Raw genomic sequence first — 144,179 nt, 5'->3', positions numbered from 1 at the left:
TAGACTCGGGGAGTCTAGTGACCCTGGTGAGGGCCACTTTTCTTCTCCACCTGCTCCCAGGAAAGAAGGTCGGAGTGCGGTGCATACATGGTGATGCAAAGGACTACCCTATGGCCAGGGTGGACATTGAAACGGCATGTGGCACTGAGTCCCACATAGTCGGCGTGGTTCAGGACTTGTTGCACCCTATAATTATTGGCCGGGATTTCTGTTTGTTTTGGGATTTGTGGGGAAAAGGTTCTGAGCTCCCTGGCAGGGAACCAGTGAACCCTGGAAGGGTATCGCCACACCCAGAGGCAGACAGCTTTCCTTTTTGTGTTCTGGTTGGGGATGAGGAGGAAGTATCCCCTACATCTGACATTTTGGAGTTAGAAGTTACCGGTGAAAATTTTGGGACTGCCCAACATAGGGACCCCACTCTGAGGGAAGCCTTTAATAATGTCACAGTTATTGACGGGGTGGTACAGGAGCCGGGGGCAGACACAAGATTTCCCCATTTTCTGTTGAGGGGGGAGTTGTTGTACCGGGTCACGAAAATAAGGGAGGAGTTGGTAGAGCAGTTGATAGTGCCGGGTCCGTATAGACGGAAAGTGTTGGACATGGCCCATTCACACATCTTGGGTGGACACCTGGGGGTGGAAAAAACGCAGGAACGGGTTGTGCAGAGGTTCTATTGGCCTGGGTGTCACCGGGAAATAGTGAACTATTGCAGGTCCTGCCCTACATGTCAGCTAACTGCTCCCACTCCTCATTTCCGGAACCCCCTTGTGCCACTGCCCATTATTGAGGTACCGTTCGAGAGAATTGCCATGGACTTGGTCGGTCCCTTAGTTAAATCAGCTCGGGGCCATCAGTATATATTAGTCATCCTGGACTATGCCACACGCTATCCTGAGGCAATTCCCTTGAGAAATTCTTCCTCAAAAAGCATAGCCCGCGAGTTGGTCCATGTCTTTTCCCGGACAGGTCTGCCAAAGGAGATCCTGACTGACCAGGGTACACCTTTCATGAGCAAGGTGATGAGGGAGTTGTGCAAAGCCCTGAAGATCTCCCAGTTGAGGACCTCGGTGTACCATCCCCAGTCAGATGGCCTTGTTGAGAGGTTTAACAAGACACTAAAGAGCATGCTGAGAAAAGCTATAGAGAAAGACGGTAGAGACTGGGATTGTCTCTTACCCTATCTGATGTTTTCCATTCGTGAAGTTCCACAGGCCTCCACAGGGTTCTCACCGTTTGAGCTTCTATATGGCCGACATCCACGAGGACTCCTGGATATAGCCAAGGAAACCTGGGAGGCCGAAGTCACGCCCCACAGAAGCGTCATTGAGCATGTGGCCCTGATGCAGCAGAGGATTGCAAAGGTGATGCCGATCGTGAAAGAACACCTTCTCCAAGCACAAGAAGCTCAAGCCAGGGTCTACAACCGGTCTGCAAGAGTGAGGCAGTTCAATCCGGGAGACCGAGTTCTTGTGTTAGTTCCAACGGTGGAAAGCAAGTTCTTGGCCAAATGGCAAGGGCCATATGAGGTTGTCGAGAAACTTGGTGAGGTAAATTATAAAATTCATCAACCAGGAAGACGGAAACCATTCCAAGTTTACCATGTCAACCTCATCAAGCCATGGCAAGATAGAGAGCCGACAGTAACTCCGTCATTGTTAAGCAACCCAGAAGGTGAGGTTGGAGCGGTTACTATAGCAGAGACGCTATCAAAGACCCAGAAACAGCAGTGCCGGGAGTTACTCCAGAAAAACAGGGACCTGTTTTCAGAATTGCCAGGATACACGAAGGTCATAGAGCACGAGGTCCTAACAGAGCCACGTGCGGGTGAATGTGAAACCTTATCGTATTCCTGAGGCTCGTCGAGAAGTTATCTCCAAGGAAGTGGAGCGTAGGTTGAGGCTTGGAGTCATTGAGGAATCCAAGAGCGGTTGGTCGAGCCCAATTGTCCTGGTCCCAAAACCTGATGGGGAGTGGAGATTTTGCAACGACTATAGGAAGTTGAATGAGGTCTCTAAGTTCGACGCATATCCCATGCCCCGCGTTGATGAGCTCATCGAAAGGCTTGGGCCCGCCAGGTACATAACCACCTTGGATTTGACGAAGGGGTATTGGCAGATCCCCATGGCACAGGAAGCCAAGGAGAAGACGGCGTTTTCTACACCAGATGGGTGCTTCCAGTATGTCCGGATGCCATTTGGCCTACAGGGAGCTCCGGCCACCTTCCAAAGGGCTATGGATAGAGTCCTTGCACCCCACAAGGCATACGCTGCTGCGTACCTAGATGATATCGTCATCTTAAGCCCGGACTGGGAGAGTCATCTGGAGAAAGTCCAAGCGGTGTTTGATGCTATAAGAGAGGCCGGATTTACAATAAACCCGAAGAAGTGTGCATTGGGTAAAGAAGAAGCTAAGTACCTTGGATACATAGTGGGTCATGGAGAAATAAAACCCCAAATCAGTAAAGTGGAGGCAATTCAAACATGGCCAAAACCAGTTTCCAAGAAGCAAGTTAAAGCCTTCCTGGGAATCGTGGGATATTACAGGAGGTTCATCCCAAACTTCGCCACAATGGCGGCGCCTCTGACTGACCTGCTAAAAGGGACAAAATCAGTAATGGTTAAGTGGTCCGAGGAAACAGATTCAGCCTTCCAAGAAATGAAAGAGGCTTTATGTAAGCAACCCGTTCTGATGGCCCCAAACTTCAAGAAAGAGTTTATTCTTCAAACAGATGCCTCAGATGTTGGCGTGGGAGCAGTCCTTTCCCAAGAACTACATGGAGAGGAGCATCCTGTTCTCTATCTGAGTAGGAAGCTGTCCTCGTCTGAAAAGAACTACTCAGTCGTTGAAAAGGAGTGCTTGGCCATAAAATGGGCAGTCGACACATTACGATACTATTTGCTGGGACGTAAATTTAGACTGATATCCGACCATGCCCCACTTAGGTGGATGAGGGAAACGAAGGGTAGAAATGCTAGGGTCACCCGTTGGTTCTTAGCCCTGCAGGACTTCTGTTTCCATGTGGAACATCGGGCCGCAAAGCTGCACGGTAATGCTGATGCCCTGTCAAGAATCCCTTGTCTAGTGGGAGAAAGTGCCAAGCCCCACGGCTTTAGGCAGAGGGGGGAGGTATGTAGCGTGGCTAAAGGGTGTCTAATCGATGGGAGATATGTCCCTTATAGATGGCTTGCTACTGTGATGTAACCATAGCTACCTATATGTGTTTCAGGACCTGTGGTGATGTCACAACCACATGTCTGGTCATGTGATGGGTTCTGGGTGTGGTTAGACATATAAAAGAAAGCCTAATGCTTAACACAGGGAGATATGTGTGGAGGTGAAACCCTCCTGAGTTTGTTACGGCTTCAGGACTGAGCCGGATGAACTGGACCCTTGTTTTTCTTTGCCTGACCCAAAGGCTATTTGCTTTCTGTTGTTTTGTCATATGGTTTATGGAGCAATAAACCCAGTGAACTTTAAAGGAACCTGCCTCCTGAGTGTCAGCCGTCGCAGCTGAGTGAGTGGAACCCCTACAATATATATATATATATATATATATATATATGTATATGTATGTGTCTCACTGACATATATAAATATATATATATATATATATATATATATATATATATATATATACAGTATACTGTATATATGTTTTCACGAATATTTGAGCCCATGGATCCATTCTATGTCCATTTTGGAAGCCGGCGAGAAAATCTCGCTGTACGGATTCCATATGGATTACATATGGAGGATGACATGCGTAAAATACGCTGCCACACCCTGCCTACGGATGACATATGGATCACTGTTTTGGGATCATTTCTGCGCATTACGCATGTAAAATACAGACCGTATTTCCCTATGCTGAGTGTGACGCCTGCCTTCCAGTGTGTCTCAGCCCTCTCATGCGTCGAGCCCCATCCCCGATCTGCCAGACCCCAGTAATTTAATTGCCCCTTCTCCTGCCACCCCTGCGTCGTCCACGGTGAGTCAAGCTTCACAGCTACATACCCCCCTTTTCCAGCACTCTACCCCAAGCAGGCGCAGTTAATTTTTTTTGTTGTTGTTGTTAAAAAAAATAAATAATAATATTTTTTGCCCCCAAGAATGTTTGGTTAATTGTGTATTTCGCCGCCGGCAGCACACACCATGCGCCAAATAAAAAACTGCACCGCACACTTTATTTTTTGCCCACATCATAGCTCCAGTAGTTAGCAAGTACAACACTGCAGTTTTGTGTGTCTTTAGTATAGAGATATGAGGTGGGCCAAAAAATTTATACTTGTATTTTATCCATAATCTCTTCCTTCTGCTTAGGGCTCCTTTCCACTTGCGAGATAAACGTCCATGTCTCGCATGTGAAAACCAAGTTGTGGCGTCAGCACTCCAGAGCGGAGAGTGCGGCTGCATAGCAATACATGCAACTGCACTCTCCGCTCCCAAGTGCCGGCGCCAGAGCTTGGTTTTCACATGCGAGACACGGACGTTTATCTCGCAAGTGTAAAGGAGTCCTTAGTCTGACTAGTGTTGCAGACTGAAGAGAAAATGGCAGCAATACAATGCAGAACTATACTCAACAGGTCATGTGTCCAAAAACTCATTAGTTAGGACACCTGACCTGGTGAGTAGAGAACTGCCTTGTATAACCTCCATTTTCTCTTATGTGTATGTAACCTATTTCACACAAAGTGAAGGGACGATGGCGGTCATGCAAGGCATATCTATGCTCACCTGTACATGTGTCAGAAATAGTGAATTCATGAGGCTGTTATATGTGCATCATGAATTCATTATTTCTGACACCTGACTTGATGAGTATAGATCTGTTTTGTATTAAACAGCCATCGTCGGTTCAGTCTGCGTCCAATAGATACTGCAGAACAAAATCGGGACACAATGATGTCAGCAACCTTACCACTAACAACCTAAGTGGTTTGTAGAGGAAATACATAGGAGACATGGTCAAGATACCAAAAAACACCAAGGTTACCTACTGGTAGCCGGTTTTTCCGGAACCCATGACGGCACACCTGAGAGAGGGGATCCGCCCAGCCAGGACAGGAAACCCTACTGAAAATAAATGGGCGGTACCTCTCGGTCGCTTCAGTTGGTTTTCAGAGCATGAGAGGCCCCCCTGGTTAGTACACATGGCAATCCAACACCACATCATATTAACTAAAAGCACCCAAAACAATAGTGCACACCGAAAGAGTGATAAAGGGGGGGAATATACGGGTGCCGTCATGGGTTCCGGAAAAACCGGCTACCAGTAAGTAACCTTGGTGTTTTCCCTTCCCCCATGACGGCACACCTGAGAGACTTTTGTAGAATGAAACCTTAGGGAGGGACCACCGCTTGTAGTACCCTTCTACCAAAGGTTAGGTCAGCAGAGGAGGAAAGGTCTAGCCGGTAGTGCTTGAAAAAAGTTGAGGGTGAGGACCAGTTAGCAGCCTTGCAAATTTGATCAATTGATACCTCAGCCTTTTCCGCCCAGGAGGTAGCCACGGCTCTGGTAGAGTGAGCCTTGATGCCTTCAGGAACTGGAGTGCCACCCTCAGAGTAGGATAAACTAATGGCCTCCCTAATCCATCTAGCAATAGTACTTTTAGCTACCCCACACCCTCTTTTGCTACCCTGAAAGGCTATGAATAGGGTTTGGTCTTTCCTCCACTGACTAGTCATAGATATGTATTGTAACATAGATCTTCTCACATCTAGCATGTGGAACTTTTGTTCCCCTGGATTTTTGGGATTACTACAGAAAGATGGTAAGGTAATCTCTTGACTCCTATGGAACACCTTGGGGAGATAAGCCGGGTCTGGTCTTAGAACGATCCTGTCATCAAAAACCTGAGTATAAGGAGGGGATATTGACAGGGCTTGCAAATCACTTACCCTACGTGCCGATGTTAAGGCTACTATAAGAACTGTTTTAAGGGTAAGTAACTTAGTTGATAACTCCTGTAAGGGCTCAAAAGGGTGTTTAGTTAGAGCTTCTAACACCAAATTTAGATCCCAAGGAGGGATTTTTGGGATAACGACCGGCCGAGATCTACTGCAAGATTTTATAAATCGTGAAACCCATCTATTTGAGGCAAGATTACAGTTATATAGTGCCCCCAAGGCTGAAACTTGAACTTTAAGGGTGCTGGTTGCTAACCCAAGATGTAATCCTGCTTGCAGAAATTCCAGGATAGGACCCACTGGAGCCACCTCCCCCAATGATTCACCCAGGAAGTCAAGAAATTTTTTCCATGTCCTACCGTAGATTCTAGAAGTTATGGGTTTTCTGCTTTTCAACAGGGTGGATATTAAACCTGGTGAGAATCCTTGGCGACTTAGTAACGCCCTCTCAAATTCCAGGCTGCCAGATGGAAGCCCTTCACCTGAGAGTGGGTTACTGGGCCCTGGGTTAGTAGGTCCGGAATTTCTGGCAAAATCCATGGATCTGTTACCGACATATGCCTTAGAAGGGAGAACCATGGTCTCCTTGGCCAAAATGGAGCTATGAGGATAATTTTCGCCTGATCCTCTCTGATCTTCCGGATCACAGCTGGGATCATCACTATCGGGGGGAATGTGTAGGCCAGAGAAAACTTCCAAGGTATTAGTAGGGCATCTACTGCGAAGGGATGTTCTCTTGGATTCAAGGAGCAGAATTTTCTGACTTTTTTGTTGCGTGAGTTGGCAAACAAGTCTATTTCTGGTGAGCCTCAGGCTTGGACTATTTGTTGAAATATCTGGGGGTTTAAGGACCATTCCCCCTGTCTTAAGCCTCTGCGACTCAGGAAGTCTGCTTGAGTGTTTTCTATGCCCCTGATGTGTAGTGCCGACAGAGATAACAGGTGTTGTTCTGCTAATTGGAAGAGTAGTTTTGATGCATTCATGAGGCCTTTGGACCTCGTCCCCCCCTGATGATTGACATACGCCACTACTGCTCGATTGTCTGTCAGGATTCGAGTATGGCGACCCTGGAGTAAAGGGAGAAAATGTCTTAGGGCTTTCTCCACTGCCCATAGCTCTTTTTCGTTTGACCCATAGTTTTTTTCTCGTATGGACCAGGTACCTTGTACAGAGTGAGACCTCAGATGAGCTCCCCAACCTGTACCGCTTGCATCGGTCGTGATGATGTCTTTGACCGGATTTTTCCACCGGACCCCCATTGTCAGGTGGTGTTCTACCGTCCACCAAACTAGGGAATCCCTTACGCCCAGGGAGAGACATAGATTTCCTTCTAAATGCCCTCTTAATAGTCTTTGAGCTGAGAGAACTTCCCACTGTAGTTGTCTTAGGTGGAATTGTGCCCATTCTACTGCCGGAATACACGATGTTAACGAGCCTAGAAGGGACATCGCCTTTCTGAGAGTCATTGCGGGTTGACGTATTGCTCTACTGGCCAGGTTTATTATCTTGTCCACTTTGTTTTCTAGAAGGAGGCAGAGCTGACGCTCGGAGTCCAGTATTAACCCCAGGAAGGACTGTATTTTTACTGGCAGTAGTCTGGACTTGGGGATGTTTATTATCCAACCCAGCTCCATTAGAGTTGATGTTACCACTGAAACTTGATGAGTGCAGTGGGACTCTGACCTCCCTATTACCAGGAAATCGTCCAGATATGGGACAATTACTACATCCCGGGACCGGAGGTATGACATTACTTCCACCATCACTTTGGTGAAAACTCTGGGGGCTGTAGACAGGCCGAATGGAAGGGCTGTATATTGATAATGCTTTACCTGATTCTGAATATAGAGAGCTACTCTCAAGTATTTCCGATATTCCTGATGTATTGGTATATGGTAGTATGCATCCTTTAAGTCTATTACTGCCATGAAGCAGTGTTGGAAGAGAAGTTTTATGGTCGTGTTTATAGACTCCATCTTGAAAGTGTAGTTCTCTATAGATTGGTTGAGCTTCCTTAGATTTATAATAGTTCTCCAAGAACCATCCGGTTTTTGGATCAAGAAGAGGGGGGAGTAAAACCCGTCTCCCTCTTCCTGAACCGGGACTTCCTGAAGAACCTTTTTGTGGATAAGTCCCAAGATCTCGGTTTCTAGGGCAGATTGTTCCTGCTGGGACTTCCGTCGGGGAGTTATTATAAAGTTTAATCTGGGTGGACAAACGAACTTTATTTTTAGGCCGTCTTTGATGATGTTCATGACCCAGATACTGGGGGAGATATTTACCCAGGCCGGAAAGAAGAGGGAGAGTCTTCCTCCCACTTCTGGCGTAATGTCATTGGGGGGATTTTTTTGCCGATGTGGAGGGCCCTTTAAACATATAGCCCGATCCTCTCTTATCTCTAAAGTCCCAATTTTTTCTCTCCCCTGGGGGGCGACCTCTATTATATCTTCTCCTCCGAAAAAAAGGTTTTTTAGAATCTTTAGGGATGTTGGGAAAAACCTTCTTTTTATCTCCTGCATGTTCCAGGATGTCTTCAAGTTTTTTCCCGAAGAGAAGTTGGCCGTCACATGGAATAGAACACAGCTTGTGTTTAGATGGCAAATCCTCCGGGCAACCTTTGAGCCAAAGGGCTCTTCTTGCCGTGTTGGACAAGCCCGCTGCTCTTGCTGTTAGTCTTGCGGAATCCGCAGAAGAGTCTGCCAAAAAAGCTGCTGCTCCTTGCACTAAAGATATATTTGCAAGGATGTCAGTTCTGGGTACTTTGCTTCTTAGCTGATCCTCTATCTGTTGTAGCCAGACTATTAGAGCACGGGCCGTACATGTTCCAGCAATTGCCGGCATTAGGCCCCCCGCTGAGGCTTCCCAGATGTGTCTCAGAAAACTATCTGCTTTTTTGTCAAGCGGGTCTTTAAGAACACCAGAGTCTTCTAACGGAAGGGATGATCTTTTTAAACATTTGGCTACTGCCCCGTCAATCTTAGGGATCTTCTCCCAGGACTCAGAGTCTTTATCCTCAAAAGGATATATCCTTTTGGATGAAGAGGGCTAAGAACCCATTTTCTCAGGCTTTTTCCACTCTTTCTCAATTAACGCTTTTATTTTTGCATTAACCGGAAACGTGCGTTTCCTTTTCTCTTCTAGGCCACCAAACATGACATCTTCTAGTGACCTAGGTGTCTTCTCCTCTTTAAGCCCCATTGCAGATCTAACTGCTTTAACCAATTTATCTACGTCCTCAGTTGGGAAACATGGACGACCTCCTGAATCACTGTCCGAGGAGGAATCTGAAGACTGGACAGAGGCCGAGGAGGTAGAGGGAGACCGGGATGTTTTATGACTCCCCTGTCTCTGAGAGGCATCTGACTCTGTGGACGCCTTACCGCTTCTCCTTCTTGGTTCACTAAGGGCCAATTTCAAGGAGTCTTTTATTTCAGCCTGTATTATGGCTTTTAGGCTAGTGGCAAAATTAGGGGTCTCTTCTTGTATAGTTTTACTAATGCAGTCAGCACAGAGATCCTTCTGCCACTGAACTGCAAGCGGGTTTTTACAAAGGGCACACTCTCGGTTCTTTGTTTTACCACCAGCTTTCCTGGACCCCTAGTGATCAAAACAGACAAAAATGGACCCTGTTACCATAAGGGTGACATTCACGTAGATCACTCACCACCACCGACAATCAAGGGTACCGATTTTGGAGGCTGGACAGATGCACGTGAAGCGTCCCTCCTGGACGCCGACGAATCTTGCCGGACAGGACGACTGCTGTTCCTACCACTTGAGCGGCTGCTCCTGGTATGCTGGTGGCTCGGCAAGGCATCTGGTGAGAGCTCCATTTGTTGCTGCTGCTGCTGTGAAGGCGGCTGCTGCTGCTGCTCCTGTTGTCCTACTTCCATGGTGAAGTTTTTGGACATGAGCGCGTCTTCTGTGGTCCAACCCCCTTTTATGGGGGGACCACTGCACTCCCTGCCTCCTTCGGTGCCCAATAATGACCCCTCCCACTCTCTGCCGTGCCGCCGGAGTTCCCTCTCACCGGCCGGCGTTCTGTTCATGGGCGCCGCCATCTTGGATCCGGCGCCCGCCCCCGACGTCACGCGGGCACGCCCATTCCCAGCGTGCCTTGCGCGTGACGTCAGACGAGCGACCCGGAAGCGGCCACCGCACCCGGACGCCGGCAGAGAGGGGAGGGCGGCGTGGCAGCCATGGAAGGGAACCCGGCCCTCTGACCATGCTGCCCAACGCCCGCTCGGACACAGATACCCGGAGGACCCGCAGACGGCGCATCCAGGACCCGAACTCCAACACACAGGCGCTGCCAGTTTTTCCACGCCGGGACGGGACCTGGGTAAGTGAAACCGCCATGTTCAGCACAAGGGTCCCTGTCAGGACAGGAAACCCAACTGAAGCGACCGAGAGGTACCGCCCTTTTATTTTCAGTAGGGTTTCCTGTCCTGGCTTGGCGGATCCCCTCTCTCAGGTGTGCCGTCATGGGGGAAGGGAAAATAACGTTTATTAACAACAAATATTATTAACATTTAAAACATAACTGGTACAGACCCAAACCCAACAGGACATTTTACACAATATTGTCCTGCCATGCCACACGTCCAATATCAGAATCAAAGAAGGCAGCAAATTGGTCACGCATGGGGCCAACTTCAGCAGTTGACAGCAGCGGGTGATGCTGGTAATCTGGCAATAGGTTTGCAACTGGTTCATCCAGTTCAATGTTGGGTTGCTCCTTAGCCATTATGTAATTGTGGATAACCACACAGGCTTTGACCACCTCATCGACTGTCTCCATTTTTAGATTAATGGCTGTTGCAAGAATGCGCCATTTTGAGCCTAGAATCCAAAAGGTACACTCTACTGTTCTTCGCGCCCTGGTCAGTCTGCAGTTAAAGATCCTTTTAGTGTGGTTTAAGTCCCGACTGGAATATCGATTCAGTAGGTTTTCACACATCTGAAAGGCCTCATCCCCAACCATAACAAATGGCATCGGTGGACCTTGAGTGTTGGGGAGAAGACGTGGCCATGGAAAATTCAAATTTTTGCCATACACACGGCGGCTCATATGCGAGTTCTTGAAAGTTTGGGAATCGTTGCCACGGCCAAAGGCTCCAATGTCCACAGTGATGAAGCGACAGTCCGCATCTGCTATTGCCATGACCACAACAGAAAAATATTTTTTATAGTTGAAGTACTCCGATCCAGTTCTGGCTGGTTTGATAATGCGGCTATGCTTTCCATCCACCGCACCCAAACAGTTGGGGAAATCACACACACTCCAGAATATCTCTGCAATTCCCATCCACATGTCCTCGGTGGGTAGGAGTATAAACTCATCCCGGAGAACATTCCACAAAGCCCGGCAGGTGTCCGCAACTATTCCGGACAGGGTGGAAATTCCAAGCCAGTATTGGAAGTGGAGGGATGATAAACTCTCCCCGGTTGCCAGAAATCTAATAAAATAAATAAAAAATAATTTACAATCAATTCTATTTATGGTGTTGTTCTTCTAAAGACATACAGGAAAATACAAAGAATACATGTCAGACCAGCCAAAATTAGGACTGGTATTTGTTTAGAATTGTTACGTACCTTAATGTAACCAGCAGACGTTCCTCTGGTGGAATTGCTCTACGGAGCTGGGTGTCCTGTCTCCGGATGGCTCCTTGGACACGACCAAGCAAATCCCGAAAAGAGTCTTGCGACATCCTGGTATATTCCGTGAATTTGTCCGGGTGGGCATTAACCCCTTTACCCCCAAGGGTGGTTTGCACGTTAATGACCAGGCCAATTTTTACAATTCTGACCACTGTCCCTTTATGAGGTTATAACTCCGAAACGCTTCAACGGATCTTAGCGATTCTGAGATTGTTTTCTTGTAACATATTGTACTTCATGATAGTGCTAAAATTTCTTCGATATAACTTGCGTTTATTTGTGAAAAAAACGGAAATTTGGCGAAAATTTTGAAAATTTCACAATTTTCCAACTTTGAATTTTTATTCTGTTAAACCAGAGAGTTATGTGACACAATATAGTTAATAAATAACATTTCCCACATGTCTACTTTACATCAGCACAATTTTTGAAACAAACTTTTTTTTTTCAAGGAAGTTATAAGGGTTAAAATTTGACCAGCAATTTCTCATTTTTACAACCAAATTTACAAAACCATTTTTTTTAGGGACCACCTCACATTTGAAGTCATTTTGAAGGGTCTATATGGCAGAAAATACCCAAAAGCGACACCATTCTAAAAATTGCACCCCTCAAGGTGCTCAAAACCACATTCAAGAAGTTTATTAACCCTTCAGGTGATTCACAGCAGCAGAAGCAACATGGAAGGAAAAAATTAACATTTTACTTTTTAGTCACAAAAATGATCTTTCAGCAATAATCTTTTTAATTTCCCAAGGGTAAAAAGAGAAAATGGACCTCAAAAGTTGTTGTCCAATTTATCCTGAGTACGCTGATACCCCACATGTGAGGGGGAACCACTTTTTGGGCGCATGGCAGGGCTCAGAAGGAAAGGAGCGCCGTTTGACTTTTTCAAGCTAAATTTGGCTGGAATTGAGATCGGACGCCATGTCGCGTTTGGCGACCCCCTGATGTGCCTAAACAGTGGAAACCCCCCACAAGTGACCCTATTTTGGAAACTAGACCCCCTAAGGAACTTATCTAGATGTGTCATGAGCACTTTTATCCCCCAAGTGCTTCACGAAAGTTTATAACGCCCGGGCGTGAAAAAAAAAAATCCTATTTTTTCCACAAACATGATCGTTTAGTCCCCAATTTTTTATTTTCTCAAGGGTAAAAGGAGAAATTGGACCCCAAAAGTTGTTGTCCAATTTGTCCTGAGTACGCTGATACCCCATATGTGGGGGGGACCACTGTTTGGGCGCATGGCAGGGCTCAGAAGGAAAGGAGCGCCGTTTGACTTTTTCAAGCTAAATTTGGCTGGAATTGAGATCGGACGCCATGTCGCATTTGGCGACCCCCTGATGTGCCTAAGCAGTGGAAACCTCCCACAAATGACCCCATTTTGGAAACTAGACCACCTAAGGAACTTATCTAGATGTGTCATGAGCACTTTTATCCCCCAAGTGCTTCACGAAAGTTTATAACGCCCGGGCGTGAAAAAAAAAAATCCTATTTTTTCCACAAACATGATCGTTTAGTCCCCAATTTTTTATTTTCTCAAGGGTAAAAGGAGAAATTGGACCCCAAAAGTTGTTGTCCAATTTGTTCTGAGTACGCTGATACCCCATATGTGGGGGGGACCACTGTTTGGGCGCATGGCAGGGCTCAGAAGGAAAGGAGCGCCGTTTGACTTTTTCAAGCTAAATTTGGCTGGAATTGAGATCGGACGCCATGTCGCGTTTGGCGACCCCCTGATGTGCCTAAACAGTGGAAACCCCCCACAAATGACCCCATTTTGGAAACTAGACCCCCTAAGGAACTTATCTAGATGTGTCATGAGCACTTTTATCCCCCAAGTGCTTCACGAAAGTTTATAACGCCCGGGCGTGAAAAAAAAAATTCCTATTTTTTCCACAAACATGATCGTTTAGTCCCCAATTTTTTATTTTCTCAAGGGTAAAAGGAGAAATTGGACCCCAAAAGTTGTTGTCCAATTTGTCCTGAGTACGCTGATACCCCATATGTGGGGGGGGACCACTGTTTGGGCGCATGGCAGGGCTCAGAAGGAAAGGAGCGCCGTTTGACTTTTTCAAGCTAAATTTGGCTGGAATTGAGATCGGACGCCATGTCGCGTTTGGCGACCCCCTGATGTGCCTAAACAGTGGAAACCCCCCACAAATGACCCCATTTTGGAAACTAGACCCCCTAAGGAACTTATCTAGATGTGTCATGAGCACTTTTATCCCCCAAGTGCTTCACGAAAGTTTATAACGCCCGGGCGTGAAAAAAAAAATTCCAATTTTTTCCACAAACATGATCGTTTAGTCCCCAATTTTTTATTTTCTCAAGGGTAAAAGGAGAAATTGGACCCCAAAAGTTGTTGTCCAATTTGTCCTGAGTACGCTGATACCCCATATGTGGGGGGGGGGACCACTGTTTGGGCGCATGGCAGGGCTCAGAAGAAAAGGAGCGCCGTTTGACTTTTTCAAGCTAACTTTGGCTGGAATTGAGATCGGTTCGCCATGTCGCGTTTGGAGAGCCCATGATGTGCCTAAACAGTGGAAACCCCCCACAAGTGACCCCATTTTGGAAACTAGACCCTCTAAGGAACTTATCTAGTTGTGTGGTGAGAATTTTGAACCCCCACGTGCTTCACTAAAGTATATAATGCCCAGGCGTGAAAATAAAAAATCCTATTTTTTCCTACAAAAATGATATTTTAGTCCCCAATTTTTAATTTTCCCAAGGGTACCAGGAGAAATTGGACCCCAAAAGTTGTTGTCCAATTTGTCCTGAGTACGCTGATACCCCATATGTGGGGAGGAACTACTGTTTGGGCACACGTTGGGGCTCGAAAGGGAAGTAGTGACGTTTTGGAATGCAGACTTTGATGGAATGTTCTGCTGGCATCATGTTCCATTTGCAGAGCCCCTAATGTGATTAAACAGTAGAAACCCCCCACAAGTGACCCCATTTTGGAAACTGTACCCCCTAAGGAACTTATCTAGGTGTTTGGTGAGAAATTTGAACCCCCACGTGCTTCACTAAAGTTTATAATGCCCAGGCGTGAAAATAAAAAATCCTATTTTTTCCCACAAAAATGATATTTTAGTCCCCAATTTTTAATTTTCCCAAAGGTAACAGGAGAAATTGGACATCAAAAGTTGTTGTCCAAATTGTCCTGATTACGCTGGTACGCCATATGTGGGAAAAAACTGTTTAGGCACACGTTGGGGCTCGAAAGGGAAGTTGTGACGTTTTGGAATGCAGAAATTGTCTGCGGTCGTCATGTTCCGTTTGCAGAGCCCCTGATGTGCCTAAACAGTAAAAAAAACCCACAAGTAACATCATTTTGGAACCTAGACCCCCCCCCAAGGAACTTATCTAGATGTGCCCCCTTTTTGGAACTAATGTACGCTTTCTTGTAAAGTAAATTAGTAGTGCATGGAGGTGTGGTACAATCTGAAGCAATCCTTCATACACAGGCCAGGTTTTTCGGGGCAGGTGTCGCATTGATAAATGGTGTCCTTGCGTATTCCCCTTTTGTAACACACTCGGCACCTTTTTTGCGGCTTACCTTTTCTGCCGGTTGGCGGGACCACCCCCGGAAAATGCTGGCCTGGTACGATACGAGCACCTTCAGTTCCGGAAGTACTGGGGCCCTCTCCTTCCGGAGTACCAAATATCAGGGCCTTAACCACTACCTCCTGGAACTGAAGGTACGACGTATCGGTGTGGCGTGCACATCGTAACAGCAGGAAAGCGTTGAGCATTGCCATTTGTACGATGTGGACGGCCAACTTTTTGTACCACACCTTGGCCTTTCTCAAAGCACTGTATGGTTGGAGGAGTTGATCAGAGAGATCAACCCCCCCCATGCTTTTGTTGTAGCCCAGTACACAGTCCGGTTTGCAGACCTGTGTAGAGGTACCCCGTACAGTGCTGAGGGCTCTGCCATCACCATTTATGGTGGTCAAGAGAAGGACATCCCTCTTGTCCTTATACTTGACCACCAGCAGGTGGTCGCTACATTGGGCCTTGCTCTCACCTTTTCTGAGCATCTGCCGAAGTAGCGTCTTTGGGAGGCCTCTCTGATTTTTGCGCACAGTACCGCAGGCTGCGGTACCTCGCGCAGAGAGGGATTTGTAGAGTGGGATGCTGGTATAAAAGTTATCAGTATAGAGGTGATAACCTTTATCCAGCAGTGGGTGCACCAAATCCCACACGATCTTCCCACTCACTCCCAGGACAGGAGGACACTCAGGGGGTTCAATCCTGCTGTCCTTCCCTTCATACACTCTAAACCTGTGGATGTACCCTGAGGCACTCTCACACAGCTTGTAGAGTTTGATTCCGTACCTGGCCCTTTTGTTGGGCAGGTATTGACGGAATCCGAGCCGCCCCTTAAAATGGACCAAGGACTCATCCACGCAGATGTCCCTTTTGGGCACGTACACTTCAGAAAACTTTTTGTTGAAGTGTTCGATGACCGGCCGAACTTTGAACAGACGGTCAAAGTTGGGGTCATCTCGTGCGGGACACTGTGCATTATCGGAATAATGCAGGAATTTATGGATGGCCTCAAAACGTCTCCGAACCATGGCCATTCGGAATACTGGAGTGTTATATAAAACATCTACACTCCAATATTGCCGCATTTCTGGCTTCTTCACGATCCCCATGTGGAGGACCAGGCCCCAAAACTGCATCATTTCAACTGCGTCTACAGGAGACCAGTTGGAAAATGATGTACCGGGGTTTTGCTCCAAAAATTGACGAGCATACAAATTAGTTTGCTCCACCATGAGGTTAATAAAATCCTCAGAGAAAAAGACTTTGAAAAAGTCTGTTTCTGTGAGGCCCGTGGTGTCAAACTTGATTCCTGATTCTGCCACAAAATCAGGAATCAGTGGCTCGTAATTTTCGGGGGGCGAGGTCCATGTGGGTTCCGCAGTGGGGAGCGCTGGTTCAGGAGTGGTGGGGGCTGCCTCATCTTCTGTCCTGGGGCGTCTGCGTGGTGGTTCCGCAGGACCCGAGGAGGAAGAGGAGGAGGAGGAGGAAGAGGATGAAGAATCAGAAAAGTGAAGAAAAGTGGGATCCTCTCCCTCGCTATCAGTGTCGGAGGCAAGGAAAGCACATGCCTCCTCCAATGAATAGCGCTGTTGGGACGAACGGGACGAGCGGGACATTTTTGTGTGAATATGGTGATTGGGTGCACTTTATTGATAACTGTATGTGTATGTGTGGGGGGATAGTGATTTGTGCAAACTTATCTGAAAAGAAAATGCTAAAAGGAGAAGAAAAACCTGTAAAAAAAAAAAAAAAAGGCAGGCACAAACTCTGATAAGAGAACTGCGTCACTTATCAAAGTTTGGCGGCTGCGGGATGTGTGTACGGAGGTTGCGCAAAAAGGCTGAAGGGAAAAAAGCGAGCGCGAGAGTTGATCGGTGAACTGCGTCACCAATCAACGCTCGGCGGCTGTTAAATGGGCGCACGGAAGGAGGTGCAAAGGGGGGTAAAAAGAGGGGGAAGGGAGATGGGGGTGGAAGTGGGGATTGGGCAGGGATCAGTGATCAAAACGTACGGTTGTAGTCAGGTGGCGCAAAAGGGGGGTGAAAAAAAAAAAAGGAAAACGGCAGGCACAAACTCTGATAAGTGAACTGCGTCACTTATCAAACTTTGGCGGCTGCGGAATGTGTGTACGGAGTTGGCGCAACGGGGGTGAGGGAAAAAAAGCGAGCGCGAGCGTTGATCGGTGAACTGCGTCACCAATCAACGTTCGGCGGCTGTTAAATGGGCGCACGGAAGGAGGTGCAAAGGGGGGTAAAAAGAGGGGGAAGGGAGATGGGGGTGGAAGTGGGGATTGGGCAGGGATCAGTGATCAAAACGTACGGTTGTAGTCAGGTGGCGCAAAAGGGGGGTGAAAAAAAAAAAAAGGAAAACGGCAGGCACAAACTCTGATAAGTGAACTGCGTCACTTATCAAACTTTGGCGGCTGCGGAATGTGTGTACGGAGTTGGCGCAACGGGGGTGAGGGAAAAAAAGCGAGCGCGAGCGTTGATCGGTGAACTGCGTCACCAATCAACGTTCGGCGGCTGTTAAATGGGCGCACGGAAGGAGGTGCAAAGGGGGGTAAAAAGAGGGGGAAGGGAGATGGGGGTGGAAGTGGGGATTGGGCAGGGATCAGTGATCAAAATGTACGGTTGTAGTCAGGTGGCGCAAAAGGGGGGTGAAAAAAAAAAAAGGAAAACGGCAGGCACAAACTCTCATAAGTGAACTGCGTCACTTATCAAACTTTGGCGGCTGCGGAATGTGTGTACGGAGTTGGCGCAACGGGGGCGAGGGAAAAAAAGCGAGCGCGAGCGTTGATCGGTGAACTGCGTCACCAATCAACGCTCGGCGGCTACTAAATGTGCGCACGGAGGCGGCACAAATGGGGGTGGAGGGGGTAAAAAGAGGGGGAAGGGTGGATTGGGGTGGATGAACGGGGATTGGGGTGGATGAACGGGGATTGGGGTGGATGAACGGGGATTGGGGTGGATGAACGGGGATTGGGCAGGGATCAGGGATAAAACTTACGTTTAGTTGTCTTCTTTCTTTAGCAGGGATTGTGGTGCTACAGGCTGCTGTGGCACCACAATACCCAGCACGGCAGGGAGATCCAGGCACAAAATCCAGCAGGGAGATCCAGCAGTATGACCGCTCTGTAGGAATCCTCAGCTAGAATGAGGACCCTGCAGAGCGGTCATACACAGGTCAGGCAGGTGACACAGACAGGTCACAGAGCGGTCATGCTGCTGCTGTGACCTGTCATTGGTGGGATCGACCATAACATCGATCCCACCAATCAGAGCTTTCCTGGTGACCTGGCTGTGACCTGCCTAGGATCGGATCTGTTCGCGCCATCCTAGGCAGGTCACAGCCAGGTCACCTGCAGGGCACAGAGCGGTCACAGCGTGATCGCCGCTGCACCCTGTGATTGGCGCGATCGACGATGACATCGATCGCGCCAATCGGCTCCTGCAGGCCCTGCTGGGCCTGCACTGTGTCCTATCCTAGGATCGGTGCTATTAGAGCACCGATCCACGCAGGTTCCGGCAGGGCACAGCGCGGTAATACCGCGCGGTGCCCTGCGATTGGCGCGATCGATGCGATCGGCGATCGCGCCAATCCGGGGTGTTCTTGCCGGTGCCTGGCGTTGCCAGGCACCGGACCTAGGATCGAGTACATCGGTACTAGATCCTAGCCTGTGACCTCATTGTTTCAGCCGCTCCGATTGGCTGAAACAATGAGAATGGCTGTGATTGGCTGTTCAGAATTGAACAGCCAATCACAGCGATCGAGAGGGCGGGTGGGCGGCGACAATGCCCTGGATGCCGAGGCCATCTCCCCCCAGGTGAGATGGCGTCGGAATTTTAATGCGATCACCGCGACTTAAGTCGCGGTATCGCATTAAAGGGCAGGACGTACTATCCCGTCAAGGGTCAGATAGGCCCAGGGCACCTCGACGGGATAGTACGTCCAAGGTCACAGAGGGGTTAAAGGGAACTTGTCACCTGAATTTGGCGGGACAGGTTTGCGGTCATATGGGCGATGTTTTCGGGTGTTTGATTCACCCTTTCCTTACCCGCTGGCTGCATGCTGGCCGCAATATTGGGTTGAAGTTCATGCTGTGTCCTCCGAAGTACACGCCTGCGCAAGGCAATCGCACCGTTCATTATTGCCCCATAGATGCTCCATATAAAGCTGTGCCATATATAATGGTCCATACCGTTGATTATTGCCCCATAGATGCTCCATATAAAGCTGTGCCATATAGAATGCTCTGCACCGTTCATTATGGCCCCATAGATGCTCCATATAAAGCTGTGCAATATATAGTGCTGCAGCTGCTGCTGCAATAAAAAAAATGACATACTCACCTCTCTTGCTGCCCGCAGCTCCTCAGCGTCCCGTCTCGGCGTCTCTCCGCACTGACTGTTCAGGCAGAGTGGGGCGCGCACACTAGTACGTCATCGCGCTCTCTGACCTGAACAGTCAGTGCAGAGGACGGGAAGTGTTGTGAATTCTGTGGCAGAGCTCCCTCCTGTGGTCACGAGTGGTACTGCAGCTTCTGAGTTTCCTTCCTCAGGTGATGTGGTGAAGTCGTTAGGTGCTGCTCTATTTAACTCCACCTAGTGCTTTGCTCCTGGCCTCCAGTCAATGTTCTAGTATTGGTCTTGCTTCCTCCTGGATCGTTCCTGTGGCCGTCTGCTCTGCATAAGCTAAGTTTTGCTTGTGTTATTTTTGTTTTGCTATATTTTCTGTCCAGCTTGCTTAATTGGTTTTTCTTGCTTGCTGGAAGCTCTGGGACGCAGAGGGAGCACCTCCGTACCGTTAGTCGGTGCGGAGGGTCTTTTTGCCCCTCTGCGTGGTTGTTTGTAGGGTTTTGTGTTGACCGCAAAGTTATCTTTCCTATCTTCGGTCTGTTCAGTAAGTTGGGCCTCACTTTGCTAAATCTATTTCATCTCTGCGTTTGTATTTTCATCTCTACTCACAGTCATTATATGTGGGGGGCTGCCTTTTCCTTTGGGGTATTTCTCTGAGGCAAGGTAGGCTAATTTTTCTATCTTAGGCCTAGCTAGTTTCTCAGGCTGTGCCGAGTTGCATAGGGAGCGTTAGGCGCAATCCACGGCTGCCTCTAGTGTGGTTGGATAGGATTAGGGATTGCGGTCAGCAGAGTTCCCACGTCTCAGAGCTTGTCCTATGTCTTTTGGTTATTGTCAGGTCACTTTGTGTGCTCTGAACTTCAAGGTCCATTGTGGTTCTGAATTACCTAATCATAACAGTACTGGAGGCCCAAAGTACTAATGCTTCTCAATAGAGGGAAAAAAGAAGTTCTGAGACCATTTTTTTTTCTTTGCACTGTGCTTTGCCTTTTTTTCCCCCTAGACATTTGGGTGGTTCAGGACACAGGTGTAGTGATGGACATTAAAGGTCTGTCTTCATGTGTGGATCATCTCACTGCAAGAGTACAAAATATTCAAGACTTTGTGGTTCAGAATTCTATGTTAGAACCAAGAATTCCTATTCCTGATTTGTTTTCTGGAGATAGAGCAAAATTTCTGAGTTTCAAAAATAATTGTAAACTGTTTCTGGCTTTGAAACCTCGCTCCTCTGGTGACCCAGTTCAACAAGTTAGGATCATTATTTCTTTATTACGTGGCGACCCTCAAGACTGGGCATTTTCCCTTGCGCCAGGAGATCCTGCATTATGTAATATTGATGCGTTTTTCCTGGCGCTCGGATTGCTGTACGATGAACCTAATTCGGTGGATCAGGCAGAGAAAAATTTGCTGGCTCTGTGTCAGGGTCAGGATGAGATAGAGGTATATTGTCAGAAGTTTAGAAAGTGGTCCGTGCTCACTCAATGGAATGAAGGTGCGCTGGCAGCTATTTTCAGAAAGGGTCTCTCTGAAGCCCTTAAGGATGTCATGGTGGGATTTCCCATACCTGCTGGTCTGAATGAGTCTATGTCTTTGGCCATTCAGATCGGTCGACGCTTGCGTGAGCGTAAATCTGTGCACCATTTGGCGGTATTATCCGAGCATAAACTTGAGCCTATGCAGTGCGATAGGACTTTGACCAGAGTTGAACGGCAAGAACACAGACGTCAGAATGGGCTGTGTTTCTACTGTGGTGATTCCACTCATGCTATCTCCGATTGTCCTAAGCGTACTAAGCGGTTCGCTAGGTCTGCCACCATTGGTACGGTACAGTCAAAATTTCTTTTGTCCGTTACTGTGATCTGCTCTTTGTCATCTTATTCTGTCATGGCATTTGTGGATTCAGGTGCTGCCCTGAATTTGATGGACTTGGAATATGCTAGGCGTTGTGGGTTTATCTTGGAGCCCTTGCAGTGTCCTATTCCATTGAGAGGAATTGATGCTACGCCTTTGGCCAAGAATAAGCCTCAGTACTGGACCCAGCTGACCATGTTCATGGCTCCTGCACATCAGGAGGATATTCGCTTTCTGGTGTTGCATAATCTGCATGATGTGGTCGTGTTGGGGTTGCCATGGCTACAAGTCCATAACCCAGTATTAGATTGGAAATCAATGTTTGTGTCCAGCTGGGGTTGTCAGGGGGTACATGGTGATGTCCCATTTCTGTCTATTTCGTCATCCACCCCTTCTGAGGTCCCAGAGTTCTTGTCTGATTACCGGGATGTATTTCATGAGCCCAAGTCCAATGCCCTACCTCCGCATAGGGATTGTGATTGTGCTATCGATTTGATTCCTGGTAGTAAGTTTCCTAAGGGTCGACTGTTTAATTTGTCTGTACCTGAGCACGCCGCTATGCGGAGTTACGTGAAGGAGTCCTTGGAGAAGGGTCACATTCGCCCGTCATCGTCGCCATTGGGAGCGGGGGCTGTTTTGTCGCAGAGAAGTTCTGATTGCTCGGTGATGAAACCATGCGCCTTCTTTTCCAGGAAGTTTTCGCCTGCTGAGCGAAATTATGATGTTGGCAATCGAGAGTTGCTGGCCATGAAGTGGGCATTTGAGGAGTGGCGTCATTGGCTTGAAGGAGCTAAGCATCGAGTGGTGGTCTTGACTGATCACAAGAACTTGACTTATCTCGAGTCTGCCAAACGGTTGAATCCTAGACAGGCTCGTTGGTCGCTGTTTTTCTCCTGTTTTGACTTTGTGGTTTCGTACCTTCCGGGCTCTAAAAATGTGAAGGCGGATGCCCTGTCTAGGAGTTTTGTGCCCGACTCTCCCGGTTTATCTGAGCCGGTGGGTATTCTCAAAGAGGGAGTAATTGTGTCTGCCATCTCCCCTGATTTGCGGCGGGTGCTGCAAAAATTTCAGGCTAATAAACCTGATCGTTGCCCAGCGGAGAAACTGTTTGTCCCTGATAGGTGGACGAATAAAGTTATCTCTGAGGTTCATTGTTCGGTGTTGGCTGGTCATCCTGGAATCTTTGGTACCAGAGATTTAGTGGCTAGATCCTTTTGGTGGCCGTCTCTGTCGCGGGATGTGCGTTCTTTTGTGCAGTCCTGTGGGATTTGTGCTTGGGCTAAGCCCTGCTGTTCTCGTGCCAGTGGGTTGCTTTTGCCCTTGCCGGTCCCGAAGAGGCCTTGGACACATATCTCTATGGATTTTATTTCGGATCTCCCCGTCTCTCAAAAAATGTCGGTCATTTGGGTGGTTTGTGATCGCTTCTCTAAGATGATCCATTTGGTACCCTTGTCTAAATTACCTTCCTCCTCTGATTTGGTGCCATTGTTCTTCCAGCATGTGGTTCGTTTACATGGCATTCCAGAGAACATCGTTTCTGACAGAGGTTCCCAGTTTGTTTCGAGGTTTTGGCGAGCTTTTTGTGCTAGGATGGGCATTGATTTGTCTTTTTCCTCGGCTTTCCATCCTCAGACTAATGGCCAGACCGAACGAACCAATCAGACCTTGGAAACCTATCTGAGATGCTTTGTTTCTGCTGATCAGGATGATTGGGTGTCCTTCTTGCCTTTGGCTGAGTTCGCCCTTAATAATCGGGCCAGCTCGGCTACCTTGGTTTCGCCGTTTTTCTGCAACTCTGGGTTCCATCCTCGTTTCTCTTCAGGGCAGGTTGAGTCTCCGGACTGTCCTGGTGTGGATACGGTGGTGGACAGGTTACAGCAGATTTGGACTCATGTAGTGGACAATTTGACCTTGTCCCAGGAGAAGGCTCAACGTTTCGCTAATCGCAGACGCTGTGTGGGTCCCCGACTTCGTGTTGGGGATTTGGTTTGGTTGTCATCTCGTCATATTCCTATGAAGGTTTCCTCTCCTAAGTTTAAGCCTCGTTTCATTGGTCCATATAGGATTTCTGAGGTTCTTAATCCTGTGTCTTTTCGTTTGACCCTTCCAGATTCTTTTTCCATCCATAACGTATTCCATAGGTCATTGTTGCGGAGATACGTGGCACCTATGGTTCCATCTGTTGATCCTCCTGCCCCGATTTTGGTGGAGGGGGAGTTGGAGTATATTGTGGAGAAGATTTTGGATTCTCGTGTTTCAAGACGGAAACTCCAGTATCTGGTTAAGTGGAAGGGTTATGCTCAGGAAGATAATTCCTGGGTCTTTGCCTCTGATGTCCATGCTGCCGATCTTGTTCGTGCCTTTCATGTGGCTCATCCTGGTCGGCCTGGGGGCTCTGGTGAGGGTTCGGTGACCCCTCCTCAAGGGGGGGCTACTGTTGTGAATTCTGTGGCAGAGCTCCCTCCTGTGGTCACGAGTGGTACTGCGGCTTCTGAGTTTCCTTCCTCAGGTGATGTGGTGAAGTCGTTAGGTGCTGCTCTATTTAACTCCACCTAGTGCTTTGCTCCTGGCCTCCAGTCAATGTTCTAGTATTGGTCTTGCTTCCTCCTGGATCGTTCCTGTGGCCGTCTGCTCTGCATAAGCTAAGTTTTGCTTGTGTTATTTTTGTTTTGCTATATTTTCTGTCCAGCTTGCTTAATTGGTTTTTCTTGCTTGCTGGAAGCTCTGGGACGCAGAGGGAGCACCTCCGTACCGTTAGTCGGTGCGGAGGGTCTTTTTGCCCCTCTGCGTGGTTGTTTGTAGGGTTTTGTGTTGACCGCAAAGTTATCTTTCCTATCTTCGGTCTGTTCAGTAAGTTGGGCCTCACTTTGCTAAATCTATTTCATCTCTGCGTTTGTATTTTCATCTCTACTCACAGTCATTATATGTGGGGGGCTGCCTTTTCCTTTGGGGTATTTCTCTGAGGCAAGGTAGGCTTATTTTTCTATCTTAGGCCTAGCTAGTTTCTCAGGCTGTGCCGAGTTGCATAGGGAGCGTTAGGCGCAATCCACGGCTGCCTCTAGTGTGGTTGGATAGGATTAGGGATTGCGGTCAGCAGAGTTCCCACGTCTCAGAGCTTGTCCTATGTCTTTTGGTTATTGTCAGGTCACTTTGTGTGCTCTGAACTTCAAGGTCCATTGTGGTTCTGAATTACCTAATCATAACAGGGAAGACGGAGCGGCGCCTGGCGGGTGGAACGTGGACAGGTAAATATGACACACTTACCTGCTCCCGGCGTCCCTGGCTCCTTATCCCGGACAGATGCTCTCCGGATGCCGCAGCCTCTTCCTCTGTCAGCGGTCACTGGCACCGCTCATTAGAGGAATGAATATGCGGCTCCACCCCTATGGGAGCGGAGTCCATATTCATTACTTTAATGAGCGGTCCCACGTGACCGCTGAACAGGGGAAGAGCTGCGGCACCCGAAGACCATGGGACAGGCAGGGGGAGTTCCAGGAGCACCGGAAGCAGGTAAGTATGCGACAGACCTCTCTCCCCCTCACCCGCCGACCCTGCCGCCGACCGTGACTCGAGTATAAGCCGAGAGGGGCACTTTCAGCCCAAAAAGAAAATCTCAGCTTATACTCGAGTATATACGGTATTTTTATTTATTTTTCAATTTTTAAAATGACCAATACCACATACAGGGGACAAATACCACTGCATCATGACCAGACCACATATTGCCACCATATTATCACCAATAATACCACATACAGGGGACAAATACCACTCCACTGCACTTGAATACTAAAATACTGATCAGTAAAAAAAACAAACCCACAATACTAATATCACTATAAGTGCCAGTATTCACAGGAGATCTGTACTTAGTATGCAGTGTCTGTGTACAGGTAATACAGTGATCACCAGTGACATTATACACTGGTGCTCTGTATATAGTGTATAATGTAAAGGTAATTCAGTGATCACTGCTGACATTGTACACAGGACCACTGTATATAGTATTTAGTGTATAGCATCAGTTTACAGGTAACACACTGACTTACCAGTGACAACTCTAGGTGAAGTCCTTCATCTTTGCTTTTAATCTTCATCCAGCACAGACCGCCGTCACTTCATCCAGCCAGGGCTCGTCTCTACAGGAAATAACAGTTATCTAGAGCACCACTTGCAGAACACATTACTTATTTTTTTTCCAAATTCTAAACTACAACAGATGAAGAAAAAAGCGACAGTGTCGGTCTGCACAGTAACAGGACCGCCCCACCCCCATTTAAAACATTATCCTAAAAAACAAAATAAATACATTACTGCAGTAATAATATCCCTTAATTAGCCCCTATGGTAACAATATTCCCCATCCTGGCTCCCGTGTGTCTGATTCCTGGCTCCAGCAATATGTTCTCCTATCCTGCTCCATGTGATGTCCCATCCCGCCCCATGATCCTGTCCCATCTGTGTCCATTCTGCCCCATCTGGTAATATAGACAATGTTCAGCACAGCCGAAGGAAGGAGGTGCACGGTCATAGGTTCCCAAGCCTCAATATATAGATAATAAGTGACTGGCACACTCCGGACGTGTTGTGATGCAAAATTGGGGTTTATTATACATACAGTAACACAAACGTTTCGGTCGTAACTGGACCTTCATCAGTGTGCTAGATAACTAGTATGTTGAAGGAGCCCCAATGGTTGAAACTAAATTGCATCAGAAAAAAGCCTGGAACTATATGGAATTCAGGTGATAGTATCAGTCCATGGACACAGGGGAATATGGCCCAGATGGTGCTATCAGAAGAGAAGCCTGAAGGTCTATAGATCCCAGCAGGTGAGAACAATCTGCAGATGCAGGGTGGTGTATCACAGGTAACGCTATCCCCCAGTAGATATGAAACCACGCGGAGTCGCCGCTGCTGTGGGCTAAGAGGGAGGTATGCGCTGTCAGGCTGATGAGTGGAGGGAGCACGCGGTATCCACCGCAAGCCTGCACTTGCGGTGGATACCGCGTGCTCCCTCCACTCATCAGGCTGACAGCGCATACCTCCCTCTTAGCCCACAGCAGCGGCGACTCCGCGTGGTTTCATATCTACTGGGGGATAGCATTACCTGTGATACACCACCCTGCATCTGCGGATTGTTCTCACCTGCTGGGATCTATATACCTTCAGGCTTCTCTTCTGATAGCACCATCTGGGCCATATTCCCCTGTGTCCATGGACCGATACTATCACCTGAATTCCATATAGTTCCAGGCTTTTTTCAGATGCAATTTAGTTTCCACCATTGGGGCTCCTTCAACATACTAGTTATCTAGCACACTGATGAAGGTCCAGTTACGACTGAAATGTTTGTGTTACTGTATGTATAATAAACCCCAATTTTGCATCACAACACGTCCGGAGTGTGCCAGTCACTTATTATCTACATTCTGCCCCATCTGTCCCATGATCCTGCCCCATCTGTCTCCATCATGCCCCATATTCCTGCCCGATCTGTCTCCATTCTGCCCCGTGTCTCCATTCTGCCCCGTGTCTCCATTCTGCCCACTGTGTCTCCTGTTATGATACGGTGGTCTAGGAGCAACATGGAACGAGCTCTGAAGGACGTGGTAACTGTACTGACCGCAGTCCCTAAGCTCAACACAACACTAGAAGTAGCCGTGGAATGCTCCTAACTCTCCCTAGGCATCTCGTCACAGCCTAAGAGCTAACTACCCCTAAAGAAAGAAGCAGGAAAGCTATCTTGCCTCAGAGAAAATCCCCAAAGGATAGATTAGCCCCCCACAAATAATGACTGTGAGTGGAGAGGGAAAAGACATACACAGAATGAAACCAGGATGAGCACAGGAGGCCAGTCTAGCTAAATAGATAGGACAGGATGGAATACTGTGCGGTCAGTATAAAACACTACAAAAATCCACGCAGAGTTTACAAAAAAAAAACTCCACACCTGACTAAAGGTCTGGAGGGCAAATCTGCCTCCCAGAGTTTCCAGCAAGACAGAATTAATTCACACTGATAAGCTGGACAAACATAGAAAGCACAGAATGGATAAGTCCACAATCTATGGACAGAAAAAAGCAAGCAAAAACTTAGCTTAGCTGAACTGGTCAGGATAACAGGGAACTCGAAAGAGATGTGAATCCAACCAGAAACCATTTACAAGTGGCACTGGCTGAAGACAGAGCCAGACCTAAATAGCCGAGCAGAAGAGAAGATAAGTTTTACCTTTGCCTGACATTGCCATCTCCGTGTGCGGTTCCACCATTACTCCAAAGCAACATGCCCACTGCCTTGGGGTCATCCTTGATTCTGACCTTTCATTCACCCCCTACATCCGATCATTGGCTCGCTCTTCTTACCTGCATCTCAAAAACATTTCTAGAATTCGCCCTTTTCTTACTTTCGACTCTGCAAAAACTCTTACTGTTTCACTTATTCATTCTCGTCTGGACTATTGTAACTCTCTACTAATCGGCCTCCCTCTTGCAAAACTCTCCCCGCTCCAATCTGTCCTGAATGCTGCAGCCAGGATCATATTCCTCACCAACCATTACACCGATGCCTCTACCCTGTGCCAGTCATTACACTGGCTACCCATCCACTCCAGAATCCAGTACAAAACTACTACCCTTATCCACAAAGCACTCCATGGCTCAGCACCACCCTACATCTCCTCCCTGGTATCAGTCTACCACCCTACCCCTGCCCTCCGCTCCGCTAATGACCTCAGGTTAGCATCCTCAATAATCAGAACCTCCCACTCCCGTCTCCAAGACTTTACACGTGCTGCGCCAATTCTTTGGAATTCACTACCTAGGTTAATACGATTAATCCCCAATCCCCACAGTTTTAAGCGTACCCTAAAAACTCATTTGTTCAGACTGGCCTACCGCCTCAATGCATTAACCTAACGATCCCTGTGTGGCCTATTTAAAAAAAAAAAAAAGGTTCCTCGCATCATGTTCTCATACACTTTATGCAGTATTAGCCCTCTGTGTCTGTACTGCTACATACTTAGGCAGATAACTGGTTCATGCAGCTTTACATGAACACCTGAGCCTTACACTATGGCTGGTCCGAATAACTAAAGCAATTGTTATCATCCACCTCTCGTGTCTCCCCTTTTCCTCATAGTTTGTAAGCTTGCGAGCAGGGCCCTCATTCCTCCTGGTATCTGTATTGAACTATATTTCTGTTATGCTGTAATGTCTATTGTCTGTACAATTCCCGTCTATAATTTGTAAAGCGCTGCGGAATATGTTGGCGCTATATAAATAAAAATTATTATTATTATTATTATAAGTGGAGGCAGCTGATGACAGCTAACTCCAAGGAGCAGCCATACCACTAGAAACCACAAGAGGGAGCCCAAGAGCAGAACTCACAAAAGTGCCACTTACAACCACCGGAGGGAGCCCAAGAGCGGAATTCACAACAGTCTCCATTCTGCCCACTGTCTCCATTCTGCCCACTGTGTCTCCATTCTTCCCACTGTGTCTCCATTCTGCCCACTGTCTCCATTCTGTCCACTGTCTGCATTCTGCCCCACTGTCTGCATTCTGCCCCACTGTCTGCATTCTGCCCCACTGTCTCCATTCTGCCCACTGTGTCTCCATTCTTCCCACTGTGTCTCCATTCTGCCCACTGTCTCCATTCTGTCCACTGTCTGCATTCTGCCCCACTGTCTCCATTCTGCCCCGTGTCTCCATTCTGCCCGTATCTCCATTCTGCCCCACAGTCTCCGTTCTGCCCCACAGTCTGCATTCTGCCCCCTTGTCTCCATTCTGCCCCGTGTCTGCAATTCTGCCCCCTTGTCTCCATTCTTCCCCCGTGTCTCCAATCCTGCTCCCGTCTTTGTGTCTCCTTCCTGAAACATTGCCGATTTCTATTAAAATAATAACAAAAAAACTTTCTTCTTACCTGGCTGCGCTCCTGCGGCCAAGAGAAGATCTCTCCCGGCGTTTCAGAGCGCACTCGCTGTCGAATTACAATGACGTCATACGCCGGCGATGCGTGCTGACGTCAGCTGCCAGCCTTCGATTGGCTGGCGGATTTAACCATTGCCTTGTGGGCCCCCTTTTGCCCGGAAGGCAAACTGAACCTGCGTCTCGGACGCAGGTTCACGATAGAAGCCACCTGCCGCTGGGGCCTGGGCCCAGTGAGCAGAAGAGACGGGGCCCGATGCGGGCCCCCTCTGCCCACTGGGCCCCATACGCCAGTCAGGGCAGTAATGCCCTGATGGCGGCCCTGGGGGAACCCATACCGGTTTTATTTATATATAGCAGAGGCGACAGCTGATGAATACTCTCATGAGATCACGAAACATGGAGACGCTACGGGTATTGGGAAATGGCGCAATTTTTTTTAACAGATTTTTTTTTTATTCAGTCGCCATGACAGCACAACGAGAGAGGGGATCCACCCTTCAGGGACAGGAAACTTCAGACATAAAAAGGGCGGCACCTCACTCCCCCGCCAGTTGGTTTCCTGTCCCTGACAGAGGAACCTCTTCAGACAGACCTTGCGAAGAAGGTTGAAGAAAAGAAGCTATCCCACTCCTGACGGGCCGATACAGGTAGCGGGGGTCCCCTGCCTCGGTCTGGTCAGGAGGTTGGTAGCACCACACGGCAGGGGGACTGTTGGTGTAGGTGGCAGCAGGAGGAAGCAACCCAAGGGAAAGGGTTAGCTTCTTAGGTGTCCGCGTGGTCATACCTGGTAAGTAGGCCGTAGCACCATGTCTGTGGGGCCTCTGGGGTCTGTCCACCGCTGCCGCTGTGGTCCGCTTTTGCCGGGGGACGCTGCCGTCCCTGTTCGGCGCGTCTGTCCTCAGCGCCGCAGCTTTGACCGGAAGGGGCGTGTCCGGATGACGCGGCGAGCGGCGCGGGGTGATGACGCGACCACGCATGCGCGGTAGCGCTTTTTTCCTCCGGCTAATGGCGGCGCCCAGGGGCGGTAGGGGGATTGTGGCCACAGGGAGTCCGGCGCTCAGCGTGGGGGCGCGGCTCACAGTGGACGGAGTCTATCGGCGTAATGCCGATTATTGACACCTGGAGGAAGCCCTGCTGACCCCCATCCGGGGGTGGTACCCAGGGGGAGGATTTAAGACCTGCACAGACGCCTCTGCTTGTTCCTGTCCTCTTTCCTAATGGAGTCACCGGAGGGAACTCCGCAGCTGTGCGGTGAACAGCAGCAACCACTGGAGCAGCCACAGACAGGGAAGTCTCTGAGAAGCTCCCAGCGGCGTTCTAGTGGCAGTAGTCGTGCTGGTGGAGCTAAAGCTGCTCAAAGATCTACCAAATCCTCAGGCCGTAAGGATTCTCCGGCTAAAGAGGACCCCCCGATTACGGTACCATTTGCTGCAGGGATGGGTAAGTGAGCTACGTGAAAGTACGCTTTCTGATTGCTGTCCCTCCTTGTATCCCCTCTCTCCTTATCTAGGGGAGAAAATGTGCTTCCAAAGCCAAGCATAGGGAGTGTGCCGTATGTACAGAGCCACTTCCAGATGGGCATAAAAAGAAGCTGTGCAGATCCTGCATACAGCGCTTAATCGAGGAGGAGGCCCCTGACCTGACGTCTACCCTTAGGGACATGGTTAAACAGGAGGTCAGGGATTCCTTAAAGTCCAGTTCTCATAGGACAAGGTCCAGAAAGAGGATAGAAGTTTCATCCCCAGTGTCAGATGTGGATTCAGATGGTGCGAGCTCGGATTCTCATCCATCATCTTCATCTTCAGAGGACGTAGAGTCTAGCCGAGCATGTCTGTCACTAGATAGGGTTAATCACCTAGTGAAGGCTGTCAACAACACCATGGGGATTGAAGAGACCCAGTCAGAATGCTCCATTCAGGACATTATGTTCAAGGGCATAGACCGTAAATCCCGAAGGGTTTTTCCTGTAGTGGAGAAAATCAAGTCACTGATTACGAAGGAATGGAAGAAGCCCGAAAGGAAGGGGTCACTTCCACCAGCATTTAAAAGAAGGTATCCGTTCGAGGAAGAGGCTTCGGCTTCTTGGGACAAGGTCCCGAAGTTAGATGCAGCGGTGGCCAAGGCATGCAAAAAGTCTTCTCTTCCATTTGAAGATTTAGGTAACCTAAAGGACCCGCTTGATAGAAAAGCTGATGTGTTCCTTAAAGGGGCTTGGGAGACTTCTGCGGGATCCCTGAGACCAGCAATTGCGGCCACTTGCACAGCTCGGTCTTTGATGGTGTGGCTAGGTCACCTTCCAGGATAAACTCAAGGATAAAGTTCCTAGAAATGAAATTCTATCCTCTATGCCCATGATCCAAGATGCTGCAGCCTTCCTTTCAGATGCGTCAGCAGATTCAGTTAGGCTGGCCGCAAGATCCTCAGCCTTATCCAACGCAGCCCGCAGAGCACTTTGGATTAAATGTTGGCCAGGTGATTTACAGGCCAGATCAAGACTATGTGGCATCCCCTGTGAAGGGGTTCATTTGTTTGGTCCGGTACTTGATGAGCTGCTTGAGAAGGCAGGCGACTCTAAAGGTACCGTCACACTAGACGATATCGCTAGCGATCCGTGACGTTGCAGCGTCCTCGCTAGCGATATCGTCCAGTGTGACACGCAGCAGCGATCAGGCCCCTGCTGTGCTGTCGCTGGTCGGGGAAGAAAGTCCAGAACTTTATTTCGTCGCTGGACTCCCCGCAGACATCGCTGGATCGGCGTGTGTGACACCGATTCAGCGATGTCTTCACTGGTAACCAGGGTAAACATCGGGTAACTAAGCGCAGGGCCGCGCTTAGTAACCCGATGTTTACCCTGGTTACCATCGTAAAAAAACAAACAGTACATACTTACATTCAGCTGTCTGTCCCTTGCCGTCTATTTCCTGCACTGACTGCTGGCCGCAAAGTGAAAGTGAAAGCACAGCACAGCGGTGAGTCACACAGCGGTGACTCACCGCTGTGGCTGTGCTCTGCTTTCACTTTGCGGCCAGCAGTCAGTGCAGCAAACAGACGGCAAGGGACAGACAGCTGAATGTAAGTATGTAGTGTTTGTTTTTTTATGATGGTAACCAGGGTAAACATCGGGTTACTAAGCGCGGCCCTGCGCTTAGTTACCCGATGTTTACCCTGGTTACCGGGGACCTCGGGATCGTTGGTCGCTGGAGAGCGGTCTGTGTGACAGCTCTCCAGCGACCAAACAGCGACGCTGCAGCGATCCGGATCGTTGTCGGTATCGCTGCAGCGTCGCTAAGTGTGACGGTACCTTAAAAAGCGGTTCCCTCTATTGAGAAAACCTTTTTATAGGCGTGATTACAACAGAGGATGGTCTTATCGCCGGAGATCTGATAGAGAACCAAATAGAGATTCGTCCAGATATTACAGCAGCAGAAGAAGAGGTAGGGGGTATATGTTTAACTCCCCTCGGGACTCTAAGAAAACTCAATGACTGGCGGTCCAGGTGGGCGGTAGGCTTTTAGCCTTCTTCCCAGCCTGGTTGAGGATCACCAATAGTCCATGGATACTCAGTATCATTAAAGAGGGATTAAAGTTCCAGTTTCATCAGATCCCTCAGGACAAATTTAAACTAACTCCTATCCGTTCTTCTCCTGCAGAACAGTTGGCATTGGAGTCAGAGGTTCAAGATCTCCAACAAAAGGGAGTTCTTATTAGAGTACCCACGGAAGAACGAGGTATGGGGTTTTATTCCCCTTTATTCCTGGTAAAGAAGCCAGATGGGTCATATCGTACCATCATCAATCTAAAAGGCCTGAATGAATTCTTGCTGATCCCATCCTTTAAAATGGAATCTGTGAAAACGGCAATAAAGCTTCTTTTTCACAATTGCTTCATGGTTGTCTTAGATCTGAAAGACGCCTATTATCATGTCCCGATACATGTAAATCATCAGCGCTTTCTCAGGGTAGCGGTTTCTCTTGCCGGCACAGTAGAGCACTTTCAATATCGGGCACTCCCCTTTGGTGTTGCAGTCGCACCCCGGGTTTTCACTAAGATTATGGTAGAGGTTATGGCGCACCTTCATGAGCAAAACATACTAATAATTCCCTACCTGGATGATTTATTGATCGTTGGGCGTTCAGAGTTACACTGTAAAGAGCAGTTGGAGAAAGTGATGGCAGCATTGCATAACTTAGGATGGATTATCAATCTCAAGAAATCGCGTCTTCAGCCCTCAACATCACAGCAGTTTTTGGGTCTTATTGTGGATTCGGGTCAGCAGGAATGTCGCCTGCCAGACTCAAAAGTTGATACTATTCATCGCCTGGCCTCCAGAACAATTAATAATCCCGTAGTCTCCTTAAGAAGTGCTATGTCACTTTTGGGTTCACTTACTTCTTGTTTTCCGGCGGTGATGTGGGCACAGTTTCACTCCAGGTCTCTGCAATGGGATGTTCTGCATAATTTTCGGCGGCTGGGCGCTAACCTTGATAAAAAATTTTCCCTATCCGTAGAGGCCACGGGTTCACTAATGTGGTGGACGCACATCCCTAATCTGCGTAGAGGGGTACCTTGGACATATCAGATAACACGAGTGATAACAACTGATGCTAGCCCCGCGGGTTGGGGGGCACACTGGGAAGATGATTGCATTCAGGGTCTGTGGTCCCAATCTGAGCGGGACTCATCTTCCAATCTGAAGGAATTGATGGCGGTAGAACGCGCCTTGGATAAGTTCCTTGTACCTCTGCAGGGTAGACATGTTAGACTACTCTCTGACAACCAGGTGACCGTTGCTTATGTGAACCACCAAGGAGGTACACGGTCTAGGTCATTAATGAACGTTACAAATCGTATTTTTCAGATGGCCGAAAATCACCTACTCTCCCTTACGGCCCTTCATATAAAGGGAAAACTAAATACCATGGCCGATTATTTAAGCCGCAACGAGCTCAAACAAGGGGACTGGTCTCTAAAACCGGCTGTCTTCAATCAGATCGTACGGTTGTGGGGATGTCCAGAAATAGATCTGTTTGCCAGTCGAGGAAACAAGAAACTTCATCAGTTCTGTTCCCTAGATCCAAGGGACAACCCGTACGCAATCGACGCTCTTCTGATCTCCTGGAACTTCAGTCTCGCCTATGCTTTTCCCCCTCTGAATCTAATTCCTATAGTTCTGAGAAAAATTCGGGAAGACAGGGCCCGAGTGATATTAATAGCCCCGTTCTGGCCCAGAAGGTCTTGGTTCCCATGGTTGAGAAGCATGTCCATTTCCCAGCCATGGATCCTCCCAGAAATTCCAGACCTCCTTTCCAAGGGCCAGTCTTGCATCCACGAGTAACCAACTTGCACCTGACAGCGTGGAACTTGAGAGGTCACTTCTGAAAGGGAAGGGATTCTCTCAAAATCTTGTAAATACTCTGCTTAAAAGTAGGAAACCCTCCACGACTAGCATTTATGTTAGGGTATGGAGGAAGTTCCTATCAAGTTCAGGGGCACGAATTGATCAAAAACCTGATATTACTCAAATCTTAGAATTTTTACAGAAGGGCCTAGAGTTAGGCTTAGCTACCAGCACCCTTAGAGTTCAGGTTTCAGCTCTAGGGGCACTATATAATTCTAACTTAGCCAGTAATCACTGGGTAACCAGGTTTTTCAAAGCAGTTACCAGATCCAGGCCGGTTATTAAACAAAGAATAGTTCCATGGGACCTAAATCTTGTGCTCTCGGCTCTAACACAAGCTCCGTTCGAGCCTATTGACTCTGTCCCAATCAAGATCCTGTCGGTCAAAACAGCCCTCTTGGTTGCCCTCACATCGGCTAGAAGGGTTAGTGATCTACAGGCATTGTCCAGACAACGTCCATATATGCAATTTACGGAAGATAGAGTGGTGATGAGGCCTGACCCTCTTTATCTTCCAAAGGTTGCGTCAAAATTTCATAGATCTCAGGAGGTGGTCCTGCCTTCATTTTGTCCTAATCCCTCTAACGATAAGGAACAGAGATTTCATTGTTTAGACGTACGTAGGTGCCTTCTCAAATACATTTCAGTAACAGACACCTGGAAGAAAGATCACTCCTTATTTTTATCCTACCAGGGAGTTAGGAAGGGGCTTAGAGTATCAAAAAATACGCTAGCCAGATGGATTAGGGAGGCGATATCTCTTGCTTATACCACAGGTGGCGTGGAAATTCCAGAAGGTATAAAGGCTCACTCCACTCGTGCGGTAGCCACATCCTGGGCTGAGAGAGCAGAAGTGTCGATTGAAGACATCTGTAAGGCGGCCACATGGTCTTCTCCATCCACCTTTCTTAGACACTATAGGTTAGATCTAGGTGGCTCCTCCGACCTCACGTTTGGGAGAAGGGTGCTGGAGGCTATTATCCCTCCCTAGTCACTTTATTCACTTCTCTGAAAGTCTCTCGTTGTGCTGTCATGGCGACTGAATAAATACGTACGCTACTCACCTGGTAGCAGTGTTTTTTCAGGAGCCATGACAGCACCCTTATATTCCCTACCCTCTTTGCCTATGGGTTCAACACTTCCGTTAGAAAATTCCTAAGTTTATTCACTGGGTGAATTGTACCATATATTAATATTGTTTATGTGCTACTAACCTAGAAGGTCCTTTCATACTCTGTAAACCAACTGGCGGGGGAGTGAGGTGCCGCCCTTTTTATGTCTGAGGTTTCCTGTCCCTGAAGGGCGGATCCCCTCTCTCGTTGTGCTGTCATGGCTCCTGAAAAAACACTGCTACCAGGTGAGTAGCGTACGTATTTCACCACCTAAATAAAAATAAACCTAGACATGTTTGGTGTCTATGAACTTGCAATGACCTACAGAATCATAATGGCAGGTCAGTTTTAGCATTTGGTGAACATGGTAAAAAAAATCCCAAAAATCGTTGTGGCATTGCACTTTTTTGCAATTTCACTGCACTTGGAATTTTTTTTCCTGTTTTTGAGTACACAGTAGGGTAAAACCAATGGTGTTGTTCAAATGTACAACTCATCCTGCAAAAAACAAGCCCTCACATGGCCATATTGACGGAAAAATAAGTTGGAAAGTTGTTTGGTTTTACAGGAACTTTCCAAGTCTACACATTTTAAAGATGGGAAAACCCTTTAGTATCAGTCACAAATCTGGAGACAGTGTGAGGCCTGGCAGGACAACAACTGCTCCATAGACTGCATGTTTATGTGGGTGTGGGACACAGCTGAGCTCTACGGGAAAATGAGCACAAAGTGCACTTTATTATAGGAAATAGTTCTGTATATAACGTATTGTAGCTGCACGGACACATTAGGAGGCAGGGAGAGGGGTGTGAAGATCTCCCGCCCCGGCTTTACATTGAGGCTCTCCCTGCCCTCAGACTGTCGGTGCCTTCCATACTCCCACAGCTCCTATCTATAGAGCTGAGCTCCACGCAGCAACCATGGCAACACTTCATGTGTGCGGAGAAGCGTCTGACTGACGAATTTCCCGCGCAAGGGAAAAGGTCGCTCGTCATTGGCTAGCTGCTAGCGCCTGACGTCGTCAGGAGGCGGACATAAATAAGTGTAATAGGAGGCGTGGCGTAGAGGCTCCTCCCAGTGTGTGATATTGCCGGGTGCAGACTTCCGGTAGCGGTTGCCCCGTGTTCCCGGTGCCGGCCCCTCGGTTGTCTGTCTGTCTGCCGCCCGTGCTGGGCTATTTCTGTTTGTGCACTCGGTATGGCGCTGCAGAGCTCTTGTCTTGTAAATGGCGCAGTGGCCGATAGTCATGGGGTATATTGCACTGCCCCCTGCTGGACAATCTAGTCATTCCGTTTTGCTCTGCTCGTCCCAGTGATTATTCAGCTTATTACCTGTAGTGTCTGTGCCGTGCAGGATAATGTGCAGAGCTGTCCGGGCCTGGTGGCGTTTGGTTCTGGCAAAATGTGCATAAAAAAAAGGATTGTTTACCAGTGATTTTGGCAGTGGCTGGTAACAAAGGGTGTCGTGCAGGCGGCTATGTATATGGTTGGTGTGTATGGCACAGCTGAGGGTCCCCTCCCTGTATTACATGCAGGCCTGTCATTATTGAAGTGCATAACGTATTGGCTACTGTTGGGAATTCCACCCCATTACATGATGTATTGGCTGCAACTGGGACCCCCTCCCCCCAATCAATAACGGTTGTCACATGTTATATGGATCAGCTGGTTGTTGCTGGTTTCTGTGTTCTCCCAAAAAACTGCTGGTTTTATTGGGACCACTAGCAGTCACTACAGCAAAGGGGGCGGCTCCCATCCCAGGGGCATTTCTTTGGGGCTCTCTGGGCTTCCTGTGGCTTGGTGCCCATCCCTGGGCATTGTCTGGGCTTCCTCTGGCTTGGTGCCCATCCTGGGCTTCCTCTGGGGCAGCTCCCATCCCTTGTCTTCCTCTTGGGCTGTCGCGGCTTCCATCCCTGGGGCGGCTTCCTCTGGGGCTGGCTCCCATCCCTGGGGCGGCTTCCTCTGGGGCTGGCTCCCATCCCTGGGGCGGCTTCCTCTGGGGCTGGCTCCCATCCCTGGGGCGGCTTCCTCTGGGGCTGGCTCCCATCCCTGGGGCGGCTTCCTCTGGGGCTGGCTCCCATCCCTGGGGCGGCTTCCTCTGGGGCTGGCTCCCATCCCTGGGGCGGCTTCCTCTGGGGCTGGCTCCCATCCCTGGGGCGGCTTCCTCTGGGGCTGGCTCCCATCCCTGGGGCGGCTTCCTCTGGGGCTGGCTCCCATCCCTGGGGCGGCTTCCTCTGGGGCTGGCTCCCATCCCTGGGGCGGCTTCCTCTGGGGCTGGCTCCCATCCCTGGGGCGGCTTCCTCTGGGGCTGGCTCCCATCCCTGGGGCGGCTTCCTCTGGGGCTGGCTCCCATCCCTGGGGCGGCTTCCTCTGGGGCTGGCTCCCATCCCTGGGGCGGCTTCCTCTGGGGCTGGCTCCCATCCCTGGGGCTGGCTCCCAGCCCTGGGGCGGCTTCCTCTGGGGCTGGCTCCCATCCCTGGGGCGGCTTCCTCTGGGGCTGGCTCCCATCCCTGGGGCGGCTTCCTCTGGGGCTGGCTCCCATCCCTGGGGCGGCTTCCTCTGGGGCTGGCTCCCATCCCTGGGGCGGCTTCCTCTGGGGCGGCTTCCTCTGGGGCTGGCTCCCATCCCTGGGGCGGCTTCCTCTGGGGCTGGCTCCCATCCCTGGGGCGGCTTCCTCTGGGGCTGGCTCCCATCCCTGGGGCGGCTTCCTCTGGGGCTGGCTCCCAGCCCTGGGGCGGCTTCCTCTGGGGCTGGCTCCCAGCCCTGGGCTTCTTCTGGGGCTGTCTGGGTTTCCTCTGGGGCTTCACTTGAGATCAGACCATTCAGCTAAAAGTTCACACATTTTGTACCTGGTGCCGATTTTCTGTGCGGAAAATACAGTACCAGCTATGCACAAAAGGGCATGTTCCCACAATCAGGAAGAGCAGCATTTTGGATGCATCTCGCCTGCGCTGCGCCCAAAACGCTCCGTTCTACATTACAAGCACAGGGAATGGGATTCATAGAAATCCTATACCTGCTGAGCTTCTATTTATCCCTGAGAATACTCACCCGTGGTGCAATCATCTGCCACTGACATGACAAAAATACAATATGCACGTAACCTAAGATCACAAGTGCAGATGTGCTGCGGATTCTGTGCAGCAATATAGCATACACGAGAAATGAGTGGGGTTTTCAAAAGCTCAATGATGCGTTACAGATCTGCAGATTATGTGGTAGTGGACGCAGCATGTAGAGAACATTTAACACTTAGTCCGCAGCCTGTACAGCAGGGCATTGATGCTATGTTGCACAGATATGTAGGCGCCGTGCGCGGTCTTATAGGTTCTGTGTGCATGAGACACCCAGTGATTGACCCCCATGTATGACATTGGATTATTAAAATAACATTTGGTGGGAATAAGCAGCTTTAATAAGTGTCATCTTACTAAAGACATCTGCTATCTTTCTATAGGAGATTCAAATGTCTCCTCACCGAGACCCCAACCATTCACTAAAATGTCGTCCCCTAATTCACCAGTTCTCGTAGCTTAGATCAAAGAGGAATGGAGAGGCACAACCACTGGTATTGCATTCACTGTCTTTGGAGACGAATGATTATTGTGCTCGGTTATCAGTCACATAGACAAATATTGGCAGCGGTTCCCTCTCGCCACAGCCAAGTCAAAATATTGCACTTTAATTTTTCCCTCACATTCCAAGGGCCATAACTTTATTTTTTTTATTTTGCCACCAACAGAACCGTATAATGGTATGTGATAGATTTATTTCCAGGTCACCACCTGACAGCACCATGGGGAGGACGTCCTTCTTATTCGCAGTGGGACAGGAAACACGAGAGTTTAAAAGGACCCTCCCCCTTCCACCCTTCAGTGTTTTTCCTGTCCCACTGTGGATAGGAACGACGAGAGATCGCTGTCCCTACAGAGCGTGCGGATCGGGGGGGCTCAGCCTCTTCCTTCCCACGGGCCGAATCTCTGTATCGCCGACACCCAATTAAGCGGGTCCCTCAGCGACGCCAGTGCAGCGCTGCTCCTGGCGAGGAGGTCGCTTCCCCCTGGGGGGGGCTCTCGACCTCGGATGACTACCCCAAGCATACCTGCGCATGGTCTCTGCAGGGTGATCCCTTCGCAGATAGTCCGGCAAGGAGAGGCAGGTTCGGCAGAATGCTGGAGAGAACGCTGGACTCCATGTGTTCCTCGGCGGTAAATGGGCTTTGAACTTCCGGTTCACCGCTGCCGCATCACTTCCGGGTCAGGGCGGCAGCAAGGGGGCGGTCTTCCTCTTCGCTCCTGTAGGAGGACTGGGACACAAGCAAAAGGATTTAAGGTAAGTGGCTAGATAGCGCTAGGCACCGCAGCTGTAATGGACCCAGGTGCTATACCGGCTGTCAGCGTAGAAGCCCCGGGGAAACAGGATTCCATGACGCATGTGAGTCCCGTTTAGAGGTGCGCTCCTTATAGGCCCATTAAAGGTACTAGTAGTGGTCCCTTTGTCTGTTCCAGGGGCGTCCTTCATCTGGGGATAAGAAGACGGGCAGAACTAAGAGATGTCCAATATGTGCTACAAAACTTGTTGCCTCATGGCAGAAGCCTCTGTGCGAGTCCTGCACCGCTCGTATTGTAGGAGAGGAACAGGCCTCTCTATTAACAAGCATGAGAGCTATGGTTAGAGAAGAAGTGCAGGCTTCTATATCTAACATATCCGCCTCCCAGCCGATCCAGCCTGAGTTCCAGGATCCTCCCAGGTCTAGGAAGAGGCAGAGAGAGTCAGATTCATCGTCTGAGGACAGTCCATCAGAATCTCATATAGAGGAAGAGGAGGAAGTATGTAGAGACCCTCCTCAGAAGGGGAAAAAGTATCTATTCTCTTCCAACGATATTGATGAACTGCTGGGTGCGGTCAGGCAAACTATGCAGGTTGAAGAACCTTCTACCTCTCTCTCCGTACAAGATGAGATGTTCGGGGGGCTGCGTTCGCAGACTTCAAAAGTCTTTCCAGTTAATGCCCACATTCGGTGAGTCCGAGTTCAGTCTCGGCTTTTGCTCAGAGATTGCAGCTACTGACCCCTTCTTAACCTCTTCCCACAGCTCAATGATTTTGGAAGAGTGGGAGGAGGCAGAGAAGAGGATATCGATCCCGAGAGACTTTAGACTCCGTCTTCCCTTTGACCATGAGGAGGTCAAAGACTGGGAAGATATACCAAAAATTGACATCCCACTAGCGAAAGTGTCCAAGAGAACTGCCATTCCGTTCGAGGACTCCTCGAATTTAAAGGAGCCCATGGACAGAAAGGCAGATGGCCTCCTTAAGAAAGCTTGGGAAAGTTCGGCCGCTGTGATCCGCACAAATATTGCGGCGACTTCTGTGGCGAGAGCCATGCATCTGTGGGTTGACGATTTAAAGGATCAATTGTCAGCCAAGACTTCTAGGGAAACTATCATCAATGCTGTCCCTTTACTTAAACTAGCCACAGGTTTCCTTGCAGATGCTACGGCAGAATCTGTCAGGTTCACAGCCAGGGGGCAATCACTATCTAATGCAGCCCGTAGGGCCATTTGGTTAAAAAGCTGGTCGGGGGATGTTCCTTCTAAGAACAAACTATGTTCCATTCCCTTTTCAGGTGGCCGTGTTTTTGGGCCTGTATTAGATGACATTCTGGAGAAAGCTTCTGATGAAAAGAAGGGGTTTCCAGAAGAGAAAAAGAAAAAATTCCAGCCCTTTCGTAGACCCTATTACAGTCAGAGATCAGACTATAGGGGTAAAGGTAAACAGGGGAGATGGAGTTATCAGAAAGGGGGAGAAAATAGGAACCGAAATAGAGATCCAGGTCCCTCAAACCCCAGGTCTGAGTTCCGAAGGAAATGACGCCACCAGGATAGGGGGTCGGTTGTTGAATTACTTGGAGGAGTGGAAAAAAATTACCTCAAATCCTTGGGTCCTTCAGGTTATATCTCAGGGGTACAGGATAGAGTTTGTATCTCGTCCCCCAGAGAGATTTTTAATTTCTAACGCCCGTCTCTCTTCAGTCTCACCAATGTGGTCAGACATTCAGGATCTCCTCCGGATGGAGGCAATAACTCCCGTACCTCCTCACCAAATGGGAACAGGTCACTACTCGGGTCTTTTCTCTATAATAAAACCGTCAGGAGAATCCCGAACCATCATAAATCTCAGGCCGCTAAACAGATGGTTGTCGTACAAGAAATTCAAGATGGAGTCCATTCGCTCCACAATTCCCCTATTAGGGAAGGACGTGGTAATGTGCACTTTGGATCTAAAAAGTGCGTATTACCACGTTCCAATTTCTTCACAACATCAAAAGTACCTAAGATTCGCGATAGAGAAAAAGATTAATAGTCCTCCACTATTAATTCCGTTGCCTTCCATTTGGACTGGCATCGGCTCCGAGAGTTTTCACAAAACTCATCATAGAGATCGTGTCTTACCTAAGGAAGCGAGACATCATTATAGTACCATATCTAGACGATTTCCTGTTAGTGGCAGTCTCAGAGTCCCAACTCAGGATCGACTCTCGATTGGTGATCTCCACACTGCAGAATCTAGGTTGGGTGTTGAACTGGAAGAAATCACACTTAACCCCAAGATCAAGGAGACAGTTTCTGGGTGTAATACTAGACTCGAACATCAGGAAGTCTTTTCTTCCAGACAGAAGACGGTCAGACCTGATAGAGAAGGTTCGACAGTTTGCAAGAACTCGGGTGACGATAAGAGATGCAATGAAGATCCTAGGCCTAATGACAGCCTGTATCCCATGCGTCAGCTGGAGCCAATTCCATTCCCGTCAACTACAAAGAGCGGTTCTAACAACATGGGACAGAAGACAGACAGTTTGTCCTATCCTATCGAGTCAAGAAATCCCTGCGATGGTGGACGGTGTCAGAGAACCTTCAGGTGGGGGTCCCATGGATCCAGACCCCGGCCGTCACGGTAACAACGGACGCGAGTCAACAAGGTTGGGGCCGCCAGGTTCTCGGAAGATACTACCAGGGACAATGGAATTCGGAAGAGAGCAACAATTCCTCAAACCACAGAGAGCTACAGGCGGTTTGGAAGGTTCTGTGTTCAGCCCGGACCCTATTAAGGAACAGACATCTAAAGATCCTATCGGACAACACGACGGCGGTAGCTTTCCTTCGCCATCAAGGGGGCCCGAGACATCCGAAGCTACAACATCTGACGGATCAGATCTTCGAATGGGCAGAAAGATTGGTACTTTCAATTTCAGCAGTCCACTTAGAAGGCTCAAGGAACCAGGCTGCGGATTTCCTGAGCAGAGAAAAGCTATCACCCATAGAGTGGGAACTGAACAGCAGAATTTTCGATACCCTATGTCAGCGCTGGGGAACCCCGACCGTGGATCTTTTCGCAACCAGAAAGAACGCAAAAATAAGAACCTTCTTCTCACTAAATCCTCAGGAGAATCCAGCAGGGGTAGATGCCCTTTCTCAGTCATGGAACTCGGGTCTGCTATACGCCTTTCCCCCTCTGGCATTAGTACCAAGGGTACTCAGAAAAATTTGCGAGGACAGAGCTCAGGTGATCCTGGTGGTCCCTTTCTGGGCCGGAAGGAGCTGGTTCCCCCTTCTAAAGAAGCTGGCAGTGGACAGTCCTTACCATCTTCCAGTCAGGGGGGACTTACTTTCTCAGGGTCCGATCTTCCATCAGAACCCAGAGAAGCTGCGGTTAACAGCTTGGATCCTGAACGGCAGATCCTGAGGGCAAGAGGCCTTTCAGAAGGAGTGATTTCTATTCTACAAGCAAGTAGGAAACCAGTGACCTCAGCAATATACCTTAGAACCTGGAAGAAATTCTGCAGTTTTTGTGGAGACACAACAGTCGATGTTGATCATCCTAACATACCCAGGATTCTTGATTTCTTACAACAGGGATTCAAGAAGGGGCTCAAACCGAGTACATTGAGGGTTCAAATTGCAGCCCTCAGTGTATTTTATGACTCTTCCCTTGCCGCCCACCCTTGGATCGCTCGGTTCTCTAGAGCGGTCTCGAGGCTCAAACCTCTAATCAGGAAGTCTGTCCCTCCCTGGGACCTTAATTTAGTCCTTAATGTATTATGCGAAGAGCCCTTTGATATAGAGAAGGATATAAATATCGCTAATCTTTCCCTAAAAGCAGTATTTTTAGTGGCCATTACATCAGCCAGAAGATTGGGGGAACTTCAGGCCCTATCCATCCAGAACCCTTATCTGCAGATATTTGATGATAGGTTGGTTTTGAGGCTTGACCCAGGGTTTCTTCCCAAGGTAGCCTCAGTGTCAAATATTAACCAAGAGGTCGTTCTTCCGTCTTTTTGCCAGTTTCCTAAAAATCAAAAAGAAGCTTTCTTTCATAACTTTGATGTTAGGGAGACGGTGTTGAAATACTTGGATATGACTAGGGCCTGGAGACAGGATAGTAATCTCTTCATCCTGTACGGGGGTCCTAATAGGGGTAAAAAGGCATCAAAATCCACTATTGCCAGGTGGATTAGATCCACTATTACCATGGCCTATCAGGCGTGGGGAAAAGTTCCTCCTGATAGCCTTAAAGCTCATTCATCCAGGGCTATGGCCGCGTCTTGGGCTGAAAAAGGGGGGGGCCTCAATAGATCAGATTTGTAAAGCGGCATCTTGGTCTAACATTAGCACCTTTTCAAAACACTACAAATTAGATGTAGTCTCTTCTCAGTTAGCTTTTGGCAGGAAGGTGCTTCAAGCGGTAGTCCCACCCTAGAACCAGGAAGTCTCCTTTGGTACTTCTCCATGGTGCTGTCAGGTGGTGACCTGGAAAACGGTAATTAATCTTACCGATAATTGTATTTCCAGGAATCCATCCTGACAGCACGGATAGTTCCCTCCCTAATACAAATACGTGTTATACTTATGTGAAGTAACATTGGTGTTAATCTTGTTATGTTCAAAATAAATTTTCTGTTTGCATCCATCCAGATGTGTTACTTTGGAAAATCACTGAAGGGTGGAAGGGGGAGGGTCCTTTTAAACTCTCGTGTTTCCTGTCCCACTGCGAATAAGGACGTCCTCCCCATGGTGCTGTCAGGATGGATTCCTGGAAATACAATTATCGGTAAGATTAATTACCGTTTTTTCTATGTGGGATGAATTAAAGATTTTAATGACACCATTCATTTTACCACATAATGTTCTTTGGAAAAAGAATCATAAAATTTTCCATTGATGGAGCAGTGTTAAGGCTTTATTTTTATTTTTTTTCGTTTGCCAGCTGTTAGTTTTTACTATTATTTTGCAGCACATGCAATGTTATTATAGCATTTGTTTGGGGGTGAGAAGGGCCATGTGGTAATTAAAATGCCAGAATTGCATTTTTTATGGTGTTTAACCTATAGATTGTTTTTTTTCTATTTTGATTAGACTGTTGCAGACGTGGTGATACCATGATAATCATTATGCTTGCTTTTGTATTGGGAGCAAGTAATAAATTAAAAAAAAAAAAATCTTACCTTGAATAATTGTTTTTGTTTTTTTTTTCCATGGTCTTCAAGGGGAATAGTCTGAGGATTGCAGTTAATTAACAAGTTTATTTAACCTCTTTCCCAACCAAGCCTTTTTTTTCCCTCTGTAATTTAAGTACATGTTGTTTAAAGAACTGCTTTTGTTCCCCCCCCCCACATGTTCGGTCAGTCAAATATTTTTGTTTTCCCCCCAATGTTAGTAGGAAAATAAAGGAAATGCTTATTTCATAGATAATCTTTAATTTTCTTTATATAAACATGTCTCCTACCTCCAGTCCTATACTCAACCTCTGGCATTTTTTGGTGCCAGTCCAGTCCTGCCGTGCCATCTTGTGAGCGCAGCTTCTGATTGGCCAGAGCTCAGAAGTTACAGCACAAGCTTGCAATGTAAGTCTGAGAGCCAGAAGGAGCTTTCAGACTTGCGTTGATTTAATGACCTCCGTGCTGCTCCATGAAACACTGGAGCAGTCAGCAGGTCACAACCTGCAGGAGATGAGCAGAGTGGCAGCGAAAACAGATATAACACCGGAATATAAGGCAGGGGACTTGGATTTTAAGCACCACTCCAGCGGTGAAATAAAAAAAAAACCTGCTTGAGTGGTGCTTTAAGGCTTTTTTCACACATTGCGTTTTTGCAGTTTTTTGTTCTGCATGCAAAGCCTGCTCCCTTGGCAGTAAAGAAGCTGCTTAGTCCTCTTTCACACTTGCGTCTTTTACCACCCGTCATAATCTGTCAATTTTTGAAAAAACAGGATCCTGCAAATTTTTCTGCAAGATCCTGTTTCTTCCCATAGGCCAGGATCCTTGCAGGTTAAAACCAAGCTCTGGCAGCGGCACTCCAGAGTGGAGTGTAGATAGATAGATAGATAGATAGATAGATAGATAGATAGATAGATAGATAGATAGATAGATAGATAGATAGAGATATATATATATATATATATATATATATATTTCTCGAGACTCGGTCGTATCTCGCTGTAGTGACTCTGGCCATAGACTTGTATTAGCGATGGATGGCCATCCGTTTCATACGTCGTGCACTGGATCCGTCGGAAAATAACGGTCCGTTGGACAGAGAAAACGTTCAGAGGAATGTTTTTTCTGCACGTCGGAAAATTGCTTGGCAACGGGTCCTGCGCTGCCCATCGGCGGCTATAATGGAAGCCTATGGGCACAGGATCCGTCGCTGACTGTCAAAAGCAGGAATCCAGCGACGTATCCCGCTTTTCTTTTCTGAGCATGCCCGGAAGGATTTTCTAGTCAGGGGAATATTCCTCTCTCCATCTGTCAAAAAACTGGATGCGTTACAGCCGTTTTCTCTAGTCACCGTTCACGACGGCATATGGAGGTTGTCTCTTTGCCCTAATGGGGAACAGGAAACACAGAGAGGTTTAAAAGGACCTCCCACCTGCCAGTGTCTTTCCTGTTCTCCATGGGACAGGGAGAGGTCTCCATGTGCTGTAGTGGCCGGCGACTGCAGTACCTTGTACAGGCTTTGCCTGTTTAAGCCGGGCAGCTGATGGTCGCGTTCCGCCTCCTCCTTTGCTGCTCCCGTCGTCCTGCTTGCAGGTGCCTCAGGACCCCCTCCCGGCCTTCCCGCGCCCCCACGAGGGAAAAGCAGGCTTTGGATCCCTCGCCGGGTTCCTCCTTGAGCTTCCCGGCGTTCTCCCCCTCCATTAGGTCGGCTCAGCGTTCCGGAAGTGACGTCACTTCTGGTTTTTCATATTATCTGGAAGCCGGTACCTCCGGGTTCGCCGGCCGGCGTGTCGGGCTGATGGCGTCCCCTCACATGGATCCTGGAGGGGGAGGGGGAACTTTTTGATTGCTGGAGGCAGGTGCGGACAGTGTTCTTAAACCCTGCTGAACCATCACTGAGGTAAGGCTATTTCCCCAGTATGGATGGTTCTGTGTGCCCTGCGTCTGCAGAGCCCAGCGCTACCCCTGCTACAGTGAGTGCAGGGATAGGATCCGGGAGGTAGTACCTTTAGGGGGTTTAGTTGTCCTCACTCCTCTCTCCCTTTCTGTTTCAGGGAGAAAAGTCTGCCCCTAGAGCCGCTAATAAAAAGTGCCCAGTCTGTTCTGCTAAATTCCCTCTTAACTGGGATAAAAAGCTCTGCCAGCCATGTACTGACAGGATTGTTAAAGCCGAGCAACCATCTCTGTTGGATGAAATTCGCTCCCTTGTGAAACAGGAGGTGCAATCTTCATTAGCATTATTATTTTACCTCTCCACCTCCGCCACCACATTCTCCAGCTAAAAAGAGAAAAATTCAGGGCGTGGAATCTGATCCTGATTCAGACCTCTCATACTTCATCTGTGGGCTGGGAAGATACAGTATCGCCTAAAGCTGAGGTCAGGAAATACCTCTTTTCCTCAGATTACATTGAGGATCTAGTATCTGCTGTCCGTAATACTATGGGCTTAGAAGAGGAACCTGAACCTCAGTTGATACAGGATCAGATGTTTGGTGGGCTCAGATCGGAGAAGAGAGGGGGTTCCCAGTGCATGCTAACATTGTTAGTATGATTGATCAGGAATGGGAACAGCCTGAGAAACGCCTCAGTACCCCTTCAGAAATGAAGCATAGATTTCCCCTAGAAGGTGAAATTATCAAATTGGACATTCCAAAGGTTGATGTGCAGGTGGCTAGAATCGCCAAAAGAACAGCACTCCCTTTTGAGGATTCTTCGCAATTAAAGGATCCTATGGACATGAAGATTGAAAGTCTCCTAAAAAAAAAATCTTGGGAAGCTTCTACATCTGTCCTTAAGGCTAACGTCGCTTCTACTTGTGTTGCCAGGACCCTCTCCTGCTGGCTAGAAAAATTAGAGTCCCACATATCTCAAGGTACCTCAAGAGGCGAGATATTAGATTCACTTCCTATTCTGCATAAAGCTACTGGGTTTCTGGCTGACGCTTCTCTAGAATCTGTTAGAGTGGCCGCCAGATCTCTGGTGCTTTCCAACTCTGCCAGAAGAGCCCTCTGGCTTAAAGTATGGAGCAGTGATATCACCTCTAAAGCCAAGTTGTGTGCCATACCCTTTAAGGGAGATTGTGTTCGGTCCGGCCTTAGATGACATCCTTGACAAGGCTACCGACAAGAAAAAGGCACTCCCAGAGCAAAAACAACCTAGGAAACTGTTTTTTCGTGCCCCACAGTCTCAGCCCTCTCAAGCGAGAGGTAAAGGCAAAACCGGCAGGTGGAGTTACGCAAAGGGTAGAGGGGAAAATATTTTTGTCCCACAGCAGCAGCAGCAGTTCCAACAGGACAAACAATGACTCCGACCCGGTGGGGGGAAGACTCAAAATATGTGGGTCAGTGGGAAAATATCACCAGTTCCCACTGGGTCCTCAATGTTATCAAGGAGGGCCTATTGATAGTTAATTTCTCCCCCCCCCTTAGGGTCTAAAAATTACTACCCTTCCAACATCAAGAGATCACAGTTTGTTGACATTGGGTCTCAGAGATCTTGTGAAATCAAATGTGATCTCCCTAGTTCCACAATCTGAACAGGGAAAAGGACATTATTCCCGACTGTTTTTGGTACCCAAACCCTCAGGGGACGTCCGAATTATAAACCTAAAAGGTCTAAATCAACATGTAAAATATCGCAAGTTCAAGAAGGAGTCTGTAAAATCTGCAATTCCTCTTATAGCACATCACTCCTTTATGGCAACCATCGACCTAAAGGACGCATATTTTCTCATTCCTATCCACCCGAGACACAGAAAATATCTCAGGTTTGCGATACAGGGGAGTCATCGTGTGGAGCACTCAGTTTGGAGTCCTTCCATTCGGCATTTCCTCAGCACCGAGGGTGTTCTCAAAAATCATGGCAGAGGCGGTGTTATTTATCCGGAAACAAGGTGTCTGTATAGTGCCCTATCTGGACGATCTCCTGATAGTAGCTCCCACCGAGATGACCCTGATGTCCCATGTGTCAACCACTTTGGAGATATTGAGGTCTCTGGGTTGGGTTCCAAATATGAAAAAATCTCAGCTTCAACCCTCAAAAACCAGGAAGTTCTTGGGTGTGGTTCTGGACTCGGCAAAACCGATGTCCTTTCTCCCAGACGATCACAGGTTACCATTAGTAGCAAAAATCAGAAGATTCAAAGAGATGAGATTTCCTACTCTTCGAGAAGGAATGTCTCTCTTAGGCTCCATGACAGCCTGCATACAATCGGTGGCTTGGGCTCAAGCTCACTCAAGAATTCTCCAAACCCACATTCTGGACAAGTGGGATGGTCGACCTGGCACTCTAACAAAAAGGATCCACACACCCGGGCGAGTGAAAGCATCTTTAACATGGTGGATGAATACCAGAAACCTCCTAAAGGGTGTGAGCTGGATTCAGCTTCCACAAACCACGATCAAGACAGATGCCAGCAAGAGGGGCTGGGGAGCCATAATAAACCATGTTCCTTACCAAGATCTTTGGAACCGGTCGATCAGCGAGAAATCGTCAAATTTCAGAGAGCTCAAAGCTGTGGAAGAGGCCCTGTTAGCAGCAAGCCGTCAGATTTCTGGTCAACATGTCCAGATTTATTCAGACAATATGACCACGGTGGCTCACATCAAACATCAGGGCAGTACAAAATTCCTCAGTTTGAAAAAAATCTCCGCTCAAATTTTTTATTGGGCCGAAAAACACTTACTGTCCCTGACGGCAGTTCACCTAAAGGGGGCTGCAAATATTCAGGCAGATTACCTGAGTTGCCAGGACATTCATCCTGGCGAATGGAGCCTGGATCTTCAAACATTCAATATGCTAGTACAAAAGTGGGGTCTTCCAGATGTCGACCTCTTTGCCTCTCACCAGAACGCAAAAGTCGAAACCTTTTTTTCCTTGAACCCAAGAGGCAATCCCAGAGGAGTGGATGCCCTAGTCCAAGATTGGCATTTCCAGCTAGCCTACGCATTTCTACCAATCCCAATTCTTGCAAAGGTTCTACGGAAGATATGGATAAAAGGGACTCCGACTATCCTGATAGCTCCTTTTTGGCCCAAAAGAAGTTGGTTCAACTTGATCATCCAACTACAAGTGGATGGGTCGGTAATTCTACCACTAAAAGACAATCTCCTCTCTCAGGGTCCCATTCTCCACACAGACCCTCAGAAATGGAACTTAGCGGCGTGGTTACTGAAGCCCAGGTCTTGAAAGCAAAAGGGTTATCGGACCCTGTCATAGCTACTCTACAAAAATCGAGAAAGCCAGTAACCAACGCCATCTACAACAAAATCTGGAAAATGTTTTCTTCGTTTTGTCTACCTAACCTTCCAGACCCTCTCAAGCCAAATATACCTAATATATTAGATTTTTTACAAAAAGGCTTGGAGATGGGTCTTAGACCCAGTACTCTCAAAGTCCAGGTCTCTACGCTTAGCTCTTTTTTTTTTTTTTTTTTTTTATCAAGATCTAGCAGGTCATCGCTGGATCAAAAGGTTTTTAACATCAGCAACTAGGATGAATCCTAGAAAACAGATCATAGTTCCCCCATGGGATCTCAATGTGGTGCTCCAAGGTCTTACAGGCCCGCCTTTTGAACCTTTGTCCTCCTGCTCTCCTCAAAATCTTGCCTATAAAACTGTGTTTTTAGTAGCCATAACTTCGGCTAGAAGAGTGGGTGAACTGCAGGCCTTATCTATAAGAGAGCCGTATCTTCTAGTGAGAGATGATTCAATAGTACTTCGTCTGGATCCTTCCTTTCTTCCGAAGGTAGTCTCTGAATTTCATCGTTCCCAAGAGATTGTTCTACCGACCTTTTGCCATAAACCTGCAAACTTGGAAGAAAGAAGATTCAACACTCTGGATGTCCGACGTATTCTGCTGCAATACTTAGATCAGACCCGTGCTCTCAGAATCGATCATAACCTCTTTGTCCATCTCTCAGGGCAAAATAAGGGGAAAAAGTAGCTAAAAGTACCATTGCTACATGGATCAAAAAAAGCCATAACGGAAGCTTACCTTGCTGAAAACAAAATACCTCCAGTAGGGATCAAGACCCATTCAACAAGATCTATGGCAGTTTCTTGGGCAGAAAGAGCAGGTGCATCTCCGGAGCAGATCTGCAGGGCAGCAACGTGGTCTTCACTCCATACCTTCTCTTAAGGTACCTTCACACATAACGATATTGTTAACGATATCGTTGCTATTTGTGACGTAGCAACGATATCGTTAATTAAATCGTTATGTGTGACAGCGACCAACGATCAGGCCCCTGCTGGGAGATCGTTGGTCGCTGAATAAAGTCCAGAACTTTATTTCGTCGCTGGACTCCTGCTGACATCGCTGGATCGGCGTGTGTGACACCGATCCAGCGATGTCTTCACTGGTAACCAGGGTAAACATCGGGTAACTAAGCGCAGGGCCGCGCTTAGTAACCCGATGTTTACCCTGGTTACCATGCTAAAAGTAAAAAAAAACAAACACTAGATACTTACCTACAGCTGTCTGTCCTCCAGCGCTGTGCTCTGCACTCCTCCTGTACTGTCTGTGAGCCGGAAAGCAGAGCGGTGACGTCACCGCTCTGCTTTCCGGCTCACAGCCAGTACAGGAGGAGAGCAGAGAAGCAGAGCGCAGCGCTGGAGGACAGACGGCTGTAGGTAAGTATGTACTGTTTGTTTTTTTTTACTTTTAGCATGGTAACCAGGGTAAACATCGGGTTACTAAGCGCGGCCCTGCGCTTAGTTACCCGATATTTACCCTGGTTACCGGCATCGTTGGTCGCTGGAGAGCGGTCTGTGTGACAGCTCTCCAGCGACCAAACAGCGACGCTGCAGCGATTCGGATCGATGTCGGTATCGCTGCAGCGTCGCTTAATGTGAAGGGGCCTTAAGCATTATAGATTAGATGTATTGTCCAATAAGGACTTAGTCTTTGGCCGTAAAGTTCTCCAGGCCGTTGTCCCTCCCTAGTGCCAAATTAGTTGGTATTCCTCCATATGCCGTCGTGGAAGGTGACTAGAGAAAATAGAATTATTCTTACCGTTAATTCGGTTTCTAGGAACCTTACACGACGGCACTAATTTCCCACCCGATATATATTCCTGGACTAGTTCTGGGATTCAGAAGGTAAACCGGTGCTATGGTCTCAGTTGTAAGTCACTGGGAGGTCCTTTTTAAACCTCTGTGTTTCCTGTTCCCCATTAGGGCAAAGAGACAACCTCCATATGCCGTCATGGAAGGTTCCTAGAAACCGAATTAACGGTAAGAATAATTCTATTTTCCGCTATTTTTAAGACATCCGTCGCAGTGACGCATTCTGACGGCCGACGGAAGTGTGAAAGAAGCCTTACAAAAAGCAAGTTTTGCATTTTTTTTTTTTTTTTGGTTTGCTGCATTTTAGGGTATGTGCACACGTTGTGGATTCTCTGCGGATCCACAGTGTTTTTTGTGGTGCAGAAGCGCAGATCCGCAACTGATTTACAGTACAATGTAAATCAATGAGAAAAAAAAGCTGTGCACACGTTACGGAAAATCCGGTGCGGAAACGCTGCGGATTAAAAGAAGTAGCATGTCACTACTTTTTTGTAGATCTGCAGCGTTTTTGTACCCATTCCACTATAAAAATCCGCAGGGGTAAAAACACAGTAAATCCGCAGCAAAAACGCTGCTGATCCGCACAAAAAACGCGACAAATCCACAGCTGCTTTTTCTGCCAGGAGAGGCTTAATCTGCACATGAAATTTCTAAGCCTAATCCTCAACGTGTGCACATAGTCTTATTGTCTCTTATACATGTTGATATAGTTTAGTGCCCCCTCTCCCCCCCCCCCAAAAAAAAAAAAAAAAAATAAAATAAATGATGCACCTTCCTTAGGTTTTTGCTGCAAAAACTGATGCCTGCTTTTGCTGAAACGCTGAAAGTGACATGCTGATTCTTAAAAAAAAAACAAAAAACACGTTTTCCAACTCAGTCAGGAAAAACCCAATGTGCGAGCATGAGATTTGACATCTCAGCTTTTGTCGGTACTGTAAAGTGTGCATAAAAACTGCAACGTGTGAACAGACTTGTCGTAATTATCATCTCCTATCTCCGTAATGGGGAAAGTCTATCTTCACGGAATTACTGATAGATATATATGTATATATCTGAGATGTCAGAAATCTCGCACATTGGGTTTTATATACCCACACGATTTTTTTTTACCCCAGAATTAAACATTTTGAGAATTCAGTCTCTATGAGGAGAAAGGAGCAGGTTTCTTTAAAATATTACAAAGTTGCTTATTTTCATGTGTACTGATGATTTATGGAATAAAAGTTAAAACATTATTCTTTAAATGCTGTCAGTAAATGATGGCCCAATTACGCCCGTTTAATAAATTCTGCCATCTCCCATTATTGTCATTAGAGGCAGGTGCTGGCCGTAAAGTTAGCACCCTCAGTGTACGGTGCCTGCCCTGCTCCTGAACTCGCGCTACTCCTATCGTACGAGGTACCAGTATGTCTTATGTAAGGAAGTGGTTAATACATGCTTTACAAAAAGAAGTTGCCTATTCACCACTATCTTAGCCATTGTTTGTGAATATCTGGTTTTAAGTTTTGGTAAATCTGAGTAAAAGTTGCCGCTTTGTTTTTTTTTTTTTTTTACAGAAAAGATGTCTCACACGTCACAGAAGCACCGAGACTTTGTCTCTGAGCCCATGGGCGAAAAGCCAATTACTGCTTTGGCTGGTATTGGAGAAGTTCTTGGTGGCAAATTAGAAGATTTAGGCTTCGATAAGGTAATAGGAATGTTTATTGGAGTAATCTGTGCCAAATTTAACCCAAATTGGTCATATTTACTACTTTTCTCAGTTTAAGTGTAGAATTAAAGAGGATCTGTTAGTAGGATCAACTCTGCCGTCTATATGAGCATACAGTACAGAGAAGGCTGAATAAAATCCTGCCTTGATATCTGTGAACTGATTTTTTTTTTTTTTTTTGGTCAGAAGAATCGCTTGAAGCCCATATTTTAAACCTCTTTAACCCATGAACTACTGCCAATGTGCATTAAAACCTCTTAACCCCTTAGTGACAGAGCCAATTTGGTACTTAATGACCAAGCCGATTTTTGCAATTCTGACCACTGTCACTTTATGAGGTTATAACTCTGGAACGCTTCAACGGATCCCGCTGATTCTGAGATTGTTTTTTCGTGACATATTGTACTTCATGTTAGTGGTAACATTTCTTCGATATTACTTGCGATTATTTATTAAAAAAACGGAAATATGGCAAAAATTTTGAAAATTTAGCAATTTTCAAAATTTGAATTTTTATTCCCTTACATCAAAGAGATATGTCACACAAAATGGTCAATAAATAACATTTCCCATATGTCTACTTTACATCAGCACAATTTTGGAATAAAATTTTTTTTTTATTAGGGAGTTATAAGGGTTAAAATTTGACCAGCAATTTTTTATTTTTACAGCAAAATTTACAAAACCATTTTTTTTTAGGGACCACCTCACATTTGAAGTCAGTTTGAGGGGTCTATGTGGCAGAAAATGCCCAAAATTGACACCATTCTAAAAACTGCACCCCTCAAGGTGCGCAAAACCACATTTAAGAAGTTTATTAACCCTTCAGTTGCTGCACAGGAACTGAAGCAATGTGGAAGGAAAAAAATGAACATTTTACTTTTTTTCACAAACATTTTACTTCAGAACCAATTTTTTTTTTATTTTCACAAGTGTAAAAAAAGAAAATGAACCACATAATTTGTTGTGCAATTTGTCCGGAGAATGCCGATACCCCATATGTGGGGAAGGACCACTGTTTGAGTGCACAGTAGAGCTCAGAAGGGAAGGAGCGCCATTTGGCTTTTTCAACCTGGAATTGAGATCGGACACCATGTCGCGTTTGGAGAGCCGCTGATGTGCCTAAACAGTGGAAACCCTCCACAAGTGACACCATTTTGGAAACTAGACCCCCTAAGGAATTTATCTAGGTGTGTGGTCAACACTTTGAACACCCAAGTGCTTCACACAAGTTTATAATGTAGAGCCGAAAAAATTAAAAATCATTTTTTTTTTCACAAAAATGATCTTTTCACCCCCAATTTTTTATTTTCCTAAGGGTAGCGAGAGAAATTGGTTCCCAAAAGTTGTTGTGCAATTTGTCCTGAGTATGTCGATACCCCGTATGTGGGGGTAAACCTCTGTTTGGGCGCACTGCGGAGCTTGGAAGGGAAGGAGCGCCGTTTGAATTTTTAATCTCTTAATTGTGAGAGCGGACACCATTTTGGGTTTGTAGATGTGCCTAACAGCAGAAACCCCCCACAACTGACCCCGTTTTGGAAACTACACCCCTCAAAGATTTTAATCAGGGGTATGTTGAGCAATTTGAACCCACATGTATGACACAGAGTTTGATAACATTAGGTCGTCATATTGAAAAAATTCATTTTTTTCCACGAGAATCTTGTTTAAGACCTGAATGTCTCACTTTTTCAGAAATAACATCAAAAAGTGGACCCCAGAATTCGTTACCCACTTTATTATGAGCGCAGCGATATCCCATATGTAGTCAAAAAGTTCTGTTTGGACAAATGGCAGGGCTTGGACAGAAAGGGGCACAATGTGACAAATTTGGCTTTATTTGAAATTGAAGATCCAGGACCCATTCAAAGCTTCTAGAGACATTGAGCAAAAAAGAAAATCCTTCCAGGAATTATTACTCACAGAGGGAGGCATGCTCCTAAAACACAATGGCTGACTATAAAATTGGTCTTGCTAACAAAACAGTTGTCCCGCATTTGCGTATATTGTAGCAGGAAGAATAAACTACTGGAATGAAGGGCAAAATGTGTAGGAAAATGCAGCCAACTATGTGGCAAAGCGGAGTTTGTTCCAAAGATGAAAGAACACCATCAGGGCTAGAATGGCAGACACTTTCAGAGACTGGTCGTACAACGTCCTTTTAGCTCCATCAATCCCTATATGAGAGACGAATGTGCCAATAGACGTGGTACACCATAGCAAGCTCCCACCTGCCAAGGTCAGAACCGCTATATGCACAAAACAACCAGTTCTCTATAGAAAGTATTGTCTGGTACCAGAGGTTCGGCAAGAACCATAAAGTAAAGCCCATAGTGTATAAGTACGGAACTTCCTAATTTTTTTTAGAAATCCTACAATAAAATGATCATGCCCGTATCATCAACATAAATATAAGTAATATAAATGGAAGCCAAAGTTTTGTGTAGCAAGAGTCATAAAACAGTCAAAGTTAGATAAATGGTAAAAAATGTTTGTGAGTAATCAAGTCCTAGAATTCATTTTCAGATAATCTCACTTTTCATGATCATTTCTGGGGTCCACATTCTAACGCTTATTGACATAGGTACGTGGACGAGAATTTGTTGGAATAGTAGTTTGGTATGGGATTGATCGAGTCGTAGAATTTTCAGATGACCTGACTTTGCAAGAACATTTGTGGGGTCCACACTCTAGAGCGTACAGACGTGGGTACGTGGACGAGAATTTGTTGGGATAGTAGTTTGGTATGGGATTGATCAAGTTCTGGAATTAATTGTGAAATGGGGTAAAATGGGATCTACTAATTAAAATATTATTTATCAATTGTTCCAAATTGTACTACTGGGGCCACTAAGCAGAAAATAAAAATTATTGAAAAAAAAGCAAACTAATAATTGTAGGTGGTGTGGTAGGTCTCAAAACTGGGGGAGATACAAAGGCCTGGTTGGGATGGGCATGTGGGGCAATAGAATCGGGAATCACTCCGCCTTCCATGCTTTCTGCAAACTCGGCACCTTTTTTAAGGATACCTTTGGGTGGGAGTGACAAGGACAGGGTGAGGAAAATGGCGTTCTGACAGTCTCCGGGAATCCTCAGTCGAAGGCTTCCCCCGGTGCCATGGACTCAAATATGAGGCTCTCTACTACTTTTTCCTGAAAGTGCCGGAAAGTTAGCGGTCCTTGAGATTTTTTATATTGGACAAAGCTGTTATGTGGCAGTCTGAATTAGATAGATTCCCACCTTTTTATACCACGCCCTGGTCTTCCTCTTGACCAGGTATGGTTGCAGAACCTGGTCTGACAGGTCTACGCCACCCATATGTCTGTTATAGTCTGTGACGCAGACAGGTTTTTCTTTGTCCCTGGTGGCACCCCTCTCTCTGACCGTCACAGTGGTGTCCGTATGCAGTGTGGAAAGCATATAGACGTCCTTCCTGTCTTTCCACTTCACTGCAAGAAGTTGGTCGCTTGCAAGTGAAAATGACGCTCCCCTCTCCAAACGTCTGGACACCAACTGTGACGGAAACCCCACTCTGTTTTTCCTCACTGTCCCACAGGCCCCTGTATTTGCAGCATGGAGGGATTTGTATAGGGGGATGCTCGTGTAATAGTTGTCGGTATACACGTGGTACCCTTGATTGAGAAAGGGCGTCATTAGCTCCCAGACAATTTTGCCTGGGATACCAATTGTCTGGGGGCAGTTTGGGGGGTTTATTTGGCGGTCCCTACCTTCATAAATTAGGAAGGTGGACGTGTACCCTGATGATCTCTTGCAAGCTTTATATAATTTTACGCCGTATTTGGCTCTCTTGGAGGGAATAAATTGGCGGAATAACAGACGGCCCTTGTAGCTCATCAAGGACTCGTCGACTGCCATATTTTGCTCTGGGGTATAGGAATTTAGAAAGGAAGTTTTTAGGAGGGAAATTAGGGGTCTTAATTTATTTAGCCGATCGTAGTTGGGGTCAGTTCTTGGGAGAGCTTGGGAATTGTCACTGAAGTGGAGGAATCTCATCAGGGCTTCGTAACGGGCTCGGGACATGATGGCTGCAAATACAGGGGTGCAGTGGACAGCTTTTGTTGCCCAGTAAGAGCGGAGAGTGGTTTTTTTTACTATACCCATATTCAGGGTGAGGCCTAAGAATTTTTTTATTTCAGGGACATTTGTGGGGATCCAGGAACGGGAATGAAAGGCAGTGGGTTTTTGGGAAATATATTGCCGGGCATATAGGTTTGTTTGGTGGACGATTAATTGCAGGACTTCGGGGCTAATGAAAATTTCAAAAAAATCAATGGGGGTAAAATTGGCGACATCTACTTTTATTCCAGGGACTGCAGAAAAAGGGGGAATTTGAGGGGAAAATGAGGTGTCATTATACCACAGCGGTGGGGGGACTGCGGTACTTGGTCCTGCCTCTGAAGCTTCAGCAGTGACGACCGACTCCGCTACCACCGGGCTGGGGGATGCCGTGGAGGAAGAGTCGTCATCACTGTCTGAAAGCTGCTCAACTTCAGGGGCAGAATCTGTTTCGCTGCCGGAGCAAAGCAGGCTGTAAGCTTGCTCCGCGCTAAAAGTTCTGCGGGCCATTTTATCTAATTCCTCCCCTAACCCTAACCCTAAAAAAAATTAAAAAAAAAAATTAATTTTTTTTTTTTTTTTTTTTTTTTTTTATAATCCTCTGCTGATGATGCAGGGATTACAGAGAACGGGGGTTGGTAAATGGGATGCTGGCGGAGGCAGATATTATGTTTTTTGTAACTGACAGGGCAGCACTTGAACTGTAGTCTCTCTTTCTCTTCTCTCCTAGAACAACTACAAGGAGAGAAGAGAAAGGTACAGCCCAAGTGCTGCCATGTTTATCAAATATTAGGGGTTTTGATCACTGTAATTGGACATATTACAGTAATCAAAACCCAGCAGCCAATGAGAAAATTCTCATAGGTTGCTGGGTCTCTGCTGGCAGATCATGGCAGGCGCACTGCGCATGCGCCCGCCATTTTCTTCCAGCAGAGAAGAAGGGGGGCCAGGAGCCGTGGGCTGAGGACCGGGGACCATGGGCTGAGGATCAGGGACCGGGGACAGGAGCACTGATGTGCAGGAGGTATGGTGGGGGGCTCGGGGGCTCTATTTCTCTCCCTTCTGATGTGCGATCACATCAGAGGGGAGAGAAATGCAAAGCATTTTTATTTTTTTTTACAAACTATTTGCAGCGATCGCAACCCCGGGGGTTTGTAAAGACCCCCCCAGGATTGCGATCGCTCCAGGGGTCGGTAAAAACCGACCCCAATACACTTCGGGGGAAGCTAGGTTTTGGCGGGCGCATCTGCACTTGCGCCCGCCATTCTGGAGACCGGACAGGAAGGAGGAGGGTCGGGGACCGGGGGGGCACCTTCACCGGTACATTAGGTACCGTGGGTGGCTCGGGGGACCCTATTTCTCTCCCCTCTAATGTCCGATCACATTAGAGGGGAGAGAAACACAACGCAAATCGCGTTTTTTTTTGCGATTGCCGGTAAACGGTTAATTACCGGCGATCGCAAATGCGGGGTGGGTAAAAAAAACCCCCGAATCATGTTCTCTGGGGTCTCGGCTACCCCCGGCAGCCGAGACCCCGGAGAAAATCGGACTCTGGGGGGCGCTATACACTTTTTCCACAGCGCCGATAATTAACGGCGCTGTGGTTTAAGTACCCTTAGCGGCCGCCGTTAAAAGGCGTATCGGCGGTCGCTAAGAGGTTAAATACTGTAAATTGCAACAACTGTATCTAAGGGGTTAAAAGACCACCTAAAGGCAGGCTGGACCCTGCATGTACTGCGGTGTGAGACCACCAATCAGTAAAAATTATACATGTCCCACAGTGGGACTAAGTGGAAAAAGTGAAAAAAAAAAAAATTATATAAAATGTGTTTAAAAAAAAATGGCAAAAAAAGCAGTTTAGCAACTAAAGAGCGTTTTCGTTAAAATAAACAAAAAAAATACAATTGGTATCACCGCAACCAGAGTGACATGATCTATAAAAGTGGCACGTTATTTATTCCGTACGGTGAACACCATAAAAAGACACAGAAAATGTTGCTATTAATATTTCATATTTTTCATATTGACGCACAAAAAAATTGAACAAAAATCAATTAGACATGCGTAAAAAAAGGGGTATAAATGGAACCGCTAAACCATCCCACAAAAAACAAGGCCTAAGGCTGGTTTCACATTTGCGTTTAAAAACGCAGCGTTTTAAACGCAAACGCACTTGGTGAAAAAACGTGTTTAAACGCTGCGTTTTTTAGGCACATGCGTTTTTGCATGTTTTGACGCGTTTTTTCCTGCGTTTGCGTTTTTGAAACGCAGAATGAGAAGTGTGTGACAGCTGCCAATCATCAAAATCAACTAGAACAGAAATACCTAGGGTTAGGATCCCTAGTAACCTTAGGGATCTTAACCCTAACCCTAAAACGCAAACTCTAACCCAAACTCTAACGCTCCTAACCGTTAGGGTTGGGGGGTGGCTTATCAGTGTGTATTCTTGTTTTTCTATAAAAACGCATGCAAACGCATGTGCTTAAAAACGCATGCGTTTACATAGACATCAATACATTTTGTTGCCGCAAAAAAAGCATGCGTTTTTTTGCGGCAAAAAAAAGCTGCTAAAAATTACTACATGTTGCATTTCTGCAACACAACGCATGCAGAGAAAAAACGCATGCGTCGTCAAAACGCATGCGTTTTTAATGTTAAATATAGGGGGAAAAAAGCATGCTTTTTTTGCGTTTTTTTGCGCAAAAACGCAAAAAAAGCAAATGTGAAACCAGCCTAATATGGCTAAGTCAGCAACAAATAGAAAAGTTGCAGCCCTCAGAATATGGCGATGCAAAAACAAATTAATTTTTGTAAAATATTATTTCTAGTCTGTAAAAGTTGCAAAGAGTAAAAGAGAAAAATCTTATATTGCTATAATTGTACTGAGCCGATGAATAAATCAGTCTTCTCACATTTACCACATGGTGAGCGCCACAAAAGGAAAAACAGCAATTTGTTGTGTTTTTTTTTGGTTCATTCTGATTCTAAAAAAAATTTGAAATAAAATGCAATCAAACGTTATTTATCCCAAAATGGTTCCAAAAAAATCATCACTTTGTCACACAAAAAAAGGCCCTCATACAGCTGTATGCAAAAAAATAAGTTACAGCTTTCAGAATATGGCGACAAAATAACTATAAAAAAAAGCATTTCTACTGTGTGAGGACAAAATAAATCTGGTATCACTGTAATTGCATCAACCAGAAAATTAAAGCCGTCCTATCACTTATGCCTCACAGTGAACTGTGCAAAACTAAAAATAACTATTCTTGTACTGCAGTCTTTGTTCATTGTGCCTCCGAAAAATCAAAAACGAGGTTCGGCCCACATATATCCGGTGCTCTGAGTACCTACATCGGGATTTCTGTGTAAATTCCAAAAAAACTGTGATTCACATGAAACCCCTAACAGAACCACTTAACTACACGGCACATGGCGCCACTTTGGTCTCCGTCTGGTCCATTCTGGCAGTGTCCCATCATTTTAGGTGTCTTTTTAACGCAGGAGTGTGTTTGACTACAGTTCTCTAAAAAGATGGATAATACTGGAACAAACACCAAAGTGACTCCATCTGCCTCATTAGAGTGCTATCATCGGGAGTTCCATCTGAATCGCATTTTTGTGGGATTTGCATGGAAACCCCAACGTAAGTGCTCAACATAGAACACAAGAATGTGATCCCAGCTATACTGGAAGAGATCAAAAAATATATTATCACCCAAAATGTTGCCAATAAAAACCCTAATATATTCCACATAAGCCAGCCCTCACTCGGGTCCGTCATCTGTCACAAACTATAGGGGGTTCACACATTACTAGTAGAACAAAGACTCTGGAAAAGTGACATGGCTCCCACCCTCTCAAATAAAATCCAGTGAATTCTGTGCTCCCAAATTCAGACGCCCCACTGTGCTTAAATCACAGTAAGCGGCCACATGTTTGGCATTATTGTAGTAGAGTGAAGGTGCTTAACAATTTACATGGTATGTGTCAGCAGAAGCACAAGCTGGCAACAATGGGAGCTCTACACTATGAGGGCACAATTTATGGGCACTAGACCTGCAGATTGGCAATTCTCCAGGAAAAAAAAAACTTGCCTGGCCTGGATGTTCCAATGGTCAAATGGTCACTGCAGCCATAGATGAATTCATTGAGAGGAGCGATTTCTGCAACTGGGTCAGTTTTTCTGCTGTTCTGGCACCTTGGGTCAGATTTAAATAAAAAAAAATAAAAAAAAAGAAGCTAAAATTGACTGTCACTAAGGGGTTAAAGTGAAAATTTTCTGCACTCAGAGAATGGACCTGGCTTGATCTGGTCTCTAAACTACCCTTCCAGTCACCAGATATGTCCACAATATAATTATCTACTCTCCCCAACACATCCAATAAACTAAATTTCCTTCTTTGATGGGGAAAAGTGAATATCGCACTCTGATTCTGACATAAAGTCCATTCTGTCTAATTTGCATGTCTTCTCCAGATTCATACCCCTGTAAGATAATTACTACACATTACTGTCCAGTTGGTAAAGAACCCCTGGTCTGTTACACCATTTAGGTTTGTCAGAAACTAACCTATGCTGGAGATGCAACTCCCACGGAGGTATGCTTTCACATATTTTCTGGTTCTGCCTTGAATTATTAGTTTTGGGAGATGGGAACAACTTTACAAGACCTAAGACTTATCAAACATGCTTTTCCTGGAACTGAAGACTTATCTTGTCCTTCAAAACACTACATGCCTAAAAAGGAGGAGGAGGATATTTTCATGTCCATTTTGAACTGTCCTCCCACCTCTTCCTGCTCCCTCATTAGACCGCTTACAATCTGGTTTCCGACCGCGTCACTCCACTGAAACTGCCCAAAAAACAAGTCACCAATGACCTATTAACTGCCAAAGCCAAGCGACACTACTTTCCTCTGACTTTGACACAGTGCACCACTCCCTATTACTACAGACCCTCTCATCTCTGACACCCAAATCTACATCTCTGGACCGGATATCACCTCCCTACTAACCAGAATCCCACAATATCTGTTTGCTATTTCATCCTTCTTCTGAGCTAGATTTCTAAAACTTAATATGGACAAAACCGAATTCATCATTTCTCAGTCGCCCATGACAGCACTACCAGAGAGAGGGGATCCGTCCTTCAGGGACAGGAAACCTACAGGATAAAAGGGTGGTACCTCTCCCCTGCATCAGTTTGGTTTCCTGTCCCTGACGGGGAACCTTCTCGGACGGTACCTGTCATAACCGACCGGAACGTGAAGACCAACCTGGCGAAGATCCGGAGCCGGCCAGTCTGGGTTCTGGCAGCGGGGAGGCCCCTGCCACGGCTGGTCCGGTATCCGAGGCCGCCACGGCTTCGACCGATGGGTCCGGAAGCGTGAGCGGGGGGAAGCGCAGCCGCCACTCCGGATAGGAGTTGGGGCGCTCCTACACTCTGCCGCACACAGGACGCCGGACTCCAGTGGAAAAAAAAAAAGGCGCCGCACCGGAAGTAGTGGAGGAACTTCCGATTCGGGGGCAGTGTGGTGAATGACTGCACCAAGATGGCGCTGCCCCGGAACCGGAATCCTTCATTTCCGGGTCGCTGACTGCGCTCGCATGCGCAGTAGCTGCAGGAAAGGAAAAAAAAAAAAAGACGCTTCCTCTAACAACGCAGCCACAGGGGGAGGGGATAAGCGCCATCTAGTAAAAAGGTGCGCATGGAATCCCCTTGCTGCATGCCGTCCCAAGGTAATAAGCCATGGAGGACAGCAATCAGCAGCTCCAGCCGCCGCAGCAGCACCATCATCAGCGACAGAAGTCGGACGCTCAGAAAAAGCGAACTTCTGCGGACAACCGGAGTTCTCGATCCAGTAGCTATTCCACGCAGCATAGTAAGAATTCCAGTGTGGGAAACCTGCTGCCGGCCACGGATCATACGCCTCAGGATCCTGCCCCTCCTCCAGAACCGGTACCTGTGGCTGCGTCAGATTGGTGAGTGATCTTCGTGAAAGCTCACTTTTTGTAATTGGGGTTCCCCTTCTCCATTTATGTTAGGCAAGGAAGAGAACAGGGAAGACGAAACATAGAACCTGCCGCTTATGCGAGAAAGCCCTACCACAGTCTTGGGATAAGAAGCTATGTGACTCCTGTGTTGAGCGAGTCCTCTGTGAGGAGACGCCAAACTTTGCCTCTGAGTTACGTTCTGTAATTAAATCAGAGGTTGAGACGGTGTTTAACTCCATTAAAGGCGGAAGGAGAGCTAGTAGGAAACGATCAGTTCCTGATGGGAATTCTGACTCTTCCAGCTCCGAGAGTAAAAACTCGGATACGCAGGATTCCTCCTTCTCTTCTTCGGATAATGAGTGGAGGTCGTCATTGCTTCCCCCTAGATGAGATTGATGGCCTTGTAAAGGCAGTGAGATCAACAATGGGGGTGTTGGACCCTCGTCCTGACAAAAATGTGCAGGACATTGTTTGGAGGGCTATCCCAAAAAAAGCGTAAGGTGTTTCCCCTTAATGAAAACATTCAAGCATTAATTAAAAACATAGTAACATAGTTAGTAAGGCCGAAAAAAGACATTTGTCCATCCAGTTCAGCCTATATTCCATCATAATAAATCCGCAGATCTACGTCCTTCTACAGAACCTAATAATTGTATGATACAATATTGTTCTGCTCCAGGAAGACATCCAGGCCTCTCTTGAACCCCTCGACTGAGTTTGCCATCACCACCTCCTCAGGCAAGCAATTCCAGATTCTCACCACCCTAACAGTAAAGAATCCTCTTCTATGTTGGTGGAAAAACCTTCTATCCTCCAGACGCAAAGAATGCCCCCTTGTGCCCGTCACCTTCCTTGGTATAAACAGATCAGCGAGATATTTGTATTGTTCCCTTATATACTTATACATGGTTATTATATCGCCCCTCAGTCGTCTTTTTTCTAGACTAAATAATCCTAATTTCGCTAATCTATCTGGGTATTGTAGTTCTCCCATCCCGTTTATTAATTTTGTTGCCCTTCTTTGCACTCTCTAGTTCCATTATATCCTTCCTGAGCACCGGTGCCCAAAACTGGACACAGTAATCCATGTGCGGTCTAACTAGGGATTTGTACAGAGGCAGTATAATGCTCTCATCATGTGTATCCAGACCTCTTTTAATGCACCCCATGATCCTGTTTGCCTTGGCAGCTGCTGCCTGGCACTGGCTGCTCCAGGTAAGTTTATCATTAACTAGGATCCCAAAGTCCTTCTCCCTGTCAGATTTACCCAGTGGTTTCCCGTTCAGTGTGTAATGGTGATATTGATTCCTTCTTCCCATGTGTATAACCTTACATTTATCATTGTTAAACCTCATCTGCCACCTTTCAGCCCAAGTTTCCAACTTATCCAGATCCATCTGAAGCAGAATACTATCTTCTCTTGTATTAACTGCTTTACATAGTTTTGTATCCTCTGCAAATATCGATATTTTACTGTGTAAACCTTCTACCAGATCATTAATGAATATGTTGAAGAGAACAGGTCCCAATACCGACCTCTGCGGTACCCCACTGGTCACAGCGACCCAGTTAGAGACTATACCATTTATAACCACCCTCTGCTTTCTATCACTAAGCCAGTTACTAACCCATTTACACACATTTTCCCCCAGACCAAGCATTCTCATTTTGTGTACCAACCTCTTGTGGGAGTGGGAGAAACCTGAAAGGAAAAATGCATCGGTTCCCTCTATTAAAAGGAAATACCCCTTTTGAAGAAGAGGCTTCTGTCTCGTGGGATAAAGCCCCCAAACTTGATGTTGCGGTAGCTAAGGCCTCGAAAAAGTTTGCATTCCCATTCGAGGATATGGGAACCCTGAAAGATCCTCTTGATTAAAAGAGCAGATACTTTTCTTAAAGGGGCCTGGGAGTCAGCAGGAGGATGCTTAAGGCCAACCATAGCGGCTGCCTGCACGTCACGATCTTTAATGATCTGGGTTGACAACCTAGAGAAACAGCTTAGGGATGGGGTCCCCAGAAATAAAATTTTAGACTCTCTCCCTATGATTAGAGGAGCCGTGGCATTCTTGGCAGATTCATCGGCCGACTTAATTAAATTGACGTCTAAATCTGCAGCTCTCTCAAATGCGGCACGTAGAACCTTATGGCTAAAAAGCTGGCCAGGGGACTTACAAACTAAGCAAAAACTTTGCTCCATCCCATGTGAGGGCAAGTTTCTTTTTGGAGAGACTTTGGACGATATCCTGCAAAAAGCAGGTGATAAAAAGAAAGGGTTTCCCATCCTGGCCCCAACATATAATAAGCGGCCCTTTCGGAATAGAAGTTTTTTTAGAAGGAGACCACCAAGGGAGCAAAACCGATGGGATGACGGGAGAAGGAAAGACAGGGGATTCCTTTTTGGTAACTCTCCTCGGGATAGAACCCCCCCCCTCCCAAGTGACATCTTCCACAGGGTGGGAGGGAGATTATCTCAATTCCTCCCGGCCTGGGAGAAAATTTCGACCAGCCCTTGGATATTAAAATTAATAGGAGAAGGGCTTCGCATAGAATTTCTATCCCTACCCCCACAGAACTATGTTGTAACACCGCTGAGATCGCCTCCTCAACAACAAGAAGCTCTAGAATTAGAAATCTTAAAACTGATAGACAAAGCTGTCATCCAAGAAGTCCCCCCTCTGGAGAGAGGGAAGGGATTTTACTCTCCATTGTTCCTGGTTCCCAAACCGGACGGAACCTTCCAGACTATAATAAACTTACGGAGGTTGAATACTTATGTAAAAAACCAAAGATTTAAAATGGAGTCAATAAAGTCAACAATAAAAAATCTGTTTCCAAACTGTTTTATGATAATACGCGTCGCTGAGATCTAGAACTATCACGTCCCCATCCACAAGACCTCTCAAAAATTCCTCAGACTAGCAGTAGTCATAAAAGGACAGACAAGGGAATACCAATACAGGGCTCTTCCCTTTGGCATATCAATTACACCCCGCGTTTTCACCAAGCTGATAGCGGAGATGATGGCACATCTCAGAGAGGAAGACGTCTTGATTATTCCATATCTAGACGACTTTCTGATTGTGAGAAACTCGGCCGAACTCTGTCGTCAGCAATGCGACAGAGTGATAGACACCTTAAAAAATATTGGGCTGGCTGGTGAACCTCCAAAAGTCAAAGCTGGAACCAACCAGGGTCCAAGAATTCTTGTCTCACCTTGGACTCAAGTTCTCAAGTATGTCACCTTCCAGACAAGAAAAAACAAAAGATAATCCACCTAGTATCGGAAGCGCATGCAAACCCTACCATGACGCTAAGAAAGGCAATGTCATTACTGGGGTCCCTCTCTGCCTGTCTCCCAGCGGTTCAGTGGGCACAGCTCCACACAAGAACTCTCCAGTGAGATATTTTAAGAAACCAAAAACTACTAGGAGGGCGGTTGGAGAGTCGAATGACTCTAAGTTTACCTACTATTCATTCCCTAGTCTGGTTAAATCCCAGCAACTTAAGGTACCGTCACACATAGCGACGCTGCAGCGATACCGACAACGATCCGGATCGCTGCAGCGTCGCTGGAGAGCTGTCACACAGACCGCTCTCCAGCGACCAACGATCCCGAGGTCCCCGGTAACCAGGGTAAACATCGGGTAACTAAGCGCAGGGCTGCGCTTAGTAACCCGATGTTTACCCTGGTTACCATCCTAAAAAGTAAAAAAACAAACGCTACATACTTACCTTCTGCTGTCTGTCCTCGGCGCTCTGCTTCTCTGGTCTGGCTGTGAGCGCCGGGCAGCCAGAAAGCAGAGCGGTGACGTCACCGCTCTGCTTTCCGGCTGACCGACGCTCACAGCCAGAGCAGGAGGAGAGCAGAGCACAGCGCTGGAGGACAGACGGCTGTAGGTAAATATGTAGTGTTTATTTTTTTACTTTTAGGATGGTAACCAGGGTAAACATCGGGTTACTAAGCGCGGCCCTGTTACCCGATGTTTACCCTGGTTACCAGCAAAGACATCGCTGAATCGGTGTCACACACGCCGATTCAGCGATGTCTACGGGGAGTCCAGCGACGAAATAAAGTTCTGGACTTTCTTCCCCGACCAGCGATCTCCCAGCAGGGGCCTGATCGCTGCTGCCTGTCACACTGGACGATATCGCTAGCGAGGACGCTGCAACGTCACGGATCGCTAGCGATATCGTCTAGTGTGACAGTACCTTTATCAAAAGGGATTCCCTGGGTGATAGAGGCGTCTCAGATAGTCACCACAGACGCAAGTCCCACAGGGTGGGGGGCTCATCTGGACAACAAAGTTGCTCAGGGGATATGGACAATTCGGGAGCTCAGGTCTTCCTCAAATCAAAAAGAGCTAAGGGCCGTAAATCATGCACTACTGTACTTCCTAGACCAGCTACAAGGCCATCATGTTCGAGTATTCTCGGACAACAAAGTAGTAGTAGCTTACTTAAACCACCGAGGGGGAACCAGGTCTCAATCATTAATGAAAACCACCTCCGAAATTTTCAGCTTGGTACAAAACAACTTCCTGTCCCTATCGGCCCTAGATATAAAGGGTGTAGAAAACCAGAAAGCGGACTTCCTGAGTTATACCCAACTAAAGCAGGGGGAGTGGTCTCTAAATCAGGGCATCTTCAACAAAATTACAGATCTGTGGGGAATCCCTGTAATAGACCTCTTTGCCAATGTGCACAACAGGAAAGTGGAAACTTTCTGCTCCCTAGATTCCAGGGGGAACCCTCAGGCTGTGGATGCGTTCACAATTCCCTGGACACAGACCCTTGCGTATGCATTTCCCCCTACTATTCTCATTCCAGCAGTCCTGCGGAAAATCAGACAGGACAAATCCAGACTCCTCTTAATAGCCCCCTTCTGGCCCAAGAGAGCCTGGTTCTCATGGCTGAGGATGCTATCGATCACCGATCCCTGGGTTCTTCCGGATCTCCTGTCTCAGGGAGCGGTGTTTCATCCTCAGTCAGAGAATCTCCATCTGACAGCGTGGAATTTGAGAGGTCATTGTTGAGGGAAAGAGGGTTTTCTGACTAACTAGTATCCACACTAATGAAAAGTAGAAAACCTGTGACCACAAAAATATACGGCAAAACCTGGAAAAAATTTTTGTCCTCCTCTGGGGTAAGGTTGCAAGACTGGGTTCCAGTGGCTAAAATATTAGAATTTCTACAAAAGGGGTTAGACCTAGGTCTTTCAGTAAGTACCTTTCAAGGTACAGATAGCAGCTCTAGGAGCATTATACTGTGAAAACATAGCGGCCAACCCTTGGGTTATAAGGTTTGTCAGAGCAGCCGCAAGGTCTAAACCTGTAACTATACATAGATTACCAACCTTTGAATTTAGTATTGTCAGCCCTAACAGAATCCCCGTTTCAGCCTATAGAATCGGTACCCCTTAGGATTCTTTCACTTAAAACGGCCCTCCTAATAGCCCTGACATCGGCCCGTAGGATAAGTGACCTCCAAGCCCTGTCTGCAAACCCTCTCTTTACACAAATCCTGGACGATAAGGTTATACTAAAAACAGACCCTGCCTATCTACCAAAAGTTGCGTCCACATTCCATAGATCTCAGGAAATAATCCTTCCTTCCTTCTGTTCAGACCCTAAAAATAAGAAGGAAGAGAAATTCCATACACTAGATGTAAAAAGGTGTCTAGTCCAATACATTAAAATCACCCAGCAGTATAGGAAGGAAGGGTCTCTTTTTATCTGCTTCCAGGGGCCCAGGAAAGGACTCAAAGCTTCTAAGGGCACTATAGCTCGATGGGTCACAGACGCAATAGCCTTGGCGTACTCGTCCACTGGGAACGTCGTTCCGCAGGGACTGAAGGCTCACTCTACAAGGGCTATGGCGACCTCCTGGGCCGGAAGGTCAGAGGTACCATTAGATCAAATTTGTAAGGCGGCCACCTGGTCATCACCTTCAACCTTCTTCAGACACTACCGCTTAGACCTAGCCTCTTCGTCTGACCTAACCTTCGGAAGAGGGGTTCTGCAGGCTGTGGTCCCTCCCTAAGCAATGATCTCTGTAATTCTCTCTGGTAGTGCTGTCATGGGTGACTGAGAAAAGTGTAGTTATTCACCGATAACTGTTTCTCAGAGCCCATAACAGCACCTGCTTATTCCCCCCCCCCCCCCAATCACGTGTGCGGTGAGCACATTATTTTGTGTGAAGTGGTTTTCCATATAGACACGGTGTTCACTTGTTAAGCATTATGATTAAATTGCATATTTTTTGTGTTGTTGTGACTAACCTGGAGGGCCTACGATGCTCTGTAAACAAAACTGATGCAGGGGAGAGGTACCCCCCTTTAGGTTTCCTGTAGGTTTCCTGTCCCTGAAGTGCGGATCCCCTCTCTCTGGTAGTGCTGTCATGGGCTCTGAGAAACACCGTTATCTGTGAGTAACTACACTTTTTTTCCCCAACAGACCTATCCATTAAAGTAAATGGCTGCCCACTCTCCCCAGTCCCATAAGCTCGCCGCCTTGGGGTAATCTTTGACTGTGATCTCTCCTTCAAACCACATATCCAGGCCCTTTGCACTTCCTGCCGACCTTAACTAAAAAAAAAATATTTCTCGAATCTGTACATTCCTCAACCTGGAATCTGCAAAAACCCTTCTGCATGCCCTCATCTCCCGCCTTGACTACTGCAACCTCTTACTTTGTGGCCTCCCCTCTAACACTCTCGCACCCCTCCAATCTATCCTAAATTCTGCTGCCTGACTAATCCACCTGTCCCCCGCTATTCCCCAGCCTCTCCTCTGAGGGATGGACTGTGCGATTTGACATGACAATTTCCCTAAAGCCCGATTTCTTAAACTTTCTTACACCCTTTACCCTCTCTGCAATTTTCCCCTCCCACTGTATGGTCGTTTTAATGCAGAGCTAGATTATATCCTACTTTTTTTTTTAATATATAGTCCTCTTTTATGTCTGTTGCACTAATTCTCTCCATGACCTTGGACACTCCAGTGTGAACTGGTTAAAATGACTTACTGATTTATTTCTATGACCCTGATTGTTTCGCCCATGGTTATTGTACAACTCTTGTATTTTTGTACGTTTATCATTATGTAATGAATTATTAAAAATAAAAATGCAGATTTTTCTTTTATGTGAATGAGCTTTTCAAGTTCATGGGCCAGACACTGATCTGCATGAGGATCTGCCTCAAAAGATTTCTTTAAATGAAAGGAGTCATTACCAGTGTAATGGCCCCCTCTCTGCTCTCCTGATCTCACTGCAGAGCTGTGTGTATTTATACCTGACACATCTGCAGGTTCCTCTCAGCTTCCAGCTCACAGGCATATGGGGTTGCAGAGCTGAGAGCTGCAGCAAATATGTTTATATAGAGACCGTTCAGTTCTAATGTACTGTTGTGTCTCAAACTAGTAACACCCCTTTTATTATAAATAACTTATGGAGGAAGATTCTGATGCAGAGCTGTATCCGGCCCATAGTTTAACTCTTTTCTATATAAGGCCGGTTTCACACGTCAGTGGCTCCGGTACGTGAGGTGACAGTTTCCTCACGTACCGGAGACACTGACTCACGTAGACACATTAAAATCAATGTGTCTCTGCACATGTCGGCGTGTTTTCCCGGACCATGTCCGTTTGAAAAACAGAGACATGTCAGTGTTTGTGGGAACACACGGACCCATTAAAGTCAATGGGTCCGTGTAAAACACGTACCGCACATGGATGCTGTCCGTGTGCCGTGCAGGAGACAGCGCTACTGTAAGCGCTGTCCCCCCAGCTTGTGGTGCTGAAGCCCCATTCATTTCTCTCCAGCAGTGTTTGCTGGAGAGAAGGAATGAAAAATAATTTTTTTAAAAAAAATTTTGTTGTTAAAATAAAGTTCCCGGTAATCTCCCCCCTCGCTCCCCCTGTGCGCCTGCCCGCTGGCATTAAAATACTTACCCAGCTCCCTCGAAGCTTCCTCTCAGCATCGCAGCTCTTCCTGTATGAGCGGACACGTGGTGCCGCTTATTACAGTTATGAATATGCGGCTCCACTCCTATGGGAGGTGGAGCCGCATATTCATCACTGTAATGTGCAGCACCATGTGACCGCTCATACAGGAAGAGCTGAGAGGATGGAAGCATCGAGGGAGCTGGGTAAGTATTTTAATGCCAGCGGGAGGGAGGAGATTACCGGGAACTTTATTTTAACAACAAAAAAAATGAAAAAAAAAAAGATTTTTCATTCCTTCTCTCCAGCGAACGCTGCTGGGAAGAAGGAATCAATTCTGGATTCAGCACCCAAAGTAGGGGACAGCGCTTAACTCTAGCGCTGTCTCCTGCACGGTGCGTGTGGTACCCAGTCGGCACACGGCTGCCGCACATGTGCCACGTGAGCACACGGACACGGATAACTCCGGTACCGATTTTTCTGGTACCGGAATTATCTGGACATGTGGGACAGGCCTAAGAAAAACACAAATTTCTCTGGGATTATCTATTAGATCATCGATATTAAGGTATCACTTTATTCCTATGACCTGCATATCTAGCTGGCTTTGGAGGGTTGATCCTATTGAAATTTCTTTCAAGCGAATCTGTCAGGAAGTTTTTGCTTGGTAATCTGAGAACATCCTAATATAGGGCAAGAAAGCCTGATTGCAGGGGTGTATCACTTGCTGGGCTTCTTGGGGTAGTTTTTATAGCATACTTTTTTTTTTTTGTGATGTAGAAGTAGCAAAGCTAAGATTTCTGGACTGTGTGTAACACTGCCCACACCCCTGCCTGGCAGCTTCCTGTGTACAGTGACTTGTGACCAAGCTGTTAAACTGATTAGCTCGATGTGCACATGAGACCTGGTCAGGCAATGATAATCTTGCTGATTTAAATTCTGATGGTATTGAAACTCAAGCATACAGTCTAAGGGTATGTTTCCACGTTCAGGAAACGCTGCGTTTTTTACGCTGCGTTGAGCCGCAGCATCAAAAACGTAGTGTCCAGATGTTACAGCATAGTGGAGGGGATTTCATGAAATGTCCTTACATTGCAGAAAAAACGCAAGGACAGCGCAGGTGACCTGCCAGTCATCTCAGGAGCAGATTTGGTCAGGATTTTACCTGCATAAAATCCTGACCAAATCCTGATGCAATCCTGAACGTGGACACATACCCTACCCTACATACCCAGGATACATTCCTGGAATCTGGATCACTTATTCTACATTATGCTGCTCTCGGATTAAATGGCAAGACCCTGCTGACAGATTCCTTTCAAGGATTCCTTTGCACTAAGGCTATGTGCCCACGATAAGAATATAGCAGTGCTTTGCACGCAGCGCATTTTCACTGCATTCAAAACGCTGCGTTCTAATCACACAGGTAAATCTGCATGTGCTCATTGAACCTGGTGGATTTACCACATCTAATGAATAGCTATGCAGTATAAAAACTGGTGTCTATGGTGCAGGTAATTGACATACTGCGGCTCATAAACCCACACCACAGGTGAGTTTACACAGCGTTAAATAGAAGCAGAGGATGGGATTTCTTAAAAACCCATACACTGTCCTAAGCGCAGATGAGCTGCATCCAAAACGAGTGTTCTTAAGGTACCTTCACACTGAACGATATCGCTAGCGATCCGTGACGTTGCAGCGTCCTGGCTAGTGATATCGTTCAGTTTGACAGGCAGCAGCGATCAGGATCCTGCTGTGCCATCGTTGGTCGGCGCAGAAAGTCCAGAACTTTATTTCGTCGCTGGACCTCCCGCAGACATCGCTGAATTGGCGTGTGTGACGCCGATTCAGCGATGTCTTCACTGGTAACTAGGGTAAACATTGGGTTACTAAGCGCAGGGCCACGCTTTGTAACCCGATGTTTACCCTGGTTACCAGTGTAAATGTAAAAAAAAAACCAAACACTAAATACTTACCTTCTGGTGTCTGTCCGCTCCGGCGCTCTGCTTCTCTGCACTGTATAAGCGCAGCGGCCGGAAAGCACAGCGGTGACGTCACCGCTGTGCTCTGCTTTCCGGCCGGCGCTTAGTGCAGAGAAGCACAGCGGAAAGACGCCGGAATGTAAGTATGTAGTGTTTTTTTTCTTTTACGTTTACGCTGGTAACCAGGGTAAGCATCGGGTTACTAAGCGCGGCCCTGCGCTTAGTAACCCGATGTTTACCCTAGTTACCAGGGGACTTCTGCATCGTTGGTCACTGGAGAGCTGTCTGTGTGACAGCTCTCCAGCGACCACACAGCGACGCTGCAGCGATCGGCATCGTTGTCTAGATCGCTGCAGCATCGCTTAATGTGACGGTACCTTTAGGGTATGTGCACACGTCAGGTTTTTTTCCTGACAAAATCCTGAGAATTCTGCCAGAAATCCGCGTTTTTTTTCACGCGGATTTCTCGCGGAATTTGCAGCATGTCCGTTCTTTTTGCGGAATGCGTTTTTTTTGCGAAAAAAAACGCTAACATATGCACAAAAAATGCGGAATGCATTCTAAAAGATAGGATGCATAATGTTAGCGTTTTTTTTACCGGATTTATAGCGTTTTTATTGCGAAATTCCGCAAAATAAACCGCTAAAAATCCGGACGTGTTCACATACCCTAAGACCTCTTTGTTTCCTAATAATCTGGCAGTCTAGTCAGGCTGCCAGTCGCCTGATGAATGAACAAAACTTGACAGGTGAAATAATCTTCTGTGCTGCACAAAAGATCATGGTTCTGATCAGCACACTGACCTATGTTAACAGTATTTGAGCTGTCGAGAATAATGGCAGGTTGGGCGCACTGAATGATCTATTACGGATTGTTCAATACACAGTGACGCACAGGCTGCCTGTTGTCTAAGAAGGCTATTAACCCCTTCATGACCAGGGGATTTTTCGTTTTTCCGTGTTCGTTTTTCGCTCCCCTCCTTCCCAGAGCCATAACTTTTTTATTTTTCCGTCAATTTGGCCATGTGAGGGCTTATTTTTTGCGGGACGAGTTGTACTTTTGAACGACATCATTGGTTTTAGCATGTCGTGTACTAGAAAACGGGAAAAAAATTCCAAGTGCGGTGAAATTGCAAAAAAAGTGCAATCCCACATTGGTTTTTTGTTTGGCTTTTTTGCTAGGTTCACTAAATGCTAAAAATGACCTGCCATTATGATTCTCCAGGTCATTACGAGTTCATAGACACCAAACATGACTAGGTTATTTTTTATCTAAGTGGTGAAAAAAAATTCCAAACTTTGCTAAAAAAAAAAAAAAAAAAAAAAAAATTGCGCCATTTTCCGATACTCGTAGCGTCTCCATTTTTCGTGATCTGGGGTCGGTTGAGGGCTTATTTTTTGCGTGCCGAGATGACGTTTTTAATGATAGCATTTCGGTGCAGATACGTTCTTTTGATCGCCCGTTATTGCATTTTAATGCAATGTCGCGGCGACCAAAAAAACGTAATTCTGGCGTTTCGAGTTTTTTTCCCGCTACGCTATTTAGCGATCAGGTTAATACTTTTTTTTATTTGATAGATCGGGCAATTCTGAGCGCGGCGATACCAAATATGCGTAGATTTGATATTTTTTTTATTGATTTATTTTGATTGGGGCGAAAGGGGGGTGATTTAAACTTTTATATTTTTTTTATTTTTTTCACATTTTTTTAAACTTTTTTTAACTTTTGCCATGCTTCAATAGCCTCCATGGGAGGCTAGAAGCAGGGACAGCACGATCGGCTCTGCTACATAGCAGCGATCTGCTGATCGCTGCTATGTAGCAGAATTGCACGTGTGCTCTGAGCGCCGACCACAGGGTGGCGCTCACAGCGACGGGCAATCAGTAACCATAGAGGTCTCAAGGACCTCTATGGCTACAATGGAGACGCATCGCCGACCCCCGGACATGTGACGGGGGTCGGCGATGACGTCATTTCCGGCCGCCCGGCCGGAAGCGGTAGTTAAATGCCGCTGTCTGCGTTTGACAGCGGCATTTAACTAGTTAATAGGTGCGGGCAGATCGCGATTCTGCCCGCGCCTATTACGGGCACATGTCAGCTGTTCAAAACAGCTGACATGTCCCGGCTTTGGTGCGGGCTCACCGCGGAGCCCTGCATCAAAGCAGGGGAGCCGGCATCGGACGGTATAGTACGTCCGATGCCGGTAAGGGGTTAAAGGGGTCTTCCCAGGAAAAAAACACAAAAAGGACTAAAAATCCTGCAAAAATTCAAGAATTAATACAGCACAAAGGGACTGCAGTTCTTACCTGCCCAGGTGTCAGAACTAGTGCACTCGGGATGCAGCAAACCCAGGGGTTTTAGTTATTAGATCTTGGAATAATAAACAATTGGATGTGTTAAAAAAAAAAAAAAAAAAAAAAGTTCCAGTGCTGAGATCTTATAACTGTTCCCCTGCCGTGTAATGGCTGTGTCTGACCGTGCAGGAGTATGGTCTGATCATACTACAGCTCCTGGGCAGGGGAGGAAGCAAGGGAATATATAGCATGGGATCACAGTTGATTCTTTTTGTGGGGCAAAACCTTTCACTGCCTGTTTCTTTAACCCCTCCTGAGTCTGTTTTCACTTTCATGGCAGGGCCAAATTTTACACTTCTAATCAGTGTCACTTTGAGGTAATTACTCTGGAAGACTTCAGCGGATCCCAATGATTCTGAGACTTTTTTTCGTGACATATTGTACTTTATGATAGTGGTACAATTTATTCGATATGACTTTGCAATTTTCAAACTTTTTAATTTAATTTCTGTGCCCTTAAACCAGAGTTCCCACAAAAAAATGGAACCCAAAATATGTTGTGCAATTTTGGGGAAAACTGTGCGTGGCAGAGCTCAGAAAGGAAGGAGTGACATTTTGGAACGCAGACTTGATGGAATGATCTGCAGGTGTCATGTTGTGTTTGGAGAGCCCCTGATGTGCCTAAACAGTGGAACCCCGCCCCCCTTCATAAGTGGTTCCCTCAAGGAATTTATCTAAAAATGTGGGTAGCACCTTGAACCCAAAGATACTTCACAGAATTTTATGTTTCTGTGAAAATGAAATATTTTCCCCACAAATCATCTTTTTCTTCTTCCTTCTTCTTCTTCCTTTTTCTTTCTTTCTTTTTTTCTTTTTTTCTTTCTTTTTTTTCTTTTTTTCTTTCTTTTCTTTCTTTCTTTCTTTCTTTCTTTCTTTCTTTCTTTCTTTCTTTCTTTCTTTCTTTCTTTCTTTCTTTCTTTCTTTCTTTCTTTCTTTCTTTCTTTCTTTCTTCTTCCGTTTGAGGGTGCCATGTCACATTGGCAGACCCGTGATGAGGAATTCTGCTGTTCTGGCACAAGTGACCTCATTTTACAAACAGGTGTCGCAAATGTTGTATCATTAGGCGGTGAAGAAAAAATAACTACTTTTTTTACCACACAAATATTGTTTTAGCACCTGATTTTACATTTTCACACAGGAAAATGGGTAAAAATGGCACAAATTTCTTCCACAATTTCTGCTGAATGTGGAAATACCCCATATTTGGCTGTACAATACTGCTTGGCCAAACGGTGAGACTCTGGATGGACGGAGCGCTATTTGCCTCCCAGAGGACAGATTTTCCTAGAATGGTTTGCAGACTTCATATAAAGAGCCCTTAAGTGCTAGAAGAGCAGATTCCCTCCTCAAGTGACCCCTTTTTGGAAATTATGTTTACAAATTTGTTTACAGGTGTAGTGGTGATTTTGACTCTGGGTGTTTTCCAGAAACATGCAGCAGTGGATGTTGCTGAGTGAAAATTGCTGACTCCCATTGTAGTGACCAGTACGTTGCAGTCACCAGTACATTATGCCCAGCTGATGCTTCTGGAGACATGCACCTGTAAATTAGATTGGCTCTCATCAATACAGAAATGCCAAACGTGCATTCTGAATGTGGTTTAGGCAAACTGGGGCTTAGAAGGGAGGGGGGCATTTGGATTAGGTAGCACAGAATTTGCTGAATGTCTTTTGAGGGGCAAGGAGCCATTTTGCTTTTCAGAGCCTTTGTACTACCAGTAACTTGAAAGCTCCTATTTCTGTTAGACCGGGATCACACATGCGAGAAATACGACCGAGTCTCGCATGTTAATACCCGGCATTGCCGCCGTCACTCAGGAGCGGAGAGTGCGGCTCCATGTATTGCTATCGGCCACACGCTCCGCCCCTGAGTGACGGCGGCAATGCCGGGTATTAACATGCGAGACTCGGCCGTATTTCTCGCATGTGAGATCCCAGCCTTATAATCACACACAGCTCTGTAGTGAGATCAAGAGAGCAGAGAGCGGCCATCGAACTCCAGGTTTTCATGGGCCCCAGGCGAAAGAGCCTTAGTGGACCCCTTTAACACATATCACAATTCGTGATGCACAGATACGGCAGAGAAATATAGGAATAGTACAATGCCAAAGATTTCACTACTTAAATTACATGAGTGATATCTATTGTACATTCTACAATGGCTCAGAAACCGGTGAATCCTCATAGTAGACACTGCATGTGCTGGGGATATTCAGAAGTCTGCAGTCATAGTGACTGTGGACTCTTAATTTTAGACCGGACAGTATATTGCTCCATGTAGCATAATGGGGCCCACATATTGCACCATCTACTATATAATTGTCTAAGGGTCACTTCCGTCTTTGTCTGTCCTTCTTTCTGTCACGGATATTCATTGGTCGCGGCCTCTGTCTGTCATGGAAATGCAAGTCACTGATTGGTCTCGCCAGCTGCCTGTCAAGGCTGACGCGACCAATCAGCGACGGCCACAGTCCGATTAGTCCCTCCCTACTCCCCTGCAGTCAGCGCCCGGCGCCCGCTCCATACTCCCCGCAGTCACCGCTCACACAGGGTTAATGCCAGCGGTAACTGACTGCGTTATGCCGCGGGTAACTCACTCAGTTACCGCTGCTATTAACCCTGTGTGACCAAGTTTTTACTATTGATGCTGCCTATGCAGCGTCAATAGTAAAAACATCTAATGTTAAAAATAATTTAAAAAAATCATTAGATACTCGCCTTCCGCCGCCTTTCCTGCTTCTTGCTACGCTCCGGTAACCGCTCCATGCAAGCAGCAGGTTCCGGTGGGAGAAGGACCTGCCATGACGTCACGGTCATGTGACCGAACTATAAGGGGCCTTGGAAGGTGAGTATATGTTTATTTTTTAACCTGTGACATATGTGGCTGGGCAATATACTACGTCGCTGTGCGATATACTACGTGGCTATGTGCTGTATACTACTTCACTGGGCAATATACTACGTGGCTGGGCGATATACTACGTGGCTGGGCGATATACTACGTGGCTGGGCAATATACTACGCAGGGGGCGCTGTAGTGACGTCAGTCAGAAGACTGAGGTGACCGGAGCAGCGACTAACAGGGAGAGGTGAGTATATGAAACGGTTTAAGGTGTGGACCCTGGTGCCAGCGCTGGCACTGGGCCCCATACTCGCAGACCCCATAGCTTGCCAGTGTCCCCAACGGTAAGTGGGCCCCCCTACAACCCCCCCCCCATCTGTCCAAGGCCCCGGCACTTGCTTAGGTATGGCAAAGTCATTCCCAACCAAGATGTACTGGGTACATCCAAGGTACCTCAAAGAAAGAATCAGCTGTCCTGTCTGTCAACTCTCTTGCGTCTTCCCCTGCCCAGGAGCTGTGGTATGTGTAGATTATACAGTATACAGAAGGGGCACTTTTTTGAGATTACCTCAGCACAGAATTTTTTTTATGTTCAACACCTGTAGGACATTATTGCAAGAGAGCTTGGCTGAGTAGATTACACAAGAAGGAAAACACACAGCAAGTCAGCAGGATCTAGGAGCAACATGGCAGATGTGACAACCTACATGGTGAGCTGCAGCATGTGCTACATGTTCACAGATCGACCAGAAGAAGAATCCAATTTCACCTGTCAGAAGTGTAGACTAGTGGCCCTTTTAGAAGAAAAGGTGCGGGGTCTGGAAGAAAGAATAGCAACTTTGAAACTCATCAAAGAGAATGAAGACTTTCTAGACAGAACAGAAGCATCTCTACTGGTCACAGAAGGTGCAAAAAGTGTCAGAGAACCTCCAAAAGCAGATGAGTGGAAGCATGTGACCAAAAGAAGCAAGAAGACCATGGAGAAATCACCAACCACACAACTGAAGAACCGATATCAAATCTTTGTAGAGGATGAAGATGGCACACCTAAGAATGAAGCAATACCAGCAAGCAAAAAAGAAAAGGGCACACAGCAACAAGTGACAGCAAAAAGTACAGCCAAGAAGCAACGAAGAGTGGTGGTGGTGGGAGACTCACTACTGAGAGGCACCGAACCAGCCATCTGCAGACCGGACATAACTGCAAGAGAAGTATGCTGCCTTCCAGGTGCGATGATCAAGGATGTGACCGATAGGATACCAAAGCTCTTCAGCTCCAAGGACGTCCACCCATTTCTTCTGATACATGTTGGCACCAATGACACGGCAAGGAAGGACCTACCGACAATCTGCAAGGACTTTGAAGAGTTGGGGAAGAAAGTAAAGGAACTGGATGCACAGGTAGTTTTTTCTTCTATCCTTCCAGTAGACGGGCATGGCACCAGGAGATGGAACAGGATCCTTGATGCAAACAACTGGCTAAGACGATGGTGCAGACAACAAGGATTTGGATTCCTGGACCACGGTGTGAATTACTGGTACGATGGACTCCTCGCCAGAGACGGACTACACCTCAACAAACCTGGGAAACACACATTCGCCAGAAGACTCGCTACACTCATCAGGAGGGCGTTAAACTAGAAGAAGAGGGGACGGGAAGAAAAACATTAGACTCGAACAAAGACGACCCAGGAAAACATACTCAGAAGGGAGGTAAGAACATTTCTAAAACAATCCACAGTGAGGAGATTGGAACAAAACAAAATCCTCTAAACTGCATGCTCGCAAACGCCAGAAGCCTGACAAACAAGATGGAAGAACTAGAAGCAGAAATATCTACAGGTAACTTTGACATAGTGGGAATAACCGAGACATGGTTAGATGAAAGCTATGACTGGGCAGTTAACTTACAGCGTTACAGTCTGTTTAGAAAGGATTGTAAAAATCGGAGAGGAGGAGGGGTTTGTCTCTATGTAAAGTCTTGTCTAAAGTCCACTTTAAGGGAGGATATTAGCGAAGGGAATGAGGATGTCGAGTCCATATGGGTTGAAATTCATGGAGGGAAAAATGGTAACAAAATTCTCATTGGGGTCTGTTACAAACCCCCAAATATAACAGAAAGCATGGAAAGTCTACTTCTAAAGCAGATAGATGAAGCTGCAACCCATAATGAGGTCCTGGTTATGGGGGACTTTAACTTCCCGGATATTAACTGGGAAACAGAAACCTGTGAAACCCATAAAGGCAACAGGTTTCTGCTAATAACCAAGAAAAATTATCTTTCACAATTGGTGCAGAATCCAACCAGAGGAGCAGCACTTTTAGACCTAATACTATCTAATAGACCTGACAGAATAACAAATCTGCAGGTGGTTGGGCATTTAGGAAATAGCGACCACAATATTGTGCAGTTTCACCTGTCTTTCACTAGGGGGACTTGTCAGGGAGTCACAAAAACATTGAACTTTAGGAAGGCAAAGTTTGAACAGCTTAGAGATGCCCTTCATCTGGTAGACTGGGACAATATCCTCAGAAATGAGAATACAGATTATAAATGGGAAATGTTTAAGAACATCCTAAATAGGCAGTGTAAGCGGTTTATACCTTGTGGGAATAAAAGGACTAGAAATAGGAAAAACCCAATGTGGCTAAACAAAGAAGTAAGACAGGCAATTAACAGTAAAAAGAAAGCATTTGCACTACTAAAGCAGGATGGCACCATTGAAGCTCTAAAAAACTATAGGGAGAAAAATACTTTATCTAAAAAACTAATTAAAGCTGCCAAAAAGGAAACAGAGAAGCACATTGCTAAGGAGAGTAAAACTAATCCCAAACTGTTCTTCAACTATATCAATAGTAAAAGAATAAAAACTGAAAATGTAGGCCCCTTAAAAAATAGTGAGGAAAGAATGGTTGTAGATGACGAGGAAAAAGCTAACATATTAAACACCTTCTTCTCCACGGTATTCACGGTGGAAAATGAAATGCTAGGTGAAATCCCAAGAAACAATGAAAACCCTATATTAAGGGTCACCAATCTAACCCAAGAAGAGGTGCGAAACCGGCTAAATAAGATTAAAATAGATAAATCTCCGGGTCCGGATGGCATACACCCACGAGTACTAAGAGAACTAAGTAATGTAATAGATAAACCATTATTTCTTATTTTTAGTGACTCTATAGCGACAGGGTCTGTTCCGCAGGACTGGCGCATAGCAAATGTGGTGCCAATATTCAAAAAGGGCTCTAAAAGTGAACCTGGAAATTATAGGCCAGTAAGTCTAACCTCTATTGTTGGTAAAATATTTGAAGGGTTTCTGAGGGATGTTATTCTGGATTATCTCAATGAGAATAACTGTTTAACTCCATATCAGCATGGGTTTATGAGAAATCGCTCCTGTCAAACCAATCTAATCAGTTTTTATGAAGAGGTAAGCTATAGACTGGACCACGGTGAGTCATTGGACGTGGTATATCTCGATTTTTCCAAAGCGTTTGATACCGTGCCGCACAAGAGGTTGGTACACAAAATGAGAATGCTTGGTCTGGGGGAAAATGTGTGTAAATGGGTTAGTAACTGGCTTAGTGATAGAAAGCAGAGGGTGGTTATAAATGGTATAGTCTCTAACTGGGTCGCTGTGACCAGTGGGGTACCGCAGGGGTCAGTATTGGGACCTGTTCTCTTCAACATATTCATTAATGATCTGGTAGAAGGTTTACACAGTAAAATATCGATATTTGCAGATGATACAAAACTATGTAAAGCAGTTAATACAAGAGAAGATAGTATTCTGCTACAGATGGATCTGGATAAGTTGGAAACTTGGGCTGAAAGGTGGCAGATGAGGTTTAACAATGATAAATGTAAGGTTATACACATGGGAAGAGGGAATCAATATCACCATTACACACTGAACGGGAAACCACTGGGTAAATCTGACAGGGAGAAGGACTTGGGGATCCTAGTTAATGATAAACTTACCTGGAGCAGCCAGTGCCAGGCAGCAGCTGCCAAGGCAAACAGGATCATGGGGTGCATTAAAAGAGGTCTGGATACACATGATGAGAGCATTATACTGCCTCTGTACAAATCCCTAGTTAGACCGCACATGGAGTACTGTGTCCAGTTTTGGGCACCGGTGCTCAGGAAGGATATAATGGAACTAGAGAGAGTACAAAGGAGGGCAACAAAATTAATAAAGGGGATGGGAGAACTACAATACCCAGATAGATTAGCGAAATTAGGATTATTTAGTCTAGAAAAAAGACGACTGAGGGGCGATCTAATAACCATGTATAAGTATATAAGGGGACAATACAAATATCTCGCTGAGGATCTGTTTATACCAAGGAAGGTGACGGGCACAAGGGGGCATTCTTTGCGTCTGGAGGAGAGAAGGTTTTTCCACCAACATAGAAGAGGATTCTTTACTGTTAGGGCAGTGAGAATCTGGAATTGCTTGCCTGAGGAGGTGGTGATGGCGAACTCAGTCGAGGGGTTCAAGAGAGGCCTGGATGTCTTCCTGGAGCAGAACAATATTGTATCATACAATTATTAGGTTCTGTAGAAGGACGTAGATCTGGGTACTTATTATGATGGAATATAGGCTGAACTGGATGGACAAATGTCTTTTTTCGGCCTTACTAACTATGTTACTATGTTACTATGTTACCTCAAATTGTGGAACTTGTTATTTAAGGATCTGTTGATTTTAAAATGAACTTTGCTTGTAGAAAAACCCCTTTAAGTGATTGCTTATTAGTAAACATTTACTGATCTACAGTAGTTTAACCCCTTAGTGACAGAGCCAATTTGGTACTTAATGACCGAGCCAATTTTTACAATTCTGACCACTGTCACTTTGAGGTTAACTCTGGAACGCTTTAATGGATCCCGCTGATTCTGAGATTGTTTTTTCATGACATATTGTACTTCATGTTAGTGGTAACATTTCTTGATATTACTTGCGTTTATTTGTGAAAAAAAACGGAAATATGGCGAACATTTTTAAAATTTAGCAATTTTCAAACTTTGTATTTTTATGCCCTTAAATCAGAGAGATATGTCATGAAAAATAGTTAATAAATAACATTTCCCACATGTCTACTTTACATCAGCACAATTTTGGAAACAAATTTTTTTTTTAGGGAGTTATAAGGGTTAAAAGTTGACCAGCTATTTCTCATTTTTAAAACACCATTTGTTTTTTAGGGACCACATCACATTTGAAGTCATTTTGAGGGGTCTATATGATAGAAAATAACCAAGTGTGACACCATTCTAAAAACTGCACCCCTCAAGGTTCTCAAAACCACACTCAAGAAGTTTATTAACCTTTTACGTACTTCACAGGAACTGAAACAATGTGGAAGGAAAAAATGAACATTTAACTTTTTTTTGCAAACATTTTACTTCAGAACCATTTTTTTTAAATTTTCACAAGTGTAAAAACAGAAATTTCACCATAAATTTTTGGGCGCACCGCAGAGCTTGGAAGAGGAGTGCCGTTTTACTTTTTCAATGTAGAATTGGCTGGAATTGAGATGGGATGCCATGTCGCGTTTGGAGAGCCCCTGATGTGCCCAAAAAGTAGAAACGCCCACAAGTGACACTATTTTGGAAACTAGACCCCTTAAGGAACTTATCTAGATGTGTGGTGAGCACTTTAAACCCCCAGGTGCTTCACAGAAGTTTATAACGTAGAGCCGTGAAAATAAAAAATCACATTTTTTTTCTACAAAAATGATCTTTTTGCCCCCAAATTTTTATTTTTCACAAGGGTAACAGAAGAAATTAGACCACAAAAGTTGTTGTGCAATTTCTCCTGAGTACGTCGATACCCCATATGTGGGGGCAAACCACTGTTTGGGTGCACCGCAGAGCTTGGAAGAGAGGGAGTGCCATTTTACTTTTTCAATGTAGAATTGGATGGAATTGAGATAGGACGCCATGTCGTGTTTGGCTAGCCCCTGATGTGCCTAAACAGTAGAAACCCCCACAAGTGACCCCATTTTGGGAACTAGACCCCTTAAGGAACTTATCTAGATGTGTGGTGAGCACTTTAAGCTCCCAGTGCTTCACAGAAATTTATAAAGTAGAGCCGTGAAAATAAAAAAATCCTTTTTTTTCCCTCAAAAATGATTTTTAGCCTGCAATGTTTTGTTTTCTCAAGGGTAACAGGAGATATTGAACCCTAAAATCTATTGACCAGTTTGTCCTGAGTACGCTGATACCCCATATGTGGGGGGGGGGGGCACTGTTTGGGCACCCATCGGGGCTCAGAAGGGAAGGAGCACCGCTTGGAATGCAGACTTTGATGGGATGGTCTGCGGGCGTCATGTTGCATTTGCAGAGCTCCTGATGTACCTAAACAGTAGAAACCCCCCACAAGTGACCCCCATTTTGGAAACTAGACCCCCCCAAAGAGCTTATCTAGATGTGTAGTGAGCACTATGAACCCCCAACTCCTTCACAGAAGTTTATAAACTAGAAAATAAAAAAATCATATTTTTTTCCACAAAAATGATCTCTTCACCCCCAAATTTTTACTTTCACAAGGGTAACAGGAGAAATTGGACCCCAAAATTTATTGTGCAATTTATGCTGAGTAGGCTGATACCCCATATGTGGGGGTAAACCACTGTTTGGGTGCATGGCAGAGCTCGGAAGAGAAGGAGCGCCGTTTTGGAATGCAGACTTTGATAGAATGGTCTGCGGGCGTTATGTTGCATTTGCAGAGCCCCTGATGTACCTAAACAGTAGAAACCCCCCACAAGTGACCCCATTTTGGAAACTAGACCCCCCATGGAACTTATCTAGATGTGTGGTGAAAAATTTGAATGCCAAAGTGCTTCACAGAAGTTTATAATGTAGTCGTGAAAATAAAAAATATTTTTTTTCCCCACAAAAAAGATTTTTTTTAGCCCCCAAGTTTTTATTTTCACAATGGTAACAGGAGAAATTGGACCCCAAAAGTTGTTGTCCAATTTATCCCGAGTATGCTTATGCCCCATATGTGGGGGTAAACCACTGTTTGGGCGCATGGCAGAGCTCAGAAGGGAGGGAGCACCATTTGACTTTTTGAGCGCAAATTTGGCTGTCGTGTTTGGAGACCCCCTGATGTACCTAAACAGTAGAAACCCCCAATTCTAAATCCAAACCTAACCCCAACACACCCCTAACCCTAATCCCAACCCGATCCATAATCCTAATCACAACCCTAACCTCAAAACAACCCTAATCACAACACTAACCATAACCCTAATCAAAACCCTAAATCCAACACACCCCTAACCTTAACCCTAATCCCAAACCTAACCCTAATCCCAAAGGTAACCCTAATGCCAACCCTAATCCAAACCCTAACCCTTATCCCAACTCTAACCCTAACTTTAGCCATAACTTTAGCTCCAACCCTAAATTTAGCTCCAACCCTAACTTTAGCCCCAACCCTAATCCTAGCCCTAAGGCTACTTTCACACTTGCGTCGTGTGGCATCCGTCGCAATCCGTCATTTTGGACAAAAAACGGATCCTGCAAATGTGCACGCAGGATGCGTTTTTTGCCCATAGACTTGTATTGCCGACGGATCGCGACGGATGGCCACACATCGCGTCCGTCGTGCACTGGATTCGATGTGTTTTGGCGGACCGTCGTCACAAAAAAAGTTAAATGTAACTTTTTTTGTACGTCTCATCCGCCATTTCTGACCACGCATGCGCGGCTGTAACTCCGCCCCCTCCTCCCCAGGACATAGACTGGGCAGGGGATGCGTTGAAAAACTGCATCCGCTGCCCACGTACACAATTTTCACAACGTGTCGGGCCGACGCATTGCGACGGCCCCGTACCGACGCAAGTGTGAAAGAAGCCTAACCCTAGCCCTAACCCTAAATTTGGCCGCAGCCCTAACCCTAAATTTAGCCCCAACCCTAACCCTAATTTTAGCCCCAACTCCTCTAGCTGCCGGCCGGCAGATCATGGCGGGCGCACTGCGCATGCGCCCGCCATTTTCTTACCGTATGAAGAAGCCGGCGGGCAGGAGGGGACGCAGGAGGATCCAGGGACACGGCAAGTATAACAGGGTCCCCGAATCCCCCTATTTCTCTGTCCTCTGATGTGCGATCACATCAGAGGACAGAGAATAACACACCGCTTACCGGCGATCGCAAAGCATGGGGTCGGTAAAAACCGAACCCGATCATGTTCTTTGGGGTCTCGGCTACCCCTGGCAGCCGAGACCCCAAAGATCTTCCGGGTGCCGGCCAGCGGGTGCACTGTGCATGCACCCGCCATTTTTTAACCGGAACAAGATGGCGGCGCCCATCAGGAGCCACGAGGAGCACCGGGAGAGACAGGTGAATGTCAGGGGGCGATCGGGGACCCCATTTCTTTGTCCTCTGATGTGCGATCACATCGGAGAACAGAGAAATTAAATGGGAAATCGCGGCTTTTTTTTGCGACCGCCGGTAAACTGTTAATTACCGGCGATCGCAACCCGGGGATCAGTAAAAAACCCCCGAATCATGTTCTCTGGGGTCTCGGCTGCCCCCGGTAACCGAGACCCCAGAGAAAACCTGACTCTGGGGACGCTATTCACTTTTTCCACAGCGCGGTTAATTAACGGCGCTGTGGTTTAAGTACCCTTAACTGCCGCTGTTAAAAGGCGTATCGGCGGTCATTAAGGGGTTAATTCTTCAAATTGGCTGATGTTTACCACCATAATACAATAGTGCTCAAAATAATAGCAGTCCAATATGACTACCCAGATTAATCACTGGTTTTGGTATAAATTACCACATGTCAAACAATTTACCTGTTGGTGCAGTAGATTCTAAGAAATGATCTGCATGGTTGAGTCTGTGTATTGGAATAACTGAAAAGGGTGTGTTTTCAAAATAATGCAGTGTGGAGTATAATTAGTGAGGTCAATGGTTCTGTGAAGAAACAGGTGAGTCAAGTGGCCCTTATTTAAGGGTGAAGCCAGGGCATGTTGTACATGCATTTCTCCTTGAAAACCTGGGAAAATGGGTTGTTCGAGACATTGTTTAGAAGAACAGTGTATTTTGTTTAATAAGTTGATTGGAGAGGGTAAAACTTATGGAGAAGTGCAGACAAGGGTAGGCTGTTCAGCTAAAATGATCTCCAATGCTTTAAAATGGATGAAATACCAGAGAGACGTGGAAGAAAATGGAAGACTACCATTCAAATGGAAGGATGAATAGTCAGAATGGCAAAGGTGCAGCCAATGATCAGCTCCAGGATGATCAGACAGTCTCAAGTTACCTGTGAGTACTGTGACACTTAGAAGACACCTGTGCGAAGCTAGTCTCATATCAAGTCTCATATCAAGACCGCACCGCAAAGTCCCACTGTAAAAATAAATAAAATAAAATACTGTAGCAGATACAATTTGCCAAAGAGCAAATCTACTGGCCTGAAGAGATGGAGAAACATTTTGTAGGCTGATGAAGGTAAAAAAAAATTGGGGGGGAGGGGCTGAAGGGCTGCAGACAGTTCGTCAGGCGACCCCCAAACTCTGCATTCAAGCCACAGTACTCTGAAGACAGTGAAGCATGGTGCCAGCATCATGCTATGGTCTTGTTTCGCTTACCATGGTGCCGGACCTATTTACCGCATACCAGGGATCATGGACCAGTTTGCATATATTGAAATACTTGAAGAGATCATGTTGCCATACACTGAAGAGGATATGCCCTTTGAAATGTGTTTCAACAAAATTACCCTAAACACTCCGGTATACGAGCAAAATATTGGTTCCAGTCCAACAAAATTGAGGTTATGGAGTGGCCAGCCCAACCCCAGATCCTAATCACATAGACTACTTGTGGGGTGACGTCCAAAATGCCCCAAAATTGTGGGTTGTAGTGTAAGCATCCTGGGCTGGAATAACAGTTGACAGGTGTGAGAATTTGGTTGATTCCATGCAGAGGCGTAGCTAGAGCTTTTGCCGCCCGGGGCTGTTCCCGAGTTTGGCGCCCCCCCCCCATCCCCCCCCACCCCAGCTCAATACACACAAAGGTTACCAAAAATGGTTTTCCTGTTTTGTAGAACTTAAACTGGGCCTAATGGTGTCACCCCCACATGCCACACCTGTGACTTAATACCACCACACCATGACCAGGCCACATAGTGACCGAATAATACTACATACAAGGGACAAATACCACCGCACCATTTCCAGACCACATATTACCACCACATAGTGACTGAATACTACAATACTGATCAGTAATAAAAAAAAAACCACAATACTATCACCATAAGTGCCAGTATTCACAGGAGATCTGTACTTAGTATGCAGTGTCTGTGTAGAGGTAATACAGAGATCACTGGTGACATTATACACAGGACCTCTATATAGTATACAGTGTATAGTGTCAGTGTATAGGTAACACTGACTCACCAGTGACGTCTCTAGGTGAAGTCCTTCATCTTTCATCCAGCACAGACCGCCATCATTCCTTCCAGCCAGGACTCGTTTCTGCAGGAAATAACACAGTTATCTCGAGCTCCGCTTGCAGAACACATTACTTAATTTTTCACAACTTCTACATTACACCACATGAAGAAAAAAAGGTGATATAGTGTCACTCTGCACAGTAACAGGACCGCCCCCCCATTTAAAACAGTATACTCAAAAAATAAAATAAATACATCACTGCAGTAACAATATCCCTTAATTATCCCCTATGGTAATAATATTCCCCACCCTGGCCCCGTTTATCTCATTCCTGGCTCCAGCCATATGTTGTCGTATCCTGCCCTCATGAGTATCCATTCTACCCCATATGATCTCCCCATCCTGCCCCACCAGCCTCCATCGTATCCGTCCTGCCCCATGATCCAATCCTGCCCCGTGTCTCCAATCATGCCCCGTATCTACATTCTGCCCATGCCTCAAGTCCTGCCCCCAGTGTGTCCAGCATATTACCCCCATGTTGTCCAGCAATCTGCCCCAGTGTGTCCAGCATATTACCCCCAGTGTGTCCAGCAATCTGCCCCAGTATGTCCAGCATATTACCCCCAGTGTGTCCAGCAATCTGCCCTCAGTGTGTCCAGCAATCTGCCCCAGTGTCCAGCCTTTCCCCAGTGTGTCCAGCAGTCTGCCCCAGTGTGTCCAGCATATTACCCTCAGTGTCCAGCATTGCCCCAGTGTGTCCAGTATATTACCCCCAGTGTGTCCAGCAATCTGCCCCAGTGTCCAGCATTGCCCCAGTGTGTCCAGCATTGCCCCAGTGTGTCCAGAAGTCTGCCCCAGGGTCTCCAGCATTGCCTCAATGTGTCCAGAAATCTGCCCCAGGGTCTCCAGTATTGCCCCAGTGTGTCCAGCAATCTGCCCCAGGGTCTCCAGTATTGCCCCAGTGTGTCCAGCAATCTGCCCCATGGTCTCCAGTATTGCCCCAGTGTGTCCAGCAATCTGCCCCATGGTCTCCTGTATTGCCCCAGTGTGTCCAGCAATCTGCCCCATGGTCTCCTGTATTGCCCCAGTGTGTCCAGCAATCTGCCCCATGGTCTCCAGTATTGCCCCAGTATGTCCAGAAGTCTGCCCCAGGGTCTCCAGCATTGCCTCAATGTGTCCTGAGATCTGCCCCATGGTCTCCAGTATTCAGTGTGTCCAGCATTCTGCCCCATAGTCTCCTGTACTGCCCCAGTGTGTCCAGCATTCTGCCCCATGGTCTCCAGTATTGCCCCAGTGTGTCCAGCATTCTGCCCCATGGTCTCCAGTATTGCCCCAGTGTGTCCAGCATTCTGCCCCATGGTCTCCAGTATTGCCCCAGTGTGTCCAGCATTCTGCCCCATGGTCTCCAGTATTGCCCCAGTGTGTCCAGCAATCTGCCCCATAGTCTCCTGTATTGCCCCAGTGTGTCCAGCAATCTGCCCCATGGTCTCCTGTATTGCCCCAGTGTGTCCAGCAATCTGCCCCATGGTCTCCTGTATTGCCCCAGTGTGTCCAGCAATCTGCCCCATAGTCTCCTGTATTGCCCCAGTGTGTCCAGCAATCTGCCCCATGGTCTCCTGTATTGCCCCAGTGTGTCCAGCATTCTGCCCCATGGTCTCCAGTACTGCCCCAGTGTGTCCAGCAATCTGCCCCATGGTCTCCAGCATTGCCCCAGCCCCAGACAGTCAGACATAAAGAAAAAAAAAAAAAAAGTAAAATCCTCACCTCTCTCGTTCCCAGCGCAGGTCCGGTGCAGTCAGCGTCTCTCCGGCTCTGCGACGCTCAGGACAGAGAGGCAGAGCGGCGCGCACCGTAGTGACGTCATCGCGCCCTCTGCTCTGAGACGTCGCAGAGTCAGAGGACGCTGCAGCTGCCGGCGCCGCAGGAACCAGGAGAGGTGAGTATTGGGGCGGGGGCTGGACCCGGGGGTGGGGGGAGCTGGCCCTGGTCGTGGCGGCGGACGGCGCCGCCCGAAGATTTAAAGGGGCGTCTTTTTTTTTTTTTTTTTTTTTTTATCTTCTCCTGCAGCGTCGGCCGCCCCCAGCATTGTGCCGCCCGGGGCGGACCGCCCCCCCCCCCGCACCCCCCTTCCTACGCCACTGATTCCATGCAACATAGATGTGAAGCAGTTCTAAAAAAAAACAAAAAAAAAAACTGTGGGTATACAACTAAATATTGTTAGATTCACAGGAATGCTAAAGCCACAACAAAGTACCTATTGTGAGTTTGTAAAGACAAATGCAGACACTGATATTTTTTTTTTTTTTTGGCACAGCCAATGTTCTTTTTTTTTTTTCTGTAAAATACCGGTAGTTAAAAATTATATACGTTTCTCCATGTTTTGAATTAGAAAACAGTGTGCAATGTTCCCAATGCATGGAAATAAGAACTAGCATACAAGTTTTAGATTCTCATGATTGTGAACACACTATTTTGAACACTACTGTACATGGCTTTGTTAGACTTGATGCGTGTTACATGTTCAGACAACCTCTTTAAAAACACATTAGATGGATAATTTTGTTTTATTTTTCAGGCCTATGTGCTCCTGGGACAATTTCTTATTCTAAAGAAAGATGTAGATGATCTGTTTAAAGACTGGCTGAAGGATTCCTGTGGGGCCAATTCTCGGCAAGCAGAGTTGTGTTCTTCCTGTCTGAAGGAATGGTGTTCTTCTTTCCTGTGATGCTTTGTGTGCACTTTTGTCTGGAGTCTGTTCATATTGATGTTTTTACCTGCAATGTAATCACATTTAATTAACTGTTTCTAGTTTTCTAAGAAATAAAATGTAAAATTGCCATAATGACTTAACAAACTTGGAAACTCCATCCTACTTGTACATTCCTATTTAATACTCAGAATTGCTGTATGAGCTATAGATGAAAAGTTGCTACTGAGAAAGTGATTGTGCATATATTTGCTATCATAGGCAGTATAAAGCCTATCCACATATGGTGATGGTGTATTGCTGCTCAGTGGGTTTCAGGTCTCTTGTTAAAAGCTTGCTATTTAACTGTAATATGCTTTTTCCTTTCAGCCATGACCGCACCAGCGAGAGTCCTGTTTTATACGGATTAGAAATAGAACAGGACTTTCCCCATGATCTCTTTAATCCAGTCTATGCTCTAGGCCTCATCCATATTAATTATTTTCTTTTTACATAGGAGTGCAATTTGTGACTTTCACGGATAGCACTTTGTAACCTTGATATTATGAGGTCATTCACATGTCCATATGGGTTTTTTTTTCTCCTCTGACCGAGTGGTTTTAAGAAAATATCACAAACCTCTCCAGTTTTGATCTTGGGGTTGAATTAATATCTGCAATGCAAGTCAATGGAACAGTGAAGAAAAAAAAAAAAAAAAATCTGATTACATCCAAGCGATGTCTGATTTTTCATGCACTGTCAGAATGGAGAAGGTGTAGAAATTTTTATTTTTAACCCCTCAACCCCTGGAGCTTTTTCAGTTCTGCGTTTTCGTTTTTTGCTCCCCCTCCTTCCCAGAGGCATAACTTTTTTTTTTTTTCCTTTTTGCTGTCAATATGGCCATGTGAGGGCTTATTTTTTGCAGGACGTGTTGTACTGTTGAACAACACCATTGGGTTTTACCATGTCGTGTACTAGAAAACGGGGAAAAAAAATTCCAAGTGCCATCCCACACTTGTTTTTTTGTTTGGCTTTTTTTGCTAGGTTCACTAAATGCTAAAACTGACCTTTTATGATTCTCCAGGTCATTACAAGTTCATAGACACCTAACATGTCTAGGTTATTTTTTTTATCTGTGGTGAAAAAAACAAACTTTGCTAAGAAAAAAAAAAATTGCTCATATGTAGCAGAATTAGGCTGCCATCACACTAGCAGTATTTGGTCAGTATTTTACATCAGTATTTTTAAGCCAAAACCAGGAGTTGAACAAATAGAGGAAAAGTATAACAGAAACATATGCACCACTTCTGCATTTATAACCCACTTCTGGTTTTGGCTTTCAAATACTGATGTAAAATACTGATCAAATACTGCTAGTGTGAGGGCAGCCTTACTGCATTGGTATGAGCACCGACCACAGGGTGGCACTCACAGCAATCTGGCATCAACACCCATAGAGGTCTTCAGGAAATCTCTAGTTGTTATGCCAATACACCGATGACCCCGATCACGTCACGGGGTCAGCGGTGCGCTCATTTCCGGCCCCATGACCGGAAGTGCTTGTTAAATGCCGCTGTCTGCGTTTAACAGTGGCGTTTAACTAGTTAATAGCAGCGGGTGGATCGCGATTCCACCAGCCGCTATTGTGGGCACATGTCAGTTGTACAAAACAGCTGACGTGTCCCGGCTTTGATGCAGGCTCACCACCGGAGCCCACATCAAAGCAGGGGATGTGCAATCGGACATATTATTCCATCCGATGGCAGAAAGGGGTTAATGTCTCCATGTACGACAAAATCTGATTACGCTTGTACTACAATTTTGGTCAAACTCTGAACAGAATAATCTAGCTTATTTTTCTTGTATGCAGAATCCCCCTCCCACCCCCCCACCCCGACTTCTTCTGTAAAAAGGTCTTATAGGGGATCTCGATTACCACCATACACTGCAATATAACTTTCATATTATAAGCCAGTGGTAGGCAATTAATTTTCCCAAGGGGCCACATGAGGCTGAAATTAATTCTTCTCAGGCTCCACCTGCGGCTATTAACTAGTTAAATGCTGCTGTCCATCTCTGATAGCAGCATTTATCGCATGCTTTCCGGAAGCGTGCTTGAAATTCCGCCCATCGGTGACCCGTCACGTGATCGTGGGTCACCGAGGGATTGGAATGACAACCAGAGGTCTCCAGCAGACCTCTATGGCTGTCATTGCAAATGAGCATTTCTGCTACATACAGGCGATCTGATCATGAAGAATATTGAAGCATGCAAAAAGTGGAAAAAAAAAGTTTTTAAAAATCTAAGTTCAAATCACACCCCTTTCCCCACATTGAAAATAAAACAATAAAATGTACACACATTTGGTATTTGCGAGTTCAGAATTGCCCGATCTATCAATTATAAAAAAAAAAATTAACCCGATCGCTAAACGGCATAACGAGAAAATTTGAAATGTCAGAATTGTGTTTTTTTCTGGTCACCGCTACATTGCAATAACGGGCGATCAAAAGATCGTATCTACAACAAAATGGTATCAATAAAAACGTCAGCTCGGCGTGCAAAAAAAAAATAAGCCCTTGTCCAGATCACATAAAATAGAGAAGCTACAGGTCTCGGAAAAGGGTGCCAGAACCTAGACATGTTTGGGGTCTATGAACTCATAATGACCTGGAGAATCATATTGGCAGGTCAGTTTTAGCATTTAGTGAAAATAGTAAAAAAAATCTGTGGAATTGCACTTTTTTTTGCAATTTCACTGCACTTGGAATTTTTTTTTTTTTCACATTTTCCTTTATGTTAAATCCAATTGTCATTCAAAACTACAACTCGTCCTGCAAAAAACAAGCCCTCACATGGCCATTTTGAAAAATAAGTTATGGCTTTGGGAAGAAGGGGAGCAAAAAATGAAAACACAAGAACAAAAATACCTCTGGTCATTAAGGGTTTCATTAAATGTCCTCATTCTGAGAAATACAGACAGATACTTATCCATCTTGAAATAACATTAGGTAGACATCTGGTTCCAAATTTGTTCTGCAACAAAACAACCTCAAACATACAGCCAAGATCATTAAGAATTTTCTTCTGCTAAAGAAGAATAATAAACCTTGTAAGTGATGATATTGTCCCCGCAGAGCTTTGATCTCAACATGCTTATTGTCAGTGTGTGATTACATGAAGCAAAAGGATTTTCACAAGCCTACATAATTTTATTTTTACGTCTTCTGCAGCACTTTACTATTCTGAGGGTACATCTAAAAACAGAATGAAATTACAGAGTAATTTAATAGTTAATTCCACAAATACTAAGAGGAGTGAGGGCCCTGCTTGCAAGCTTACAATCTGAGCAGATAGGGGTGACTCAGTAGGTTAAAATGTGCTGGTTGTATATGGTCCAACCATCAATACAATAAATCTGTGTAAGGGACAGGGGCCAGGGCAGCAGTCGACCGACAGTAATCCCTGTGTCACCCGCTGGCCCTGTCCCTTTAAAGTACCTCGATGCTGCTCCTCTTAAGATGCTCCACGCAAAAACCTGCCATATCTTGGTGCACTTTCTCCCACTTAGCTCAGCCTTCTTCTGTCCAACAGCTGTAGTCCCACTATTACTGCACTGCTGTTCCTGTACTGTGTTCTTAAACCTGGCCCCCTGGATACTATTGCTGGGCCCACTTCTCCCTAGAAGAACGATATAGGCCTGGGCTAGCTAGCCCCCTGTGAGCTGTACGGGCACCCAGGCCCCAAATGAACTAAACAGGACGACCTAACTTGTCTTATATCCCACCGTGTCCATCCTACTCTAACTACCGTATATATTCGAGTATAAGCCGAGATTTTCAGCCCATTTTTTTGGGCTGAAAGTCCCCCTCTCGGCTTATACTCGAGTCATACCCGGGGGTCGGCAGGGGAGGGGGAGCAGGGGCTGTGTAATTATACTTACCTGCTCCGGCGTGGTCCCTGCACGTCCCTGCTTCTTCCAGCGCTGCATCTTCTTCCTGTATTGAGCGATCACATGGTACCGCTCATTACAGAAATGAATATGCGGCTCCACCTCCCATAGAGGTGGAGCCGCATATTCATGACTGAAAATGAGCGGTAACTGACCGCTCAATACAGGAAGAAGATGCAGCGCCGGGACTGCAGGGACCGTGCCGGGAGCAGGTAAGTATACCGGGAGGGGAGCGCTGCGCGATATTTACCTGCTCCTCGTTCCGGTGCGGCTCCGTCTCCAGCGTCCCCTAGCTGTGACGCTCAGGTTAGAGGGCGCGGTGACGTAGCATGTAAATATTGAAAGCGCCGGCGTCCTGAGCAAGAGAGGTGAGTATGTGATTTTTTTTTTATTGCAGCAGCATTATATATTGCACAGCTTTTATATGGAGCATCTTTGGGGTAATAACGGTGCAGGGCATTATATATGGCACAGCTTTCTATGGAGCATCTATGGGGCCATAATGAACAGTGCAGAGCATTATATATGGGGCACAGCTTTATGTGGAGCATCGATGGGGCCATACTGAACGGTGCAGAGCATTCTATATGGCACAGCTTTATGTGGAGCATCTATGGGGCCATAATGAACAGTGCAGAGCATTATATATGGGGCACAGCTTTATGTGGAGCATCTATGGGGCCATAATGAACGGTGCAGAGCATTCTATATGGCACAGCTTTATGTGGAGCATCTATGGGGCCATAATGAACAGTGCAGAGCATTATATATGGGGCACAGCTTTATGTGGAGCATCTATGGGGCCATAATGAACGGTGCAGAGCATTCTATATGGCACAGCTTTATGTGGAGCATCTATGGGGCCATAATGAACGGTGCAGAGCGTTCTATATGGGGCACAGCTTTCTATGGAACATCTATGGGGCCATAATGAATGGTGCAGAGCATTCTATATGGCACAGCTTTATGTGGAGCATCTATGGGGCAACAATGAACGGTGCAGAGCATTCTATATGGCACAGCTTTCTAAGGAACATCTATGGGGCCATAATGAATGGTGCAGAGCATTATATATGGCACAGCTTTCTATGGAGCATCTATGGGGCAATAATGAACGGTGCAGAGCATTATATGGGGCACAGCTTTATATGGAGCATCTATGGGGCAATAATGAACGGTATGGAGCATCTATTTTTATTTTTGAAATTCACTGGTAGCTGCTGCATTTCCACCCTAGGCTTATACTCGTGTCAATAAGTTTTCCCAGTTTTTTGTGGCAAAATTAGGGGGGTCGGCTTATACTCGGGTATATACGGTATTCCCTATGCTATATCTATGATGCCTTCATCTAGTGGCCAACTTGGGGTAAAACTCCCATAACACTATAAGGACCCAGGGCACTTACTTTCCCTAACAGTACATGTGCAGTCATATTAAACAAATATATAAATGCAGAGTAATATGCTTTATGTGTAGCAGTACGGTTAGTGCTAATACATTTAAATAATGCAGCAGTATCAGATATCACATGGTACATGAACACAATAAAAGGCAATGTGCAATGTGCAATCTATACTTATACATCTGTATAAGTATAGATACAAAGTGGTATTAAGTGCAAAGAGCGCATGGAAACAAGTGAGAGGAAACCACAGATTTGAGAGGAAAAGTTAGGAAAGGAGAACAGAGAAGTCGTATTAGTGAGGTGAGATGATAGACCAGTCTGAAGAATTGTGTTTTTAGCGCACTCTTAAAACATGTGGTGACATGTGCATTCTAGAGAACTGGGGAATAACGAGTGAAGTTTTGGAGCCGGGTGTGGGAGGTTCAGAATATAGAGCAGTGGTTCCCAAACGCCAGTCCTCATGTTTTCAGGATTTCCATAGTATCGCCAGTGACAGAATTATTACTAAGGCTGCTTTCACACATCAGATTTTTGCCGTCAGGCACAATCCGTCGAATGTTGAAAAAAACGGATCCGTCGCAGATTGTGAAAAACTGATGCGATGGATCCGACTAGCTGATCCAGCTAATTGGATAAAAAAAAATTGGAGCATGCTCAGTTTAAAAAAAAAACAAAACGGAATCCGTTGCCGGATTCCGTCATTTGACGGATCCGGCGCTATGGGGTTCCATTGTAGTGGATGCCGCCAGATCCAGTGCTGTCTGTTTTTTTCGACGGAGACAACGTAACTTTGTACATTTTTTTTCCCACCGCCTGATCAACAATTTTTGCTGGATCCAGCGAACGACGGATGAAACATGTGGCCATCCGGCACAGTCCATCGCTAATACAAGTCAATGGGGAAAAAATAGATCCGGTGGCATCATTCGCCGGATCCGTTTTTTTTTTTTATTTGCCGGATTGAGCCTGATGGCAAAAAACTGATGTGTGAAAGCAGCCTAAGACATCAGCACTTGCCACAGCTTCTGTAACCTGTGCAATACTAAAGAAATCCTGAAAACATGACCTGTTGGGGGCCATCACTAGAGTTTGCGAAGCACTGTTATAAAATAAGTTTATATTGTACTATGTAGCTGATGAGCAACCAGTGCAATAACTGGCACAGGGTGGAAGCATCAATGTAGTGGCTGTACTGTACAGAAGTATGACCCTGGCTGCTGCATTCAGGAATCAGGACAGATTGGAGAAGGGAAAGTTTATTAAGAGGGAGACCAGTCAGTAGAGTTGCAGGAGTCCAGAAGAGAATTAATATGAATGACAAGAAGTGCTGATTCTCGTGACTGTATTTTCTGTACAAGGGCTGTGGGAAAAAAAACCAGCACTCGGACCAATGTTATTCAATGGGGCAGTGCAGATGCATAATTTTTTTTTTTCAAATCGCAGCATGCACTACTTTCTTTCGTAAATCAGATAAGACTCAAGTCAAGTCTATGGGTGCTTAAAACATATCAGATGCCATAAGGAGCCGCAGCAGAGCATCCAATTATTACAAACAACATTGCAATTATGTAACGTAGGAAACTGTAAATGACATTCTGAATGACTAATTTCTGCTAAAAATGTATTGTATATTGACTGCACATGGATGATAATTGAGGAACAAAAGTGAGTGTATGTGCATATGATGAGGAACTGGCAGCACTTTGGACGCAGCACGTCAGCTGGGTCCAAAGCACTGCCATCTATTGAACGCAGGTGGATCCACATGAGTTCACTGAATCCCATCCACTATGCTGTAACAGCTGGACGCTGCACAAGAATGCAGCTTCCAACTTGCAGCACTTACTGATCGTGTGCACATACCCTCAGTTTTATAGATCATGTGAACCTGCCCTTAGGCTATGTTCACACGTGGCGTTTTTGCTGCGTTTTTTTGTGTGCAACAAAACCTGCTCTCTTGACAGTAAAGAAGCTGCAGAAAAAGCAGGTTTTGCTTTTTTTTTTTTTTTCTGCGTTTTTGTAATGCTACATTTCTCTTGTGCATCCTGAAAGTATAGAAGTATAGTGACAAAAAAAATCATATTCTACTTCTTAAGGTTTTGGCACAAAAAAAAAAAAAATCTGCAAAACCTAATACCTGCGTTTTATTCAGCGGTTTTTCCACCACCCATTACTTTCAATTTTTCAGGGTAAAAAAAACCCTGAAAAAATGCTGAAAGAACGTCAAGCTCAATTCTGCAAAAATCATGTAAAGCACAAAGTACTGAGGACAAAAAAAGTGTGCATGAGATTTCTGGAATCTCAGACTTTGCTGGTATTGTAAAACGCAGCTGAAAATTTCCATAAGTGTGAACCTACCCGCAGGCCGGGGGTCACACTTGCGTGTGCAATGCAAGAAACTCGCCTCAATACCCGGCATAGCTGCTGGCGCTCAGGACTGGAGAGTGCGGCTGCATGCATTTCTATGCAGCTGCATGCTCCAGTCCCAAGTGTCGGCGGCAATGCCGGGTATTGAGGTGTGAGACTCGCTTTGCACTCGCAAGTGTGACCCCGGCTTAAGGGCTCATACTCACATGCAAGAAACTCGGATGAGTCTCGCACATCAATACCCCGCACTCAGGAGCGGAGCGTGCCGCTGCATGTATTGCTATGTGGCCGCATGCTCCGATCCGAGTGTCGGGTGCAGTGCCGGGTATTGACGTGCGAAACTCATCCAAGTTTCTCGCATGTGAGTATGAGCCCTAAGAGTGAGAATTTTTGCAGGGCTAAAGATAAAAGGTTGAATTCTTGCAATGCCATGTTTTTGAGGTTAAGGTAACATGAGCGAATGAGTGATCTCATATTGGGAGTATTATAATGAATATAAAATTTGTGTAGATATACATGGACAATATTATGTTTTATTACACATCCCCTTGAGAAAGCATCTATACAAGAAAGCGAAACGTACATTGGGGTTTCTTTGGGTCCTGTCTGGTGCTGCCAACCCTCCAACTTATATACTGGTAAGTGCTATTTATCTGTATCGATTAATCCTACTCTTAGACTATCCTGTTGCAATTACTATTATTGATCTTATTAGATAAACGATTTCTGTTTATTGTTGGCAGGTGCACAGCATGGGTGATCCTTTAGCGTTATCCTTATGCACTTTACTCTGTGTTTTTATTGTCTATATTTACTTTTGTGCACCTATTAATAAAGTATCTTTTTACCAACACTCCTTTTTTTTCTCCTTATTTCATGGACGGCAAAAAAAAATTAGCAAACTTATTTATGATGCCCAAGAGAATACAGAATTAAAAAGTGGGAATCTGGTTGGGAGAGGGAATTGCTGTATAGGTGGCAGTGAATTGCAGAGCCAAGCATTCATGGGAATGGAGGAGTAGGGTGACATAGCTTTCTGCACCTTTTTACTCGGCAACCTGAACATGAGCCTAATTTATACTAGTGGCTAGATATTTGTAATTTCACCATAGCCAATGCACAATCTGATCAGTAAAGTTTGTTCTCCCACAGTGCTATATCTTACTGGCCATTTTCTAATTCATCATTCATTCAACAATGAAAAGGTGTGTGATGGCCCATAAGGCCATCTCCATAAGATTGATGGATAAAAGACCTCCCCCGCAGATTTCACACTCGGTCAATATGGTAAATACGGCAGCTTTTTATGTGAGGGGGGGTGGGGGGTATAAAAAAAAAAATAAACAGTCCTCAAAAATGTGCTAAGCCGGCATGGGAGCCCTGGTTCGGTTCCCCTTTGACTCACATGAGTCCCCAGGCGATGAGTATTCACTCATGATAAAGTATGTGATATTTGGTGCCTGACAGCAGTGTCTTATGCTTTTGGTTAATATCTTAGACCCATGGTATGGTAAGGGCTGGGTTAACTTTGCCAGACAGTATTAATGAGAAATGCTCTTTGTTCTGTGATGTATCCTTGTATTGTTGCATAATTTTCAATAAAGTGAGTTTAAAAAAAAAAAAAAAAATCTGTGATGTCATAATGACACCTAAAGCTGCTGCCTTTTTATTGTTTTATCAGATATTCCGCGGATTCCATGGGCCTCTGAGCGAACATTACTTTATGGTAGGTGGGTGTACGTTTCATCCATGGTGACCGATTTTTCAGTGTCATGCACCACTTATTAAGCTTCCATTCCAGATAATTGAATTATCATCTCTAGGTTGTACCTCTAAATATGAATAGCCATTTTTTTTTTTACCAAGGAGATTTGGCCTTCATTGGTTGATTCATGACATGTCAGTTTGGATAACAAAGCTATGTACTGTATAATTAACCATCAGGATCTCCAACTAGATTTCTGTATTTTTTTTTTTTTTTCAGAACAAATTGCCCAAAAATCAAACACAATATTTTTTTACAGACAAAATGTTGGAAAACCATAATAAAATGTTAAACAGTAACTAAATGTTTGCAAACATTTTTATATACTTTTTGTCCCTTTATATTCCTTTCAGATAGTTGGGGGTCTGGATTCTGAGACCCTCATGGAAAAAAAAAATCCCTGTGACGCGCTCAGCTCATTAGACATGAGTGCACATCTCGTGCCTGAACGTGCACACAGGACAGAGTACAGATTCCATAGAAGTCCATGTCCTATAGTCTCCTGAGCTGCACACTTCTCAGGGTTTCTTCTGTGAGATGGGGGCTGGGGTTTGGATTACAAATTGATACAACCTAAAATACTAATAGGAACACATTAGCAAGATTTACATGATGAAAGTTGTAGTCACCCCTTAGTGACTGGGCCAAATTGATGAAATCTGACCAGTGTCACTTTGTGATAACTCTGGAATGCTTCAACGGATTCCAGTGATTTTGAGTTTATTGGGGAAGAACAGTACCATTTATGATGATGGTAAATTTAAGCCAGTATGTCTTGTTTATTTATTTTAAAAAAATTCAGAAACTTTACAATAATGTTAAAAAAAAATTAGCAATTTTCAAACTTTGATTATCCTTTTAATTCAGATAGTCATGCCACAGCAAACATTAATAAATAACATTTCCCACATGTCTGCTCTACATCAGCACCATTTGTAAAATGTTATATTATTTTGCTAGCCTTATAGGAGATTTAAAATTGGAGCAGCAATTTTTCATTTTTTTTCAAGGAAATTTACAAAAAATTATTTTTTTAGGGACCTCTCCGTGTTTGAAGTGACTTTAGGGGTCCTATATATTGGGGAAACCCCCAAAAGTGATACCATTTTAAAAACAGCACCCCCTGACATATTTTAAACTGCTGTCCGGTAGTTTATTAACCCTTCAGGTGCTTTTCAGGAATTAATGCAAAGTGACATGACAGGAATGAAAAAGTGTATTTTTACCACCTAAATGCCACTAACTCATGAAAAGGCTACTATAGCATGCAGACTCTAAGGCCACTATTTGCCCATGAATTGCCATGGCAAACATCCTGACCATAATAGAACACCATTGTTTTTGAAACTCCCCTATCTGGCTGTTGGGATGTACTGGATGGTGGCTGCTAAAAGCAATTAACTCTTCTGCTCCCAATTATTCGACCATTATTGTGAACTACAACCGGGTGGAAATCTTTTCCAAGCTTAATCCCATGTCCATAGTTGCACCGCTAATATACTGTATATGTAGCATATTGTGCAGCTGTTGTTATAGCCCTATATAGAGACACAATTGACTTGCATGTATGGAGAATGCTTATTATGTGTATTTCTGTGTTCACAGAGACCATGCGAGTGATTTTTGCCAAAATGGAAAGATTTTTCTTTTTGCTATTAGTTTTGACGATTGTAGAAAAAACAGTTGAAAGTAAGTGTGAATATTTTTTATGTTTTTCTAATGTGTCTTTATGCTTAGGCTATACGTGTACCTATATACAAGGGCACTATGCTGCACTGAATTCAGGTTCACAATAAACGTTCATTTGTAGAGTGAGATATTCTATACACGATGTACAATATGTCCTGGAGCGCTCACTCTCACTCATAGTGCTGATGATCCGATAATGGTGGCAGCAGGGTTTCCTCCTGGCACAGTATGGGGCATCATTGTTGCCTAGTAACGGCTCTTGCGGAGGCTGTATCCGTAGCAATGTCTATTGTAGATACAGTGGGGCAAAAAAGTATTTAGTCAGTCAGCAATAGTGCAAGTTCCACCACTTAAAAAGATGAGAGGCGTCTGTAATTTACATCATAGGTAGACCTCAACTATGGGAGACAAACTGAGAAAAAAAAATCCAGAAAATCACATTGTCTGTTTTTTTAACATTTTATTTGCATATTATGGTGGAAAATAAGTATTTGGTCAGAAACAAAATTTCATCTCAATACTTTGTAATATATCCTTTGTTGGCAATGACAGAGGTCAAACGTTTTCTGTAAGTCTTCACAAGGTTGCCACACACTGTTGTTGGTATGTTGGCCCATTCCTCCATGCAGATCTCCTCTAGAGCAGTGATGTTTTTGGCTTTTCGCTTGGCAACACAGACTTTCAACTCCCTCCAAAGGTTTTCTATAGGGTTGAGATCTGGAGACTGGCTAGGCCACTCCAGGACCTTGAAATGCTTCTTACGAAGCCACTCCTTCGTTGCCCTGGCGGTGTGCTTTGGATCATTGTCATGTTGAAAGACCCAGCCACGTTTCATCTTCAATGCCCTTGCTGATGGAAGGAGGTTTGCACTCAAAATCTCACGATACATGGCCCATTCATTCTTTCATGTACCCGGATCAGTCGTCCTGGCCCCTTTGCAGAGAAACAGCCCCAAAGCATGATGTTTCCACCACCATGCTTTACAGTAGGTATGGTGTTTGATGGATGCAACTCAGTATTCTTTTTCCTCCAAACACGACAAGTTGTGTTTCTACCAAACAGTTCCAGTTTGGTTTCATCAGGCCATAGGACATTCTCCCAAAACTCCTCTGGATCATCCAAATGCTCTCTAGCAAACTTCAGACGGGCCCGGACATGTACTGGCTTAAGCAGTGGGACACGTCTGGCACTGCAGGATCTGAGTCCATGGTGGCGTAGTGTGTTACTTATGGTAGGCCTTGTTACATTGGTCCCAGCTCTCTGCAGTTCATTCACTAGGTCCCCCCGCGTGGTTCTGGGATTTTTGCTCACCGTTCTTGTGATCATTCTGACCCCACGGGGTGGGATTTTGCGTGGAGCCCCAGAACGAGGGAGATTATCAGTGGTCTTGTATGTCTTCCATGTTCTAATTATTGCTCCCACTGTTGATTTCTTCACTCCAAGCTGGTTGGCTATTGCAGATTCAGTCTTCCCAGCCTGGTGCAGGGCTACAATTTTGTTTCTGGTGTCCTTTGACAGCTCTTTGGTATTCACCATTGTGGAGTTTGGAGTCAGACTGTTTGAGGGTGTGCACAGGTGTCTTTTTATACTGATAACAAGTTTAAACAGGTGCCATTACTACAGGTAATGAGTGGAGGAAAGAGGAGACTCTTAAAGAAGAAGTTACAGGTCTGTGAGAGCCAGAAATCTTGATTGTTTGTTTCTGACCAAATACTTATTTTCCACCATAATATGCAAATAAAATGTTAAAAAAACAGACAATGTGATTTTCTGGATTTTTTTTTCTCAGTTTGTCTCCCATAGTTGAGGTCTACCTATGATGTAAATTACAGACGCCTCTCATCTTTTTAAGTGGTGGAACTTGCACTATTGCTGACTGACTAAATACTTTTTTGCCCCACTGTACGTCGCTAGAAGGATCATTTACATTACTGATTATGGGGCCGATCACAATGATTTTCACAGTGGCACGATCAATCAAGATCAACAACAAATGATAGTTATGGCATTGATCTTCCTCCAATTCACACTGGCAATTATCGTTACCATAGTTTGGAGACAAGAATTGTGATTATACTTAGCCAATGCAGGCAGGCCTTCAGCCTTTAGTTGCACAGCATCCAGCCTCGGGGAAGTCATGCAACCAACTAATTTAGTTTAATTTACACTGAAAGATGACTTTGTTGTGTCATGAGGGTGCTGCAGCTAATCAGTGGCTGCTGGTTGTTTGCAGCCTTTAACCTCTGATGAAATATTGGTGAGCTACAGCCAATCAGCGACAGCCTCTTATTTGCTGCAAGCGGCATATGACACAACATTAACATGTCACCCACTAGGAAAAGCAACACAGATGTTGCTGGAATGGCACCGCTCCTGGAGGTAAGTTAATATACACACTAAGCCCAACATAAAGTTTCTTCCATGTAACTTGGTGTCTTTTTTTTTTTTTTTTTTTAATGTCCTTATGGAACTTCTTTGCATCTAGCTTCACAGAACTGAATTGGCATTCCTGTTCTTAGACTGTTAAATCTACATTACCTAGCAGCACCCTGCTTCTCCTCAGTCCTGCAGGCCTCTCCTTCTGCTCTCCTGTGCACTTCTTTATAGAGAGAGACAGATAAATCTCAACATGGGCAATTTTTATTTCTATGAATGAGGTGACCACTGATAATTTTGAATGTCATGACTGTGACTCACGACTTAATCAATATTCATTACTATTTACAAACTCCACATTTTATTAATTAATGGGGATCTTCATAGAATGATCATGCTCACCCCTGAATGGATAGTAGGGATGTGGATAGCAAAGCTAAGCTATGCTACAGCATGGATGTCAGAAAAATGAGGATGCCATGAGATGGTTTAGGGTAGGGTTGAGCAATTAATTTTCCCGAGGGACCACATGAGACACCGTGGCTGTTGTAGAGGGCCGAACCAATAGGCTGAAATTAATTCTGTTCCAAATTAATATTTTATAATTATCAATTGGTATTAATTGTATCGCTTAATATTGAGCAGAATTAATTATGCTGACACCCCCATATAGCCAGCAAACAGCCCCCATCTACAGTATGAGTTAACACATACTATACAGCATGAACCCAAACACAGCTCCTGTTTATAGCATGAGTTCGCCTACAGCCCCCTCTATATATACAGTATGAGCCCATAAAGCTTCCCTATGTAAAGTATGAGTCATCCTATATACACTGCTCAAAAAAATAAAGGGAACACTAAAATACCAGATCCTGGATATCTCTGAATGAAATATTCCAGTTGCAAATTTTTATTAATTGCACAGTGGAATGTGTTCAGAACAAGAAAACACAACAATTATCAATGTAAATCAAAATGAATATCCCATGGAGGTTTGGATTTGGAAGGATACCTCCTCCCAGACCTGGACTAAAGCAAGACATGATGTCCCAGATGTGTTCAATCGGATTCAGGTCTGGGGAACGGGCGGGCCAGTCCATAGCTTCAATGCCTTCATCTTGCAGAAACTGCTGACACACTCCAGCCACATGAGGTCTGGCTTTATCCTGCATTAGGAGGAACCCAGGGCCAACCGCAAAAGCATATGGTCTCACAAGGGGTCTGAGGATCTCATCTCAGTACCTAATGGCAGTCAGTCTACCTCTGGCAAGCACATGGATGGCTGTGCTGCCCTCCAAAGAAATGCCACCTCACACCATTACTGACCCACTGCCAAACCCATCTTCTGAAGGATGTTGCAGGCAGCAGATCGCTCTCCACGGCATCTCCAGACTGTCACGTCTCACATGTGCCCAGTGTGAACCTGCTTTCATCTGTGAAGAGCACAGGGCGCCAGTGGCAAATTTGCCAATCCTGGTGTTCTGTGGCAAATGGCAAGCGTCCTGCATGGTGTTGGGCTGTGAGCACAACCCCATCTGTGGACGTCGGGCACTCAGACCATCCTCATGGAGTCAGTTTCTAACTGTTTGTGCAGACACATGAACATTTGTGGCCTGCTGGAGGTCATTTTGCAGGGCTCTGGCAGTGCTCCTCCTGTTCCTCCTTGCACAAAGGCTGAGATAGCGGTCCTGCTGCTGAGTTGTTGCCCTCATACGGCCTCTCCACGTCTCCTGGTGTACTGGCCTGTCTCCTAGTAGCGCCTCCAGTCTCTGGACACTACGCTGACACACAGCATACTTTCTTGCCACAGCTCGCATTGATGTGCCATCCTGGATGAGCTGCACTACCTCAGACACTTGTGTGGGTTGTAGAGTCCGTCTCATGCTACCACGAGTGTGAAAGCACAACCAACATTCAAAACTGACTAAAACATCAGCCAGAAAGCATTGGTACTGAGATGTGGTCTGTAGTCCCCACCTGCAGAACCACTCCTTTGAGTGTGTCTTGATAATTGCCAATAATTTCCATCTGTTGTCTATTCCATTTGCACAACAGCATGTGAAATTGATTGTCAATCAGTGTTGCTTCCTAAGTGGACAGTTTTATTTCACAGAAGTTTGATTTACTTGGAGTTATATTCTGTTGTTTTAAGTGTTCCCTTTATTTTTTTGAGCAGTGTATAATATGAGCCCCCACATAGGCCTCCTACATACAGACACACATCCACACATATAAAAAATCAACAAAACAAATACCTCTCTTCCAGTAGGATATATATAGTGGTAAAATCAGAACACTGGGCAAAGGAGGGTGGCAACATGATGTGGCCCGTGGGCAAGTGTTTTCAGCCCTATGGCTGTCCAGCTGCACGGCCGAATTGGATCAGCCAGAGGGCCAGATGTGACCCTCAAGACGCACTTTGCCCAGATCAGGTCAAGGCCAATTTTTTTTATTAGACAAGGTCATAGGAGTATCTGTTTTTCATGAATTAGGATCGTTAGGTACAAATGCAGCTGGTTTCAGTGGGGTCTTCAGCATAGCGTAGCTGAAATGTGCCACGACCCAGCTGTCAGATGTTTTGTTACACAGAGTCTTTAGGCCCATAACTGCATGTTCCACTGACACCATTAGAACCACGGGAGGATGAATCCAGTTGCAACCACAGCGAGTAAAGGCAGGTAATGAGGTTTATCTTTAAAGGGATGATAGCTGCAAATCAGTGCAGATAAATAAAAATAGATTGTATTGGTACACTTGATTCATTCTGTATTTACAGAAAATTGAGATGACCACAACTACTCATCATAACCTATTAGTGATTTGTGACTGTATTTCTATCTGTTATTAGATTGTGGAGTTCCAAATATTACATCCAGTAATTTAATGACACGAGATGTGTTTGATGGAGAATTCCCTTGGCAAGTCCATGTGAGACCAGATGTTGGACGCTTTTGCTCAGGCACCATCATTGCTGAATTTTGGATTGTGAGCTCTGCGAATTGTTTTACTGAAATGTAAGTGACTTATCTTCTGAGACAGACTACTATGTTATGTTAGCTAACTGCTCTGTTGTAGGATATTTTCAAGACCGCAACTGAAAATGTAATGTTTCATTCCATTTTTAGTAAATACATACTCGAAAGTCCACATGCAGATTACCCAGCACTGCTATCATTCGCAGCATTTAGTAGGCATACAGAGGTGGGGAGTTCCTTCTGCTCGCCAGTCGGCATCGTGAGGGCCCATCCTTGCCATGGTGACCTAATGTCGTCATGACTGCATCCGGGTCACCAGAGCTACCAAACATGCTAGATCATGCTCAGAGCATGATGTAGCAAATTTGTTTTGTCAGTGCAGCGCTGACAGTTTGCATAGTATGGGAATGCTCCTGCATGACTATTATATACAGCCTGCAAGAAGTGAAAGTCCTATAGTGGGACAAAGTAAAAATGAAAAAAAAAAAATATATAATTTATTTTTACAAAAATAATAAAATATATTGTACCCATAAATATTTTTTCTAAAAGAAAAACACACAAAAAGTACACATATTTGATATTGCCGCATCCGAAATGAGCCGATATATAAAACTGTTCCACTATTTAACCCCTTTAGTGAACACCGTAAAAAAAAAAAAAGCTAGGCAAAAATGATGCTTTATCATAATACTGGGAAAAAAAAGTGGAATAAAACACGATAAAAAAGACCAATGTAAGTAAATATGGTCTCTCTGAAAAGTCATCTTGTTCCGCAAAAAAAAAGAAAGCCGCCAGTTCCATCCACGGAAAAATAATTATTTATAAATAGTTTTTATTGTGTAAAAGCACCAAAACATAAAAAAATGATATAAATGTGGTATCGCTGTAACTGTACAGACACTAAGAATAAAAATGCCTTATCAATTTCACCAAACACAGAACAGCATAAAAAAATTCCCAGAAAACAATTCCTGATAACTGTGATCCCAAATATTGTGTAAAATGTTCCCAACAAAAACTTCAACTCAATCCGCGAAAAGCAAGTCCCCACCTAGATCTGTCATCTCTATTAACTAAAATATAGGAGGCTTCCACGTTACTTTTAATACAAAGGCCTGTAAAAGTGAATTGGTTCATTGCCCCCTCAAAACAAATTCAGCAAATTCTTCACTCCCAAATGCAAATGCCGCATCACTTCTGAGCTCCCCAGTGTGTCTAAACCACACTTAGCATCCACGTTTGGCATTTCTGTAGCGATGAGAGCCCGCCTAATTTACAGGTTCATCAGATGGGCACAATGTACTAGTCACTACAACATACTGGTCACTGCAATGTACTAGTGACTGCAATGTACTGGTCACTACAACGTACTCAGGGCTGCCACTAGAAATTTTGGGGCCCCATACTGGCAAAATTTTCAGGGCCCCCTTGAGACTCCGCCCAGGCTCCACCCCAGCCCAGCCTCCAAGCTCCACCCTTCGAACTGTCCACAGTCCCACCGCTCTCTCTTGGAAAATCTCCACTTCTCACCTATCACACATTGACAGTTCCCATCACCAGATCACACATATAGCCGGCAGCTTTTGTTTTGGCCAAAAGATTTTTTTTTAAGCCACCAAAATGACAAGGTAGACACTTTTGGCCAAGCCCTACTCTACTGTAACCTATTAAATATTTGTTAAAATATGCAATACAATTTAGGTATATTTTTATTTATTTTTCAATTTTTAAAATGACCTATAATACCACATACAAGGAACAAATACCACAGCACTATGACCAGATGACATATTACCACCAGTGACCGAATAATATCACATACAAGGAACAAATACCACAACATCATGACCAGACCACATATTACCACCACATAGTGACTGAATACTACAATACTGATCAGTAATAAAAAAAAAAACCCACAATACTATCACCATCAGTGCCATTATACACAGGAGATCTGTACTTAGTATGCAGTGTCTGTGTACAGGTAATACAGTGATCACCGGTGACATTATACACAGGAGATCTGTATATAGTGTATAGGTAATACAGTGATCACTGGTGACATTATACACAGGACCGCTGTATATACTATACAGTGTATAGTGTCAGTGTATAGGTAACACACTGACTCACCAGTGACGTCTCTAGGTGAAGTCCTTCATCTTTCATCCAGCACAGACCGCCATCACTTCATGCAGCCAGGACTCGTCTCTGCAGGAAATAACACCGTTATCTCGAGTTCCGCTTGCAGAACACATTACTTAATTTTCCCAACCTCTACATTACACCACATGAAGAAGGCGACATAGTATCACTCTACACAGTAACAGGACCGCCCCCCCATTTAAAACAGTATACTCAAAAAATAAAATAAATACATCACTGCAGTAATAATATCCCTTAATTAGCCCCTATGGTAATAATATTCGCCATCCTAGCCCCCGTGTGTCTCATTCCTGGCTCCAGCTATATGTTCTTCCATCCTGCCCTCATGAGTATCCATTCTGCCCCATATGATCTCCTCATCCTGCCCCATCTGTCTCCATCGTATCCATCCTGTCCCATGATCCTGGCCCATCTGTCTCCAATCCTGCCCCCAGTCTTTCCAATCATGCCCGTATCTCCATTCTGCCCCTGTGTCCAGAGTTCTGCCCCTGTGTCCAGCATTCTGCCCTGGGCCCCCCGGACCGCCGCTGTCAATAAAAAAAAAAAAAAAAAAAGTTTTTGAAAAGTTTCTAAAATAGCACTCTAAATACCCAAGGAGACAAAGAAGCTTTTTCACAGGCTGATTTTGAATGCTTTATTATTTTTCTCCTGAATCACAATACTTGACAGTGTTGGGAGTACCTGATATGTTTGTTTATTACTTTAACCCCTTTCTGACATCGGACGTACTATCCCGTCCATGTGGGGTGGGCCCCTATGACCATGGACGGGATAGAACGTCCAGCGCGATCGGCGGCGCTCACGGGGGGAGCGCCGCCGATCGCGACCGGGTGTCAGCTGCCTATCGCAGCTGACATCCGGCACTATGTGCCAGGAGCGGTCACGGACCGCCCCTGGCACATTAACCCCTGGCACACCGCGATCAAAGATGATCGCGATGTGCCGGCGGTGCAGGGAAGCACCGCGCAGGGAGGGGGCTCCCTGCATGCTTCCCTGAGCCCCCCGCAGCAACGCGATGTGATCGCGTTGCTGCGAGGGTCTCCTCACCTCCCTCCCTGCTCGAGCCCCGGATCCAAGATGGCCGCGGATCCGGGTCCTGCAGGGAGGGAGGTGGCTTCACAGAGCCTGCTCAGAGCAGGCACTGTGAAGGCTGCAGCGCTGCATGTCAGATCAGTGATCTGACAGAGTGCTGTGCACACTGTCAGATCACTGATCTGTGATGTCCCCCCCTGGGACAAAGTAAAAAAGTAAAAAAAAAAATTTTCAAATGTGTAAAAAAAAAATTAAAAAAATATTCCAAAATAATGAAAAAAATAAAATATATTATTCCCATAAATACATTTCTTTATCTAAATAAAAAAAAAACAATAAAAGTGCACATATTTAGTATCGCCGCGTCCGTAACGACCCGACCTATAAAACTGTCCCACTAGTTAACCCCTTCAGTAAACACCGTAAAAAAAAAAAACGAGGCAAAAAACAACGCTTTATTATCATACCGCCGAACAAAAAGTGGAATAACACGCGATCAAAAAGACAGATATAAATAACCATGGTACCGCTGAAAACATCATCTTGTCCCGCAAAAAACGAGCCGCCATACAGCATCATCAGCCAAAAAATAAAAAAGTTATAGTCCTGAGAATAAAGCGATGCCAAAATAATTATTTTTCTATAAAATAGTTTTTATCGTATAAAAGCGCCAAAACATAAAAAAATGATATAAATGAGGTGTCGCTGTAATCGTACTGACCCGAAGAATAAAACTGCTTTATCAATTTTACCAAACGCGGAACGGTATAAACGCCTCCCCCAAAAGAAATTCATGAATAGCTGGTTTTTGGTCATTCTGCCTCACAAAAATCGGAATAAAAAGCGATCAAAAAATGTCACGTGCCCGAAAATGTTACCAATAAAAACGTCAACTCGTCCTGCAAAAAACAAGACCTCACATGACTCTGTGGACCAAAATATAGAAAAATTATAGCTCTCAAAATGTGGTAACGCAAAAAATATTTTTTGCAATAAAAAGCGTCTTTCAGTGTGTGACGGCTGCCAATCATAAAAATCCGCTAAAAAACCCGCTATAAAAGTAAATCAAACCCCCCTTCATCACCCCCTTAGTTAGGGAAAAATTAAAAAAATGTATTTATTTCCATTTTCCCATTAGGGCTAGGGTTAGGGCTAGGGTTAGGGTTAGGGCTAGAGTTAGGGCTAGGGTTAGGGCTAGGGTTAGGGCTAGGGTTAGGGCTAGGGTTAGGATTAGGGTTAGGGCTACAGTTTGGGTTGCGGCTAAAGTTACAGTTAGGGTTTAGATTACATTTACGGTTGGGAATAGGGTTGGGATTAGGGTTAGGGGTGTGTCTGGGTTAGAGGTGTGGTTAGGGTTACTGTTGGGATTAGGGTTAGGGGTGTGTTTGGATTAGGGTTTCAGTTATAATTGGGGGGTTTCCACTGTTTAGGCACATCAGGGGCTCTCCAAATGCGACATGGCGTCCGATCTCAATTTCAGCCAATTCTGCGTTGAAAAAGTAAAACAGTGCTTCTTCCCTTCCGAGCTCTCCCGTGTGCCCAAACAGGGGTTTACCCCAACATATGGGGTATCAGCGTACTCAGAACAAATAGGACAACAACTTTTGGGGTCCAATTTCTCCTGTTACCCTTGGGAAAATACAAAACTCGGGGCTAAAACATATTTTTTGTGGGAAAAAAAAAGATTTTTTATTTTCACGGCTCTGCGTTATAAACTGTAGTGAAACACTTGGGGGTTCAAAGTTCTCACAACACATCTAGATTAGTTCCCTGGGGGGTCTAGTTTCCAATATGGGGTCACTTGTGGGGGGTTTCTACTGTTTAGGTACATTAGGGGTTCTGCAAACGCAATGTGACGTCTGCAGACCATTCCATCTAAGTCTGCATTCCAAATGGCGCTCCTTCCCTTCCGAGCTCTGCCATGCGCTCAAACGGTGGTTTCCCCCAACATACGGGGTATCAGCGTACTCAGGACAAATTGGACAACAACTTTTGGGGTCGAATTTCTCCTCTTACCCTCGGGAAAATACAAAACTGGGGGCTAAAAAATAATTTTTGGGGGAAAGTTTTTTTTTTTTAATTTTCACGGCTCTGCGTTACAAACTGTAGTGAAACACTTGGGGGTTCAAAGCTATCACAACACATCTAGATGAGTTCCTTAGGGGGTCTAGTTTCCAAAATGGTGTCACTTGTGGGAGGTTTCTACTGTTTAGGTACATTAGGGGCTCTGCAAATGCAATGTGACACCTGCAGACCATTCCATCTAAGTCCTCATTCCAAATGGAGCTCCTTCCCTTCCGAGCCCTCCCATGCGCCCAAACAGTGGTTCCCCCCCACATATGGTGTATCATCGCACTCAGGACAAATTGGGCAACAGATTTTGGGGTCCAATTTCTCCTGTTACCCTCAGGAAAATACAAAACTGGGGGCTAAAAAAATAATTTTTGTGGGAAAAAAATTTTGTTTTATTTTTACGGCTCTGCATTATAAACTTCTGTGAAGCACTTGGTGGGTCAAAGTGCTCACCACACCTCTAGATAAGTTCCTTAGGGGGTCTACTTTCCAAAATGGTGTCACTTGTGGGGGGTTTCAATGTTTAGGCACATTAGTGGCTCTTCAAACGCAACATGGCGTCCCATCTCAATTCCTGTCAATTTTGCATTGAAAAGTCAAACGGCGCTCCTTCCCTTCCGAGCTCTCCCATCCGCCCAAACAGTGGTTTACCCCCACATATGGGCTATCAGCGTACTCAGGACAATTTGTACAACAACTTTTGGGGTCCAATTTCTTCTCTTACCCTTGGGAAAATAAAAAATTGGGGGCGAAAAGATAATTTTTGTGAAAAAATATGATTTTTTATTTTTACGGTTCTACATTATAAACTTCTGTGAAGCACTTGGTGGGTCAAAGTGCTCACCACACCTCTAGATAAGTTCCTTAGGGGGTCTACTTTCCAAAATGGTGTCACTTGTGGGGGGTTTCAATGTTTAGCCACATCAGGGGCTCTCCAAACGAAACATGGCGTCCCATCTCAATTCCAGTCAATTTTGCATTGAAAAGTCAAATGGCACTCCTTCGCTTCCGAGCTCTGCCATGCGCCCAAACAGTGGTTTACCCCCACATGTGGGGTATTGGCATACTCAGGACAAATTGTACAACAATATTTGGGGTCCATTTTCTCCTGTTACCCTTGGTAAAATAAAACAAATTGGAGCTGAATTAAATATTTTGTGAAAAAAAGTTAAATGTTCATTTTTATTTAAACATTCAAAAAATTCCTGTGAAGCACCAGAAGGGTTAATAAACTTCTTGAATATGGTTTTGAGCACCTTGAGGGGTGTAGTTTTTAGAATGGTGTCACACTTGGGTATTTTCTATCATATAGACCCCTCAAAATGACTTCAAATGAGATGTGGTCCCTAAAATAAAATGGTGTTGTAGAAATGAGAAATTGCTGGTCAACTTTTAACCCTTATAACTCCCTAACAAAAAAAAAATTTTGGTTCCAAAATTGTGCTGATGTAAAGTAGACATGTGGGAAGTGTGACTTATTAAGTATTTTGTGTGACATATCTCTGTGATTTAATTGCATAAAAATTCAAAGTTGGAAAATTGCGAAATTTTCATAATTTTCGCCAAATTTCCGTTTTTTCCACAAATAAACGCAGGTACTATCAAAGAATTTTTACCATTGTCATGAAGTACAATATGTCACGAGAAAACAATGTCAGAATCACCAGGATCCATTGAAGCGTTCCAGAGTTATAACCTCATAAAGGGACAGTGGTCAGAATTGTAAAAATTGGCCCGGTCATTAACGTGCAAACCACCCTTGGGGGTAAAGGGGTTAATTTGCAAACTTTTGTTACATGCAACTTCTTTTAATAAACTTGATTTACACACACAAAAAAAAAGTTCTCACCTGACCGCGCTCCTGCGGCGGGCGAAGCTCTCTCCACGCAGCTGAAGCGCGCACGGCGACTGACAATGACGTCAGACGCCGGCGACATGCACACTGCGGCTGATGTCAGCTGCCAGCCTCAGATTGGCTGGCGGCTGTTAACTATTGACGTGCGGGCCCGCACGTCAATAGCGTTAAACAGCTGCAGCGCCGCTAAGGGCCCGGTTTAGCCTGCGGCTGCCGGTAGGGGCCCGGTGAGCAGATGAGACGGGTCCCCTCTGCCCATCGGGCCCCATACACCAGTCACGGCCGTAATGCCCTGATGGCGGCAAATAGCGCTCCATCCCTTTCGAGTCTCACCGTATGGCTAACAGTACTGTATTTTCACAACTCAATGTTGCAAACATTTGTGAAGCACCTGTGAGTTTAAAGTGCGCTTCCCACAAATCTAGATAAATTTCTTGAGGGGTCTAGTTTTTAAAATGGAGTCACTTGTTTGGGGTTTCCACTGTTTAGGCACATCAGGGTCTCTCCAAACTCCAAATGGCGTTCGCTAATTGTTACGTGTTACGGAACCACTCAGCACCCAGAATATGTTGTGCAGTTATATGTATGTATAATAGGTTCCATGTGAGATGCATGTCCCTAATGAATCAGTCCACAGGCTGCGCCCCTGAGCAGAGGGGACACGATATTCCCCTTTTGTCCACCCCCCACCTTTGTAATTCCCACAGTAAATATCGGCAGGCTCCGGCCACCTGCGGCCATTGTAATGTATGTCTGGCCTGCTGCTTTTCTATTGGCCTGCCCTCTGTATCTGTGTGATATATTCTGTGTCCTGTGAGTAAAGTGTTGTCAGACTGGAAATACGTGGAGAAGCAGTGATCTTTTATATGCGCCCATGTAACCAAGCAATTCCAGCCAGCGTCCTTCATTCAGACTCCAGCCAAAGCAGAGTGGACCTCCTGAAACACGGGGTGGTACTGAAAGAGGTACCCCAGCTTGGTAGACCCCGTTACACTAATTATTCCAGCAAATTTTACATTCAAAAAGTCAAATGGTGCTGCTTTTCTTCTGGGCCTTGGTGTGTGCCAAAACAGTGGTTTTCCTGCATATATGGGGTATCAGCGTGCTAAGGAGAAATTACACAACAAATATTGGGGTTCTTTTTCTCCTGAAAATAAAAAGAAATTGGATCTAAAATAAAATTTTTGCTTAAAAAGGGTTGAATGTAGATTTTTTTCCTTCCACATTCCATTAATTCCCGTGAAGCACCTGAAGGGTTAATAAAATTCTTGAATGTGGTTTTGAGCGCCTTGAGGGGTGCAGTTTTTAGAATGGTGTCAGTTTTAGGTGTTTTCTGTCACAAAGGCTTATCAAAGTCACTTCAAATGTAATGTGGTCTCTAAAAAAAAAAAATGGTTTTGTAAATTTTGTTGGAAAAATGAGAAATTGCTGGTCAATTTTTAACCCTTATAACTTCTTAACAAAAAAAATTGTTTAAAAAATTGTGCTCATGTAAAATAGATGTGGGAAATATTATTTAAGTGTGTTGCGTAACATAGCTCTCTGATTTAAGGGAATAAAAAAATAAAAGTTTTAAAATTGCAAAATTTGCAACATTTTCGTCAAGTTTCCATTTTTTGTTACAAATAAGCACAAGTAATAATGAACAAATTTTACCACTATCATGAAAAAAAAAGAATCAGAATCCGTTGAAGCATTCCAGAATTATTACCTCATAAAGTGACAGTGGTCAGAATTGTAAAATTTGGCCTGGTCATGAAGGCGAAAACAAGCTTGGGGCTGAAGGGGGTTAAAGCTGGCAAGGCCATGTACACAAGACCAAGAGCGTAATATGTAAGGGCTGGTCCACAACATATGTAGCATGTCAACACAACTCATTAAGAAGTTGCTTGATGCTCAGGAACAAATAATCTCTATTGTGCAGGACTATATACCAGCACACACACACAGTTGAAACCAGAAGTTTACATACGCTGTATAAAAAGACACATCTGCATGTCTTTCTCAATTTTTTTCTCGCCCCCTCTCTGTTGGTGTCACCCCCTCTATGGTATCCCTCAAGGCTCTGTCCTAGGACCTGTTCTCAATCTATAACCTTGGCCTGGGACAACCCCTAAAATCTTATGGCTTCCAGTACCATCTATATGCCGATGACACCCAGATCTACCTCTCGGGCCCAGATGTCACCTCTCTGCTCTCCAGATTTCCAGAGTGTCTATCAGCCATATCCTCCTTCTTCTCCTCTCGCTTCCGCAAACTCAATGTGGACAAAACCGAACTAATTATCTTTCCTCCATCTCACACATCTTCCCTACCTGATCTATCTTAATAAATTAATTCACACTTTCCCATGTTCTGGTAATCCGCTGCCTCGGAGTAACCCTTGACTCTGCCCTGTCCTTTAAACCGCACATCCAAGCTCTCGCCACCTCCTGTCGCCTCCAGCTCAAAAATATTTCCAGAATCTGTCCTTTCCTCAACCTTCACTCTACCAAAATGCTTTTGCATGCCCTAATCATCTCCTGCCTACCCTACCCTCTAACATTCTCGCACCCCTCCAGTCCGTCCTTAACTCTGCTGCCCGACTAATTAATCTCTCTCCTCGCTACACTACTTCTTCCTCTCCTTTCAAATACCTTCACTAGCAGTGTATCTAGTTTACACTACTAACATTGACCTACAAAGCCATCCATAACCTTTCTCCTCCGTATATTTCTGAACTAATCTCTCAATATCTTCCCTCACATAATCTCCTGTCCTCCCAAGACCTCCTTCTCTCCTCCATGCTTACTCGCTCCTCACCCAATCGCCTCCAAGACTTCTCCCGAATATCTGCATCATCTGCAATTCTGTGCCCCAACACGTCTGCTTATCCACCACATTTGGATCCTTTAAACGGAACCTGAAAACCCATGTCTTCAAAGAAGCTTACAACCTGTAAAGACCACACGGCCACCTCAACACCATCGGAGCTACCGCAGCCCCCAACCTACTGTCTCCTTAACCACCATCCAGTAGAATGTAAGCCCGCAAGGGCAGGGTAATCTCCCCTCTGCATCAGTCTGTCATTGTTAGTTTTGTTTACTGTAAGTGATATTTGTATTTTGATGTAACCCCGTCTCATGTACAGCACCATGGAATTAATGGTGCTATATAAATAACAATAATAATTTCTGACATGAAATCAGAATAAACCTTTCCCGTTTTCGGCCAATTAGGATTACCATAATTACGGTAATATATGTCGAAAGAGAGAGCGAGAGAGCGAGAGAATGTTTTAAAGTATTTTTATTACTTACTGCAAAGTCAAAAGTTTACATTCATTTCATTAGTATTTGGTACCATTGCCCTTAAACTGAATGACTTGGGTCAAACGTTTGGGATAGCTTTCCACAAGCTTCTGGTTTCAACTGTAGACCCTGTAAGCTGATTGCACTATATGGATAGGACAAGCTGAAATTCAGTTTCATGCACCATCCCAGGTTGCCCAATCCAGTGTACTGTAAAGATCCGCTTCACATTTTTTTGAGTTAGTGATGCTATTTAAAGATGAATAAGCAAGAGATGCCTCAAGAATGAAAGATGTAAAGATGTATTGCGGATAAAAAGATGAAGGATAATATCATTAAATATTTTAATTACATATATAAATGATCTTTTAGCACCTTAAGGGAAAGGAATCCCGAAGTGCATGATGTTTTTTTAGGCTATGTGCACACGTAGAATGATCCACTGCGGATTTTTCTGCAGCGGATTTGATAAATCTGCAGGGCAAAAACGCGGTATTTTTGCTGCAGATTTGCCGCGGATTTACCGCGTTTTTTTCTGTGGATTTCACTGCGGTTTTACAACTGTGGTTTTCTATTGGAGCAGCTGTTAAACATCTGCAGAAAGAATTGGCATGCTGCGGAATGTAAACCGCTGCGTTCCGCGCGTTTTTTTCCGCAGCATGTACACAGCGTTTTTTGTTTCCCATAGGTTTACATTGTAATGTAAACTCATGGGAAACTGCTGCGGATCCGCAGTTTCATCAAGGTCAGCATTTTTTCCAGCTGGTCCTGATGAGGAGGCGTGCTGGAGTCACACGCTCCTGATTAATTAAGAGGCACATGCCCCTTAATACATTTGGTGTGTCTGAAAAGTGGAGTGTGCCTTACTAAAAAAAAGTACTCCAGTTGTTGATTGGAGTAAATTTGGGAGCAAGGGATGCCACTGCTTGTCATGAAATTGACAAGTTGGGGTTGCCACGCCCCTGTCCTGCCCCAGCTTCGCCCACTTTGTCGATACCTCCAAAATGTCACAAGATTTCATCAAGATTTTGCAATTATTCAAAGTTTTTTTTACTAGTGATGAGTGAATATACTCGTTACTCGAGATTTCTCGAGCATGCTCGGGGGTCCTCTGAGTATTTTTTAGTGCTCGGAGTTTTAGTTTTTCTTGCCGCAGCTGAATGATTTACATCTGATAGCCAGCTTAGGTACATGTGGGGGTTACCTGGTTGCTAGGGAATCCCCACATGTAATCAAGCTGGCTAAGAGATGTAAATCATTCAGCTGAGGTGAAGAAAACTAAATCTGGTTGCTTTAATGAATAGGTGCCTTGGTTTTTAGTGCTTGACCTTAGATTGTTTATCTGTGTACCTGACTGCCTCATGATCCTGACTTTGATCTTTTGGTCACTAAAAGCTCATCATGGGAGCGTAACCAAAACATTAGCAGAAAACAAATACCTTTATGAAACTTTAACAAACCTCTAGCCATAAAAAACACTTCAAGCCCCCCCAAAAATTCTAGAAACCACCACATAGAAGTATTGTTTTTAGACGCGTTGCGCCTTCGAAATATTGCCTAAAAAAAAATCTGTCTGCACGTAGTATTACTGTTTGCAAACAAAGTGTAGATAAAATTGAAATGCGAATGGAGCCTAGTAAGAATGCACTTCTACCATTAACCGTCACATAGATCTGCTTCTTGAAGAAAAGGATAAAGAAAGGAAACGAATGTCTCATTACATTTATGACCAGTCTTGACACCTAATTTTCTTGAACAATTTCTTATTTTATTTCCCATTTAGGACAACCACTATAGTTATAGAAACAAAAGATGTGGATATCAACACGCAAGAAAAGGTTTATCCAATAAGGAGACTGATACGACATTCAGATTACAATGGAACTTCTTTGGAAAATAGTCTAGCATTAATGGAGGTCTCTTACCCTATTGCGTTTGATGAATATGTCATGTCGGCATGCTTCCCTTATGATGAACGGCTAGAAATTAACCGCTTTGTCAACTGCTTGGTACTAATAGTAGAAGAAATCACACAAGGTGATGTATTTAAAAGAGGGCAGTTGTTGTTATAGAAAAACTCTCTTCTTATACTATTCTTTTCTTGCTGGCTTTGGCTGAAAAAAGTGCATATGTAAATCCAGCCTAAGACCTCCTTCATGATGGTTTCATATACAATGTTTTTAGGAAATATTCTGTGGTTGGACTTTTTTTTGTGGGGGGAGGGGGGGGGGGGTAAAAACTGCTACAGACAGATGTTGACTGTATGTAAATATGAAGTTTTTAAAAGGGTTTTCCAATAATTTTTTGGCAGACATAAAAAATAAACAGGAGTCATGTGCGCTGTTGTCACAACATTACTCCTGCAGCCTATCAACAAAGATTGGGACAGCAGCGGAGAGGCAGTGCTGGACCTGCACAGGATAACCATAGCTGAGTCTCTAATTTTTGGAAGCCTACTGAAACAAAAATATTTTTCATGGAAACCCATTTAATGTACTGCAAAAAATGTTTGCTTTTTTGTCAATTTTTTTAGGGTGCTTGACATTTCAAAATAAAGAATGCTCTAGCTATGGTGTTACTTTGGCTGGCTTTACTTATTCAAACATTTTTTACATGCATTTTATTCATTTGAGTTTATTTCAAAAGTTGGATCTCTTCAAGTTATGATGTTTATAGGTACCAGGTGTGGTATTTCCTGATGAAGGGGGCATGAGACCCCTGAAACGCGTTGAATAAAACCACTGTGAATCAACTATACTCTCCTGAAATTCATCTTAGCTGGAGCGCAGAATTTTAACTACAAATCTCCCTTTGAAGACATTAAGTTCTTAAGGGACATTCACACTGCAAGATACTTGGGAAGGCGAAAAAATCTTGTTTCACACGTATCTTGCGGTCCATACAGGCTGCCCATCACCCAATGTTATAGGTTAATTGACTTTTTATGCTGCATAAAACCTCATAATTCTTGGTGGTTCATCGCCTGTGTACACAGGACTCGCATTGCTGAGACTCATGGCAGCCTATGTACACTGAGCGATCAATGCACATTGTTTACTTTATCAGCCATAATCATCAACATTAACAGAAATAAACACTTGAAATAGATCACTCTGTTTGTGATGACTCTATATAATACATGAGTTTCACTTTTTGAAGAACTGAAATAAATTAACTTTTTGATGATATTCTAATTTTGTGAGAAGCACCTGTATAAGATGGAGCAATATGTACGACAATATAGTTTTGACATTGGTATGCATTGTGTTCATTTTATGGGGAGCTCTAAAGCGTATTTTTCAGGTGTATTCCACCCGCTAGCCACCAGAAGAGCTGAAAAACACATACCCTTACGGCATGTTCACAAATCAAAAAACGCATGAAATTTTCTTTGAATGTGATTCCTATAGATTTCAACAGGAAATCCACATAAGTGTTCATATAGCAAGTTTATTTTCCCAATAAGGTTTTGAAAATCACTCTGGTAATTTCACTTCTTTTTTTTGCTGAATCTGGTCCAAACTTGACATTTTCAACTCAAAAAGGTGCAAAAAAAAAAGCGTCAAAACCACGTCAGATCTGAAAACCTTAGGAAAAAAATATATGAATTTTCCACTTAAAAAAAATTGGCTTTTTTTTCTACTTGATTTGATTCAGTAGTCAAATTTGAAGTGTTTTTTTTTTTTTTTTAAACAGAAATGCCTCTAGAATTGACATTTTGCTTTATTTTTTTTAAATCTTCATTTATATACAGTAAATATGAACCTTATTTAAAGATTATCTGAAACAGTTTTGATGTGGATTTTGTAGCAGAATCACGCTACAAAATCCATGTAAATAACGCTGTGCAGATTTTTATCCTATTCATTCTCAGTTTTATGTTGATATAAAAGAGCCCTTGGTTGTTTTCTTTACCAATTTTTTTTCAGTACGTGTGTTATCAGTTATTTTTACAGCTAAATCACAGACTCATCACAGACTCATTATAATCAACTAATGTGTAAAACCGGGTATGCGCACAAAAGGTCTTAGAACCAGCCTGAAAAAAAAGAGCTAAGAAACCCCAAAAAGAGTGAACATATGCACAGCAATACCACAATGACTTGCATGTGTACATGTTCCATCTTTTTGTAACTTCTTTTAACCGCTTCAGGCTTCGAAAGTCTTGAAGCAGCTAAAAGAAGTGACCAGTTCATTCTTCTGGTGGTTTTCAGTTGGACGCCGCCACTATCCGATATCTATTTATATAATTACCTTAAATTGTCTGTCATCCACTTCCGTCTGGACATCCTTAAATCCCACAATCCACCATGCCGCACTGGAAGTACGCCGACCGCCATATTGGAATACCCAAGTGATGGGTATTCCAATATGGCACCCACTGGTGGTACCAGGCCCTTGCACAGTACCACCAGCGGGTCATCGCTAGACCCCCGGCTGCTGGGACTCCCCTGCCGCAAGAACCCCATGCTACAAGGATCCCACCCCACCGCTGGGATCCAGTCCGCCACTGGGATTCCGGCCGCCGCTGGGATCCTGACCACTGGGGCACCCTCCCCACTGGGCAGCCGTAGGAAAATGATTCACTGCGCAGTGCACAGGGCAGAGACAGGTCAAAAGAGAGAGCACAGACAGGAGAACTCAGCACATGGTGGAAAGAGAGAGTGGATAGGAGGGTGAGAGCTTGGGGACGAGAGATTCTCAGTACTGCAAAGCCTGCCCCCATCGGGACGTCACCATCCTCCCGATGCGATAGGATCAGGCCTCCATCTAGTATTAAATAAAAAGCAAAATCACAGAAGGCGCTTTAGGAAAACCCCTGCAGGTATTTTTCGGACATGTCTTCATATAGCAAAAATGATGCCGGTAGATTGGCGTTTAAAAGGCAATGTGCTCGTACTCACGGTCACGGACATTTCTCTTTTCAGGTGGACCTGGTGATGCTGAAAGGGTACTGAAGAAGATCTTGTTTAATCACACTGTGCCATGTCCTAATAACAACTTGACTGATATAATATGTGCCACAGCTAGCAATGAGGACATCTCTGATTGTACAGTAAGATTAACATATTATTTGGAAATAGAATTTAAATTCAATCCATTCTGTATGTTCCTGTTGTGTAACATATAGTGGTAAGCCTATTTACACCTTAGACTAATACTAATAAGTATTAATGGCCTATTCTTTGTATAGTTAATTGATACTAGATCGGTGGGGGTCTGACTCCCAGCACCCCTACTGAACCAGAACATCAAGACTCCGCACACCATGTTGTGGATGTTCTAGGAAACTGCAGCTTATGTCAATTGCAGAAGATAAGAGCTAAGCTACAGTACCCAAGAACAGCCACCAACAAGGACCTCAAGTGCTGTGGGATGTCAAAAATAAAGGCTATCGAAAATCATTCTGATAAACAAGCGGTCGATCAGCCACTTACAACGTTGGTACTGCAACTAGCGTGTCTGAATGCACAACTTGTAGTTCGTTGGCACGGATAGTCTAGAACAGCAGACAACCAGTTTGAGTGCCGTTACTGTCAAATGGAAGCAGAATGGCAAGACTCCAGTGGGCAAAAAAGTGCAGATGTTGGATGACTTGGCAGTGGATAAGCATTTCTGGACAGATGAATCCAGATTTCTGTTGTGGCATGCTCAAGGGTGGGTGAGAATTTGGCTCCCACAGCATGAATTTGATGATTCCTCCCTGTCAAGTGGCAACACTTAAGGCTGGTGGAGGTGAAGTAACAGTGTGGGAAATGTTTTCATGTCACATCCTAGATACTCATTTACCTGTGGGTGAATGTTTGGACAGTAGGGCTTACCTAAGAACTGCGGATGACCAAGTTCACTCTTCCATGGCAGCTCTTTACAGTATGGTAGAAGGACTTTCATCAGGACATTACACCATGGCCCAAGGGTCGTATAGCTTATGGATTGGTTCCAGGAACATGACAGTGACTTTTCCTTGCATCCTGAGATGTAACAGTCAACAGATCTTAATCATATAGAGCAGTATGAGATTTAGTTGAATGGGTTGTTCAGAATATTTAATTATCACCTTTGATGTGAATACTTTTCTGCCCAATGATGACAGAAGTATTCTAGGAGTGATACCTTTATTGGCTAACCAGAAAATATATGTTTGCAAGCTTTCAGGGCACATAGGCTCCTTCTTCAGGCAAGATTACAAATAGATTAATAAGAAACAAGCACAACATTTAAATAATACTACAGTAGGACATTTGTTAGGGGGTGGGAAGTGCGATGAGTCCATAGATCAGGGGTCCCCAACTCCAGGCCTCGAGGGCCGCCAACAGTGCAGGTTTTCAGGATTTCTTTAGTATTGCATCGGTGGTAATGTGATCATCTGCACAGGTGATGATTCCAACCCCTGTGCAATACTAAGGAAATCCTGAAAACCTGCACTGTTGGCGGCCCTCGAGGCCTGGAGTTGGGGACCACTGCCATAGATAAACCAAGGTAATCAAATTAGGCATTTTCTTACAAATGGAGAGGCAGTGGGAATAAAGTTCTTAGTTATCTGGAGTACTTCAGGTGGAGGTGTGAATTGTATCCATGTAGTAACTCATAAATCCAGGTGTTAAATTGAGTGCTAGTGTCAACGAATTAAATATATTCATTACCGTATATACTCGAGTATAAGCCGACCCGAGTATAAGCCGACCCCCCTAATTTTGCCACAAAAAACTGGGAAAACTTATTGACTCGAGTATAAGCCTAGGGTAGGAAATGCAGCAGCTACTGGTAAATTTCAAAAATAAAAATAGATGCTCTATACCGTTCATTATTGCCCCATAGATGCTCCATATAAAGCTGTGCCCCATATAATGCTGCATACCGTTCATTATGGCCCCATAGATGTTCCACATAAAGCTGTGCCATATATAATGCTCTGCACCGTTGATTATGGCCCCATAGATGCTCCTTATAAAGCTGTGCCCCATATATATTGCTCTGCACCGTTGATTATGGCCCCATAGATGCTCCACATAAAGCTGTGCCATATATAATGCTCTGCACCGTTCATTATGGCCCCATAGATGCTCCTTATAAAGCTGTGCCCCATATATAATAATAATAATAATATTTATTTTTATATAGCGCTAACATATTCCGCAGCGCTTTACAGTTTTGCACACATTATCATCACTGTCCCAATTGGGGCTCACAATCTAGAATCCCTATCAGTATGTCTTTGGAGTGTGGGAGGAAACCGGAGTACCCGGAGGAAACCCACGCAAACACGGAGAGAACATACAAACTCTTTGCAGATGTCCTGGGTGGGATTAGAACCCAGGACCCCAGCGCTGCAAGGCTGCTGTGCTAACCACTGCGCCACCGTGCTGCCCATATATATATTGCTCTGCACCGTTGATTATGGCCCCATAGATGCTCCTTATAAAGCTTTGCCCCATATATAATGCTCTGCACCGTTGACTATGGCCCCATAGATGCTCCTTATAAATCTGTGCCCCATATATATTGCTCTGCACCGTTGATTATGGCCCCATAGATGCTCCTTATAAATCTGTGCCCCATATATATTGCTCTGCACCGTTGATTATGGCCCCATAGATGCTCCTTATAAATCTGTGCCCCATATATATTGCTCTGCACCGTTGATTATGGCCCCATAGATGCTCCTTATAAAGCTGTGCCCCATATATATTGCACTACACCGTTGATTATGGCCCCATAGATGCTCCATATAAAGCTGTGCCATATAGAATGCTGCTGGTGCTGCAATAAAAAAAAAAAAATCACATACTCACCTCTCTTGCTCAGGACGCTGGCGCTTTCAATATTTACCTGCTCCTCGTGCGGCTCTGTCTCCAGCACTGACGCTCAGCAGAGGGCGCGCACTGACTACGTCACCGCGCCCTCTAACCTGAGCGTCACTGCTAGAGGACGCTGCAGACGGAGCTGTACCGGAGCGAGGAGCAGGTAAATATCGCACAGTGCTGCGCTCCCCGTATACTTACCTGCTCCTGGCGCGGTCCCTGCTGTCCCTGGCTTCCCCGACGCTGCAGCTTCTTCCTGTAATTGAGCGGTCACAGTTACCGATCATTTACAGCAATGAATATGCGGCTCCTCCCCTATTGGAGGTGGAGCCGCATATTCATTGCTGTAATGAGCGGTGCCATGTGACCACTCAGTACAGGAAGAATCTGCAGCGCCGGGGAAGCCAGGGACTGCAGGGACCGCACCAGGAGCTGGTAAGTATAATTACACAGCCCCCGCTTCCCTTCCCCTGCCGACCTCCCGGTATATGACTCGAGTATAAGCCGAGAGGGGGACTTTCAGCCCAAAAAAATGGGCTGAAAATCTCGGCTTATACTCGAGTATATACGGTAGTTTGTATTCCCAAATTTTTCTTTCCCTGTGGTCCTTAAAATTACCTTTTAGTATTAAGACTTTTAAATCTGTCATACGGTGTCCAGGTCCAGAGAAATGTTTTCCCACCGGTGTGTCCATTTCATTACTGATAGTGTCTGTGTAGATTCATCCTAGTTTGTAGTTTTTGCATAGTTTCCCCAATATAAATACTTCCAGGGCACCTCGTACATTGTATCATGTACACCACGTTGGAGGATGTACAAGAAAAGGAACCCATGACCTTATAGTCCTGATTTGTGTTTGGTACACGGACTATATTTGTTGGTAATATGTGGGTACAAGTTTTGCATTTTTTATTGTTACAGGGGAATGTGCCAGTCACTGATGGTGATGAGAGGACACTTCTGAAAAGGAGATCCCTTAAGTTAGGGGGCTGTTTGTAGGAGAGAAGTGGTAGTTCTGGGAATATGTCTTTCAATTTGTGATCTCTATGGAATATGGGTTGGAGATCAGCACCAATTTTCCTTTGGATGCTCATGTGGGGGTTGTATGTGACCACAAGAGGTACCCTGTTGTTATCCTCTCTGTTTGTAATCCAGGAGGCTGTTTCTTGGGATCCTTGTAGCCCTGTGGATCTGCTCATCTATTACCAGTGGATGGTATCCTTGTTGTAGGAATGTATTCCTCAGTGATCGCAGCTGTAGTTCCCTGTCTTTGCTGTCTGAACAATTCCGAATATACCTCAGAGCTTGACTGTAGATGATGGATTTTTTTGTGTCTTGGATGAAAGCTATTCCATCTAAGATAAGCCGGACGTCCGGTGGGCTTGTGGTAAATGGATGTCTGTATGGCATTGTCCTTGATGTATATGGTCATGTCCAGAAAATGTATTTGGGTCTTTGAAACGTTGAGGGAGAGCTTGATGGTTGGGTGGTACTTGTTGAAGTTATTGTGGAAGGTGAGTAGATCATCTTTTGAGCCTGTCCATATTATTAGCAGATCATCAATGTAGCGGAAGTATGCAAAAGGTTTAACAGAACAAGATGACAAAAATTCTTCCTCTAGTTTCACCATAAATAAGTTAGCATATTGTGGTGACATATTGCTTCCCATGGCGCTGCCCATACACTGCTGGTATAAATTGTTCCCAAAAGAACACAACTCACAACTATTTTTCTTTTGGGAACAATTTATACCTACAGTGTATGGGCAGCGCCATGGGAAGCAAAATGTCCCCACAATATGCTAACTTATTTATGGCGAAACTAGAGGAAGAATTTTTGTCATCTTGTTCTGTTAAACCTTTTGCATACTTCCGCTACATTGATGATCTGCTAATAATATGGACAGGCTCAAAAGATGATCTACTCACCTTCCACAATAACTTCAACAAGTACCACCCAACCATCAAGCTCTCCCTCAATGTTTCAAAGACCCAAATACATTTTCTGGACATGACCATATATATCAAGGACAATGCCATACAGACATCCATTTACCACAAGCCCACCGGACGTCTGGCTTATCTTAGATGGAACAGCTTTCATCCAAGACACACAAAAAAATCCATCATCTACAGTCAAGCTCTGAGGTATATTCGGATTTGTTCAGACAGCAAAGACAGGGAACTACAGCTGCGATCACTGAGGAATACATTCCTACAACAAGGATACCATCCACTGGTAATAGATGAGCAGATCCACAGGGCTACAAGGATCCCAAGAAACAGCCTCCTGGATTACAAACTGAGAGAGGATAACAACAGGGTACCTCTTGTGGTCACATACAACCCCCACATGAGCATCCTAAGGAAAATTGGTGCTGATCTCCAACCCATATTCCATAGAGATCACAAATTGAAAGACATTCCCAGAACTACCACTTCTCTCCTACAAACAGCCCCCTAACTTAAGGGATCTCCTTGTCAGAAGTGTCCTCTCATCACCATCAGTGACTGGCACATTCCCCTGTATGTTATGGACCTGGTGGTTAGGAGCACCCGGCACGACCTGATAGTTAAACTGACACAGGACAAGCTCTGGGATGTGGGAGCTCTGCTGACCGCAACCCCTAATCCTATCACAACAACTAGAAATAGCCGTGGAGCGTTCCTGACTCTCCCTAGACGCCTCTTCACAGCCTAAGAGCTAGCTAGCCCTAGAGAAAGAAAATAAAGCCTACCTTGCCTCAGAGAAATTCCCCAAAGGCAAAGGAAGCCCCCCACATATATTGACTGTGAGTTAAGATGAAGTCACAAACACAGAAATGAAACAGATTTTAGCAAAGGGAGGCCAGCCTTACTAAACAGACAGAGGATAGGAAAGGTATCTTTGCGGTCAGCACAAAAAACTACAAAAGACCACGCAGAGTGTGCAAAAAGACCTCCGCACCGACTGACGGTGCGGAGATGCCACTCTGCATCCCAGAACTTCCAGCTAGCAAAGCAAAATCATGATATCCAGCTGGACAAGAAAACAATGAACAAATAATAACTATCAGGGACTTAGCTTCTGCAGGAGCAGACAGGTCACCAGAAAGATCCAAGAGCGAACTGAACCAATGCAGGAACATTGACAGCTGGCATGGAGTAACGATCTGAGTGTAGTTAAATAGAGCAGCCAACCAAAGGATAAACCATGTCACCTGTGTAAGGAACCTCAGAAGCAGCAGCTCCACTCACAGCCACCAGAGGGAGTCCATAGACAGAACTTGCCGAAGTACCATTCACGACCACAGGAGGGAGTTCGACAACAGAATTCACAACACCTGTAACAATAAAAAATGCAAAACTTGTACCCACATATTACCAACAAATATAGTCCGTGTACCAAACACAAATCAGGACTATAAGGTCATGGTTCCTTTTCTTGTACATCCTCCAACGTGGTGTACATGATACAATGTACGAGGTGCCCTGGAAGTATTTATATTGGGGAAACTATGCAAAGACTACAAATTAGGATGAATCTACAGACACACAATGAGGAATGAAATGGACACACCGGTGGGAAAACATTTCTCTGGACCTGGACACCGTATGACAGATTTAAAAGTCTTAATACTAAAAGGTAATTTTAAGGACCACAGGGAAAGAAAAATTTGGAATTACAAACTAATGAATATGTTTAATTCGTTGACACTAGGACTCAGTTTAACACCTGGATTTATGAGTCACTATATGGATACAATTTACACCTCCACCTGAAGTACTCCAGATAACTAAGACCATTGTTCCCACTGCCTCTCCATTTGTAAGAAAATGCCTAATTTGATTACCTTGGCTTATCTATGGACTCATCACACTTCCCACCCCCTAACAAATGTCCTACTGTAGTATTCTTTAAATGTTGTGCTTGTTTCTTATTAATCTATTTGTAATATTGCCTGAAGAAGGAGCCACTGTACGCTGAAAGCTTGCAAACATATTATTTTCTGGTTAGCCAATAAAGGTATCACTCCTAGAATACTTCTGTCATCATTGGGCAGAAAAGTATTCACATCGATTTTTCTGGCTTACACGGTACCACAATATAATTTGTTATTGTACATCATAATTATCACCTTCTAATTTGTGGCCAATGTGAGAAGCTATTCTGTCCTCATGGGCTTATATTCCTGCAGAACAATTTTAGTGGCTAGTGGAATTTATATCATATACAAATCTGAAGGCAAGCGCAGGTCCAACACGCTATTAAATGGGTCTCTATAATAAACTCACCAATTTATTGTTGTCTAGTGCCAACATAATGATTTCACGTCACACTATTGAAAACGTTCTAGCTCAGACACACAAACACAACAGTTGGGTAATAGTGTAAGTCCATGTAGATGTATTTTTTTTATATATATAAACCCGCACCCCTGGGAGAGGAATACATTTGGTTTTGGATATTTTTACCAACAATTTATATTTCTAAACAGGTAAAAAGTGGTGATCCTCTAATGTGCCAGTATGAAAGGACCAATGTCTGGACAGTGGTAGGAATAGCTGCTCTTGAAGAGACAGTTTGCAACTCAACAGTGATATTTGCCAGGACAGCCAGTTATATTATTTGGGTTAAAGAAAGCACAGAACTCGAGGGGAAGCCTTTCATTCCCAACTTAAACTCAGAAGAAGAATCAACGCAAGATGCCTCTAATAACAAAAACCATGCAAGCAACAATGTGTACTATGAAGAAACTCCTTCTGAAGATTATGATGAAAATCTAGGCAATAGAGCAATTAACAAGGAGAAGAAATTAGAGGTTGAAGAGATGATGGCCTTATTTTTCACTCAAGCTTTATTCATCATCCTTGCAATATAAAACTTAATTCACGATTCTTCCAAAAATCAGGATTTTTTTATTTTTCTTAACAGAGTCAACCGGAAGTCTACAAAGGAGATACTCCCTCTAATTGTTGTTGAATGGATTAAGGCTCATTCAGACATACGTGTCAATCGGTCAAAGCACCAATCGCAATACTCGGACTGGCTGCGGATCTCCCGACTTGAAAGCTTCATAGATTTATATGAATCTGTCACTCTCAGGTCGGGAGACCCGCGGCCAGTCCGTGCCTTGTGGTCTCATCTCACAATGATTTGCACGGACGTCTGAATGAGCCATTAGGGTGAAATTACCAACCATTCATGGCCATTAAATGACTCCCAATCCGCTACGTACAGTGAAGAAAATAATTATTTGATCCCTTGCTGATTTTGTAAGTTTGCCAACTGACAAAGACATGAACAGTCTATAATTTTAAGGGTAGGTTAATTTTAACATTGAGTGATAGAATATCAAAAATAAAATCCAGAAAATCGCATTGTATAAATTTATATACATTTATTTGCATTTTGCAGTGAGAAATAAGTATTTGATCCCTCTGACAAACAAGACTTAATTGTTGTGAATTCTGTGGCTGAGTTCACTTCTGTGGTCACAAGTGGTATTGCAGTCTCTGGGCTTCCTCCCTCAGGTGTTTTGGTGAGCTCGTTGGCTGCCTTGCTATTTAGCTCCACCTGAGTCTGCCTTCCTTGCTCCTTGTCAATGTTCCAGTGTTGGATCTGAGCTACTGCATCTTTCCTTGGGCCTGCTGCTCTGCTAGATAAGTGCTTCTAGTTTGTTTTCTGTTTTTTCTGTCCAGCTTGCTATTAACTTTTGCTGGAAGCTCTGAGAAGCAAAGGGGTGCACCGCCGTGCTGTTAGTTCGGCACGGTGGGTCTTTTTGCCCCTTTGCGTGGTTTTCGTTTTAGGGTTTTTTGTAGACTGCATAGTTCTCTTTGCTATCCTCGCTCTGTCTAGAATATCGGGCCTCACTTTGCTGAATCTATTTCATTCCTACGTTTGTCTTTTCATCTTGCTAACAGTCATTATATGTGGGGGGCTGCCTATTCCTTTGGGGTATTTCTCTGAGGTAAGTTAGGCTTGTATTTCTATCTTCAGGCTAGTCAGCTCCTCAGGCAGTGCCGAGTTGCATAGGTAGTGATAGGCGCAATCCACTGCTGCTTATAGTTGTGTGAGGATAGATCAGGTACTGCAGTCTACAGAGATTCCACGTCTCAGAGCTCGTCCTATTGTTTTTGGTTATTGCCAGATCTCTGTATGTGCGCTGATTACTGCACGCTGTGTTGCCTGATTGCCAGCCATAACAGTACAAGGAGCCAAACCAATGATTCCCAATAGAGGGAAAAAAGAAATCCTGACAGCATTTTTTTTTCTTAGCTCTGTCTTCAGTCTTTTTTTTCCCCTAGACATTAGAGTGCTTCAGGACACAGCTGTGGACATGGATATTCAGGCTCTGTGCTCCTCAATGGATAATCTCGTTGTAAATGTACAAAAGATTCAAGATACTATTGATCAGAAATCGATGCTAGAACCAAGAATTCCGATTCCTGATTTGTTTTTTGGTGACAGAACTAAGTTCCTGAGCTTCAGAAATAATTGTAAGCTATTTTTGGCCTTGAAACCTCATTCTTCTGGTAATCCTATTCAACAGGTTTTGATTATTATTTCTTTTTTGCGCGGCGACCCACAGGACTGGGCGTTTTCTCTTGCACCAGGAGATTCTGCATTGAGTAATGTTGATGCATTTTTCCAGGCGCTGGGATTGCTTTACGATGAGCCTAATTCAGTGGATCAGGCTGAGAAAATCTGCTGGCTTTATGCCAGGGTCAGGATGATGTAGAAGTATATTGTCAGAAATTTAGGAAGTGGTCAGTACTCACTCTGTGGAATGAATCTGCACTAGCGGCTTTGTTCAGAAAGGGTCTCTCTGAAGCTCTTAAGGATGTAATGGTGGGATTTCCTATGCCTGCTGGTTTGAATGAGTCTATGTCCTTGGCCATTCAGATCGGTCGTCGCTTGCGCGAGCGTAAATCTGTGCACCATCTGGCGGTATTGTCTGAGAGTAAACCTGAGCCTATGCAGTGCGACAGGACTATGACTAAAGTAGAACGGCAAGAACACAGACGTCTGAACAGACTGTGTTTCTATTGTGGTGATTCTACTCATGCTATTTCTAATTGTCCTAAACGCACTAGGCGGTTCGATAGCTCTGCCGTTATTGGTACTGTACAGTCCAAATTCCTTTTGTCCATTACCTTAATGTGCTCTTTGTCATCGTATTCTGTCATGGCGTTTGTGGATTCAGGCGCTGCCCTGAATCTGATGGATTTGGATTATGCTAAACGTTGTGGATTTTTCTTGGAGCCTTTGCGGTGTCCTATTCCGTTGAGAGGAATTGATGCTACACCTTTGGCCAAGAATAAGCCTCAGTACTGGGCCCAGCTGACCATGTGCATTGCTCCTGCACATCAGGAAGTTATTCGCTTTCTGGTACTGCATAATTTGCATGATGTGGTCGTGTTGGGGTTGCCATGGCTACAAACCCATAATCCAGTATTGGATTGGAACTCTATGTCGGTAACCAGCTGGGGTTGTCAGGGAGTACATGGTGATGTTCCATTTTTGTCTATTTCGTCATCCATTCCTTCTGACATCCCAGAGTTCTTGTCGGACTTTCAGGATGTATTTGAAGAGTCCAAGTCTGATGCCCTACCTCCGCATAGGAATTGTGATTGTGCTATCGATTTGATTCCTGGTAGTAAATTCCCTAAGGGTCGTTTATTTAATTTGTCCGTACCTGAACACACCGCTATGCGCAGTTATGTGAAGGAGTCCCTGGAGAAGGGACATATTCGCCCATCGTCGTCACTATTGGGAGCAGGGTTTTTTTTTGTAGCCAAGAAGGATGGTTCGCTAAGACCGTGTATTGATTACCGCCTTCTTAATAAGATCACTGTTAAGTTTCAGTATCCCTTGCCATTGATTTCTGACTTGTTTGCTCGGATTAAGGGGGCTAGTTGGTTTACTAAGATTGATATTCGTGGTGCGTATAATCTGGTGAGAATCAGGCAGGGAGATGAATGGAAAACGGCATTTAATACGCCCGAGGGTCATTTTGAGTATCTGGTGATGCCGTTCGGACTTGCCAATGCTCCATCTGTTTTTCAGTCTTTTATGCATGACATTTTCCGTGAGTATCTGGATAAATTCTTGATTGTTTACTTGGATGACATTTTGATCTTCTCAGATGATTGGGAGTCTCATGTGAAGCAAGTCAGAATGGTTTTCCAGGTACTGCGTGCTAATTCCTTGTTCGTGAAGGGATCAAAGTGTCTCTTCGGTGTGCAGAAAGTTTCATTTTTGGGGTTCATCTTTTCCCCTTCTACTATCGAGATGGATCCGGTTAAGGTTCAGGCCATCCAGGATTGGACTCAGCCGACATCTCTAAAAAGTCTGCAGAAATTCCTGGGCTTTGCTAATTTTTATCGTCGCTTCATCTGTAATTTTTCTAGCATTGCCAGACCATTGACCGATTTGACCAAGAAGGGTGCTGATTTGGTTAATTGGTCTTCTGCTGCCGTGGAAGCTTTTCAGGAGTTGAAGCGTCGTTTTTGCTGTGCCCCTGTGTTGTGTCAACCTGATGTTTCTCTTCCGTTCCAGGTCGAGGTTGATGCTTCTGAGATTGGTGCAGGGGCGGTTTTGTCACAGAGAGGTTCTGGTTGCTCAGTGTTCAAACCATGTGCTTTCTTTTCCAGGAAATTTTCTGCTGCTGAGCGTAATTATGATGTGGGCAACCGAGAGTTGCTGGCCATGAAGTGGGCATTCGAGGAGTGGCGTCATTGGCTTGAGGGTGCTAAGCATCGCGTGGTGGTTTTGACTGATCATAAGAACCTTACTTATCTTGAGTCTGCCAAGCGCTTGAATCCTAGACAGGCCCGTTGGTCGTTATTTTTTGCTCGTTTTGATTTTGTGATTTCATACCTTCCGGGCTCTAAAAATGTGAAGGCGGATGCTCTGTCTAGGAGTTTTGTGCCCGACTCTCCGGGGTTATCTGAGCCGGCGAGTATCCTCAAGGAAGGAGTCATTGTGTCTGCCATCTCCCCTGATTTGCGGAGAGTGTTGCAGAAATTTCAGGCTAATAAACCTGATCGTTGTCCGGCCGAGAAACTGTTCGTCCCTGATAGGTGGACTAGTAAAGTTATCTCTGAACTTCATTGTTCGGTGCTGGCCGGTCATCCAGGAATCTTTGGTACCAGGGAGTTGGTTGCTAGATCCTTCTGGTGGCCATCTCTGTCACGGGATGTGCGTGCTTTTGTGCAGTCCTGTGGAATTTGTGCTAGGGCTAAGCCCTGCTGTTCACGTGCCAGTGGGTTGCTTTTGCCCTTGCCGGTCCCGAAGAGGCCTTGGACACATATTTCGATGGATTTCATTTCTGACCTTCCCGTTTCTCAAAAAATGTCGGTCATTTGGGTGGTCTGTGATCGCTTTTCTAAAATGGTCCATCTGGTGCCCTTGGTTAAATTGCCTTCCTCCTCTGATTTGGTGCCTTTGTTCTTCCAGCATGTGGTTCGTTTACATGGCATTCCTGAGAATATTGTTTCTGACAGAGGTTCCCAGTTTGTCTCGAGGTTCTGGCGAGCCTTTTGTGGTAGGATGGGCATTGACCTATCTTTCTCCTCGGCCTTCCATCCTCAGACTAATGGCCAGACCGAACGAACCAATCAGACCTTGGAAACATATCTGAGATGTTTTGTTTCCGCTGACCAGGATGATTGGGTGTCATTTTTGCCGTTGGCTGAGTTCGCCTTTAATAATCGGGCCAGCTCGGCTACCTTGGTCTCTCCATTTTTCTGCAATTCTGGGTTCCATCCTCGTTTCTCTTCAGGACAGGTTGAGTCTTCGGACTGTCCTGGTGTGGATTCTGTGGTGGACAGGTTGCAGCAGATCTGGACTCAGGTAGTGGACAATTTGACCTTGTCCCAGGAGAAGGCTCAGCTTTTCGCTAATCGCAGACGCCGTGTGGGACCCCGACTTCGTGTTGGGGATCTGGTTTGGTTATCTTCTCGTCATATTCCTATGAAGGTTTCCTCTCCTAAATTTAAACCTCGTTTTATTGGTCCGTATAGGATTTCTGAGATTCTCAATCCGGTGTCTTTTCGTCTGATCCTCCCAGACTCCTTTTCCATACATAATGTATTCCATAGGTCGTTGTTGAGGAGATACGTGGCACCTATGGTTCCATCTGTGGAGCCTCCTGCCCCTGTTTTGGTGGAGGGGGAATTGGAGTATATTGTGGAGAAGATTTTGGATTCTCGTGTCTCTAGACGGAAACTCCAGTATCTGGTCAAATGGAAGGGTTATGCTCAGGAAGATAATTCCTGGGTTTTTGCCTCTGATGTCCATGCCCCAGATCTTGTTCGTGCCTTTCATGTGGCTCATCCTGGTCGGCCTGGGGGTTCTGGTGAGGGTTCGGTGACCCCTCCTCAAGGGGGGGGTACTGTTGTGAATTCTGTGGCTGAGTTCACTTCTGTGGTCACAAGTGGTATTGCAGTCTCTGGGCTTCCTCCCTCAGGTGTTTTGGTGAGCTCGTTGGCTGCCTTGCTATTTAGCTCCACCTGAGTCTGCCTTCCTTGCTCCTTGTCAATGTTCCAGTGTTGGATCTGAGCTACTGCATCTTTCCTTGGGCCTGCTGCTCTGCTAGATAAGTGCTTCTAGTTTGTTTTCTGTTTTTTCTGTCCAGCTTGCTATTAACTTTTGCTGGAAGCTCTGAGAAGCAAAGGGGTGCACCGCCGTGCTGTTAGTTCGGCACGGTGGGTCTTTTTGCCCCTTTGCGTGGTTTTCGTTTTAGGGTTTTTTGTAGACTGCATAGTTCTCTTTGCTATCCTCGCTCTGTCTAGAATATCGGGCCTCACTTTGCTGAATCTATTTCATTCCTACGTTTGTCTTTTCATCTTGCTAACAGTCATTATATGTGGGGGGCTGCCTATTCCTTTGGGGTATTTCTCTGAGGTAAGTTAGGCTTGTATTTCTATCTTCAGGCTAGTCAGCTCCTCAGGCAGTGCCGAGTTGCATAGGTAGTGATAGGCGCAATCCACTGCTGCTTATAGTTGTGTGAGGATAGATCAGGTACTGCAGTCTACAGAGATTCCACGTCTCAGAGCTCATCCTATTGTTTTTGGTTATTGCCAGATCTCTGTATGTGCGCTGATTACTGCACGCTGTGTTGCCTGATTGCCAGCCATAACACTTAATACTTGGTGGCAAAACCCTTGTTGGCAAGCACAGCAGTCAGATGTTTTTTTGTAATTGATGATGAGGTTTGTGCACATGTCAGAAGGAATTTTTATCCACTCCTCTTTGCAGATCATCTCTAAATCATTAAGATTTTGAGGCTGTAGCTTGGCAACTCGGAGGTTCAACTCCCTTCATAAGTTTTCTATGGGATTAAGATCTGGAGACTGGCTAGTCGACTCCATGACCTTAAAGGGACTCTGTCACCTGAATTTGGCAGGACTGGTTTTGGGTCATATGGGCGGAGTTTTCGGGTGTTTGATTCACCCTTTCCTTACCCGCTGGCTGCATGCTGGCTGCAATATTGGATTGAAGTTCATTCTCTGTCCTCCATAGTACATGCCTGCGCAAAGCAATCTTGCCTTGTGCAGGCGTGTACTATGGAGGACAGAGAATGAACTTCAATCCAATATTGCAGCCAGCATGCAGCCAGCGGGTAAGGAAAGGGTGAATCAAACACCCCAAAACTCCGCCCATATGACCCAAAACCAGTCCCGCCAAATTCAGGTGACAGGTTCCCTTTAATGTACTTCTTTTTGAGCCACTCCTTTGTTGCCTTGGCTGTATGTTTTGGGTCATTGTCTTGCTGGAAGACCCAGCCACGACCAATTTTTAGGGTATGCACTCGTTGCTGATTTGCTGCGGATCCGCGTTTTTTACTGTGCAGAAACACTGCAGATCCACAAGTGATTTACAGTACAATGTAAATCAATGAGAAAAAACCCCGCTGTGTTAATGGTGCAGAAAATCCAGTGCGGAAACGCTGCAGATTAAAAGAAGTAGCATGTCACTTCTTTTTTGCGGATCTGCAGCGTTTTTGTACCCATTCCATTATAGAAATCCGCAGGGGTAAAAAAAAGCAAGAAATCCGCAGCAAATCCGCACAAAAAACGTGACATCCGCACCTGTGTTTTCTGCCAAGAGATGCAGAATGTGCACAAAAAATTCCTTAGGCTAATCCGCAATGTGGGCACATAGCCTTAATGTCGTGGCGGAGGGAAGGAGGTTGTCACTCAGGATTTTACAGTACATGGCTCCATTCATTCTCCCATTGATGCGGTGAAGTAGTCCTGTGCCCTTAGCAGAGAAACACCCCCAAAATATAAAGTTTCAACCTCCATGCTTGACAGTGGAGATGATGTTCTTTGGCCCAACGGCGAGTGGAGTTAATGCCAAAGAGCTCAATTTTTGTTTCGTCTGACCACAGCACCTTCTCCCAATCACTCACAGAATCATTCAGGTGTTCATTGGCAAACGTCAGACGGGCCTGCACATGTGCTTTCTTGAGCAGGGGGACCTTGCGGGCACTGCAGGATATGAAACATTTATGGTGTAATGTGTTACCAATGGTTTTCTTGGTGACTGTTGTCCCAGCTGCCTTGAGATCATTAACAAGTTCCTCCCGTGTAGTTTTAGGCTGATCTCTCACCTTACACATGATCAAGGATACCCTACGAGGTGAGATTTTGCATGGTGCCCCAGATCGATGTTGATTGACAGTTATTTTGTATTTCTTCCATTTTCTTACTATTGCACCAACAGTTGTCTCCTTCTCACCAAGGATCTTACCTATGCTTTTGTAGCCCATACCAGCTTTTTGCAGGTCTATGATCTTGTCCCTGACATCCTTATAAAGCTCTTTGGTCTTGCCCATGTTGTAGAGGTTAGAGTCTGACTGAGTAATTGAGTCTGTGGACAGGAGTCTTTTATAAAGGTGACTATGCAAGACAGCTGTCTTTAATGCAGGTAACGAGTTGATTAGGAGCGTCTAACTCAGAGGTCTCAAACTGCATTACTCGAGGGCCGCAAACAGGTCATGTTTTCAGGATTTCCTTGTATTGCACAGGTGATAATTTAACCACCTGCACAGATAATGATTCCAGCACCTTGTTCAATGTGAATGAAATCTTGAAAACATGCATGGTTTGCGGTTCTTGAAGAATGCAGTTTGACACCCCTGGTGTAACTGGGCTGTACGAGCCAGAACCCTTAATGGTTGGTAGGGGATCAAATACTTATTTCTCACTACAAAATGCAAATAAATGTATATAATTTATTCAATGTGATTTTCTGGATTTTCTTTTTGATATTCTATCTCTCAATGTTAAAATTAACCTACCCTTAAAATTATAGACTGTTCATATCTTTGTCAGAGGTCAAACTAACAAAATCAGCAAGGGATGAAACAATGATTTCCTTCACTGTATAAGCCAATTGACTGTCAATTTATACAAAAGCCAACTGCACTTTCCTTACTGTGATCATTCTGTAGAATATCATTGATCTTGTCAGCACATCTCCTGTTGCACAGTGAATGTATACACCTGTGGCTACTCACAGTTCTGCAGATCCTTGGTAGTGATTTGGGGGAACATTTGCTTTTCATTCTTGACCACCCTATGAGTAGTAACTATTTCCAGAAGCACATAGCTGCTGGGTGTCCTTACCTTTAGACCAGCTTTGATATGTACGCATTTCATGGTCTGTGTAAGGAGTGACATTTCTAGACTGGCCAGGGGTCTCCTGACCCAACCTACACTCAACGTTGAAATTGAAACATCAAGAAGGAAAAGTCATGGTGTTATGGGAATTGCTTTTGTTACAACACTTGCTCTTCTACTGCATGATATGTTGTGGCGTACCTTATGCCACAAAACTTACTCCAGTCTCAAAGGTAAGATCATGCTGAGAACATTGCTACAGTACCCCAAAGGGACGTCGAGGGAGCTGCAGCCAAGGTTGGCAGAAGATAAGCGCTCACAGAGCCAAAGATACAGGGGGTATTTGTTATAGATGGAGGGATTTAGTAAGGAGAAGACACAGCATGGGGGTGAACCTCAATATGGAGGACCAGGCTTTGTATGGAAAAGGGGCAGTATGAGGGTGGGTAGAGACTCAATATGCAAAGAGCATTGTATGTAGATAGGGCAATATGGAAAAGGAGCAGTTTGGAGTTTGGCAGGGCTCTGTATGGAGATGGAGAAACAAATTGTTTTCAATGCACCAGAAAGATAATTTAATTCTTTTATTTATCCAAATGCATCATAAAAACAATGTTTCGGCCAACAACCGGCCTTCTTCGAGCATAAGCAAAATGGCAGATAACGCTAATGCAGTACACAGAGCCATTTTATATCTGAGAACCATTAGGCCACTCGTCCCTCCTATGTTACCATGGAGACTGTACATAATTGAACAACATTGAATTAAAACATTACAATTTAAAAACAACACTTACATAAAATCACATAGCGAAGTAAGGAGAGCACCAGTGATGGCAAGTGCAATTTCAAGTTGAAATTATGTTCCTGATCATATTCTGTTGCTATTTATTTTACTCACTTACTGTATAAAGCGTTCTGTAAGCTGGCTGTCAAGATAAAGGTGCAGCGCCCTGGCTGCCAGTGATCAATTGTATTCATGTCTTTCAGGTATAATTGGAGCTCTGACCGCTGGGTCAGGGCGACGTCAGCAACGTGATCATTCATGTGATCACACTGCTGAAGTCACTTAACGGCGATGCAAAAGTGCGAGCAGCATTGGTGGTAAGTGCTCCAGTGGAGCTGAAGACACCGAAAATTTAGTTTAACCGGGTGGGGTGAGGGAAGATTTGAGGACAACGTTTCGGGAGCAAGGAAGGGACAGGATGAGGGAGGATGGATGCAGACACAGTATGATGAGTGAGGTGGATGGGTGCGGACACAGTATGAGGAGCAAGTGGAGGGGGAATTTGAGGGAGAATGGGTGCAAACAGTATAGTGAGTGGGGGGATTGGTGCGGACACAGAATGGGGAGCAAAGGGGGGGAAATGTATGCAGACAGTATCCCCATATAGGGGAGGGGATGGGTGCAAACACAGTATTGTGAGTGGGGAACGGGTGCGGACACAGTATGAGTAGCGAATGGAGCAGTGTATGCAGACACAGTATGAGGACCGAGGGCAAAAATGTATGCGGACACAGTATGGGGAACGAGCATGATGGGATTTGTGCGGACATAGTATTGGGAGTTGGGGGAGGGATATGAGAGGAGGCAGTATGGAGAGCGAAGGGGTAAATATATAAAAGAGACAGCATGGTTAGCAGGGGGAAAATGTGTGTGGAGACTTGAGGGGAATAGTTTGAGGAGGCAGTATGGGGGGAGAAAAGTGTGGTCACAGAATAGAGAGTAGTGTAGGGAGGTAACATAGAGGAACAGTGTAAGGGCACAGTCAGAATGAGACATTAAGTCAAGAGAGTGTGATGAAGAGGCACAGTATAGAGACTGCGCTCTATTGGGGGGACCCAGCATGAAAGGACATTTTGAAGAGAGGGCCCAGTATGGAAATGGAAAAGAGAGGAATGTGGAGGGCATGTACCATAAGAGACACAGTGCGTGGGTCATATTTTGCTGTGGGTGTGAAAAGTCATCATGAAGTCTAGACAAGAAGAAGAAAAGAGAACGACTCCAAAGACGTTATCTATGAGGTACCTTGATGTAATTTTTTTTTTGTAATACTAATTCTCATGTTTTTATTTGTTAGAAGCATTAAAGGGGTTGTTCAAGTTTGTGATGAGTCTGCAGTGACATAGAATGACTGCAGACTATTGATGAGCGAGTATAATCGTTGCTCGGGTTTTCCCGAGCCCTTGTTAGTGTTCGGAGATTTACGGTAGTTTTCATTGCGGCAGCTGAATGATTTACAGCTACTACCCAGCCTGAGTACATGTGGAGGTTGCCTGGTTGCTAGGAAATCCCCACATGTGTTCCAGCTGTCTAGTAGCCGCAAATCATGCTGCTGAGGCGATGTAACTGTGCTCGCTGCTAAAGAGAAATTAACATTCATTTCTCTTGGGCTATGTGCACACGTTGCGGATTTGCCCGTGAATCCGCCGCGTTTTTCACGCAGCGGATCCACAGCAGATTTCCATGTGGTGTACAGTACCATGAAAACCTATGGAAAACCAAATCCGCTGTGCACATGCTAAGGAATAAAATGCTCAGAAACGCTGCGTTGTTTTTACCGCAGCATGTCAATTCTTTGTGCGGATCTGCAGCGTTTCTGCACCCATTGACTTCCATTGTGTCAGGCCAATCCGCAGCAAAACCGCAGGTTTAAAAAAAAATCTGCGGTTTTGCTGCGGAGTTGGGTGCGAGAAACTGCAGATCGGGAGGGGGAAGAGTGTGGGCGGAGACTGTGTGTGGGTGGAGTCTGTCGTGAAGATGTGCGTGTTTGTGTGTGTCTGTGTGCGGGGATCGTGGGGCTGTGTGGGCGCCTGCAGGGCTGTGTGTCTGTGCTTGGGTGTGTGCGGGTCTGTATGTAGGCAGGCATCGTCCGATGGGACCACTAGTCTAATCTGGCTATGCCTGCTACAGTGACAGGTAGCCAGATGATGGGACAGTAGTAGTCCCTTCATCCAGCTACTGTGTTCTAGTGTACAAAAAACCCCACATACACACATATAGACATACAGTACATACAACATACAGTGCATACTACGTACAGTACATACAACATACAGTACACAACATACAGAACATACAGTACATACAATATACAGTACATACAACATACAGTACACAATACAGTACACACAACATACTGTACAGTGCATACAACATACAGTGCATACAACATACAGTACATTCTCACCAATCACCTTGATCCCCGAAGCTCTCGCTCACCAATATTGAAATAATAAACCAACAATATACTCCCTGATCCGCAGAAATCCAATTAATACGAGTGTCCTACGACGATCTCCCGTGGAGAGCTGCCACATCAGCTGATGCGACCGCTCTCCAGGGGCTCTGGCGATACATTGATGGAAGGTATCTTTCCGCACTGTTTCCCTCCGCCGCTGTGAGTATAGTTCATACTCTCACTTGCGGCACTGCTGTGTGGGAAAATTTCCACGCAGCTTTGCC

General features: G+C 45.2%; 2 protein-coding genes across 2 annotated transcripts; one reads left to right on the top strand and one right to left on the bottom strand.

Moving 5' to 3' along the window:
- The first annotated feature begins 36,855 nt into the window (after window positions 1-36,855).
- On the top strand, window positions 36,856-92,497 carry LOC138680560 (barrier-to-autointegration factor-like protein). Its single transcript, XM_069767914.1, has 3 exons — window positions 36,856-36,971; window positions 53,892-54,022; window positions 92,233-92,497. Exons 2-3 carry the CDS (start codon window positions 53,897-53,899, stop codon window positions 92,380-92,382), a joined length of 276 nt encoding a protein of 91 aa, XP_069624015.1. The 5' UTR covers window positions 36,856-36,971; window positions 53,892-53,896; the 3' UTR covers window positions 92,383-92,497.
- Window positions 37,507-39,970, bottom strand: LOC138637682 (proline-rich protein HaeIII subfamily 1-like). Its single transcript, XM_069726542.1, has 4 exons — window positions 39,878-39,970; window positions 38,827-38,847; window positions 38,688-38,747; window positions 37,507-38,601 (listed from the first exon to the last, which is right to left on the bottom strand). The coding sequence occupies exons 1-4, from the start codon at window positions 39,968-39,970 to the stop codon at window positions 37,507-37,509; spliced, it is 1,269 nt and encodes a 422-aa protein (XP_069582643.1).
- Window positions 92,498-144,179: the final 51,682 nt, after the last annotated feature.

This window comes from Ranitomeya imitator, chromosome 5 (genome assembly GCF_032444005.1).
Source record: "Ranitomeya imitator isolate aRanImi1 chromosome 5, aRanImi1.pri, whole genome shotgun sequence".
NCBI lineage: Eukaryota > Metazoa > Chordata > Amphibia > Anura > Dendrobatidae > Ranitomeya > Ranitomeya imitator.
This window is presented reverse-complemented; position numbering and strand designations above follow the sequence as displayed.

Coding starts and splice junctions, on each gene's coding strand:
- LOC138637682 (XM_069726542.1), bottom strand. CDS start 39,970: ATGGAGTCCAGCGTTCTCTCCAGCATTCTGCCGAACCTGCCTCTCCTT. Junction 38,848..39,877: donor CCTGCAGAGACCATGCGCAG/GTATGCTTGGGG, acceptor TTGTCATGTCAG/TGGCAGATGATTGCACCACG. Junction 38,748..38,826: donor GGCAGATGATTGCACCACGG/GTGAGTATTCTC, acceptor CTTGTAATGTAG/AACGGAGCGTTTTGGGCGCA.
- LOC138680560 (XM_069767914.1), top strand. CDS start 53,897: ATGTCTCACACGTCACAGAAGCACCGAGACTTTGTCTCTGAGCCCATG. Junction 54,023..92,232: donor AAGATTTAGGCTTCGATAAG/GTAATAGGAATG, acceptor TTTATTTTTCAG/GCCTATGTGCTCCTGGGACA.